The following is a 139,452-nucleotide window of genomic DNA, read 5'->3' on the forward strand; positions in this document are numbered from 1 at the left end:
GGAAAAAATGCTTAGCAGGTTTATTTTGTTAAGCTAAGAAGGAACATAAGAGGATTTGCTTCTAAAAAAACTAGTGATGAATTGGTGTATGCCCATTTTAAAGTAACAATGCCAACCATGTGTTCATGGAAAAGACACCATCTTAGCTGTTTGACACATTAGTTGGTTAGTGGATTTGTCCACCAACCAGCATCAGTTGGCTGTAAGCCTGTAAACTAAAAATGCTCTGTACAGATTTTTTTGAATCAAATTAGACTGTCATGCCTTTAATTAGGTACTGCTGGCCATCTTGCTGTGAGTTAATCTTACGTTTAAATAGCTCAACTTATTTAACCTACCTTGTTTTCTTTTTTGACAACCAAGTGTCTGGGCCAGTTTATGAGTATTTTTACTAATCCTAGAGATCATAAATCTACCGTCTACTACCAAGCCACACCTAAGCAAATGTTCTGTATGAATCGCCTGCAAAGAAATTAAGACCTTAAGAGACAACAAACCTTATTTCTTAGGCATTAACCACCAGACAAACCGTGGGATTTTTTTTGTCATTTTTTTGTTGGGTCCTTTGGGCAGACTTGCTTTTGTATTGTTATCATTCTGAAAAGTAAGACAGTGTGATATTCCTTGATTTCTAATGTCGAATTACTTTACACATGTTGCATTATTATAACGGGTGGATTAGGTACTATAGCCCAAAAAAATTGCTACAGAAAGGCCAAAGAAGCTTCTTTTCAGCATCAACAAAACCACCACTTGTAATACAGGGGGGTCACTCAAAAAGAGCCTCCCTTTGTTGTTTCTTCCATCTCTTTGTGCTTACCATTGAGCCATTCTCATCTCCCTTTGCCATCTAGTTCTTCAATCAAATATCTTTCAAGGTTTTCTGGGTTTGTATTTCGCGGTGTTATACTTTCTGTTTGAAATTTGATGTCTAGGCCACAGGAACAAGATTACATAGGCTTGTCAGAGGCTTCTTCACTGGATAGAAGCCCTACTGAGGCTGAGAAGGAAAATGTCTTGAATTTGAAGGAGACTGAGCTGAGACTTGGTTTGCCTGGCTCAGAATCTCCTGAAAAAAAGGCTGGAGCTGGGGTATCTCTATTTGGGAAAGACAAGGAGGAAAAGACTAATGGGTATTATTCCCTCAGCCCTTTGAAGAACTTTTCATCTGGGTCCAAGAGGGGGTTTTCTGATGCCATTGATGGTTCGGGCAAATGGGTTTTCTCTGTTAATGTTGGATCTCAGGCTGATTTGGGCAAAAATGGTTCGGAGAATAAGAACACACAGAAGCCTTGTTTGGATGGGAGTAATATGAAAGTAGTCGTTTCTCATGTCGAAGATAAGAAGACTCAGGTTTCTCCTGTGAATCAGCTTGGTAGTACTCCTCCTGCTGCCAAGTGAGTTTCTTTCTACTCTTTCAGTTCGGAATTTTTTGTATTCTGCTGTAATTTATCTTTGCTTTCGAAGTGTTCTTTGGCCTTATCAGAGTCTATATAAGTGTACAAGTTTTTGGTTCCTGGATACAATTTTCTGTTATTTTTTGATAACTCAGGTGTCAGGCCAGCAGCTTAAGTACATTTTTCTGTTTTTGTTGGGTTTTGTTTGGGTTTTCTCTCCATCTGCTACTGGTTTGGTTGCTGGAAAGTGTTGGAAAGGAAGAAGATTGGGGTTTTGATTTTCGGAATTTATTTCTTTAGGATACAATGGAAAATTGGATAATGGATTCTTGGATGGATTTCTGAATGAAAGGAAAATGATGTGGAAACCATATAAGGAATTTTGCCTTTTTCGCCCCTCCATCCCCTCTTTTCCCTCCATAAATTCCTCCAAAAATCCTTCATCCAAATACAGCCTTAGCATCTTTCCAAATAAGTGATGCCTCTATTGTTAATGTTCTTTGCTCTTCTAGCTCTATCATCCTCTTTCTCAAATTATTGACAGGATGTTTTTTCCCTTTTGAATTCTGGTGCCACTGTGCATGGTACATGTACTACTGCGCTCACAATATGTTTTGTCTCTGTCACAGGGCACAGGTGGTAGGATGGCCGCCTGTTCGATCTTTCCGTAAGAATACGATGGCCACAAATTTGACAAAGAAATCAGACGATGAAGGGAAGTCTGGTTCAGGGTGCCTCTATGTTAAGGTTAGCATGGATGGTGCTCCATACCTAAGGAAGGTTGACCTCAAAACCTACTCCAACTATATAGAACTCTCATCAGCCCTTGAGAAGATGTTCAGCTGTTTTACAATTGGTACCCTCTCTCTCCCTCAAAAGATAAAGAATTGTTTGTATCTGTGCGCAATAGATTAACTTAGTTGATTTTTCTTTTTACTGATGGAAATTGTAGGACGCAATTTTACCCCACATAAAGCACACCTGTTTTCTTTAGCTAGGTTAGTCGGAACAGCTCGACAGAGATGATAACATTTTTCGCAGACTCGTGAACAAGGCTTAATCTTTTATAGTTTCTCCTCCTATGTTGTCGAAGAGAAATTTTTGGCTGTTTAATTTCACTGTTTACCCTTAGCTCCTAGTCTATCCTATATGCAGTTTTGCAGTTTGGTTAGTATTAGTTTTTGAGTTGAGAAATCAACTTAGCCTCTGTTGATTTATTTATTTTTGCTTCGCAAGAATTACTTAGCTACTTATGAGCTAGAGTCTAGAAATATACTTAACTTATCGAAAAGACTTTTACTTAAATGTATGTCAACATGAATTGACATGATTTATGGTAACAAATGTATTCTCTAACACCTAAGTCCATAGTTCGAAATTTAACTAAGTACTATTAGGTAGAACGAATGATGTATTTGGGCTGGGTTTATCCTCTTTAACACGTAAGTCCATAGTTCAAAATTTAACTGATTACTATTAGGTAGAAAGAATGATGTATTTGGGTTGCTTTCGTCCTCTTTTAATGTCATTATTTCTGGTAAACCAGTACAAGTAGCTTCTTTGATCTTTACTTTGGAGGTAATGTTAGGGCAGTTAGTTTATTTCTTTTTAGCCTTTCGTTTTGATGCTTCTCTTAGTTGCAATATTGGGCATCCGGCATCATTGCTCTTATCCTGTTATGATCAACCTGTATTCACAAATTACAAACTGTGATATTCCCATTGGTGTGGTTTTTTGGTCTAGCATGTGCTCAAAGATAGGGTTACATGTTGACAGATATACTGTTGTGAATTTATTAATGAATTGTTGTGTCATTGTGCTGGGTGTTAATTTGAGTTTCATGTGTGAATCTGAAATCAGGGCAGTGCGGTTCTCATGGGCTTAGTGAAAGTCACTTAAAGGATCTTCTCCATGGCTCCGAGTATGTGCTTACTTATGAAGATAAGGATGGTGATTGGATGCTTGTTGGTGATGTTCCGTGGGAGTAAGTTCTCTTTCCAATTCCCCGTATTTGAAATGTTCAATTTTTATTGTCGCTTGTCCTGCTTTTCATAGTTGGCTACAATAGCAATCTTGTACTTAAAATGATGGTACATGTAACTTATAATAGTTGGGGCCATGTTGATCTGGTACTTGACATGGTCTCCTACAAGTTACAATCATCGGTTAATTGATACGGCTATATGAGAGTTTCTTTTCTTTTGCTGTTGCTTTTTTACCGATATGGTTTATTGTTATATTTTTTTCTATCACAGGATGTTCATTGATTCATGTAAGAGAATGAGGATCATGAAAGGCTCAGAGGCAATTGGCCTAGGTATGCCACTTTACTTCTACCCATATTTGATTTTTGTCACTTCTATTATAAAGTTCCTCGTCTTTCCAACATAACCAAGATTCCTCAGAGCATAATATCCAATCACTAAAACCATCTATTTTCTTTTACCCTTTGAGCCATTGACTGTATCTTTACTTATCGGCTGGCGACTCCTCATACCAAAAAATTTGGTCTGCTTGTTCCCATGTCCCAATGCACAGCTAGCCTCCCGATGTGGTGAGAATCTTTAGGCATGATCTTGCAGTTAGAGTGCATTGGGAGATGAATTTTTTGGGCGGAATAGAAGATCTGTGTGTTACTTATGGGGTTGTAATAACTTCACTGATTCTGTTGTTTGTAGCTCCAAGGGCCATGGAGAAGTGCAAGAACCGCAATTGAGTACCTGGAAAACAAAGAAAGCGATTATTCTCAAAAAGGAGAAAGGTTTTTTTTTTTGGGTTGGCCATCTGGTTTCGAATCTTGAATGTTTTCCTGTTTTAGGCCTGTAGTATTTCTTGGGTTGGAAAGTACCAGGCAGGTGTATAACTGGAGGTGTCCAGATCGATGTTTTGCCGATTAGTAAAAAGATGGTTATGTTCGGTTATTCGATTTTTTCTCTTGATCTGTATTCCTCTATATGAAAGTGTTTGTAAATATGAGTGTTAGTTGATTTAAAATGTGAAGCTCTCTCCTTCAGATATTGCTTATGAAAGATTTAGACAAGCGAAGCTTACTCTAATCAGTAATCAAATGGACTTCATGTTGCTTGCATCCCTCATTTGCACTCTATACACTTGGTGAAAACCCGGCTTGAATACCAGGTTCGGATCATATAAACTTGGTGAAAATACGAACCTTACATGGGCTTAATAAAATGGTCTCTTGGATTGGATCGCACAAGATTACACTGTCTCGTGGATTGGATCGTACAATTCAATAGTACTCCGTATGTATCAAACCTTTCGCCCAACTCTTGTTTTCTTTTCTCCAGATCGTCTTGGTGTTTGAGGATATGACTAGACAGTCGTTCGTCCTTACAGTTTGAAGAGTAACTAGTATTTAGTTCTTCATGAACACTGTATGATTGTATGCCTCCTCAGTGGTCTGGGATCATGAACCATTTTCCATTTTCTTCCTACAGAAATAGGCACATAGCCCTGTGTCCTTTTGACCAGGTAAACACAATTAGAAATTCACATATAGGCCCAGGTATAAAACTCATGTCTCTCGCTAATTAAAAAAATCATGATTTCTACTCCAAAGTGGGATTTTTCAATGGGTAGTATATCTACTCAATTGATTAGATGAATAGCAATCCCATGATTATTGATTTTCTGTCTGTTGTTCAAAAAGGAGATTGTTGATTTTCTAAATTTCTAGGTAAGCAACCCGATCATTAAATATCTTTGCAATTTTTTAGTTGAATAATCAGAGAAAGCAAAGAACAAAGTCAAAAAATTAAAAATTTTATATGTGGTGGTGAATTATTAGAAAGTAAGCCACTTAGTGACGACATGGTAAGGTAAATGAGGAAAGCAAAAGACTACAGTAAAGCAACAACTACAAATGTATGATTAAAGGAAAATGCTAAAAACAACTCAACAGGCTGATATTAAGGTTAAAAAGGGTTGAAAAAATGTGCTGAAATGTGTGAAAATAGTATAGAAGTAAGTGAAAGAGTATTAAAAAGTGTAAAAAAAAAAAAAAATGTATTGCAATGGGTGCTGTTTTGTCACTTTGTTTAGGTTAGCTGTCAATAAAAGTACTCATAAATAAATATCGAAAATATAGGAGTAGCATTTATACGAATCCGTCCAATTCGATGGGTTGATTTACCTTGTTTGGATGATGTTTAGAAAATATTTGAGTTTGATTTTTGGATAATGAGTGAAGAGAGAAAATAGGATAATTATTGGAGATATAGATAATGAATAGAGAGATAAATGAGAATAATGATTGAAAGTAGGAATAATGAGTGTTTTTTGAGTTGAATTTTTTTTTTCAAAATGCCATCCAAACAAGGCATTTTATAATTGAAAACCGAGGGACCGGTACTTAATTAAGTAAAGGAACGAGGTGCAAAGTGCATCCAACTGTGATCCATCCCATAAGTGGGACGCCGCAAGCAAAAAACCTGCTGATTATTAATCTCTCACTCATACTCGGCGCGGCGGCGATGATCGCTTGCAGGTCTCTATTCAGGTTCTCTCTCTCTCTGTCTCTAGGGCTTCATTTCAACTGACTTCCCACTGACTAATCTCATCATGATTCGAAGATATATACGCGTATATATAAGTTACGGACGGATTAGCGGGGTATTTTCTTCTCAGGGTCGACCGAGCCTGGAAATTTTCAAATTTGTACGTTTTATCATCGGCACCTATTCACTACTTACAGGTTTTATCACTCTCTCCCTGGTCGTACGCTTGTACCTAGCTTTGTAAAGGAATTAGGATCGGTTTGATTGCTGAGGCTAAATGAGGAGACCTCATTAAATGAAATCGGAGCTTGTTACTCCATCCCTCCCAAAAAGATTGTCTGGTCCGCAAAACGAGTAATTTAAGATAATGCGTTTTTATCACAGAAAAAGATGCATTATGTGGGGTGCGCTTTCTCCGGTCGAACTTTCTGGATCCCACGAGCGGGGAGATCGTTCTGCACACGTAACACCCGCGTTAGCGCCTAGCCCAGATCGTTGGGATCCGGGGGAGGCACTCTGACGATCAAGTTAGTAGTTGAAGGGATGGGAAAAAGCTCTGGGTAATTTCTAGGTTAAGAAAAGATTACCTTCTTTCTGCAGAGGGGCACTCCTTTTATAGGCAATGATAATCTGGAGCCCAAATCACGCGTGCCCACCACGCCCTTGATGATTAGGGCTAACCCTGGACGGATGGGCAGGATCGAGCCAGCCCGTGATGTACTTATGTGGACGGGTAGGATCATGCCAGCTGTCATCTAGCTGACGTGGCACCTCTCTTTCCCCTTTGCCCAACTCTTCCTGACTTCCTCTCCAAGTCAGGGGGCGGGGGTGGCTCAGTGGTTAATTGTTCTACCAATCGATATCGCCCGGATATGTTCGGGATGCTCTTAAGTAACTCTTGGTCTGGCGAGACCTCACCGGATGGCAGGATGTCACCAAGCATGACTGTCATACTAAAGCTACGTCCCGGTTCTTACTCGGGCCGGGTGAATTCGTCTCGGTAGAAAGGGTCCGGCGAAGGTAAACTGAGCAGACTGTGCGCTGCCGGTGTCGGATGAACGCAGCTCGGCGGATAGGGTCCGGCGGAGGTACACCGAGCGGACTGTGTGCTGCCAGTCAGCCTTTAAGACCTTGGGTTTGACTGTTTGCCGGAGTGTCGTGGCCGTCCCCTGGGTCTCCTCTCCGAGCCCGGCCACCACACATTATTTTAAAGTTCTCATTTTACCAACCGGACAAATTTTGTCAGGACTGAGATGGTATGCACATTTGATTTCTTAATTAATCCTTTGCTTCAAATGTGGAATTGCCAATTTCTTTTCTTGAAGACTTATGTGGAAGTTTGAAATGCACACTCACACTCCAACTCGTATGCCAAATTTGTTGCTTAAATATATTTGTTCTTATAATATTTTTGCTATCTTATATTTTATGAAGTTTTGAAGATGATTGCTGTCCCATTCGATGAAGTAATCAAACACAAAAATAAAAATTTGACACCTTTGTTTTTTGACTGTCCAAATTCGACATGAGAGGAGAGATGCAGTTTTGTTGGAACTGTTGCAAATGCCTATTCGTCCTCATGGCATATCAAATTTGATGTCCTTTGGAAGGGGTAATAGATATTGTAGTCATACAATGTTTAGTTGGAGTGGGGTTAAGTATGAAACAAAAGGAGGGGATTATTTTTGACCAGTGGACGAAGAGGAAAGATAATTTGGAGGGAAGGGACTAGCTGATACCACATTCCATACGGCATTAGCTAATCCCCCATTTGGATGACTTAAATTAAATGATATTGAGGGACAGAGAAACATTTCTTAGAAAAAGAAGGAAAAGAATCTCCCATTTGAAAGCACACTTATGTTTTTTGTTTCTTTTATGTTATATGGCGCTATTGTGAGTTTTGGTTTCTTGACTTATGCTTTGACGTTGAAGTTTATTGGAGTTCATTGTTAACTGAATTGTTGCCGCTAAGTTTTGTGACAGGAATGCCATGGTCTAATCTATGAGTGCAAAGTTGGTGGGGCAAAAGATAGGCGATGTGTTATGGATTTGAAAAGGCGAAAAACAGTTAATCCAATATGGAGACCAGTCTGTACTCAATCTAGCTCCTCTCAAGGTGAGGTTTCTAGTATAACATCTTTTTAAGAAATTATTTGTTATCATATGGGGAACTGCCTCCAAATGCATTTCTTTTCCATCCAGTTGTCAAATTCGTTCAACTCTCTTACTTACAAAAAAGTTGTTGAAGTCCTCCGATTTTGTGTGTTGCTTTACATCTTTTCAAGTAAAATTGAAGAACGTGCTTATGTATTTGTGATTAGTTATTTGCGATGGTATATGTTTGCTAGCTTTGACTGACAGATGTTTCCTGGCTGCGTACTTTCCCTTATTGTCTTGCTTTTTTGTTGATGAGTAACAAATGTATTGAAAGGCCTCATGAGTCATGGGGATGTCACCCATGTACAAAAGCATAGTCTTGCCGTTTCTTTTTCAGTTTTTATCTTTCTACCTTTGTTCGTCTGGGGTAAAACATGATGAGCTCTCTCTTTGTTCCTCCCTCTCTCTCGCCACTACCACAAATGTATTCCGATGTGGTTTTTATGTTTTCTCCAGTTCTTCTTCTTCTTTTTTTCCCATCGCCTAATGCAACCAGCCAAAAAAGCATTAATTGCAGCTTTTGTTGTTTCCTTTCGATAAGTGAAGCTTTCAATCAACAATTCCCTTAGAAAATTTGCGAAACTTTAGATATTATGTTGTTTAAGTCATATTTAGGGTAGCTTGTGCGTTTGGTGGTTTGAAATTGCAGATTGCTCGATCAAGCAACTACAGGCTGGATTTGAAGATCTGCATGATTTGGATGGTGGTAGGAAAGTAGAAGATGAAATTCAAGTTCAAGGATCGGCGCCCTCTGATGAAAAGCAATCAATTTCAGTAAAGGTATGTGGCATGTCTATAAATCTAAACATCAAACAGTAGAGGTGTAGCAATATATTTCTAGTCCTACGAATATTGGTCATTCTAAAGACAGCATGTGGATGAGGTGCCCCCTATATGAATGCGTGTGTTGTGCTCAGTTTAGAGGCTATAGTGATCACTGGTGGTGATGTTATGTGATTCTTAATCAAAGTCAATTACTTGTGTGGCAATAATTATTTGCATATGAATAGTTTTTCCCTTTCTTTTCAACTTAAAAAGTAGATCATCGGAAACCAAGCAAGTCATTTACTTGAGGAGTGCTTCCAGTGTGAAGGAAAAGATACAATTCAGGGACTTGGGTTTGAAACAATAAATCTTGCAGCAGAGTTCCGTCAAAGATTTAGGCTTTGCTAACACTAGCCTCTCCTTATACTCTGCTGCAATCTTTTTCGATAAAGTTCCTCTTGTGAGCCCAAGAGTTACTAAATATTTGGTAACCCTATTCTTTTCATACTTAACCTTTCTGCTTATCTGCCTCATCTGAAAATGCACTCAAGCTTTCTCAATGCTGTGGTTCACATGTTTGTGGACTTTTTTATTGAATAACTTCACCGAATCGGGAAGAGCTATTCGGCCATTTTTAGTGTTATATTATCCATGTTTCAATCTCTACATGTTTGTGGACTTTTTCTTCACCTCCTCCAACTTCCCCATCGCCCAGTGGGACTAGTCCCAACATTTGTGCCATCACTATACACTCTTGGGCTCTTAGCATAAGAATCTTATAATTGTACTTTCCCTATTTGTTTTTAAATACATGTGGAAGGGGCAGCCTAGTAAATTCAATCCTTGATCTTGTTGTTGCTTGCACTTTCTTCATCTTGATGGTTCAAGTTGTGGTGCGTGTGTGCATTTCATATGCAGGTAGGAGCGAGCTTAATGCGTTTCATCAAAGGAAAATGGTACAGTTTTCATCATGTGATTTCTTAGAGTTAAAAATATATCGAATACAGAAGCGTAAAGATCCAATATTGACTGTCTTTCCTTAAATTCCTTCCAGGGGATCTACACAGAAAAGTATCGAAGAGGAGATCGGAGTTAAAATCATATTTCCCTCATCAAAGGAAGAGGATTTTATCGGTACAATACTTCTTAATAAGTTATTTTACCTTGTACCCTGTTGTTGAGAGCTTTTTTTTTTTGGTTGAATTCAAGCTTCATGTTTGTTTAGTACACTTGATGATTGTGGTCTGTGCCACTATTGACCTGAGATTATCCCTGGTGTAATCCTCCAAAGATTTCTTTTGTAAAGTAATCGAACTCACTTCAAGCTTAATTTTGAAGCTCATTTTAGTAACAGGGCCTAATCTCAAAAGGTGTTAGTTTTGATTCCCGTAAGGCTATGGGGTGGTGTATGACGGTGATGACGTAAATACTTGAAAAGTCGTCTTTCTGCTGTCTTAGTACTTGAACACAAAATCGTATGCGATGCATCAAAAGACAGCCCTTTTACTGAGTGCGATAAGTTCATAGAAGGTTGAGTTTGGTGCTTCTTTCTAGTATTAAGTACTACCAATTTAGTGCTGACAATTGCAGTGGAAAAAATGTATTTTACTCCTTTGACCTTACAAAACTGTGCTTAAAATGTATAATACTTGCCAAGAGCACGTTTTAGCAATCAACCATGCCAAAGTCAAGACATTTAGTACTTTGCTTGCCTGGTTCATCTGCTCTGCTACTTGTTTTTTTGTTTACTCATCAGTCATCATCATTATAGTTTTCCTGTTTCTTATTTGCTCTTTTGTTTATTAACTTTACCGTTACAGTGCATTCACTTGTTTATATGGGAGAAAATTTAGATTTAAGAGCAACTACCTGGGTCTGTACTCTGTAGCCCTCTGCAGATGTGTTAAAAGTATTCTTAGCACTACTTGATTTTGAAACAATGGAGGATACAGCGTATATGTTGGCTGCATCAGTACGATTTTTAGTGTAGTCACAAATTTTGATGGGTTTGGCAGTATGCTAGGTGCTTTTTTTTTTTGGTTGGACAAAACTATTTTTCCGCTGCAGCTACCTTCTCTTTCTTGTTGTCGCGAGTTCAAGTAACTTTCAATCAGTTAATTATGGCAGTTATTGAAGGCATTTCTGCAGCAATTGTGGCTAGAGCCTCGGAAAGAATACAAGTGATAATTGATGAGGTCAGTTACATTTTCTCTAATTTTCTGGAAACATGTGATTTAAACTTGAATACCTACTTTTACTTCTGAATTCCAATAATTTTAAAGAATCCATTAGTTGTGCTATGCATCTGATTTATTGAAGCAACGTAAGATTGGATTGAAATGGCTATGCTATTGCTGATTACATGGAAATAAAAAACTATTTTTTAATATTAAGCACGAATCCCTGTCTAGGTAATATATTCCATTAATGATGCTGAATGAGTTGCCGCCTAGTCTTTTATGCGACTTCAAAAGTTTCATATTTTGCAATTGCTGCCTCTCTTTTTGTCTTTTTAAAGAATCCATGAGTTGTGCTATGCATCTGATTTATTGAAGCAACGTAAGAGTGGATTGAAATGGCTATGCTATTGCTGATTACATGAAAAAAAAAAAAACTATTTTTTAATATTAAGCACGAATCCCTGTCTAGGTAATATATTCCATTAATGATGCTGAATAAGTTGCCGCCTAGTCTTTTATGCGACTTCAAAAGTTTCATATTTTGCAATTGCTGCCTCTTTCTTCTTGAATATTCGTATTGACCCCCTGAGTTTAACAAGTGTAATATAACTTGTTCTCAATTAGTTGAAAACTTTAAATAAGCTTGAGTTGCTTGACCATTTACTTGTAAACATTATCACAACTATAAGCATGTTATTTCCCTTTTCAATCATATTTATTGTTTATTTCCTCTTGGACACACGTGGAATATTTGATATACATGTGGTTGTTTGAGCAGGCAGTAAAAAGCCCAAGTCTAGAATACTCTCACTTTGTATCACTTCCTTTGGCCATTCACCCCGAACTGGTTGATAAGCTTCTCAAGTTTCAGAAGTCCATACTGGGATCTAGTAATGCTTATCAGAATGAGAATCTGGACAGTGATGCCAATGGAGATACTTCAGAAGAGGAAGATAAGGGCCAAGAGTCAGATAGAGGATCGGATGTTGCAGTTAAGCTTAAGGTTGAAGATGATAATGGCCATGTTAAAGTGGACATAACAAACATACGTCGAGTAAGCCACCCAACTAGAGCATCGAAGCCTTCTGGTATGAAAGAAGCTGTATACCACTCATCAGATGTTCTTTCATTGATCACTTGCAGTAGCCATATATTCTTTTATTCGTTTGATGACTCTTATTATTTGAGATATAATGGTAGGAAGATGGGTGTTTGGTTGTGTTCCTAGTAACTATTATATTGCCTACTTGACTTTGTGCCTGATTGATTGATGATTATTGGCATCTGAATTAAGCCTAGCAGTTGCATTCTTTCTTTTTCATTCTCCTGCAAGATTTCGTAAATACACCTTTCTTTTGACAGATTTGCGAATTGAGAAGTCAATATTTATTGAACCCAAGATGATCCACTTAACAGTACTCATGCTGAAGTTGTGGAACAAGGACCGAGTTGATGCAGCTGCTGAGGTTCTGCAGGTGGGATTTTGCATATTCAACAAATATTGTCTGACAATGGGCTTGCTTAACGATGAAGTTTTTCTTGTCCTTTATCTAGACTGTCTCCTCGGAAGTATTGGAAGCTTTGCACCAGGAGCCTGTTTCTGTGAGGCTGAAGGGGCTGGTAAGATTCTACCCTTACTTCATTTTGTTGCTAATAGGACTTAATAATTGCTTGTTTGGCATGATATTCACTTATTCAAGTCGACTCTAAGCAGCCTCAAATTCTGGCTTCTAAGTAGCCCTCATTTTAGGATTTGATCTCTATGTTTCTTTGAAGAAACATAGTTCTCATTCCCTGAAGCACCACTACAGATTTACCTTCCCCCTTAGCAAGACTCCTTTACATGATCTTGCTTGTGATTGCATGGACTGGTGTCTTCACTCTTCGGGGAATTTTTCTTTTTGCTTGATTTCCTTGTTTATTTTGTTATGTATATGGTTTTGGTAGTTAAGTATTTCATTTTTCCAGGAATGCATGAAAGGCACATTGGCAAAAGCACGTGTTGTGTACATTCCTGTTGAAGAAATTGGTGGCAAGGGCAGACTTTCACGTGCTTGTCGTATCCTTTCTTCTTGGCCTCTATATTACTTCAGTAATTTATCGAGTTTAAGTAGTACTCTACCTGGCTTCTTTGTGATTCTTGAGATTTATTAGAAATCATTATTGACGCATTTGTCAAAGCCGGGCTTGTTCTTGATAAAGACGGCGAACAAAAGTTGAAGGTATGGTATATAACCTTTAAAAGTAATCCATCTTTGTGTTCCTTTTCACCCCTACAGTACTCTTCCGATGAAACTATGCCTCATCAAATGCTACATTTTGATATGTTGCAGTCTAATTTTAATCCATCTTTTTGAATGCACATATGCACGCACGCATTGAGACACTTAACACTGTTGCTCCAAAGTCCAAACAATATTTTTAGGGCATTTTAGGTTTAAGGTTTGTCAACATTATGCTCACTGTCATTGTCTTTACTCTCTACTTTCTATCCTTTGCAGTGAGGCTACTCTACTACCCTGTTTAGAGGGAATTTGGCTGGAGACATGCTAGTATAGATGGGTCTGAATTGAATCATATGCATATGTGGCTTTGCTATTGCAAGTTAACTAGAGATTGGACAGCACCTTAAACACTTTTCCTAAGGTCACGTAAATTTTATGAGAGTTGGGCCCTTTAGTATCTTTACGGATGATTTCAAAACTGAAGTATGTGAAGTAACCAGTTGGTTGTGTTACTAGTCTTTGTATTTGTTTCTACTTAAGTTGTTCTCTCTCTAAACATGCAAGTCTTGTGTGGTCTATCATATTTTAGTAATACTTCCATTGGTGGTATCTTTCATGCAGTTGCACGCCACTGTGATGAATGCAAGGCACAGGAAATGGTACTGCATTTGTCTCCCTACTTTCTTTTCATATTTTCTTCTCTCTTTTCATTTCAGTTCTGGCTGTGTTATTTCTCTAGAAGTTGTGCTCAATTGCTCACTGGTCTGGCTAATATTGGGGACTTGAATGCTCAGGGGAAGAGGGACAAAAAAGTTGGATTCATTTGATGCACGAGCCATTTTCAAGCAATTTGGTTCTGAAGAATGGGGCGATTACCTTATCCGTGAAGCTCATCTTTCACAAAGGTTTGTATTTGATGAAAGTGGATATTACCGTTGTTGTGCTTCCATTCCGTTTCCTGAAACTATGCAAGTAGATTGATTTTTTTCCTAGGAGGAATCAATGGCTTGTATGACTTTTATTAGGAATAAATCACACAAGAAATATTTGGTTCTTTGGCAATGATTATTGTTGTGTACTTATGTGTATTGCTTTGTATTCTAGCGTGGCACCAATGGTAGTTCAACTTTTTTGCGCTTTATGTCACTAAGAGATCTTTTGTTGGCTCGCCAGGGTATCATGTTGAAGTTGATGGTTCAAATATTTGGTCTATAATTCAGAATTTTTGATGCCTTCCCTCACATATTATGCATGAAGCTACTATAAACTGTATATGCTCGATCCCCCAATCATGACTCTAGAAGTGCAGTTTACACCCAATTCTCAAAAACAACTAAAAGGAAGACCAATATGATGGATTCATATTTAAGCTTGCTAAGTCTACTAGTGTTTTGGAAGTATCCAAAGTGCTTAATGTGAGGGAGTGGGTTGTGAATGTAACGTTTTATGTTTTTTTGCCGCGGGTAGGATGATTGTGGGTTAGTAAGTTAGATTACTGCTTGAATGTAAAAGTTTACGTTTCAGATCTTGCAATATCGTCCCAATTTGTCACAGGATGTGTAGAGATTCACTACTAGTATTGAAGTTATTGACTTTTCGTACAAATCTAGTATTAGGGTTTCAACATCCCTAAATCTGACATAGAACTGAAAAATATTAGGGTTTCAAAAATGATGTAGACAAGAGAGTTCAATTGGGGAGTGGGGGTGGCTCAAGAAGTGCGGGGCGGATAGTTCAATAGTTAAGATCTAGTGGTGCTGCTTGCTGGGTAAGTGGGTCAGGATTTTTTATTTTGTTTGTCCTTAAATATTACACACCAATAGTCCAATACACCTCGTGGAAACAGTCTCTGCACTTCAATTTGGTTTGGTACGAAACAAAATTTCTTGACAAAACCCCGAAACCGAAACTGAATGTAATTTTTACTAAATTGAGAAACCATAGCGAACCAGCAGAGTTTCAAAACTAAACCAAACCAGTTTGTTTTTGTTTTTTTCTGGTTTTTTCGGTTTTTATTTCGCCCCTAGGCAACACGGCTGCACACAAGGAGCTGTTTGTCTGCAACTCATCCCCTTTGAAGAGGACTATCAACTAAGATTAGCAATGATAGTAAAATCTAGGAAGTCAAAGTTTGATGTTGCAAACATTTAGCCACAACATAAGTAATGTTTGAACATATAAACTTGACCCAACAATGGCATAAATACGATAAAACTATGGAACCTCGCATGGATCCAAGTCTTGTCCTGTTATTCTTTTTCTCCTAGAAGTGGCTGCCTTGTATCTTCCTCTCTACCCAAGAAGGCGATAATACTGGACTCATATGGCATTCCGCTATCTCCAACTGCGGACCATTTGCCACCGCGTTTTCCGCATTCGCCTTCTCACTAGGATAAACTTTCACTCTCCAGACCTTGAAGGTTTGATCTAAGCTCGCACTATATACTAACAAACCCATTACAATATCCTCGGTTTCCAAAGAAGCTGCTAAGCACCTCACTGGTCCATGATGGCCATCCATTACTGCTAGACATGAATGGTATGCATTTCCTTCCTCTCTCCTCCACACCCTTATAGTCGCATCCTCAGAACCGCTAAGGACTAAGTCCCCTATCGCTACTAAGCAGAGAACAGAGAAATGATGACCTTGTAGAAATCCTCCATGGTTGAATCTCCCAGACATCTTCTCCTTTTCCCAGAAGTTGATAAGCCCATCTGAGGAGCCAGAGTAGAGAAAACACCCACTAAGTGAAGAGCTCAATGCCAAGGCATTGACCGGGGAGAGTTGGAACTTCAGCGTCATAGTTAGAATATGGGAGCTTTCTCCGAAAACCCTTCTCCAGATTTTAACCGTACCATCTGAGGAGCAAGTAAAGACGCACCCGTCTAGTTGGTTGATTACTATCGCATTAACAAGCCCGTCATGAGCCACAAACGAATCTACACATTGCCTGTCTGAAACTTTCCAAGTTTTGACTGTTTTGTCCCATGAACCTGTGTACAGTAGCTTTTCTGTATGGTTGTAAGCTATGCAAGAGATGAAGTCTTTGTGTGTATGGGTATTCTTCCTTGGAAACGCAAAGAATGAGCTTTTTCGTGGTAGGGTGGTTATCTTCTTTGGTCGGAAATTCTCCTTCAGAGAGACGTCCCACACACGTATTTTCCGATCACCGTGTGTAGTAAATAACACTTTTCCATAAGCCAAAATGGCTCGTACTTCATTAGAATTAGCCTTGATGTAGCCCATCTCAGTGCAATCCGGTTGCTTCCAAGCGTATATTCTACTACTGTCAGAGCCAGTGAAGATAAAATCTTTTGAGACTGTGATAGAGAAGATGTTACCTTCATGTCGATGGAGCGAGGCTAAGCAATGGTAGAGAAGAGAGGGGTTCGGAGACGTCCGCACGGGGGATAGGGTCCACGGAGTCTCAGGGCTCGTGGGCCATAGTGGAATTGATGTGGCAGAAGCAGAAGATGTTCTAGCGGAAGTGTAGTGGGGATCAGATTCGTGATTTCCGAAGGAGAGTCTCCTAGGTAAGTTTATGTTCTTTCTTTCTTCATCCATGAAACTCCAGAGAGTTTGTTTCCCAAAGAACTCCATGGCTGATGAGTTCAGAAGGGTTAGAGATGGTGCTTAGCTCTTTGAGTGAATGAGTATTGACAATGGAGAAAAAAGTGTTGTTATTTCTGTAGATGGTGCTTGTTGAGAGGACCAGTTTGTGCTCTCAAGGCATTTAAAAGGCATGCCATGAAAATCTTACATAATCTTTCAACTTGTTGGAGGGCATAGACCCCATTTAAACCTAAAAAAAAAAAACCTTACAACTTAACTGCACTTGGCCTACTAAATTGATTTCTTGTCATCATTTTTGTTAAATGATGCCAACATACTCTGGATGGCCTATATGTTGGTAATAACAATAGGTTGGTGATTGCATTGATTTTTGAGGTATTTGATTTCTCTGTAGATTGGTTGTATGATTCTTGATGAGTGACACTCATGGCTCAACTGCTGACTGCAACTACTTGAGCATGAACCACCAAGGGTGGTAGCCTAGTGGCTCATGGCTCACTCCCACAGGGTTTGGGTGGCCAGAAGTCACGGGTTCGAGTCATGCTAACGACCCTTCTCGAACTTGGTCCTCCTGCGAAGCCCGATTGTGGTCCACTAGCCCTTGGTGGGGCAGTAGTAGTTGCTAAGGGTCATCATTTAGCATGAAGGCCCGCGGCCCGCCTAAAGCCCTCTCGGCCCATCGGGCTTTTACCAAGCCCGAGCCCGTGAAATGAGCGGCCCGGCCCGTAGTTTGTAATGGGCGGGCTCGGGCCTATGAATTTTCACTCGGCCCGCCCGTAGGCTCAGCCCGGTAGCCCGCCTATGGTACCCGCCCATGGGCCCATCCATTAGCCTAAAATCCCACAAAATCCTTTCTTTTTTCCCTTGCCCAAGGATAAGCTTGCCCGGCTTTTGGCCCGCTCATTGGCCCGCCCGGTTTTTGGCCCGCTAGCCCGTCAATTGGGCTAGCCCGTGGGCCGGGCTTGGGCTTCAATTTATAGTAGGTAGCCCGGCCCGCAAAAAGTAAAAGCCCGGTCTGCCCGGCCCGTGGGCGGGCTTGGGTAGTGACTTGGCGGGCTGGGCCGGCCTGGCCCGGCCCGATGATGACCCTTAGTAGTTGCTATGGCTCTCTGGTCCCTTCTGGGACCCGCCGCGGGTCCGGAGTTCCTATGGTCACACCCAGGAAAGAGTTGCTATGCTCAGTCGCTAGAGCTGTTACTCGAAACCAGAAAAATCGGACCGGACCGAATTTTTTAAACCGGTTGAATAATTTCGATCCGGTTCCAGTTTATAAAATTTTATAAACCGGAAAAATAATTTCGATCCGGTTTATGTGTTTTAAAAACCGGTTATATATATGTATAATATATCCATATATATATATATATCTATATATATATATATATATATATATATATATATATATATATATATATATAAAAACATAGGGGAGGGGTTGAATTATGAGTTTTTGGTTGATATTTTGTGGTGTATATTGGTCTAATAAATATATTTATTATATAAAAACTATTTTTATGGGCTTAATTATGTTTTTATGGGTTTTTTTTTTTTATGTATTGGGCTCAAAATTGATCCTTTTTTGTTGGGTCCAAAAAAAAGGGTTGAATTATAGATTTTTGATTGATATTTTATGGGTTGAATTGTGAATTTTTTGACGTGTTGGGCAAAAAATATGGCTCATGAATGAAAACAGGATAAACTGGACCGAAACCGGATAAACCGGTCCGGTGGTCGAAACCGGACCGGTTTATCTCAACCGGTTCCGGTTTCTAAAAATCTCAAACCGGATAACCGGTTTCGACCAAAAAATACACCCAAACCGGTTGAAACCGGACCGGTATCACCCCTACCGGTCGCCCCCCTCCACCCTTCTTCCCTAGCAAAAAGGAAAAAAACTACTTGAGCATGAAACTGCTGTAGTTTTATCAAATTCAGTTTAGTTTACTGTAACTACTTTGGTATATGTCTAACTTGGCGCCACCCTCGCCTTCTGAAATACGGTTCCTTCCCTGCTCTTTAGTGATGTACTAGCGTTTGTGTTCGTTCGATACCCGGGATTAAAAACCAATTCGGCCTCGTATATCGAATGGGTACAAAACTAGTTGCTTAAAAGAATCATTTAATATATTTTTTCTGATTCCGTGTTCGATTCACGCTAGCATTGGTTTCATTCTACACACTGAAAGACATACATGTGAAAAATGAATTTAGAGTACTACGCAACAGTGTCCCATGAACCTAGAATAAATTTCCTTCCATATTCAACACCCGAGTCCCCCACACCACCACCACCACCACCCCCCCAGTTTCTCTATTTTTTGTTTTTTAAAAACTCAAAATTCTAGAAATATAGGATTGAAGGTTCAGAGGCTTTTGACTTCAACTACATTTGCATAGTATATTTATAGATAGATTATAGATATAGATTGTAATTTTGTCACTATTAATAGCATGTGGAATTACTCGTCTCATGGGATTATATCTCTCTTAACATGGTCTTGCAGTTGTATATTTTTAGGAAATTGATATTCGCGCTCTTTTTTTTGATACAGGCACTCCACTTTGTGCATGAAATTACTAGTAATTTCACGTTGAAAGTGGAGCGCTTGCATCAAAAAAGGGAGCGCAAATATCAATTCCCTAGAATCCCTACTGTTCTAGTCGTGCATTCTATATTTATGTCTTTCTCAGTAGATGGTTGGAGGGTTTAATTTCAGAAATGACAACATTTGATTTGATTGCTCAGTTTTTCAGAGCATGGGCAAATTAAAACCATTCTAAAGTCCCACAACGACCATATCATTGTCACATTCAAGTTGCCCACTTACCTTACCAATCCTCTGGTTCTTGATTTACTGTATTTGTTTCTACGATACGGGCAGTAGGGCAAACGAGGTCCTAACTGCTTGAAAAAGTGGGTGGTTCATATTGAGATTTTAGCATTGGGAATTTGTACAAAGAAAGGAAAATTGAAGTGGCAATTTTTGGGTGGAATCTGGAATGTGGCAAGATTCAAACCTTGATTTGCTAAACAACTTTTGGACCGAGTTCTGACGATTGGATAGCTCCAGCGCTTACAGATTATCTCCATAGCTCACTGAATGGTCGGACTTCATCCAGTCTACAGTCCTCCATTTTTTGCAGCCGGGCTGTTTGTTTTTTGAAGGCATCCCATTCATCTTGGGAACTAACAATCGAGAACCGTTCATTGCCGATATGAGATCCGAGCCGTCGAATGCACGATCTGACGGCTCGGAGGTGCACAACACGATACTATGCACCTCACTGCACAGCACCAACCCCCAATTCACCTACTTTGTATAGAGAGATAGAACTATATTGCAAATGCACTGAACTATGAGACATCGCACGTGTGTTTTCGCTGTCATTGCCTTTCGAAGAATGTCTCACAGAGCAAAACATCTACTCATGCTCCCATTAAATACCCATTGTCAGGCCCGGTGTACTCCCATGAATTTGGTTACACAATGTCATTCCCTGCGACCATTCGAAAAACAGACTTGGTGGTGCAATGTCGAATGCCATAAAAGACTTAATTGAAATTCTCCTTAACACCAATTGGTTTTCGGAGAGATGGTGAAAAAACGGTCCAACACCCACAAAAAGTAAGATAAATTTGCTAGAAAGTAAGATAAATTCGCTAAAAATGACCACATTATATGGTTGTACATTGGGGCGGACCTATGTGGGGTCCAACGGAGGCGCGGGTCCCCACTCGATTTTGTGGAATTACAATTATATTCTGAGACATTTCAATTATACCGGATAACTATGTGATAGTTTTTCACTAAAATTACTCTACGTTCCCAGGTTTCCATATGGATATCTGTTAGATCTAATTCTTAAGTTCACTAATTTGTGCCCCCACTAATGAAAATTTCTGGGTCTGTTACTAGTTGTACATACCATTTACTAATAGAAGCATCCGTCTCATATTACTTGGTAGCACCACAGATGGAGCCCTCGTAAGGATCTTTAGAGAGGTAGAAGCGGACGTTCTTAACCAACTTTTCTATGAATAGGCACTGGCTGATAATGCAAAGAAGTTGACAAAAGCTGATTACGATCATGCAAACAAGTTGATTCCATCACACACCACATTCGTGGAGGTCGAAAGCACTTGTCATCGCTTCAGGTCACGAGACTCACGACCAGAACTATGATATGATTCATAAGATTGGCGCACTAAAGGACTACTGATCTGGATAGAATAGGCAAAGCTTTACTTCGCGGTTCTTAGATTGCATACTGGAGAAGCTGTTTTGTTTGGAGTCTTCTAAGGTACAAATTATCAGCGGGGTGAATCTAAAAAACAAAAACCAAATAAAGAAAATGATAGGGGCATACAAAAGCAGTAAGGAACATACAATAAGAGGAACTAAAAAGAGATTAAACACGCAGTAATACGAACTGGACTATTCAATGCAATTGAGGAACTATGTAGTGAAAAAATTCTAAAACGGGCAAATTATCATCTTCATACATGGCATACTTGGGCTTTATTGAATAAAAATAAATAAGGATCCACAATATCTGTCGCACATATTGAGCTAATTTATATCCCGAGGCTCAGTCAACAATGCCGAATAAGTTTGCAGCCAATCTTAACAAGCTCTAGAACACACATAAGATGAATTAACTGCCTCTAGTGTTGAGCATTGATACATAGAGAACACAAGATGAGAAGAGACATAATTAACAAAACAACCAATACACATGCTATGATACACGACGAAAACAAAGGCTCTCATCGTCACAAGAAGGGTAACTTAGGACAAACAGGAGAGAGAGTACCAAAAACGCTCCAGGCCGTCAAGATCCTAGTTCTTTACGGTTGTGACCTGCCTCAGAAGCATCTGCACCACATCTTGAGAAATTCTTCCAGCCTCCTTCTTCAGGTGATGGATCTTTCCCTCTGTTTCTATCTCAAGACGCTTCACATTAGCACCTGAGTCTCCACTACTCTGTTTCATTACATGAAAAGTGTCAACCCTTCACCAGACACAGTGGCGGAGCTAGGATTAAGAATCCCAGGGGCCGAGTCATAACGGAAAAATTTTAACGTCAAAAATCTCTCTATTCCTTACTCAACAAAGAAGTAAAAAAAAGCAACTACCACTATACTTGCATTCCATAGTCAAAGGATAAGCCAAAATACATTTTTCAAGATTGATTATCCATAAAAATAGAACAAAAGTTGTGAAGAATCTATCAAAGTGGAATCGATGTGTTTTCAAATCTCGAAAATCATTTAAGATTGATTGACTCTAAACTAAATTACATCGCAATTTCCCTTTCGATTTATACAATCACTTGTTTGCTGAAATCGAACATTCAAGCCGATTCAATCGAGCAATATCAAGCCAATTCAATCAAAGAACAACACGAAAAGCAACAGGAGTTGCCAAGTTCGTAAGTCATCAAAAATGATGGAAGGAGAAGGAAGGGCTTTGTTTTATTTGCTCAAGAGTAGAAGGTAAATTTTGTTTTGTTTTTTTTTGAAGTTGGGGGGGGGGGGGGGGGGGGGGGTGGGGGGCCCTTCATCAGACAAACAATACTTGAGATCCGGGAAAACTCACAAAAGTTGGCAATATTCTCTTGAATAGTTCTGAGGTGTGACAAAGCTTATTCATCAAAATGAGATACATACAAGTTTAGGAAATTGTGGAATAAAGAGATCTATCAGAAAAGTCAGTATTTGATTTTATCAGGGACACTTCTGTGAGCAACAGTTCCAATAGGGAGTTGGAACCCACTGAATTCGAGTAATACAGTTGGCAGAGTCTAAATTCAAACTTGCCAACAAATTCAACATGAGATGCTCAATGTTCTAAAAATTGCTAGGCACTAGTCGGGCAGAAGAAGGGCGCCTAGCGTAAAGGGCGACTAGTCTCCGCCTAGAGATTAATCGGTTTTTCCATCCAAGTTTGAGTGAGAAATGACATAAGACTACAAACAAATGAATTAAGACCAACACTTAACTATGTATTTCGTAATGTATTATGTATATATTTAGTTAGCTGATTTAGGGCCTTAAAACATCATTTAACACCCTGTACCTTCCCTATTACACATTTACCCCAAAATACTTCTAAAAATTATGAAAAACACCCCACCAATTAATCGCCGCCCAGGTGATTAATTGGTGACTAATTGCCGAGTAACGAAAAATGTCTAATTGCTGCCTGGACCCTAAAATCAAGCCATTAGGGGTCCGGGCCTAGGCAGGCCGATAATTGCCGGCTAATGAAAAATGCCTAATTACTGTCTAGACCCTAAAATAAAGCCGTTAGGGGTCCGCATAGGCACCGCCTAGGTAGGCCAACTTTTAGAACACTGGAAATGCTATTGCATGATGGGATTAACTGTACAGTTCGTCTTTTTTTCATGAGTTTTACCTCTGAAACCTTTCTTTGAAACTGAGTGTCCATTTGAGCACGGAACTCAGCAATCTCCTTTGCGGCCTCCTCTTTGGCCTGCTTTAGCCGAGCCATTTTTGCTGAAAACAGAGACCAAAACAGGCAAATTAGAGTCTCGGACACTCTAGGATTAAATAACTTCAACCAGAGAGCAAGACACAGAATTAGTTTTCGATTTTCATCTAACGAAGTTAGGTCAAGAACTTCAGTTTCATTAACTCAATACGTAAAGCTCCCTTTACCATACATATGTTCATCATTACGTCTGCGATAACAAGTCTTCAAGGGTGAATGTACCATAAGCCATACAAGGAATATACATATCCATGATTCCACATACATCTGCTGACATAATGCTATGCAGCCACCTTTCGTACAATTCACATGATCCTCAATTCAAAAACCAAGTGAAAGGCATCATCGAAATTAGAGAGAGAACGTTATTAAAATGTTAAAAGCACAGTCTGTGCAGTACACATACATATTGAACGACAAGAAGACAAGCCAAAAGCAACCCCCCTACTCCCCAATTCAAAGCCTGTACAGTATCCACAGCTAGATATAGAATTTTGGAAAGTTGAACCGAGTGTTAATGATCAGCGAATTTGCCTCACAGGTGAACCATGATGTCATCATCTTTGGAGGTACCATAGGGGTGCTACAGATTATAAGTTATAATATAGGACCAAATGACAACAAACCCCAAGACTCCTAAGTCTTGCCGACTCATTTCCCAATAGTTGCAAAATAGGTAAATATAAGTTTTATGCAATGCACAAGGCTCCCACTTGAAGTAGGGTCTAGGAGATGTGTTAGGTAACCTCAATCTACCTATACCAGGAGCCATCGCTCCTTTCTGTCTTGTTCAATTCATGAACAGATAGATAGGCGTCAAAACATACTTTCTTACATACGCCCACCCAGACCACCTCATTTCCTATTTCATTATTGCCATCTGGTGGTACCTGTTTAAGAAAGACAAGGAAAACCTCAACAAAAAAGCAAACCACAAGGACTAGGCAGCCATCATCCACAACCTACAATCAAATCGAACTAACAAAGGGCAAGCACTAAGCAGTATAACATGATTTATCAAAACCCCAGGGATCCTAAATACAAAAATCTGAAGAAATGTCAAGAAATTCAGAACTCAGACCAGCACAAGTAATTACCAGCTCTTGCAGCATTGACAATGCGTTGAGCTTCTTGCTCGGCAGCTAACAACAGCTGAATTCCATTCTGGCCCCTGTTGGATTCCATACTTGCTGAAAAATACCAAGCAGCTACACTGAAATTTAAGATGCAATTGATGGAATCAAAATGATGTCTGGGAAAGAGTAAGCAAGATGCTTTCTGCATCAACATAATCATGAGAGTTACTCTATAATAGGAGGATAACAAGCTTCACTGACATCAAAAGCACTTCAGAATGAAAAGATGACATACCAGTTCGTAGTTTTGCAGGATTCTAACGATTTAAGATACATGAGAACGCAGGTGATTTAAGATACATGAGAATGCAAGTGGCTGACAGAGCTCAATGGAAAAACAGGATTCATGTAGCCGACCCCAATTAATTGGGACACAAGGCTTGGTTTGGTACTTTGGTTTGGTTTGAGAATACAGGTGGCTAACTGTTTCGATAACCAACTGGGTTATCTCAGATGGCCAACCTTGTATACTTCCAAATGAGAGGTTAGTGGGGCCAATCCTTTGCAAAAGCAAAGATTGATTATTTCTTCCTCGAATGAGGGTTCTTGGTTTACTAATTTGTCCCCTTAATAGGGCTATAAGTTGGGCTTAGTATGATTGTGGACTTATATGTCGAGTTTGATGTAATTCAAATCCTTATAGTCTCCTACCACCGCTTTAATCAACTTTTTGGAGGAATATGTTCCACAATGTCTATCTGCCAATAAAGTTAGATTTTTTTTAAACATAATAAAGTTGGATCAGTGATGGAATTTAGATATTCTAATGCCCCCACCCCATTATCTGAAATATGGGTTCAACTTCTCATAGCCACACATCTAAATAGGAAACCTCAGTTTCAGTCTTTCAGCAGGGCCGGCCCTGGGCAGAAGCCTAGGAAGCCACTGCTCCAGGCCCCCTGAAAGAAAATGCCAAAAGGAAGGGCCCCTGAATGTATAATACACTCCTGCATCTGCATCTGCGTTATATCTATTCATCACTGGTGTGGGGATCGTACATCCACGGACGTTAAATTGCCGATGTGCGTGCGTTCAAGCATCTAAATTGCCCATTAAAAAACACCAAACAGAGAGATACACGAAGAGATATAGAGGGAGACGAACACGGAGAGAGAGAGAGAGAGAGAGAGAGAGAGAGAGAGAGAGAGAGGCGTACCTGTCCGATTGGCGATTTGAGCGGATCCTTACAGATTACAGAGAAAATCCCTTTGATTTGCGTTGAAATTGGATATACATTCCGCGACAATTACATTCGAAAACCCTAGAACTTGATCTGTGTCACATATTACTACCCTTAATTATACTTTTTTCAGTTTAATACGACTTCTAATTTAATAACAATGTCATTCTCAGTTTCTATCTCTCTTTCAACTTTTACCACACCATAACATAACCAAACTATGTTTACTAAAGACAAAATTTAAATCTTACATTAACTTTTCATGTACACAATATATATGACATCAAAACTGAATTAAATTCTGACTATGCAATACAGGAAAACTCTACTTTCGAACAATATACATCATGTATGAGGAAAAAAATAATACGAGTGATTAAAAATGGTTAGAATTTGAGTGCAGGTTATAGGCTAATCGCTTGTATCAGTTTTTATACCGTGAATAGCAATTATGAAGGTTGAATGATGGAGGCCAACATTGATAAATACAAAGACAATAGATAGATGCTATCGAGATTAATTGATGTGCACTCACTTACAAGGACTTTCATAGCAATGCGACAATTTGTGAAGGTAACATGCAAAAAAACTGACAAAAAATGAAGTACAGATCAAGACCTATATCAATAAGATCAAGAAATACACACTGAAAATGAAATCAATAGTGTGCAAATAGTTTAGAGAAGACCTTCAATATTTTGAACCAATAAAAGGTCAATTTGATGGCTATGGACTATGCTGGAAGTGGATGGGATTGCGTTGTGTTTTGAATTTTTTGCAGTAGATCGTAAGAGGGACAATACAAATAGAGAAAATTGGTCAAAACTTGCATTCACTAATCATTTCTTTAAGTACAAATTAGAAACATTAGGCTCACTTAACTAATTGTGCACACACCCATGCATTGGTACTACTATTTACAATACTTTATTTTGTCTTTTCATTTTTTTTCCATAAAAAAAACAAGCAAGGGAAGAATAATTTTTTCACAGTAATTTTCTTTTCCTTTTCTTTCTTTTCTATAGTTTCAAGTCTACGGGAACAGGTTTGTAGTTCAGGGTTATGAATAGGCTATGTACCCCTCGACTAACATACTAATACCTCGTTGATCTTGCTGATGTATAAATTATGGAAAAAAACAAAAACAATAAAATAACGGGTTTTTCGAACAGCGGTTTAGATTGCAAGAATAAAGACAATGAGAGATTTTCGATACAAGCGATTCGAACCGGGTGTGACGGCACGAGGGCGACGTAGTCATTGAGGACGATGTGTCACGCCATGCGACGGATTTCAATGTTCGACGGTTCTACAATCGGAATTCTGCTATGTGATTCCGTGCAGTTGGATTCGGTAATTGATTTGTGGATCCGCTCTGTGAGTTACCACCTCACTTGATCATATCTGGGTTTTGATTTGAATTTGGATTCGGGGCGAGTAATTAACTGTTCTAAAGAGATGATAGAGCCGTTGAATCATACTGTATCGATCATTAGAAGGTAATCGTGTTTCTTCATGTTAAGAAGATGAGTTTAATTATTAAGAAGATGAGTTTGTTTGAATTGTTTGCGAGTTTTGTTCTTTATTTTGTGACTGATAATTGTGTGTTTCACACGATTGGTTCCAATTTTGATTTGACTAACTGACTCTGCTCAAAGGGGGGGTTCTTGTATTGCAATTGGCATGGTGGAAACTGGAAACTAGGTTTCTAAGTTTTGCTTATTGTGTTCTCGTGGCTTGGTTTGATATTCCATTGTCATAGGTAAACATCTGTTTGATCTGGGGGACGAACTAAAGTGCGTTCGGCTATGTTTAATTGTGTTATGCGACAGAAAACAATTGGTTCGACTGTAAGGGCGTCTAGGCCAGTTTATGCGCACTTCTACTAATCCACTCCCCAGTCCGGTCAAAGGCAGGCCATCCACGCCTGGACTAGAGAATTGACAAGAAATTACTTTCTTGCGGTTTGACCTCAAGAATCGAACCCTAACCCCAAGAAAGAACATAATTGATCAACCACCAACGATGAAGAAACGAAACAAGCATAGAAAACCTGATGATAATAGAATGGTTTGCTTAGAATGGCATATTTCTCTTTGGGTGTTTGCTCGCCTTGATCAGATAGGTCTTAGCTGGTTGTGGCTATTTTTGGTTTTTGCCTTGTTTGGTTGTTTCAGTTGTTGTTCTAGCTTGAAGGCTCTGTGCCTCTGTTTTTGCTTCGAGGACTTTTTCTATTTGCACACAATTGTGGTTTCGTTAATAAAATTTAACTTGCCCAAAAAAAATAAAAACTTGAGAATACAAGATATTCGTGGTTCGACAAACTAGGCGGTGTGCCTACATACACGGAGAAGGGCAGAGAAATCCACTGTTGCGTAACAAGGACTACAAAGCTTTATTAGTGTCACCCCTCTAAACTCTGAGTACTGCTATATACACCGACCATTTTGGACCGAAACCGTACCGACGGCCGCGCGCGGCCGTCTCCGGCCACCGGACGGCCGATCCGAGCCGTCCAAAAATTTTAAAAAAAAAAACCGAGGGGCCCAACGCGGGAATCAACGTCATCCGATGTGTGTAGGGTGCTTGATCTAAACACCCTATTTTTCGTGTATACATATATACACGAAAAATAGGGTGTTTAGATCAAGCACCCTACACACATCGGATGACGTTGATTCCCGCGTTGGGCCCCTCGGTTTTTTTTTTTAAAATTTTTGGACGGCTCGGATCGGCCGTCCAGTGGCCGGAGACGGCCGCGCGCGGCCGTCGGTACGGTTTCGGTCCAAAAATGGTCGGTACACATAGGATTTTCGCTAAACTCTATTGATCCCTCTTTGTTTCTGTTCTCTCTCTCACCACGCCCTTACTCAAAAACACAATCATCTCTCTCCAAAACTCTGGGCTCTCGACCTAAAGTCCTCGAGCTCTCTGCCTCCGTAAGAGGCCTCTTCAGTAACTTTGAGATAACTTGTAAATACAAGACATCTCACAACACATGAACAGATTTAAATGTATAGATCCTGTGTTGGTAAGGGTATGTTCTAGTTGGACTTTCACCTTGCAAGCATATTAATCTACGAACCGTATTTTTCTTTGCTAAGAACTTAATTGTATGCACTCTAGATGTACATGCACCTACCTTGGAAGCATATTTGCCTAATTTAATGGTATCCGTTCTAGTTAGACCCACCCTAGAAGCTTATTCAACAATTCAAGTTTAAGTATGCATTAAGATCTCGTAGACTCGTACTAAGCATGAAATGGTAAATATTACACAAAAACTTTCGTAAACACAATTTGACCTAGGAATAAAAGAAGAAGAAATGCTTTAAGAAATATGAATGTGGTCGGTGTCATTGAATTGAAATAAGGGTAAGATGAATCCAACACGTACCTCCTGCAGCTTATACCTGTACGGAGGCCATGTAACATGAATTAAGTGGGCAAAGAACATATTTTATTTGCAGATCTTCAAAATGAACTCCTGAGAAACATGTTCAGATTTGTGACTTTCCCTTGTTCCCTCTTTTATGTCAGATAAGCTGTCAAGGAGGTTTTCCCTTGCTTGCTTAGAATGAAACCCTTTTTAGTATGATGCTGTTTCTATTCTTAACTGTGCCATTAGCGAGACCAAAAAATTCACGCATGCTCTTTCATGTTTCTTTTGCTTGATGGTAGCTTATCAAGGACAGAAGTCCTTGAGTTCATGCATTAACTTCTTGTTTTCATTTTGTTTTGTGTTGGATTTGACGTTGCTGCTTAAATGAATAAGGTGATATCTCTGTGTGCAGGTGTGAATCACCATCAATGAGGGCCAAAGTGGCAAAAGTTTCTTGAGAGAAAAAATACCACGTACTGCCGGTGAGCCTCGGATCAAGGTCAAGTCAGCACCCGATGGCGGTCTATTTTCTTCTGCTTTTTTGTGTGTGTGGGGTAAAATAGAAGAAAACAAGTAAGAAGAGGTTGGAACTAACAAGAGGCAACATCCGCGGCAAGTAGCTTTGATACCTCGGCCGTGTTGGGCCACTTTGACAAAAATCAAAGAGGTGAGAAAAATGTGAAACAACCTGTGATGCCGTAGGGAAGGAGAAATTGGGTAATATTTGAAGGATGTAGGATGTAATTTATATCCTTTTTACTTTTCGTGACCCAACCGAATTCTCTTGACGTGCGTTCTGTCAAGGCAGTTGCAAAACGCCAGGTTTAGGATTCGAACCTTCGACCATGTGGTCATGAGCCTACACGCTCTGCCCGACTGAGCTAGTATTTTATAGACCACGTGCTATTTTTGTTGTTTGTCTTCATTTTCTTTTTTTGTTTTTGTTTTTTGTTTTTGAAGGTAATTGATTTTGGCACTCTACATTTAGCTATTAACACTTTACTTTTTGTCTTTATCTCATGTGACATTACCAAATTACCCTTTATTTTGTTAGTATTCATCCACTTTCTTATACATAGAAGGGTATTGTTGATAATTTCAAATATGAAAAAGACAAAAAGTGGAGTGCCAATGGCTTAAAGTGGGATGCGAAAATCAATTTTTGAATTGCATCTTTGTCTATTTGGCTTCTTTCAAAATACATTTCCTTTTTTGGGAAAAAAAATTTGTTTACTTTTTGGGCATTGGTAATTTGGTTGGATGGCAGTTTAAGGCCATTTTAAAAAAGTGGAGGCATAACAAATTTCAAGTCCGATTACAAATGATCATGAAACAGTTTAAAAGGGTGATGGACACATTTATTCTTGCAGTTCTGCTATGCACTCTCCCATCGGGTGGAATATGAAAAGAAAAGGTTTAACATTTTTCGTCTGAATTGCAAGCGGATCCTCCCTCCAGGTCAAGCGGGTCAAGGCTACCCCGCTTGACGTCATCGCATCCGTTTAACCATTGAGAGACTCCTCGATGATGTCATCAAGGGGCACAGACCCCTTAAATTCATTGGTCAGCAGAAAGGGCTCATTTGGTTACCTATCTTATTAGCTTGAATGGTTTGTCTCAGATTAAATAAATAAGTTGGGTTACCAACACCGTAAATAAACAAGTCCGATAGTTTGTCATAACAAGTAAATAAGCTGGGTTGCCATCATTCACAACATAAGCAGCTAAACTATAGATGACCAGACGACCCTAAATAAGCAAATACTCCAACGAAGGCTACGAGCACTTCGTAAGAGAGCAAATGGAAAAAAGTACCAAAAGAAAAAATGAAGCATTTCATGGCTTCTGTACTTTCAAACTTGAAGTGCAACTTGAGTCCTACACTAGGGCTTGTTAAGTTCGGCATTACATGTAAAAAGGGAGCCGAACAAAATTCCAGAACATTTTTTTTTTTGATCCGTAAATCCGGAACAATTCAGTCCAACAAAATAGCTCTTCAAATTTTCACAGCCACATTTTCCAAGGTAACAAAACCTGGCAAAGAAATTGTTCATGTCAGTTACTAATCATGCCTTCTTTTTTCTCTTCTGAAGCTTCAACGTCGCCTTCCCTTCCGAATCCAAGTTCTGACATGTCTTGCTTTGCCATCAAGTTCCTGAAGAAAGCCAAATAAAAACTGTTAGAATAGCCTCCAAACACCTCTACCAGTTAATAGGTGTCCACCACAGGAATGTTACTTACTAATGACAAGCATGACCATATTATTCAGATATACTTGATTACATAGTTTTGCTTCTAGCAAATAAGACGAGGCCTAAACGGTTGACGAAAGTATACTAAAGGGTCCTCTATGCACAGACCCCACCATACAAAAAACTTTCGTCCAAGTGAAAGAGGTTGACTGCTTCCATCATACAGGGACTTCAAGGAAGAGATTCCTACAAATGTCACCACAGCACAAAATTCGAAGAAATTTGATTACCAGATCTTTCATGGATGATAGAACCAAGCTTATAGAAGTGAATCCTAATATCGCAGAATGTCATAGCCAAATCAACATCTTATATGCGAAACAGCAGTTACAAACACAGCCACCCTTAAAATAGTCAGACCGCAAACATTCACAGCAATTTCAAGATTTCAAACATGAAACAGAATTTGTCTTGTAGAGTTCTACACCTAACTATATAAGTTCCACCAAACAAGAACCTTCCTTCAGCTCTACAAGATGCTATGCCAACAAAAGCGACTTTCTCGTTCCCCTAAAGAATCATCACCATTGTGGGATGCATATATATGAACATAAATATGGAAGTAGTAGCAATGACTGTATGTCCATCAAGGCATGAATACGAAAGTCCTGATATATTTCAATATTATATGCTAATGTATACGACCACAATATTTTTGAGCACAAAGATAGTGGTTTTATGCATGGGTTGATGCCTCAAAAGTTTCATCGAGCCTCAATTTGACATCATTAAAGGAAGAAATGAAAAGAACGGAAAGTCGGAAACAAAAATGAGTTAGGAACATCAATGTAATTAAGTGGTTCTGAATTCGACCACTTAAGTTGACAATATTGTGGAGAAAATGTGCTAAGTTCCAGTTTCCAAAGTTTAACTTCACCTATTGGCTACAATACATATGGACTATGGAGAAGATTTCATGCCAGCCCTTCCAACTAATCACAGTATTATCTTGCGATTAGCTCTAAAAGACAACAATTATTTATAGCCCAACATAGAGCTAAGCTTATGAGTTTAACAAATTCAGAAGCTGACTCTAAAGAAGACTGTTATTACCTACTTAGAAACACGTCATTCGCAGAGGAAATAGCCAAAGAAATAAGAAAGCAACAAAACTCACTAACTTTTCCATACGACATTCAAGGTACTTTTTGGAGAAGTTCCTGCACTTATCAGATTTATGACCAGCGGATTTCAGACAACTGATGTATTCTTTCTTCTCCTGAAACAAAATCAATGCAAAAATAAGCAATCACACAAGTTGACATCAAACTCAATAAAGACATCACCAGAAATTTAACAAATTAGCAAGTAGTGATATTACCAGGTCACAGAGATGCATGTGATCTAAAGGGAAGACTCCTTTTTCTGGTGGTACTGGTCTCGCTCCCCTATTCCCACCAAATGCTCCACCTGGAAATATTTCAAAGTTTATTCCAAAAATATGACAGAAAAAAAGTGCATAGCATTTTTTTTAATTCCTACAACAAAGTGAATCCGCTTCTTCTTCCAAGTTTAGCAACCATGATCATAGACAGTATGATAAAATTATAAAGTAAAACTAATTTCCACTTCCCATTAAGAGCTATCTGCGTAAAAGCCATATTTTCATGCATAGCCATCAGTAAAACAATATTACTCCTATTTTTTTGATAACTCGTGTCTAGGCCAGCTTACGCACACCTCAACTAATCCTTAGAAAGAATCAATCCCACCGTCAACTGGGGGATCCATCAGTAACGATGCAAAGTACAAAGAAACGGAATTCTAGAATTTATGGTCAAAATTTGGGTTCCCAATTATAAAGAATCAGTTTTTGAGCCAATAAGGACTCAAATTCCCAAGTTTGGCTTTGAAATTTGGGCTCTCAATTTGACAAAATCAGTTCTGAAATTCCACAAATTTTCAAGTTTTAAATAAACAATTATGCTCTTAATTGTTTATACAAGTTACTTTGACGCAGAATACCATAAAGATCCCAAAAGAACATGAAAAAAGACGTAAAAACACAAATATTGATCCGCCCGAGCATGGGAATGGGATCTATAGGTTGATTTCACTTCTTGAGGATATTTGTACATAAATTTATTAGTTTCAATCATAAGCTAGCATTAATAGCGTTCTTGGAAGGATAACAAAAAACCCTAAATCCCTAATTATTACTAGGCACTAACAAATCGAAATTGAATGATGTAAGCAGCAAACTTAACACACACACGCACGCACAGAGAGAGAGAGAGAGAGAGAGAGAGAGAGAGATTTTCACCAGCACTCATATGTGAGATTTTCCTTATTCCTCTTACTTCAATGGCTGCCTGTGTGTTTTCGAGGGAAAGCAGAATGTGAAGGGAGGAGCAAAATGAAGAAAGGAACTCTAATCTGGGCCTTTGGCCCAATTACTGAATTGGGTCAGTTGGCTATACAATGCCATCGACACATAGGAATGTGCACAGGACACATACGGACATAGATTTGTTTAAAACCGTCCGCCACACATGGATCCACATAACGAATATGGAGTCCGAGGATATCACATGATTTCGGACACATTTGCGTGGAGATCTGTGCACATCTATCACTTCTGTAGCATTTTTGCAGGTCCATTTTGAGCTAGCTTTCTGATTTTATTCCACACAAAAAAAAAAAAAAAAACATCTGATCCTTTTTTGTGAAAATAAATTCTTTACCAATTTGGACGGTTAATCGCTTCGCTTGTTTCTTCGTGCTTTGTTTAGTTTTAGAATTTGTCAAGTAAAAAGAAATGTTAAAGAGAAATTTAAATGCAAATGGTCAGAGAAAATGGATATTCATTCCTCCAAAAAAATCAAAAAATATATTTGCTTGATTTTCCATAACAAATTAACAACTTGATGTTACCAAGGTGGAAAACGGAAATGAATCAAACAATTTATTTCTTATCTACTTCAAAGTACTTCATTTACCCAAAGAAAACAAAAAGTTCAATATATCTCCCCATTTTTCCAGAACTCTAAAGTGGCTACTGTTAAAAACTGAAAATCAATGAACAGGTAGCCAACACAAAAGGGTTGAATATACAGTTTTCATTAGGGGACAATACCCAGATATATAACGCGATGCAAGTTTTGAACCCAACTGCCGAATTGACATTTACAATAGTTGCATATCTCGCTTTCACGTTTCTATAGCAAGAAAATATAGTAAGACTAAATAAATATCTAAACTCGGAACTATATATACCAACTTTCGCGTATCCTTCCTAACATCTGTCAGTTTTAGTGAGCGTCTTGCACCACTTCGTTTTAAAATTCCTTCATCCAGGACCGTCGAATGAAAGGACCCGACTAGGCATCCGGGTAAGAATTAGCTACACCAGCCAAGCTCAGTGAGGTACTCCATTGACTGAAGTCTGCCTATAGGCACGAGGATGCTGAATAATTATTAGAACGGAATCCTTAACGGTTCTGCCATGGGAAGGGGCTGTTGGCTACAAAAGGCACAATACCCGTCAGCACAGGAAAAAGTAGCCAATATCAAGTTAAGAATTGAAAAGCAACAGCAAACTTATTGAACTCTGGTTTCTGGAAGATCGAACATATGCACTTAAGCTGGCAGTTTTCTACTAAAAACCTTCTAGGAAATTAAACAGGGACGCCAAGGTTTATTCAGGATCTAGAATGGCTAGTCATGATGATGCAAACAAATGAACATATGGCTGTGAGTTTGAGATGCAAATTACTTACCACCCCAATATGCCATTCATTACTACTAAAACCTTTGAATGTCGCTGCATCCATTTCCTGCAGTAACATGAGTAAGATATAAAGGAACCATTAGTACATCTCCGATCCAGATAGTTGATTTCTTACGTACTACAATCTTATTTGGACTGAACCATCATTTTTGCGGTAGTTTTGAAGACCTTCGAAACTTCTCGTGCTAAGTTTTTTGTCCGCAGACGTGTTATATGGACTGAAAATACTATTCTTCATCTGGCGATGACAAACAAAACCCTAATTCATTCAGTGGTCTATTAATTCTTGTCACAAGGACCAACAATCTAATCAACGTGTTTTAACCATGCTGAAAGGGAACACACTATATGCTCAACAAATAAACCAACACTGTAGATAGGAGGCTCTGTTGGAAAATGGAAGACGAGCTTTTGTTGGATGGAAGTAGTGGAAATTCGACCAATAAACATTTTGGAGTAGAACTTTCATAGAGTTCAATCCAGCCACATCGGAACTTACAATACTGTAGACAGGAGGCACTATTGCTTGCCCTTTTGACTTTAGTGTGGGCATGACAGAGAAGTGTGGTGCCAAGTCTTGTGACCTGAAAGTCCATCTGTGAAAGAGAGAGCAAATAATAAACTCAGAATGGACTTGAAGGCAACAATTATGCAGCATGTATATTCTGTAACCCATCAGTTAGGAAGTTTAAAAATCGTTGAGAAGTGGTGTTATTGTGGAAGGTAAATCCAGAAAAAAACAAAACAGAGTTCTTACGTACCCTACGTATAAAAAGATGCATAACTGTGCCAATTCACGAACTAACAGTCGGAGCCAATAGTTCTCTAATGAGCCACTCATGTCAATGCATATCTGAAAAACAGAAAGTTTAATTGTCAGCATAACAGGTTTTGCAAATTGGGCCTTTTAGAGTAAAATGAAATCACTAAAAAGGTATCCATATTATACCGCAGTTTCTGCCACTGCTATGATCTGCATCGCAGCTTGAAACTTCCTGGACCATAAAAAACAAGCGATAAATCAAATTTGAAAAAAGACCAATACGTTCTCTGTAAAGGGTAATCTCATATACTATATCAGGGTCTTAGACCATAACACTCCAAAATATACAAACACTGAAACACATGCACACAAATAATGTGTGTGTGTGTGTGTGTGTGTGTGTGAGAGAGAGAGAGAGAGAGAGAGAGAGAGAGAGAGAGAGAGAGAGCATACTTGAACATAACGTATTTGGCATAAACTGCATCATGCATCAAATGGACATCTTCACCCTCTATAAAAGTTAGTTGTTCCCGAAGAACCAATAGATTCCGATAGATATGGTGAAATATCAGATAAAACGAAACCGAATAGTTAAGGAGCAGGAGGATCTGGTACAAGAAATTGAAGGTGTTAGTAACTCAGACAGAAGAACGGGTCAAATAACTAAAATCTAGCTTTCCACCAGTTTAACCATCATAGTTTTCCAAGACACTAAAGACTCACTGAGGAATAAGGTACAGATGCTCTGTAACCAACAAGAGTCAAGTAGAAGGCGCACCCAAGTGCAGCTGTTGTACGGCGTTCAGATACTGAAAGCCGCTCACACATTATGCAGTAACCATGAGATATGAGCAAGAAGGACACAAAAGAAGCTGTCTGAAAGAGCACTCCAGTTATGTATGCACCAAATGACACCCACAGAGAGCATGTCTGAAGATTAAAGCACGAATACCTGCAACATTGCTCTGAAATGTCAGAAGAAATAAATACTAAGACATATTGGAATCGAGAATGCTGTTATGCTTAATAATGCTTTACTACCATATACATATTCTGGAATCTGGAATACAGCACTTATCAAGTTATAATGCTTTTCTGTAGAAGCCTCTCATAATATGAGTAAAAAGTTTTTGATGTTTTTTCTTTTCTTTTTTTTGCTAAATAGGCGTTTTTCTTACCATTCTATACATATGCACGTAATGTACATATTCAAAAATCCAGATCATGAGCCATCAGAATTTATTTGATGGTGCCAAAGGGTCTCACCATATATGTCAAAGATAAAAAAATTAGTAATCCTGTCCCCTTGTGTACAAATCTGCAATTATCTGCTGGTCACAACAGGATGCCTAGCATACTTATCCAAAAAAGAAGAAGAAGAGGATGCCTAGAACCAGTCACAAAAACAGTACTGGAGCTAAAAAATGCAAAAAGAGAACTTCAATTTGCTTTTCATCACAACAAACAATGTACATTTAGTACTCCATCTATTAACATGACAAGGACGTACCAGAAAAGGAATGATAGAGTGAGTTGCAGAGCTTTAATTAGTGGAACAAATGCAAGTGTCCACTGTAATTTATTTGCCTGCTCTAGTCCATAAAAATGGCCAACCAAAGACAACAAATTATAACGACAAGCTGATAAATACATGGAAAGCTGGTAAAACACTGGAAGAATAACAGACATGATTTGTAAAATTGAAAGATGAAGGGAGGAACCAGAACACTGAAAAGAAACAATACCTACTAAGAGAAGGCAAGCATAATAGCATATTAGTTTTTTGGTTTTTCCATGACGAGTATGACAAGAATGGATGATTTTTGGTTCAGAAATACCCCCATCTTGGGGAAATGTAGATCCTTTCCAAGCCAACAGTTGGAGTGAATTGTATCATGAAAGTTTTGATATTAGAGTAACAGAAAAACTGGCAGTAAAAATAACTAAAAAGTAAGAGTTCCTAAAATACCAAGAACAAAAAGTATTGAATTCAAAGAAATTCAGGCAAGACAATCTCAGAGATACCTCTTTCTAAGATGGAGAAAGTAAAGAACATCATATTCTGTAACTTCCCATAAAATAAGATAGAGTAGAATATTGGGAACTTAGCTGAACTAAGATGGATAACATGTCAATATCTGCAAAACATATTGTCCTTTATACTTAACAATGACAATTATGCGATTCCAACCTTCTCGCGCTTTCACCAACTTGAACGCATTCTGTTGGCTACGAAACGTTGATGGCACAGAGATTGAACTCATTTCTGTTCAATCAATTTTTTATCAACCAGACAGTCAAAATTAAGTCTTCCAATTTTTCTTGGGCCCAGTCAATGAGAACCATACATTGATAAGTAAATATTTGCACTTTAATCCATTTCCTCTTCTTTGTGTTTCTTATCAGCCAAATGGGCCGGGCTCATTACTTTTTCTCTAGCACCAGAAAAAAATGAAAAATAGTACCAGATTTATGGTCTTTGGTATAACCTTCATTTTCCCTTTTGCTCTCATTTCCCAATCTCCAGAAAACATGCCTGGTGGCCAGATTTCCAAACTGAAATTCTGGTAACCTTGACAAAATGAACAAAATTGCTGCGTTTTCGAATTCAAAAAAACTACCCCCATTAAACACGAACAGAAATATGAAAAGCTGAGTGCTTGTCTCCAAAAGCAGTTTTCGAGAAATGTTCAGGAAATCCCTAGTGAAAATGTCCACCAAACAAAACCCTTTAAAGGTTTCTACCCACCTCGCCTCTCATAAAATGCCCGCATCCCAACAAACCGTTTCCGGAAAACCCAGTTCAAACAAGAAAAGTACACGATTCTGAAGTTTTACATCACGTTTTTGTTTTGGACAACAAGATGTACGGGCCAGTCTACACGTAACTCCACTAATTCTTGGACCATAAACCCTCCGTCCACTCGCGGATTTTGTAAATTCCTATACTCCGCTAACATTTACAAGGCAATTAAAAAAGAAGTAAACATTTTTTCAAACAGACCAAAAGCAAAGAGGAAGAATGATAGGGGCAATTGGGTTATGTAAGAGCTTGAATAAACCTGAAAATGGCGGTTTTTGTAGGTGTTGAAGGTCCAAAAGAAGGTCGAGACGAACCAGATCGAAGTGAAAGCCAAGTATAGACAAGGTAGAGGCCGATAGGCTTCGTCGATGCTCTCTGATCCCTCCATTTTTTTCAAATCGAAAGAGCGTTAGGAACAGTGGGCTTCCTAGTTTTTGGTTCAGAGATTAGTTCTCAGTTCGGGTTGAGAAGATTGCTATTTATACGCATAGACGTCTGAAACGTGTCCTCTTTTTACATCTCCTTTTTCCTTTTGTTATTTTTTTATTACTCCAGTAAATCTCTTTTTGTGGTTTGTCAATTGTATTTGCGGGGTAGATAAAATAAATAAATAAATAAATTGTATTTGCTGGGGTGATAAAATAGTGGAAGAGTAGGTGGCACACTGACCAAACTTAATTTGAAAATTTAAAGGAATTTTTAAAAATGTGTTCAAGCTTAACTCGCCTATAAGACGAGTTAATCTCAAACGAGTTTTAATCGAGTCGAATACGAGTTAATCTGGAGTAGCTTTAAATTTTTATATGTCATAAACCAAACGATCCGAGTAATAGTTGTTAGAGCTTGATTTGACACTTTAACGAGCTTCGAAAATTGTTTAGCTTTGTTCATTTGGCATCCCTCATGATTGTATTAGGCTAGTTTATATGGTAAATCATTAGACTACAAATCTCAAAATCCTCTCATATGTCGCATCCCACCAGTGGTTCCTTAGATGACCCAACAATGTGACATACACATCACAGTTTTATTTTATAATTCGAGCCATTTAATATTTTTCATAAGTCTCGATGTGTTTATCAATCGTTCGTGCAATAATCATATGGCTTGAATGTTGGTAAAGGATTGGTCACACCATAATTCTTTAAAAAGAAAATATAAATGGACGGCTATTGTCTAGCCGTCCATTGATCATTTATTTATTTACGAAGAAGAATTGAGATTATTCAATGTCATGCAGTAAGAATGCCAAATAAGTTTGACCACGTGAGCATGCAAAGGCCATGGGCCAGTTTTTGGGAGACTATAAAGTCGTTTTTATTGCGTGATGCAGTCATGCACCAAAAAACACTCCACTTTGTTTTTGCCCAGCTTGGGAAAACAAAACAAAAACAAAACCACTCCACTTCATCAGTCATCGATCCAGACCTTACCCTGTAGATTGCCCATAAAGTAAGGGAGTTTATAATTTTTAGTGAGCAATGTTATATACATACTATAAAAGAAGGCAAAGAAGTTTGTAGATAAAAATCAATGGGTGCGTAAAATTCGTTCTAGAATCCGTTCACTTATCAGAAAATTGGTATTGGAAAACTATTCTCGAGAAAATGCTAGTGAAGTGAAGTGAAGTGAAGTAAAGGAAAAGGAAAAGTATTTTCCTACGTGTGTTTTCTTGGTAAAATAAATTCGTGGGAAAGCAAAAAAGCAATAGTTTAAGTTTTATAGGAAACTAGTACAAAAATAAGAGATTCCTGAAAAACTTGTATTTTTTGTAGGATGAGTTTTGAAGGAAAACTAATTATAGTAGGAAAGTTAGAGATGTGGGTTCTACAATTTTCTTGCTAACTGAACACCTAAAAAATGCAAGAAAGTCAGATATTTCCATGCTTAATTTTCTGTCCTTTCCTTGCAGCCCCCTTGTTTTTTATTTATGTTTTCTCGCTCAGTCAGTCCACATTTGCAGTATCACCTTCTATGAGCGCATCAAAGTTCATCGGGCTGCATACCTTTTGGCACGTTTTGCTGCATCTTCTAGAATTCACTCGGAAGCAGATATATCCTATTCATTTGACAACGGATAGTCTTCTCAAGTGGATTCTTTTACTTTGGGAGTTGCTTACCTAGTTTTTATGCTTGTTGTACCCTATTTATATTTTCTTAGCTTATAACCGCTTAGATTGGTTGACTTTTTGTTCATTGGGACTGTATTATGTCATCTCATGTATTGACTCTTTATTCTATATATGAAGTTCTTTTTCGTTGTCAAAAAAAAAAAAATAGTACGTACCCAAATCAAGAAAATGACCAAATCCACCAAATGATCAACATTAGAGGGCAATCTGACCAACTACTAATTTGCAAGTTTAGGCCACTAGAACTTGACCCTAATAATAAAAACGTTCAACAGAATCCCATTATAGACAAGTTTCTAGCTAGCCCTTTTCATGATTGAATTGGAAAGCAGTAGAATGAACAACACATGCAATGCCCAGATTAGGTGAACAAACTCACTAAACAAAACTTAGTTTAATTTCTTCAATCCCACTCCATCTAGCCTACCCACACAAAGAAATTAAAAAAAAAGTCCTGCTCCATTTTACCTAATGTTGATCAGCGGTACTACTGAAGGAAAGAATGTCTTAAAGCTCATTTATTAAGTTATCATCTATTAATGTAGAAAATCTAGCTCGTTTGAGTCATCTGATCTACCAAACCAGGTATAGTAAGAGGATGGTTTACTATAATGAAGAGAAGTTTATAAGTTGGATATATTTTGGTTGCGGTTGGCATGTTAAGTTGATATGTTCATGCATTAATTGCATGGGTTGTTACAATTTTTTCCTATTAGACCGCTTTTTCATCATCTCTCTTATAACTAATAAGTGTTAGGGAGAGCTTCAGTTAAGTCTTTATAGTATTTGACATCGCACCCGCAAATATGTTTTTAGAACGGTCACAAGGAGTAGTATTGCGTAACCAAATTCATGGAGGCACTCCGGACCCAATATCTTTGATTCTAAAATGCTTATAATTGTGTGAATTTTGATGAATTTTTACATATTAAGACAGAATTCTTGCTACTATGCTCTCGTGTCTCAATGAGTCGCCACTTGTTACTTGTTAGGCTCCCCTCCGCGTGCAAGAGCTCCTTTACTTTGGTCATGCCTACATAGTAAGGGTTGTTACGTACGCAACGGGCGGCGCTTCTCCTATATATCTTTTTTCTAGCCCGAAAAACATATTCTAAGATGTTGATCTCTTCCTATATGTGAACCAAGAAAAATTGGAGTGCTTAATTTATAGACTATATGTTTGTGACTTAAACTTAAAAGAGAAGGCATCAAAATTAGTACTTTCATAGATGCAGCTTTCAGAAGTTGATATTTTGACCCAAAAGCAAAAGCAGAATCAATTGCATGTACAGTACTATCCGTCCGCAATCTCCACCTTGATGCATGGCCATCACATTCTTATATTTGCCGCGAAGGAATAGTAGTCAATGCAAGTAACGCTAGTACGCAGCTATTGATCAAGGTCATTGCCTCCTTGACACGATATTAATAGTCCTATATATAGTTACCCTTTTTTCTCATTAAATTCCAATAGGTCTGATATCATTTTTTTTTATGTCCGAGATGATATCACAACAAAATTTATCTAGAGATATATTGATGTCAAAATCTGGACGGTTGATCTGAACATTTCAATGAAATTCCTGTCAAGTCCGAATGATCACCCTGCTAGAGCCTTTGGGAAGGATTCCCTACAAAACAAGTGTAAGGACCGGTAGTGTTCGCAATGGACTCTTTGACGACCAAGTTAGTAAAAGAATGACAGAGAGAAATTGTGATAACCCGAATTTTTATTATAACATATGGAATTCTGTTTTCAAATCTCTTCTTAAAATTTCGTTGACACAGTTATTCTTAGACGGTTTTTAAAGCCTAACGGTGAATATTTGGTATCTTTTTCGAGAACGAAGTCCGGACAGCACAACCGGACGTGGACTGATTCCACATGTCGGTGGAATGATTGTTCAAGCGGCCGGATGATTAGATGCTGTATATACTCCAGCTCCTTTGATCTTATCGATAGACAGTACTGTAGTAGTTGTGATTAAGGGAGGGCCTTCCTATTTACTCCTATCCGAACTGCATGTGTCTGGGATTATGTATACCCCCGTCACCCTTCCATCTCCGGCCATCTTTTTCCTGATGAGCCGCGTCCAGCTCCAACAAACTCTCCGGCAGCTCTCTCTCTCTCTCTCTCTCTCTCTCTCTCTCTCTCTCTCTCTCTCTCTCTCTCTCTCCCCTTTTCGGTGGCCGGATGGGTTTTGGTACTAGTTGTTAATCGTGGATGCATTGATTTGTGGTTCACGCTTCTAAGGTGAGTTACGAATATACCCTGGTTACATAGTTTATTTTTGATGTCTTGCGACTATAAAATGTTGAATTTGTGAAAATAGACGACTTGTACGGAAGCGTCTAATGCATAATGAGCATAACTGGGAAGATGGAATTTCAATGATGAGCATGGGATTTAAAGGAAAAAGAATTAAATGTATTATGCATATCGAAAAAGAAATCTGGGTGTTGAGATTTGGCACCCAAAGTGTTAAAGGATATAGCCGGGTATCCTAGGGATTTGATATCATTTCCTTCCTATGGGATCGCTCCCCAGATCCGTTGCCGGTGTTCCGCTCATGATAGATGCATCGTTCTATATATGTATTTTCTTAAATGTGGTTTAGCAGTTTCGAGCCTGAAAACTGACTTTTCTTCTTAAATGGGGTTTAGCAGTTTCGAGCCTAAAAACTGACTTTTCTTCTGATAATGTGGTTTAGCAGTTTCGAGCCTGAAAACCGAGTTTTCTCTCTTAAATAATTGTTTACCATTTTTTTTTAATGAAAATATCAGATCTTTATCTAATCATTTCCCAGGTTGATTATGTAACCTTGGTATATTGTGATGCTCACTGGAATGGTTTTGTGTTTATGAAACCATTTTAGGACACAGGGGTAAAGGTAGCTATGTGGTTATCGTGTGGTTAATATTTGGGGATTACTGTGCTATTGAAATAAATAATAATATTCGAGATTGTAATAATTCAAGGCTGTTGTTATTTGGTGATGCCATAGTTGTGGGCTCCAGTATTGTAATTTAATGCCAGTAGGCGAGTGTGTATGTCGATTGCACCTTAGGCAGCTCTGTATGTATTTTTATGCTCCTATTTATCAATTCATAAAACTGGTAATTTATAAAAGGATTTTACGGACATAGTAAAAGCTTGAGGTAATTCTAAAATCACTGGCCGGTTACGGTCCAACCATTTGGATTTGGGTCGTGATAGAAAGTATAATAAATTAAAGAAGGAAACAGACCTACCTTCTAATTGTGAATGTGAGCGATTTATATAGGCTTGGCGTAAGATGTGCACCAGTAATGGAATAGTGGGCGACATTGATGGGAATCATGTTATGCTAGAGTGATTTAGCCATTTAGGGCGTGTTTGATTGCAGCTTTCGTTTTGAGGGGATTCGTAATGACGTGGGATTAGGATTGGGATTGAGAATGAGGTGGGATTATTAATGAGAAGATGAATTATTTATTCATGTTTGTTTTGCACGGGATTAGGATTGGGATTCGGATTGAGAATGGGAAGGGATTGTAAATAACATGTTTGTTTTGGTTAGGATTAGGATTGAGATTGGGATTGAAGTGTGTTTTTAAACATGTATTGCTCAATCCCATGGGGATGAGATTACTAGTAACACCTCCCCCATGGTATTGCTAATACCCCCATTTTGGGGGATTAACAATCCCATGGGACAACTAGTCCCCCCTCAAAAAACCTAACCAAACAAGGAATTAATAGCTCCATGGGATTATTAATCCAATCCTCCCCTCCCAAACCTCCTATCAAACACGCCCTTAGGGATCATGAAGTAATGGGGCGAAATAGTAGGGGGTGGGTACAGATCATGGGATAGTGGAGAGCACACTTGTTGGGAAGGTATATATAACGTGCGAAGTACCGAGCCGACCTCTTCCATATCTTGTAGACTAGTATAAGCCCGAGCACCCGGCCACGTGGCAAGCCCGTAGCGCTCGGCATCAGTGATAAAAATTCATCAAATATGCTACACACAATCGTTGTGTGTGTTGTGTAACTAATTCTGGCCGTTCAGATGTGTTTGGACGGTCCAAATTTTAAATAAACTATTCGCGCGAATAGTTTATTTATTCCCTGAGCGAATCTTGACCATTAATTACAATAATGAACGGATAACGATCAGTTGTGCAAAGAGTTTTGCACAACTGTTGTGCGCGTAGCACTTTTGAAAATTCATACTCATCAAGATATGGCCTTGTTCGTTTGGTAACTTTGGGTATTTTAATTTTGATAGTGGGTACAGAGACAAATAGGGTAATGATTGGAGAGATGGATAATGAGTGGAGAGATAGAAAGAGAAATAAAATTAATAATTAAAGAAATAAAGTAATTATTGGAGAAGACATATGGTAATTATTGAAAAACAAAGTAAAATTCGGAAACGGACAAAATTCTGGTTTTGTCGCATTTCATAATTGGCCCACACAGAGACAATCGCAGTAATTCATTAGGGCCCCTATCCCCAACCAGCCTATACAACTTTGCAGCCCATTCGAATCTACCGGCCTGGCCCACAGTATCTAGTCCAGGGCTGTGTTAGGCCCAGTTCAATAATACCCAAATAACACTTCAAGTCAAAGTCCACCAGGTAGTTTTTATTTTATTTTATTATCCAAAGCTCATTTCATTAAAGCCATAAAGGCAAAATTACGGTGATTTCTTCCAGATACAATGAAATGGAAACTAAAACTAACCCATCTCGGAGGATATTCACTCAAAACAAGGAGACAAAGAGACGATGGAGTCTAGGTTCTAAGCCGAGCCGCAACTCACTACTCACCACCTTAAAGATCGGTTATGAGGAGCTAGCAACCTATCCATCCACCCGCCTCGGGCTGACTCAAACAACAAAATCAAAGACAAACAAATGCTAAACCGAAGGAAACAGGAACGAAGAACAGAAATAGCAGCAAACATGGTCTAATCCACAAGCACGCCGGCCAAGCTCCAGCTGAGGGAATCCGTCAGTCGCCACCTTCAGAAGCACTACCGGGTCTCGGCCAAAGCGTAGGAGATAAACATCTCTGGCAAGCCCTTGCTGGCATGAGCAGGCTCCAAGCACGGAAAAAGAGTAGAAAACCTCTCTGGGCAAAGCCTTTTGCTCTCATACATCACAACGCCGTGTGCTACACTCCTCCTCCATGTCTTCAACCTCCCAAGGCTGCCGAACACGGCTCCAGGGCCATGCCCCGGCCTTTATCCACCGCACCACCAACTCGCCGGAACGAAAATTAATGGATTATTCACCCACCACACCGGATCTAAGGGAAACCAGACTGGGAACAGATTTGGACGAGGGAAACCCACCGGAAGACAACATGACTAATCAGAAAACAGCAAACAAAAAACAAAAAACCGCCCCCAACTCCCAGCCTTATTCCAGATCCCCAAACCGAAGCCACCACTCCCAACCACCAGTCGACGTTAGTGTCACAACCGAACCAGATCTGGAAACCCCTCGACAGGAACCGCCGGACTGGCTGAGAGACCAAACGGTCTCCAGCTCATTGCCATTCACCCAACGCGAGAAAGCCCCAACTGGGGAGAGACAAGCCAAACGGGACAGAGGAAAAGGAAAGAAAGCCCCCGAAGAGAGTTTGGGAGGAGAAGAGGAGGCGGAGAACTCTGCCTCCCCCCAAAACCCTAGCCGCAAGAAGAAAACTCCACCTCCCCTAAAACCCTAGCCGTAAGAAGAAAACTTTCTAGAAGAGAGAGAGAGAGAGAGAGAGAGAGAGAGAGACCCTAGCCGTAAGAAGAAAACTTTCTAGAAGAGAGAGAGAGAGAGAGAGAGAGAGAGAGAGAGGTGGGAGCTATGATTATTATAGTATTTTTGGACCATAAAAACCAATCATCTTCTTGACCAATAATCGTCAGGCCTAAGTCAATTATGGACTAATTAATCGTGTTTTAAATGTGGTTCCATTAACACTTGTAGTATTTAAATTCTAATTGTGTTTTTAAAAATGGTTCATTAACACTTGTAAGTATTTAAATTTTAATTGTGCTTTGAATATGGTTCATTAACACTTGTGGTATTTAAAAATTTAGTCATTGCAACATCCTTGTTTTAGTGGTTACATGATAACAACTGTGCACTGAGAGCTGGTTTGATTTATATTTATTTGGATTTGGAAATCTAAACATTTATCTTAAAAATTTCAGTGCTTTCCCCGCATGGCTAAGAGTAAACCAAAAAACAAATAGATGTCAACTGAAAAACCGAATTAAGTTTCATAAACAACGCCCACTCAATGTGAATCACACCCGATCCCATTCCGACCTTAATATATATATATACTAGTGCTAGCCCGTGCCTACGGCACTACGCATCCCGGTTGGAAAGAGATGGTAGTTGTGTGATTTAGGTGAAAACCATGGACACTTATCCGGGAAGTGGGAGGATGCACTACAGCCTTCTGATCAAATGAATCTAAGTCGTTCCAACAACTTGTCCCCACACCTTTCTGTTTTATAATAGAGATGTGTAGGGGTGTAGTCAGGGGTTCGGAGATTAGTGGGGGCACTTTTTTAAAAATTGCTCACGAAAATAGAATTCACAATGATAGAATAATAGTTTAAACCTTTGCGCTACAAATAATAAAAGAGCTAGCGTGTTTATTAATTACGAGAATTTGCTTACACAAATAATGAAAAGAGACCAGTGATTGATAAGAGCAATTCTAATTTCCAATACTAAGCAATCTTATTCGATTAGAAAGTTTTTTCAAATTTTATTCCTAAATTTCTGAATTCAAATTGGATTGTCGATTCTATTGTGAGAGAGAAACAAACAAGACTACTTATGTCTCAAAATTCCAAATAATTCTTAGATTGGAGGAGTAATGCATATAGCCCATTGTTTAATACTCACTCACTTTTGGATTTTTTATATTTTTTATATTATGCATTAGAGAGTTTTAATTGTAAGTGGTAGTTATTTTTTCGTTAGACAACTCATTTTACTAATGGCAGATTGTTGAGTAACGCGTAAGAACCTACCCTTGGGGGAACAACACTTGAACACGGCAGTCTAATAATTGAAATAAAAGGTTAAGTGTGAGATAATTTACAAAATCCATTAGAAAGATCAGAAAGAGAATAATTTATGAAAGACAATTCATAACGAAAAACGTTAATGCTAGGGACACGCTTATCGGTTATTCCCCGACCACTTCTCTTTCTCATATGTGTAGGGGGGCCCATGCTACAATTTATAAATGTGTGGGGCCGACACATACGTGAGAGATGAGTGGTCATTAGAAGATCCACAATGGGTTCACTAACTAGTATTTTAAGTGTGTGTATTAAGATTTAGCAAACAAAAATATATTTTTGTGTCACAAACTCACAATGCTTGTATTAGTTTGTGTGCTAGAGTGTGGTAAATCTAGTAGTGTGCTAGCATGTGTGCCAAATTTGACAAAAAATCTAGCAAATAATAAGTGGGTCCCATCTTTATAAATACAAACATCATCTATAAAACATAAATATCCACTACTCTTAATACACAATTTTTTTCTATGCAAAAAGGTGTTTTGGAGTACGTGTTTGCTTTAATCCATCTTGATCCAAAACACTTTTTTTTGTCTCCATTAATTCCTTCAAATGTGGGGAAAAAAACCTTTTTTCCATTCTCCAAATATAGAGGATGAAAATACAATTAATCTCAAGAGGAGAATAGGTTGAGCACTATTTTTCTCCAAAATAATGATTGATGTCAAAACACTTTTTGAAGAATGGATTGGAATAGATTTTGGATAGTAATAATGCCAAAACTGTTTTTGTTGGTGCCAAAACTCCAGTGCATAAAAGTCTTGTACATTACAAATGGTACATGTGCCTTTTGTGTACTAAAATTTTGGCATCAACAAAAATGGTTTTGACACCAATAAAACCGGTTTTTGCATTATTATTTTCCTAGATTTTTTCCTTCAAAATGGAGGAATAAAGAAAGTTTTGAAAGAATAGAGAGCATGGATTGGAGATGCTCTAAATCATAACTCCATCAGCTGCCATGAGATTGGAGTACAGTACTTACCTTGTTTTACACTCCAAGATAAGAGTTACCTCAGCATTGCGTAGGGTAAAAAATGAAAGAAAAAAGAATATCAGCATTGCGAGAAGGAAATTGATATTCACATTTCCTTTTTATTATTCACACTCATTTTTTTATTTTTTAGTGTTGAAAGTGTATGTGTTTTCTTATTAAAAGACAAAAAAGAAAAAGAAAAAGAATGGATAATAAAAAAAAAAGAGTGTGAATATCAATTCACTTGCGAAAACTCGAGAAGGCAATCATGTCTCCAGCAAGATTGAGCGGTGAATCTCCCTGTTTGGTTTGGGTTTGAGAGAGATTTTTGAAAGTAACAAGAATGACGAAAAATAGATAAAGAAAATTTATAGGCGACCGCGAGTAAGAATTTTAAGACCCAAAACAATCCTCGTAAAAGAAAAGGAAACAAAAACGAGTGGGGAATCAATGGATTAATCGTGGAGTACTAATTTGAACAATACATGCCAAGATTTATTATAACGGACAAATATGAAAAGTTAGTCCCAACGGCCACATGAGAGGGAAAAGAAATCTATCGTTTTCGTTGAATTGTAGGTTCAAAAGAAGGAGCGTGGGACACTGGGACCATATACTGTATCATATTTTGTACCACAACTCAAGTACTCTCTCATCCATTCAAAAAAAAATTTAAGTGCCAAGCGGGTATCACGTGGTACCCGCTCGCATATCCGAGTCGTCCATTCCGTATTTGAACGGCTCAGTTTGGAGAAAGAAAAAGGAGAGATAAAGTGTTGGGGTGAGAGGAGAGAAAGAATTTCAATACGAACCGTCCAAAAATGTATCGAACGGTTCGGATGCGCTCAGCAGATACCACGTAGAATATACCCGCTCGGCACTGAAAAATCTCTCCATTCATTCCTATTGTTGTTGGCAAATTTGATCATTCCGTACACTTTAACTTCTGGTATGCATAAAAAATGTTACGCATTTTCATATTGAATACTATAGTAGTAGTACGTTTACCACTGAATACAATTACTCGGACTATTGGGGTCTGCGTAATCTTAGAGGGACACGAGTACGAGATGGAGGGACACAGATTCGGACCCGAGACGTATGCGAGATCCACAAATATCGGATTATTCTGAATGCATCTTTATCCAAATCTATATCCACCTTCCATAAGGTCCCATAACATTATTTTAACTCTCTCTTTATCTATTGACACTCTTCTTTTTTTTTCTTTTTTTTTTTTGCCTTTATTCACATAAAAGTATCAAATTGTCCTTGACATGAAAAATGTGACTCAAGAATCCAGAGGTAAGGGTAATTTAGAAATTTTTTACATAAATAAAAAAGACAAATAAAAAGTGCGAATAGGAAAAAAAAAAAGAGGAATGAACACTTGGTTAACTTACGAGTTTTGGATTTTTTTTTTAACTCTTGCGCATTATTGTACGGGCAATTTTAGTGTAGTGCGTCATTGGTAGGTTAAGCGTCACTATGAAGGGGCGCGCACGACTTCTCCGCAATCTACAGCCTCTCTCTCTCTCTCTCTCTCTCTCTCACCCCTACAAAAAGCCTTTGTCAGCTTGCTTCTCTCTCCAACGGCAACTTCCATTTCTGTCTCTCTTTCATTTCCTTGCCTTTCTTTTCCCTATTGTTTTATTTGCTAAATTGGTAAGAAGAATAACCAAGAAATCATCATTTACTTCAATGGCCAAACCTGCACAAAGTTCAGCAGAGGAAACTGAAACCACCAAAACCAGCTCATTCCCGTCGTCGTCGTCGTCGTCGTCTTCTTCTTCCTCAACATCTTCATCTGGGTCTGCTCAGTCCTTGCCAAACTCGGCCTCGAACCAACTCACTACCACCAGTACCAACAACAAACAGTACCCAGTTTACAGGGGAGTCCGGAAGCGTAGCTGGGGCAAGTGGGTGTCCGAAATCCGCCAGCCCAGAAAGAAATCGCGCATTTGGCTCGGCACTTACAACACCGCGGAGATGGCGGCCCGGGCGCACGACGCCGCCGCGCTGAGCATCAAGGGCAAATCGGCGATCCTCAACTTCCCTCAGCTCGCCGCGTCGCTGCCCCGTCCCGAGTCCCTCTCTCCTCGCGACGTTCAAGCCGCCGCGGCCAAAGCGGCCGCGATGGAGCATTTCAGTTCTCCTATGATCACTTCCTCGTCGTCGGAAGCTTCGGTTGCGACGACCGCTTCCGACGAACTGGGCGAGATAATTGAGTTACCGAGTTTGGAAGGGAGTTTAGACTCGCCCGAGTCGAGAACAGAGTCCTTTTTTGTTGACTCGGTTGATGGGTGGATTTATTCGCCTTGGGGGTGGCAAGAAACTGGGTTCTGCGGCGATTATTTTGATCAGTCGGGGGAGGCAGATTATGTGATTCCATTATTTCAATGAGCTTGAGTTTGAAATATAGGACTCGTCTTAGTCGAGCTGCACGTAAACAGCCGAGGCACTGAGTTATCAAAAAATACTTAGCTTTCAGTTTCAGACTTGTCCATATAAGCTTTCAGTTCCTGTGTATAAGTACTTGTCCATATAAGATTAGTTCAAAATACCTTATTATTCTCGGGCTGTGTCAGTGTAAGATCATAGGTACTCCTAGTTGGAGCCATAAGATTAGGTCTTCAATAACGGCCATGTACACTTTTTACTGAGATATTATGGTAGACTTCAACTCAAAATGCTGTGATTCTTCCACTTTTCTTAATGGTTAATTTCGCTCTTGTAGTGTGTCCACATTTTTAATAGAAAAAAATCAAAGAATTTTCGTTCTTTGTTTCCAAGAATATGTAGTATTGAATTGAACGAGCAAGGACATTTTATTTTTGTAGTATCGAAAAAAGAAATTGAACACGAAATTAATTAAGGACCGCAAATAAATTTAGACCACACAATTGATGTTTTAAGATCGACGATTTTATCGGTTCTGATTCTGAGATTGCCGAGAGTCGGTACGTGCACGAATGTGCTTTCTGAATACTCATTTAGGGAGTTTAAAGCCTTTCTCGGAAATAAATGAAATAGGGTTTCTTCGGTACGTTGCACATCACATATTTCAATCAAAGTTTTTGGATTACAGTTTGAGATATGCTTTATTTAAGACAGTGAAGGATTGGAAACCCCAATGGTTTGGCCAGAGTATTCGTTCCTTCATAAGGTTTTAGGTTCAATTTCCTTCAAAGAAATTATAGGGATTAATCCGAAGCGCACGCAAGTTGACCCGAAACACCCTACATTACCGGAAAAGAGAAGAAGAAGAGGAGAAAGATGGCAAGTTTCAATCGAACGTTGCAGGACTACTTGCAATTGTTTGTTACCGTTGAATGATCACCACTCTCCAATGGGCGGTCTAAATGGGTCTATGGGCATTTTGCAACACTTGTAAAGATGCAGTTTCATCTTCTACAAAATATATATATATATATACACACACACACACACAGTCGGGTTCCGGTGAAGGATCCCGCATTTTTTTAAAATGCGGGACTCCCCTTCCCGATTGAATTTCGATGATCCGAGCCGCTCAAAGTGATCAGAACATGATTTTAAGGGTCCCCGCGAGAAATCAGCAAAAAAAATGACCGGGAATGGTTTCATCCGAGCAGTTTTTATTGAATGGTTCAAAAAAAACTGCTCGGATGAAGTCCTTCCCGGTCATTTTTTTCGCTGATTTCTCGCGGGGACCCTTAAAATCAAGTTCTGCACATATTGAACGGTTCGGATTTTCAAAATTTGATCGGAAAATGAAAATCCCGCATTTTAACAAAGTGAGGAATCCCTCACTTGATAATTTGTGTGTGTATATATATATATATATATATTATTCTGAAAAGAAACAGCCTCCACTCTGAAAAATGACTTATTAACAAAATTAGATATAGAAGATGACGCCTTAAGCTGTTGGTTCAGGAAGTCAAGTCCAATGATATACTCTCCTGTACCCTCTCTATTAGGAAATCATTTGAATCGTTGGTAGACTTCCATAAAAAAGTCGTATATTTATTGTACTATATATATATATATGAGATATTCCCTAACCAGAAGGGAAGGGGTTTGGCTTCGGAGCCCAACTAAGGTACACCATTTGATGTAGACCGAACATACATTAGATTGCGTGAGGCCCGAAAATAGATCTCACACTATTGATCGGAGTTGGTCAATTCAAATATTATCTTAAATGTCACCTATAGAAAATCAGCTAATTCGAATATTGGTAAAGACTTGATCAATTCATTCAATTTTCTTCCCCTGCGAATTCACGGATGAAAATCGACCGAGTCCGTACCGGTATTTGAATGAGCTGAATTTTTACAAGAAGCCTTAAAAACATGTTAAAAACAAATTGAAATGGCTCCGATCATTTATGTGAGATCTCGAGATAGGTCCCACACAATCCGGCGTGCATGCAGAAAAAGAAAATAAGTGTTTATCATTCATGAGGTCGCATGCTCGAATTCCACGAGGTCAAACTTTCCAAACCTTCAGGCCAATGGAGAATTTGCTAGGTTACTAAAACTTAAGAGACCTTGAATTAGTCATGATATACACAAGCTGAACCGGACATCCAGCAATATAATATATATATATATATATATATATATATATATATATATATATATATATATATATATATATATATATATATATATATATATACACACACACACACCCACGCGCTATTCCCTTCTATTATATACACTAGTAAACTCGTGCATCAAATTGTGAATAATATCATTGGTTAGGTCCACGATTTAACAAATAATATCTAACATTCTTGTTTTTTTTTGTAGTCCACTAGTTTTATAGCTGTCTCATCAAATCAAATCAAATCAAATAAGCATCCACCCACCTCCAAAGCCTCTTTGATTGGGTGTGGAGAATGCCAGCTGATTTGGTGGTTATGATGGTCTAATCAACGTGATTGTCCCCCCTAATTACCAAATCAAGATGATTGGTCTTTCTAATTTGTGATTAATCAAAACTCCACGCATTAGAAATGTACATATTATATGTGATTAACGTGGTCGCCTATTAGAATTATTAGTACAGTACAATCAATAATCATAAAACTCGAACCTGAGTATCTTTATGTACGGATCGTTTCACACGCGATTAACACCTAATTACTTGATTAATGTGGTTGCTAGATACATTAGCGACAGATTCGTTTATAGTATATTCTCCACTGATCATATCTCTCTTAGTAAAAGACCAAGAAATGTGATCGACATCATTCCTACTTATTCTTATAAAAATAAATCACTTGGCTTATTTTTTTATTCTTATTCAAATTTTTTTCGCATTTGTTAGTTTTTTGTCGATTTTTTAGAAATTATTGCTTCTTTAAAACAAGAGGAATCTAAAAAGTAAAAAACTACGATCGAAATTTAATTTTTTTAAATAAAGACGAAAAAATTGACTTATTAGCTTATTTTTGTCTTTATTCAAAAAAATTAAGTTTCGATCGTAATTTTTTACTTTTTAGATTCCTCTCGCCATGACAAAACAATAATTTCCAAAAAATTGACGAAAAACTAATAAATACGAAAAAATGTTAAATAAGAACAAAAAAATAAGCCAAATGGCTTATTGGCTTATTTAGCCGAACAACCCATTTGCTTCATCTTGTGAGATTCATGTTATTTATTCTACTACATTTTCCACATTGCATTTATTTGTCACGTTTATTGGAGTATTATGTTTGTGTGCATGTGAATAACAAGAATGATAATCTACCGCCAAGAGTTTGGTTGTGTGAGAGCATGACGGGAGTGGGGGGCTGTCCCTTGAGGAGGGACAGTAGCGTGCTGTGAAGCGGCAAAACGGAATCTTCCCAAGTCCGAAAACTTGATCCGATACGTTCACTTGAAAGTTCTCGTTGCGTACTATGGCCTTGCAAAAAATTGAGACATTCGAACGTCGATAACCTAGTGAACGAATCAAGTGAACGTTTCAAATCAAATTTTTTGGCTCGGGAAGACGCTGTTTTGTCCCTTGAGGAACAGCGGCTCCCCAACTCTGAGCTTGACAAAAAGTAAAAGCCTTATTGTCCAAAACTCGTGAGTTTGGTTCCCACCACGAGCACAAAAACTATTAGGGCAACTGGAGATTTTATTAATTTCAAAGTTTTGGAATTAATCGATGGATGTATAAGCTAGTTCAAACACCCAATTATAAGAAACGACGAGAAAGTAAAATGGATGCACAGCTCTCAATCTACGACTCTTTTTTAAGCACTCCTCAAACGTTAGGACCTCTATGTTTCAAATTTGCATTACTTAAGGTACATAGTACATAATCTGCGACTTTCAAGAAAAGGGACATCATCTGCAGGATGGACATGCTAGTTCTGTTCGAAGCTATATGATTCCCCGAAGAAGACACGAAATTAGACTATAAACATGTTGAGGACCATATTTTTGGCGCGGCATCAATTCTCGATACCCTCCTCGATATTCCCTCGGATTCTTGCATATCCCTCCTTCCAACTTAACTACAGTTATAAATTTGGTCAAACAGATCCGCTAGGCATTCAATCTCACAAAGCATGAAATGTAAGTACTACTACATCCTATAGGATTACGTGTGTCATATTCATAATCGGATCAATCAACCACGGCCTTCAGGTAATGATGCATACATAAGCACGTTTTCTTATAGGTACACACACAAAAAAAGAAAAAAAAAAAAAAAAAGTGAGGCAGAAGCATTTGTCCAAGATAATTCTTTTGCAGGCATTGCTTCACAGAAAATGCTACCTACTATAATGGTAGGAACACAATCATTTGCTAAGATTGAGTCATTACTTGATGCTAGAATTGTACACACAATCATTACTTCTTGTCATGCTTCACAGAAAATGCTAGAATTGTACACACAATCATTGTTTCTTGTCATGCTTCACAGAAAATGGTAGAAATGCGCTCTCTCTCTCTCACAGAAAATGCTAGAAAACGCGCTCTCTCTCTCTCTCTCTCTCTCTCTCTCTCCCCTAAGTGGAGGGGAAACATTACCTTCCTTCTTATTGGTTGAAATGACGTGGATTCCACCACAAAGTATGTCATGCTTGCCAAAAAGTGTATTGCACAGGTGGCACCTACACCATTTCAACCAATAAGAGGAAAAGTATTGTTCACTCTTTTAAGGAGGGTGAACAAAATTGCACTCGCCTCAAGTTAGGGTCTATGTGGCTTAAGCCAGACCTTGATTAGTTTAGCTATGAGGCTTTCTTGTCAGCAACGTGAGACTTTCATGAACCCCAGACCCACCTACTTAAAAAGGTAAACATCATTGTCACCGAAAAAATGACTCAATTTGAGCTGCAACAGATTATGGCAAGGGATGACTCTGGATTTTCTTTACGTGTTCTTCACACTCATTTGAATTGGTTCCATACTACATAAGATTTGAGACTTTCAAGAGCGAGCAAAATCCAATGGGCCAACCTTCCCACAATCGAGCTCATGCAAAATAGCTATGGAAACGGGCTCAGCTTCACAGTGCGACCACATGACCTAAGATTGTGGGGGATTGGCCCCGGGATTACCAGAAGAGTAAGACTTCTTCCTTGATGTTGATCCTAAATAATTTCATGCTTTACCACAGATTTGCTCACTAACCCACAATATGGAGAGGGTGAGTTTGCGAGGCAATCATACCGAGAATTAATTATTGAAAAACTAACCAAGTGGATTGAATTGAGTTCCAAAAACTTTCGATTCACACTGAATACATTGTAAGAGTATTTCCCCCATCAGATTCTTAAGTGAACCTACCATACTACTCTAACTTGACCTTTAAGTAATCCTCAGTTCCTCACCACCTTTGATAAAGGGTAAACAAGCATTCTCAACATTATTATGCCCTGAAGGAAAACATACCTAAAATCTTTAGTACATCCTCAAGTTAATCCAGCAATGAACGTATTTGAGCAGAAATAACGATGGGAGCAAATACTGTCCATGACATCTATGCCAATCCGCAGTGACTCAGTAACCATAACCTGATCAAGGAGCACAATGGTAAGTAAAAGATCGATTGAAAATCTCAGTACTTTGGGATTGAAACTTGTTGAATTGTAAGAAGTTGAAACCTGAATTATCCATAGGGTTTCCAGCAGCAATAAGTTCAGGCTCCTTGATATCAGTAACAACAGCATCCGACGTAAGGAAGGAATTTGCCACTGAAGCTGCATGCTCCAAACAACATCTCACCACCTGGCTTCCACAAAGCAGAAGTTTGTGAGACAACCAGCGCAACACAAGATGTGCGCCTCTGTCAGATGAATTCATAAATCCACGGGATCGATAGTCTATCTCATAATAGAGGGGAAATATTTTCTAAGTACAAACTTGCACCATTTGCACTTATCAATAATCACATGGACAAATCATGCCACTGGAAATAGCAAATAGCATTGGAGATTGCCAACTTAGAAAATCAATATGCAATATTGAGAATGAATCCAAAGCGTTCGCCTTTGAGGCATATCCAGGCCTCAAATATTATTTTTATCTTTCAAAAACAAAATAGTATGACTGTTGACAAGAATAGCATATGACCCATGGAAAGTTTTCGAAATAGGTCAAAAACTGAAACCAATGCTCATTGAAATATAAGAAAATAGACAATGCAAACATTAATATCATCCCACAAGTAGATTCAATCAAGATGGCCGGGGTTATTTACAAGTTACAACAGTATAAAGCTGGATTAATAATATGATTAAAAAAAATTGCCTGAAAAAAAAATTTACATGCATGATGCATCGGAAGTAATGAGCTAGGCAACGGACACGATAACACGACACGAACCGGACACGAAGTTAGCGGGTTAGGGTTGAACATTTCTGACACGAAACACGAAAATGACACGACTCAAGAACACGAATTCTAAATGGGTTGGGTTCGGGTTGAACACGCGAGACACGAAATTGACACGATTAACACGGTTATTAATCTGTGTCACCCATTAACACGAACGTATATACATAATATATGGTATATCTGTAATTCTATATAGAGTTGGGCAACAGACACGATAACACGACACGATAACACGACACGAACCGGACACGAAGTTAACGGGTTAGGGTTGAGCATTTCTGACACGAAACACGAAAATGACACGACTCGAGAAACACGAATTCTAAATGGGTTGGGTTCGGGTTGGGTGATTTGTGACACGAACCCGACTAACACGATACAAACACGACCCGACACGACCTGTTACCCAGGTCTAGACTGACAACAATGTTTGATACACATACGAATGCAAGGACGAATACAGAGCCTTGTACTGTACAGTGAGGATTTGCATTGATTCAATTAGTAACAATAGTTGATCAGTAGATGCATAACTCCTGTTTGAGCTATTTCTAAAAACATCTCAAACCAAACCAGAAACTTGCCTTTGTGGGATCAATTATACCAGCAGCCATAAGATCCTCATAGGTTCCAGTTGCAGCATTATAACCATACTTTTGATTGTCACTTGATAGAACCTGAAGAAAGAATGTAAGTAAATTACACCTTCCATATGCAAAACAAGATTTTCCAAAATTTTGAATATGCTAGCAAGCAAGCACATACTTTCTCGATCACAACACTTCCATTTACCCCTGCATTCTTCGCAATCAACTTCATTGGGTATCTCAATGCCCGTTTGACAATATCAGCTCCAATCTTTCAACCATTCAAAGCAAACAAAAATCAGAAATTGCATAAATATTTGGCCTTTCTATAGTATGGAGGCTATTAACAATCCTCATGCATCACCTTTTGCTCATCATTTTCAAGAGTATCTTTAATTGCGTCAACTTTTGCTGCAAGTCGCAACAAGGTGCACCCACCACCAACAACAATGCCTTCCTCAACAGCTGCCTGTAAAAGGGAAAAAGTGAATTAAATCAAGCATTAAGATAAACTAGAAATAATAGGCAAAAAAATCCAAGAAGCCTTTGGTGCTGAGAAAATGGTGCCAAACAATACCTTTGTTGCATTAAGAGCATCCTCAACTCTCAACTTCTTTTCTTTAAGCTCTGTTTCTGTTTGTGCTCCAACCTGAATGTGCATCACTGAAATTAGATAGAGGAAAGAATAATAATATAAACAATAGAAGCTGATATTATGTCCTACTGAGGTACAGCATCAATGAATCACCTGAATGACAGCAACACCACCTGAGAGTTTTGCAATTCTCTCATTAAGCTTCTCCTTTTCGTAGTCCTGTTCTGCTGCCTACACAACCTTCCAGGGTTACTACAGATAAAACAAAAGTGGTTTATAGAATAAATATAAGATAACAAAATATGAAGGAGAGAATTGCACCTCAAGAAGATTTTTTATCTGTGAAACTCGTTTGTTAACTAATTCTTGTGTGCTGCCATCACCGACAATCGTAGTCGTATCCTTGGTGAGCACAACTTTGGCAGCATGCCCTAAGACCTCCTTTCCAGCTGTGTCTAGGGATAAACCAACCTCCTCTCTAATCACAGTTCCTACATTTCACAATGCAGAATAAAATTTAGGAAACACAAAACTTCATACACAGTACAACAGAATTGCCCAATCATAATCCCACCTCCAGTAAGAATAGCAATATCATCAAGATACTGGCTTTTGCGCTCTCCGAATCCTGGAGCTTTGAGCGCAGCAATTTTTAGTGCTCCTCTGAGCTTGTTCACAACAAGAGTTGCCAAGGCCTCCTGCTCTATGTCTTCTGCAATTATCAAAATCGGATATCCTCCCCTAATAGCCTCTTCCAAAACATTGACCAGATCCCTAGCATTAGTTATCTTTTTGTCAACCAAAAGCAACTGCAGAAACAACACCCAACCTTCAGTGGAATCATAAGCCACTAATATCACAGTTGGGAAATTCACCAATAGAGCAAGGTATTGTCTTGAAGATAGTTGTGCAGGGGCCACATACCTTGCAGTTGTCATATTCAACAGCCATTTTTTCACTGTCTGTGACAAAGTAAGGGGAAATATAGCCGCGGTCGAATTGCATCCCTTCCACAACATACAAGCTGTTCTCAGAACTTCTGCCTTCTTCAAGAGTGACCACTCCCTTCCTGCCTACTTTACCCATGGCTTCAGCTATCATATTTCCTATTTCGTAGTTGTTTCCTGCACTAACTGCAGCAACATCTGCTAGTTCACTGTCTTCAACCTACAGAATATTCGTGGAAAGTTACCAGTGCAAGTTAAAATCATGAATGCTCAGCGTAGAACCTAAAGACAGCTGAAGGAAAAAATATTAAAAGGCTTTACAGTTTAACTTCATGAAAGCACGTAAAAGGAATCCTAGGTCAACCTCTTTTGACATTAATTTGAGCTCTGAAACCAGCGCCTTGGTAGTTTTCTCAATTCCCCTTGTAATCTGAATTGGGTTTGCACCAGCTGCCACCACCTGAACGGATAAGGTCCTCGAAGGTTAAATCCATAAGCCATCAATGTTCCAAAACACTAAGACGGTGTTATTCTCACGTACCTTCACACCTTCAGCAATCAGACCTTGTGCCAAAACAACAGATGTTGTCGTCCCATCACCAGCCATATCGTTCGTCTTTGAAGCAGCTTGTCTCACCAATCTGGCACCAATGTTCTCTACAGGGTCCTCCAACTCCACCTGCGAATAATATTCTTCTCTTTAACAAAATGACAGAAAAACTATATGGATTTCATTTTATAAAAGCATGAATCGCACGTTTCAAGCAAAACAAATGTACATACGCAGAACACGATAGTTTAATACTCCTAGACAAAAACAACTAAGAGGTTTTCCCAGACCAGAACAATGTAACAAGAGACAACGCCATTTGTATTAAAAGTAAGTAGAATTTTATCAAATAGAAACAAACGAAGTGGATAAAAAGGAGAAAAAGAAGAGATCAAAAGAACGACCACAACCAGTAGAATCTTTAGCATTTCCAAAACCAAATAGTAGCATCAAAAGTTGTTATAACTCATGGTGATTCGCGCATATACCTCTTTAGCAACAGTTACGCCATCATTGACAATTCTAGGAGACCCATACTTGCTCTCCAAAACTACGTTCCTGCCTTTTGGACCAAGGGTAACCCCCACTAGATCCGCAAGCTTGTTAACACCTGCCTGTAATGGTGGGGAAGAAAAGAATGAATGAAAACGTACATCGCCACGTCCCAGGTGAAGTAAACCACACTGAGTCACTAACACATTATTTTACTATTTGCAGCCTTACCTGTAGTTTCTTGACAGCATAACCATCCTTGTTAAAATGTAGGTCCTTCGCCATTGCTCTGATGACAGGAGAATATCTTTTCTGCATAACTACATTTCGCATTCTGCTTCTAACAGAACTTGAAGGCATGTAGGCCAACGAAGACAAAGTTTCGGAAGAATTTATAAATTTCTTATCCATTGCACAGCTGCTGGGAGTAGCAAAAGAGCCAACAGAGGACATGGCATAGAAGGTTGATGCCATTTTCAATCGAAGAACCTGAAGCATTAGATATCATGGTGCCGAAGAACCCATAAGCAAGATAGTCCACAATGATACAAGATAGTAATACATGGTTAGGCAAAGATCAAAAGTAAAAATAAAAATATCAGGTGACTGTTTTGCCAAGGGCATTGAAAACCAACTAGCAACTTCATGGAATGGACTCGAACCAAGCCCAATAACTGGATGATTACCCAAAAACCCACACTCACACTCAGCGTGTAGTGTTACCGCAGGTCCACTTTTTTTATGCATAGTCCTTCAACAACATTTTTTTTCCTTTTATTGTTCAAGTTTCACTTTTTCCTCCAATATATTCCAGTTTACCATATGGAGTTACTGAAAAGAGAAAGTCTACATACACACCTTTTGACCACAACTCCAGACACAACTGCGTCCAGAGTTGTAGTTGAAAGGTGTGTACATAGCATTTCTTGACTGAAAGGGCATCAACTACAACTTACGAAAATTCAGACACAGAAAAATGGTACTAGACCTAGTTGTGTGTAACACTTGACTAAGATTCTCAGTGCTAGCTAAAGGAATTTTTATTAAATTCAATGATGTCTTATACAAGAAGATTCTCAGAACCTACATGTCAGCTAAATTAAATCAAGACAACTCTCCATACTGTGATATGATATCGTAAATAAAATATCTTTCTCTGTGTGCGTAGCTAGTGTAAAACCAGGATTGGAAGATAGTTGCCACCTTGAGACCTTGCATAGCACTATCATTATTGTGCACATCTCGACGCATAATTCACAGTAAAATGTTTCAAAGGGTGAAATGCCATCGTTATGCCAATTTCAAATAGGACATTTTTTCTGGTTATGGGATTACTTTGAGATTGAGACTCTTCTGAAACAATAGACTTGCCACCCAGTCACCTACAATACCTCGGTTTTTCCTATCTGGCACAATCCTAACCTTCAAAACTTTGCGATGAATCAACTTCATAGCTTATATTAAACTTCTGTGCATTTGCAACATGTAGTCAAGAAGATAAAATAGAAGTGCCAACAACAATACAACTTCACGATTTAGCTAATCCGCGCTTGTGTAAAACGTAGCAAACCATTTCAAATGGGCGGTCAGTAATGCAAGAAAAGAACATAAAAAACAGTCTTCATTATGTTAAAGTTTCCTTGAAAATGTTAAAATTTGTCAAAATTTGTGATTTTTTTTTTGTTTGTATTTTTCCTGCCTTTTGATAACCCAATGAGCTGTCAATAGCATAACCGTTTCAAAAAACCACCACAAAAATCCTGTCTTTCTGTCTCAAAAAAACACAAAGAGCAACAAAAATTAGGTCTACGCATCAAGAAAATCACGTATTCACTGATTTTTACTAACTACATAGCGAAGCTAAACTACACAATCTGAGCAAGCAAGAAGCTTCGCCAGCGTGACGGCAGAATCAAAAAGGTATTCAAAATCAACAATTCAGATGTATCGCGCAAAAGACAGTACTACCAATTGATTTGTTTTGAAAGATTGTACACACTAATTCGCACCGCAATCAAGAGAAACGCACACAAACACGAATACGTAGATATAAGGATAAAGAGAAACAAATTGGTTGAATGAAAATGTGAAAGAAGAATGGAGGGATTGATGACGGAATTACCAGGGAATTGGAGGGAGCGGAAAGAGAAGTGAGAAAGGAGTCGTAACTGCGTATTTAGGAGTGGTTTTTCTAGGGTTTAAGAAGATAAGGCTTTGGACCCTCCGGTGAGTGAGAAGGTTCTAGAAAAAATAGCGATTTTTAAAGAGCATACGGCAGGGGTAGATATTGTCTGGGGATTGAAGAAGCAAGTCTCCGGTGGTGTCAAAATGATATTGCGGAAGCTATGACTTGTTACGGCATCAAAAAGACAAAAAAAAAATGGAGCATACACAATAACGTTGCACCGATTTGATGCCATTTTAGGTCAATTTGAAATCAAGAGTATTGAATTAAAACTCATCTCATTGTTTGATGCAAAATATATTGCTTGGACGATATGGTAAGTTTGTCAATTGCCAAATTTGACACCAAAAGCAATATTGCCAAAATTTGACATTGATGAGTTTGGCACAAGGACTAGAGAGTTGTGTCATTCTTGATGCCAAAATTTGGCTTTGGCATGGGATTTTTTTGCTAGCACATGGGTGAACTTGCTTTAAAGGTAAGTTGTGGCTCTTAGCCATATGGTTATTCCTTTTGGCTTTCAAGGCAGAAGTTTCGGATTTGAGTCTATGGAGAGACGACGAACCCCCTTTTATTATTAACTTATTAATTACCCGCTAACTCCCAACTGATGTATTTTAAAGAAGAAAAAGTAACACTTGATCTTTCGGAAGGGAAAAATGAATCTAGTCCATTTGATTGAGTTTCAACCATATTGAGTGGGACTTCTTCGATTTATGAGGATGTGTTTTTTTATACTTCTCTTTTTTCTTATCTCAAGTGTCTTAATCACCTTACGAGCACATTACTTAATTAATTTATGAGATTCAACCTCATTGTTTATTACTCCTCAATTAAGGTCGTAACAAATCAAGTCTCAAGATTTGACCATCGAGCCAACTTCTTGGAATTATTCTTAAGAATTGTTTTACCTGGGTTTAAACTTAATTCACAACCGATTTTCGTTAGGTTGTGTATGGATATTGAATTGCTCAGCTTGTTTTTTTTTATTTATTTAAAGAATAATAAATCAGAACAGATAGTTCACTTAAATTTCCTCACAAGTTAAAAACTCTGAACATAAATGAAATTTAGCTTAATAGATGCCTTTAGGTCATCTGAGTAGAGAAAATTTCCCTGGCAACAAAAACTCTATGAAAATTTTATCTTGAACTGACCCAATTGCAGAAGACAGTTCATGACACATTTGTGTAACGTATGTGCATCCGGGACAGGGGGTGTGTGCTGTGCAGCTTCGTGCTGCACAGCGTGCTGCACGGCTTCCGGCGAGGCTTTTCCGGCATCGGTCCGACGATCGGAGACGTTCACCGTGTAGAGCTCGTCGAGTTCTTCTCGAGTCCCAAAAATTAGCTCGATCAAATATCGTTAAGGGCGTCATCCGAACATATATAATCTGAAAAAATGGATTTAGTGGTTTTGATCCAGTGTTTCGTATCCATTAGGATTCATTTTTTTTCAAGTTATATATGTTCGGATGAGGCCCTTAACGATATTTGATCGAGCTGATTTTTGATACTCGTGAAGAACTCGACGAGCTCTACGCGGTGAACGTCTCCGATCGTCGGACCGATATCGGAAAAGCCTCGCCGGAGGCCGTGCAGCACGCTGTGCAGCCCGAAGCTGCACAGCACACACCCCCTGTCCGTGCATCCGCAAGTACGAAATACGTTTGTGTCTCAACATGTGTCTTAATTCTCTAGCATTTTAGATCCAATAAAGTCTTTTCTTTTTTCCCATTCCACCATGCCTACCAACATTATCAATCAAAATTCAAACCTAGGCTACATCACTAGAAAAAAACATCCAATATCCCAACACAATAAAAGTGCCATGCAGATTGTTCAATAGAGAATCATAAGTAGTTTCTCAAATCCAAATGCTATAAATCAAATTATTCCAGAATATCCGGAATCAAACACAAAACAAACTTCAAAGAATACCATCCCATAACCGGAATGGGAGATGCTACCAAGCATCTCAAAGATAAATGCTACGAACTCAAAATCCCACAGAAAAAAATGAACAAAACACTAGGTTCATTCTAGACGAGCCCTGCGCGATACACTGGGCTTTATCTGGAAACAAACGTACGTTTTGTGGACTAATAACTAACAAATACGAAAATGATATGGTGCGAACACCAAACAAGTTACGAAACTGGTAACAAGAGCCATTGAGACCGAAACCACTGCCAATGCTGCCATGTGAACTGATTCCCCCGAACTCGAAACCGGAGATGGAGAAACCGCCATGTATGATTGTGGTGGATAGGCAATCGAGGGAGGGGATCGAGCGATCGGGTGCAGGCCCATCACCTCGATCGCCAGTCGCTGGCCGTTCTTGCAGCGATCGGGGTTTCCGCTGATGAAGTACGCGGGTCCGGGCCTTTCGATAGTGACAAGGGTGCTGCCATCTTTGAATGTGGAGATTGGGTTGGTCGTGTTGCAGTGGAAGTAACCGTATTTGTCCACCACAAGAACTGAATCGTTCTTGTACTGGAAACCTGTTCGAAAATGGAAAACAACAAAAAAAACACTTCATTAAGAAACAAAATCACAAAATGAAAACAATAGTACTAACAAATTTCCAGTCCAAAAAGTAACAAAAAAGTAACAACCATATTTGTGAAAACTCACGCAGTGAATCTCCAACATGGAATCTGTGCCTTGCAGCCCACTGGTTGTACATGGCAGAGTCGTTAAAGCCGGGCTGTCGCCAACCCTCGGTGCCACCGACCTTGATTTCCTTCGAAGCTCCAACCGGGTTGTCTATCGCGGATAATAGTATCATCACGAAAACGGCAAAGACGAGACGGAAAAGAGAAGCCATGTTTGCGTTCTTAATTTCCCACTTTCGAATTTGGAAGCAGACTTGAAGGAGTAGAGCAAAAGGCTAGAAAAGTTTCTGGTTTGTGGAACTTGAGAAAAGCAGGGGGGGTATAAATAAGGCATTTGAAATTTAGGGGGGGGGGGGGGGGGGGGTGGGTAACGGAGTACGAACGTGGTGGACGAGGGCAGTTATTTTGAAAGTTAACTGTTGGAATCGTGTGAAGCAGTTAGCCGTACTGATAGGGGGATGTGGGTGTTCTCTATTTCTGACTTTAGCGCCACATGAATTTGAGGAAAAATGACATGAACACCCTTTACGGTAAGGACAGAGTATTTCCCGAACCTGAAGGAGGTTTTCGCAGTGGTTTATCGACTAGGCTTGGCGGGGCTTACTAGTACCCCAAGGTCGCAGGGTTGATTACCCTTGACAACGATTTGTTCTTAGGGCCATCTCACCTTACGCAAACATGTGGAAATGGCTGTAGAAAGAGATTGAGAGATTAATCTGGTTAATTGGCATTTTAAAAAAAAAAAGAAAAAAAAGAAGACTACTCCCCACTATATGTCGATTACCCTTGACAATGATTTGTTCTTGGTGCCACCTCACTTCACACAAATGCGTGGAAATGGCTATGGGAGGAAATTAAGAGATTAGTGTGGTTAATCGGCATAAAAAAGAAGAAAAAAAAAGGGACTGTTCCCCACTATCTGTCGATGACATTTTTCCTTTAGATCAAGGGTTAAATTGTGAATATCATAAACGGCTTGGCTTGAAATGGAGAATATGACATCACATATGAAACATTTGTTTGCATACTATCTTAGACTCTGATAGGACATGATGAGTGTTTTTTGAGTAGTTCGTATGAAACAAAAATGCAATTTTTCTTTTTCTTTCTACAATCAGAATGGTGCGAACAGAACCACAATTTGGAATTGCGACACTCGAACTTAAGTCTGTCTGTTTCTGGTGACTTACTATTATTTGACGCTTCCGGAGTATCATGTGTCATTTTCCCATCATACTCTCAACAAATGACGTAGCGACAAACTTTGCAAGTGGAGCACCAACAATCATCAAAGGAATTCAAACTCCAATTGTCATTCTGATTACAGGAATGGAAATTTCGAAGGCAGATGGTTGGTACTCCGAATTTTGGAGAAACTTAAACTAAGTCCATCCCAATCCAGAACTCCACTCTTGTTCAAAACGACGATACCAACAGAATATCCTACGAAACGCAATATAAGAGCATCTCCAATGAGACTACAAATTTAAGGAACAAAGTGCAGAAACTTCAATAGGCTAGCTAAATTGACTCATCATACAGTCCACTAATCAAAAAACACAAAGACCATATATTCTTAGAACAGGGATACTATAGCATAAAAACAGGATTCTGAGAACATCCAAAACATGGATATATGCTTAGAGGGGTACGAAAAGTGTGTGGGATGCGAGGCAATTCAGTAACTGGATAGCCAGATTACATCAAACACAGCGGAGGCAGCGAGCAAGAAGCAGCTGACGAAAGTGAAGGCAATAGAAACAGCGACCCGGTCGCAGAAGCTGCGCAAGGGCTTACAGAAGTTTGGTAAAGCTGAATGTCTGATTCCGGTGCGGTTGAGGTTGGTAACACCTGAGGCAGCTGATCCAGCACTCATCAGGGCATATGCAAATGCCTGCAACAATATTCAAGTAACTTATAGAAGCTTAAGTACAGCTTCTAAAAGGACTCGTCTCAAACTCGATGATAATCATTTTCAAGCTAATTTAAGGTACTTATAACACATAAGTTGTGAACTTGAAGCTCTAATCCAGAGGAGGAATCAGGAACCCCCTTCTAACATCAAGGTAATTGTACATTTTCTAGATTATTTAAGCTATTTGTTACCATGCCCTAGCAATTTCCTCAAAGAATTACTCATGGCCGCAAAGCATTACTCATGGCCGCAAAGAATTACTGCTGGCCGCAAGGAATTACATTTGGCTGCGAAAAATTACTCCTTGCCGCAAAGAATTACATCTGGCCGCGAAGAATTACTCTTGGCCGCGATTTTTTGGGTGCAATTTTGGCAATGTCGTTGCTAATGCTTGGCATGCTACAGAGCCGTTTCATGAATTTTTAGGAATGTTGCTCCATTGTTCAATTCCATTTTGCTTAACTACTCACTTTCTACAATTGGAATAAAGTTAACAGTGATGTGACAATCTTGGTTTGGCATTGCTGAAACTTGGTACCAAATTTAACCCAACAAATGGCATTGCCAATAACTGACAAGAACTTTGGCTCACTAGTGCAGCTCCTTATTCTGCTGAGTTTTTGGTGAGCTATAGCCAAATTTTTGTTTTGCCAATGAAATATAGCGCACAGCTACAGCTGCTCTGAGTTTTAAGAAGAGCTGCGCTAAACATGACACAGGTTTAAAGAGAGAGAATCATAAACATCCCCGATAAGCTGGGCTAAAGCCCATGCCCACTCCCCTCGTATGCAATCGGACTGGAAATTTTTTTGAAGGTCTCAACTTTTAAACAAGGCGAAACCACTTCACCTGATCTCCGACAAAAATCAGCCAAGCATGTTTCCGTGAATGAATCACCGGAGACTTCCTCAGCAGCCTCGATGTACTAATGAGCAGTTGAAGTACTGAGTGAGCTGCAACAGCAGCACACACTCCCACCAGATACCTGTTTTGGACAAAAACAGAAAATCGACTTAATCAAACTTGTTTTTTAATCAACATACATTTCTGAACTATGCGGTGCCTTCAAACATGACCACCTATGTAAAACATTCATATCGACCTTTGATAGAGGTGTAAAGAAAACTTAAGTGGTTGCATATAGATTTGCCCATGGTGTGCTAGAATCCTCTGTTAGTTCTTTACTTAAAAGGGTGACGCGAGTTAGATTGCAAACCAAGGGAATGTTTGCCAAGACTTATAATCTGGAAAAAGCTGATTCTTCAAAGCAGAATCCAAAAACATCAAATTCGCTAGTAATCTTCTTATAATCAGCTTTTTTTGCACAGGAGCAAATGCTACAGCTACAGCAAACACAGTAGCAAAATTTTCTATAATCAATAAAATGAACAACAAAAGTTGGCCCCAGAAGCTTTTGAATAACGCCAAGTCACACAGCATCTACAATAGTTAAGAGCAAGTCCACCGGTGAGTCGAGCGAGTCCACCCAAGAGTCATTAGACTGCCAAAGTCAGAGTTTGGCAAAATACATGAAAAAATGGTACTCTGCCCGCAAGTCAAAACCATCTTTTATCTCATTTTTGGCATCAACTTTGACTTTACCAAAGTTGCCATATCATCCAGGCATTGAAACTGAGATAGGTTTTAATGCAGTGGTTTTGATTTGAGAATGTACCAAAATGTCACTAAACCGATGCCATTTCGGTACATTCAAGTCATAAAATGGCTTTGACAAAGCTCCTTTGGAACCAATAAATGGACAGATCATCACAAAGATGAGCTTCCTGTGGCTATGGAGTTACAGAAAATCTAAGAAGAGTGAACTCACTTTCAAAACACAACTCCAGACCCAGTTGTGTTCGGAGTTGCGTTTTTAAAGGCGTGTTTGTAGCATTGTTGAGTTATAGCCAGAATAGGAGAAGGGGAAATTCGAGAAATACTCAGACGCAACCATGTCTCCAGTCAAAAGATTTTTTGATTTGTTTTTCGGTACACCAATTGCGAGCAACGGCTATGATGCTCCAAAGCAGTTAGGGAGCGTGATGCTCCCAATTGTTTCCAATCATTGGATTGTATGAGTGGATCTTAATCGTTGATTTCAACCATTGATTGTCAAAACATATCAATAATAAATGTAGCCATTTAATGTACTCCAGTAAGTATAGTCATATAACATAGTAAGTTTTACCTTTGTAAATAATATGCAAACCATGTTTTTATGGTAAGTAATATTGTGAATTTTTGGCCGAAAAATAGTAAACCCATCTCGTTTTTAGCAAATATACCATACATTTTGTGGGTGGTTTGATCAAACGAACGTGATTTACATACTTTTCAATCTAAAGGTCCATAATCAATGGAAACATCATGCTCCCACCTCCCACACCACTTGGGAGCATGGAAGAAATTTTCCCAATTGTAAAGATTAACAATCATGTAGCCGGTTTCATGTAGTCGACCCCAAGTGATTGAGACATAAGGCTCGGTTGAATTGGGTTCGATTTGGCTTGGTAAAGATTAAACAATCACGGGTGTGTTCACTGTTTCTGGTTTATTTCCGTGAAGCAGGAAAGAGGCCGGTTAATTTGTCGCCAATGGGGCCCAAGGGTTACATCGTCGCTTTAAAATTCGACCAACCATATAACAAGACAAACTGAGAACTCCGTATGATTCCATTTTTGCAGGTCCATTTTTTGGTCTAAAATAAACCAATGCCAAATCATTACTTTTTTTTTTTTGACATGCCAAATCATTACACTAGGACGACACATTTTGCACTGAATTAATGCATTTGATTTTGTTTTTTAGTTACTGAGAAAACTTGAGAAAATCGTAATAAACATGGTTCTTTTCTTAAAAATCAAATGTCTGAGTCAGCTTACGAGTACCTTAACTAATTTTGAGGTCCAATCCTACCTCTAATTTGCAGGGAACTCTATTAAAGTCGGAGCAATTGCTCCGATCCGTATGAACATGGAAAGTTTCGAGCATGAGACAAAAAGAGGGAACAAACTTCTAAGTTTCAGGTCTTGACCGTCAGGTGCCAATCGAACCCATTTAATTAAATAAATTGGTTCATCTAAGAGTTGAGAGTTTTCACGGTATGTTGAATGAAAAAAGCGTGTATAACCCGTTAATTAGACTAGATCCTTACATATAAATCCACAAGGCCATGTCTCTACTAAATTTTTTGGCTTTAGTTAAGTTATTCTTTTTTTGTTTTTTTTGATATGCCTAGTTAAGTTATTCTTACTAAACTCAATTTTTTTAATCAAAAGTTAAGTTATTTCACGAAATTAAAACATTTAACACATTTTCTTCTACTAACTTACCGTATTTTCTACAACTTTTAGTATAATAGAAACATGACTACAAATAGCTACAGCTACAGTATTAGTATTATTAGAAGTTGTGGACAACTTCTAGCTCACCGAAAACGTCCCCAAAGTAATGTTGTTTTGAATTCAGCCCCTCATTGATCTCACAAACGAATGAAAGAAATTGGAGGCCCCGTTTCCACTAAAATTTTTGTACCACAATTTATTGACTTTTGTGAAATTGTTCATACTAAATTATAATTTTTTGTCAAAAGTTAAATTGTTTTCACAAAACTAATACATCCAACACATTTTCTCTCACAAATACCCATGCAACACATTTTCTTTAGTTTGTTGAAAACAACTTGACTACAAGTAGCTTACCGGAAACGGCCCTAACAAAAAGGTGAAAAAGAAAATAGTAGAACTCCAGTCGTAGCTCCACGTAATTAATCAAAACAAAATTAGATGAGAAAGACTGAGATTTTGGAGATAATTACGTAAAACAGCATTGGTAAAAGGATTGGGTGTTAAAGCGTGATCAGCTTACTCGAAGGAGTCGGAGTAAGACCAGTTGGAGTAGATGGGAAGGCTAAACCCAAAGATAGACATTGTGGAGCCTTCCTTCGCCGTCACCATGAGACAGACCGCAGCAACTGAGCTCAAAACGGACGCAACCCTCATAACCACCAGCGTGACGTCGTGTTTCCGGCGGGCTTTCTGGCAGTGGTCAGGTCTCGCCGTGGACACGAATGTGCCATTACTCTCCGGCAGCTGTGCCCCGTCCTCCCCCGCCGTTGTCTTTAGCCCCTCCTTCATCACACGATTCTCTCTCTACTTCTCTTCTCTTAAAAATGCTTTGGGGGATTTGTTTTCGTCAGACCCAGTTAGTAGGTGAGCAAGGGGTTTTAAAGTGGAGCAAATTTTCAGTGCCGAGCGAGTAGGTACCACACGGTGTCCGGTCAGCGCATCCGAACCGTCCATTGTGTTTATAGACGGCTCAAATTTGAAGAGAGAAAGTGTCAAGGCCGTCCAAAAATGTGTTGGACGGTCCGGATGTGCCGAACGGATGAAATATACCCATCCGGCACCGAAAAATTTCTCTTTAGAGTGGGAGTGGAATCAAATTCTTTGTACCTTTGTTTCGGTTACTTTTCGACCATTGGATCACTTAATTAAACTTTATAAACATAAGAATGAAAAAAACTCGCACAATTTAATGACTCAAAAGTCAAAACATCTCGGTACATAGACAAACCAATTTTCTGGATACAGAAGATCTCAGGTGGGTGGGAGTAGCAGTAGCTCCTCTCCCTAACAGTAGTAAAACTCACGTCTACAGGAATACATCTTGTTGACCCTAATTCCAACAGAATGTGTTGGTTTAGGCCAAAAATCCTAATATTTGTTTCTGCACATGGTTTCTAATAATATTTTTTATTTTTTATTTTTATTTCTCTATTTATCTCTTTTTACTCATTACTCTAAAAAAAAAAAAAAAAAAAACCTCTTCAAAACCCAGACCAAACAAAGTAATTATTCAAATGGTTTTATTTTTTTTGACTTTACATTTTATAACTGTTTATTTTGCAATTTTTAAAAATAAAAAAAATTGATCGAACATTGAAATATATTATGTTAAGCTAGTAAATAAATCGAACTTGAGTTAGCCAGAGCTCTGTTCATATGTATAAGCTCAAACTGCTTGGCTCGTTTAATTTATAGAGACTTGTTTAGTAATCAAATTGAGCTTGCTCAAACTCGAAAACCATAAAGCTAAGATTGGCTTGGCTTGACTCCGCTCCTCTTCTAACTTGGACCCCTAAAATAACTCAATGCACGTGAATTCACATAATGCATGGTAGACCCATGATCGAAATCTGCGTCCAAAATTGTGATTTCACCAATTCCTTAAATGGGGGAGGGAGGGAAAAATTTTCAGTGCCGAGTGGGTATCACATGGTGTTCACTCGCGTATCCGAGCTGTCCATTTCATTTTTGAACAGTTCAGATTTGGAGAGAGAAAATGAGAGAGAAAGTATTGGGGTGAGAGGAGAGAAAGAGTTTCAATCCGAACCATCCAAAAATGCATCGGACGGCTCGAATGTACCAAGCAAGTACCACATTGGATATACTCGCTCGGCAGTGAAAAATCTCTGCGGAGGGAGGGATGGGGATGGGGATGGGACTAGGGGGGCTGCTGCCCCTTCAAGGGACAGCAGCGTGCTGTCCCGGCACAGGGAGCCCCGCTCCGGTCTTAGTCCGACGATCGGAAACGCTCACTTCGTAGAGTTCGTCGAGTTGAACAAGTATGTTAAAAATCAGTTTGATCGGATATCTTTAAGTACCTGATCGGAACCTTTTTGTCTTGAAAAGAATGGATCCGAAACACTGGATCAAATCTACTAGAACCCATTATTGGCAAGTTATATGTGTTCCGATTAGGCACTTAAAGATATCCGATCAAACTGATTTTTTTGAACACTTGTTCAACTCGACGAGCTCTACAAAGTGAACGTTTCCGATCGTCAAACCAAGCCCGGAGCGGGGGCCCCTGGGCCGGGACAGAACGCTGCTGTCCCTTCCCCCTGAGTCCATGGGGATGGGGGGATATGTCAGTGTGGGTTACCGGGTTGTCTGATGCCTGGAGACACGTGGGGGATACGGTGGTTGAAAGAGGCAGTGCCCGTGACTGAAAACAGTGGCCTCGGAAATTTTTACACACATCTTTTAAGGTGTTTCTCACAGTACATAGGCTTTGTCAATTACCAATGCAACAAATAACTAGTACTCCATTATGAAACTGTGAATTTTGGAGAAAGAGTTCTCTCCGGATGGGGCAAAAACTACGAGATTTTTCGTCACCGCCATTTGTGGACTTATTATATATTTATTGTGATTATCTGAATCGTTCATCTTATAGAGCTCGTAGAATAGTGTATTCATGCAAAAAACCAGTTTTATCGGACATCTATATGTATATCGAAAATTGATTTTTGGTTTATAAAACGAACGGTCTGGATTCTGTCAATAGTTTTTAAGTTGAAATATCCATGATCGTCTATTTAATTATACAAAATTTAGGCTCGTTTGATAAATGAACTAAACTTGAACCTGACAATGTTCGGCTCAATTAGACTTGCGAACCTAAAGTATATTTATGTCATGAGAATTTCATATATTTATGTCTAACCTTGTATAACTTATATATGTATAAACTTATATTAGTGCCGATTGAAAATTTTAGAACTTGGTACTATAAACTTAAAGAGTCCACTTCGTGTGAGGACTCCCTTACATAAGCTATGTAAGGACTTATAATAAGGGCCGTTGGATCGTGTTTTCAATGGTCCGGATAAGCGGATGGGCATAAACCATTTATGATCGGTCAAAAATGGTTTATGCCCATCCGCACATCTGGACCATTGAAAACACGATCCAACGGCTAATAACAGAAGTCCTTACATAGCTTATGTAAGGGAGTCCTCACGGGGAGTGGACTAATAAAGTTATATACTTATATGTCTTTATATTTTATTTATCTATGAACTTATTCTTGTGCAAAATAATTAATTTCATGATCATTTGCAAGTTCTAGATATGTATGAGAGCATATTTGTCTGATATTTTTGACTCGTTAACAAACTCAAGTTTGACTTAAATCTAGGCAGGCTCGGTCATCAGAAATTTATCGAGCTCGTTTAAAACTCAACGAACAAACATGAACAAGTTATTTTTTGGTAATTATTCACCCGTTGCTACTGCGCGCGTGCGGAGATTTTTTTACCTCAGAAAAAACAACAAATTCCTTATATTCTTCCTCGAAATGTGCTTCCAATTAAACCACCAATAACTTAACGAACACCCCTGGTTTTGAGCTCCAACATTTAAATTTCTGCTTGTTTGAAGGTGGAAATACACTGGACAGGAATTTTGACTACGAGAGATTGTCCTCTTCAGCGACATCTCGGAATCATATCGTATGTGAAAAAAATCAGGAACTCTGGAAATTGGAATGCAGAGATAGAGTTTAATTTGATGGGATCATCCACCGCATGAGATCCCACGGGGTAGACATCACACTTCACAGAAGCATTTAGCAACACCAAAAATAGAAAACCTGATCACTGTCATTCAATTCAATGACACGAATCCTCAACCGTTATGCAATTCCATGATCGTGTATTTATCGAGTGCGATTTTGTTCACTGACCTTCACAAGTGTGAAAATTATGCAACTTTTTAAGGTTTCCAATGATATATATATAGAGAATAAGAAAAGCATGAGTCGACGGTTGAAAGAGTTTCAATGATATAAGTCTAGCATTTATTTTTTACAAATTCGGGTGTGTACAGATTCAATACGCACGCTACCAGAGCAATGGTACTCCGTTGATGCATCACAAATATTAATAGGGATCTATGACTATTCCCTGTGCTAATTACAAACGTATAGACTTTATTCGTGTATTTAATCAAGGGCTTGTCAATTGCAAAATCTTAATTACAGATCAAGTAGCTTAATTACGAGAGCTACATTATTGGATAATGGTGAAATCCATTCTCTATTTGCCTTATCTATGGTTGACCGTTCCTCTTGCATCTCTTCTAAGAGAACACATACTTTAGGGAATCGCAAGACTCGTCCAAGTTGGACTCAGCGGGAGACAGATTCACAAACATAGCAGTCTTAGCATTACCACTGAGGGAATCACTCATCAACATCGTCAACTTGTGATTCCTGTATGGTATGTGTTGATTGCCAAACGAGAGAGCACTAATAACATCCCAAGTGCTGAAAGAGACTTGTTGATGCTTTGAGCTTCTTTGAGCGAACTACCCGAAGACCCCGACTTCTTCACTCTCTTAGAATCGATGAAGCTTAGCTGGAGACAAATAGATTTTTTTTTTAATCATCAAAGAAAGTAACCTACAAAAGTAATTGAATGGATGAATTGCCCACAAAACAAACAAGCGCAAGAGTACTCTTTTTAAACCCACCCCCCCTGCCCCCCCCCCCCCCCCCCCCTTTTAATTAGTCCTATTGCATTTTGAGATGTCCCCAAATATTCCATCCTTTTAAAACGTAAAAAATAATTTGTCTAATTTTCTAAAACTAGCCTTCATAAATCACTAAAAATAGTTTTAAAAGCGGGAATTTTTGGGGCACTGTTAGATATCAAATCCAACTTTATAAGGTGATGAACAAAGGAACAAGAAAGGATATACCTTTCCCTAACTAACAAAAAGTACATAAGTTCCAAAATGGACTAACAAAAATGGAGGGAGGAAGCACCACATAATATAATTCAATGAAAAAGGTAGTTTCAACAGTAATGATAAGTACCTTTCCCTTAGCGATGGCTTGAGATTGGAGGTCAGTGCTCTCAACAACAATAGAAAGAATCAAATGGGATCTAGAACTCGATCTCCTCATTCATTAAAGTTCTAGTTGTATGAAGACATTCAAATCCTCTCTAAATGATACTCTTTAGTTCTTCGTGTGTTGTAATAGATACGACTGTTGCATTTTCTATAGACACCATGCCCTAAGGGTAAAAGTGCTTGCACATAATCAAATACAATACCGAAGATAGAATCTAAATGCCACAACTTCGAGTTATATTGAGTATAATGTGACTTTCATGGAGGATGGATAAAAGAATAATTGGCTTGGATGATGTATTAAAAAAGGTAGATAAAAAAGTAGTTGGTTTGGATGAGGAATAAAATGAAGTGATAAGATTATTTTGTAGTTGAAATGAAGGGGGAGGGGTATTATTTGGACATCGTCCGAGGGATAAAATATGGACGCCTCAAAACCAATCCATAAATAATATCCTGCAATGATATTGTATTATCCTGACAATGACTTGGCCAAAACTCATTCAGGTGTGAATTGTGTTGCCAAACCAAGGCAAATGTGTCGGGCCTAATCAGGCAGATGAGGTATTGCCCTTGCATTTGGCAGCATCCAATCGATCACCTATGGATATAGGAGTTAAAATGAACCAAGCGTGAGATTGACTTATGTTTGGCTCAATAGAAGCTCGTAGGTTGAAGAGTTAGAAGTACTCGAGATTTGTAGGGAGAGAATTCGATTCACTAGAACTTGAGATTACAAAAGCTGTAAGTTGTCTGGGCAAATGAGGCTCTCACCTATTTATACACCGATGTAAAAGTCTAACACACACTCTAAAAGCTTCTCCACTATTCTAATATAGGATTTTCTATAAATGTATTTACAAGTCTAGAATTATATACAATAATCTAGATTTTTCTAGTGAGATAGTTTCTTGAAATTAGAATCCTCTAGGCTTCAACAATGCTCTTGGAAACTCTAGAAAGGTCTAGAAAAACTCTATGTCTTGGTAGCATGGGTGGATGTCAGGTACTATTTGTCAAAATGACTGAGTCGTGACATTCTCCCCCGCCATGAAGTGGGTGTGTGTGCGCTCGCGTGAGAGAGAGAGAGAGAGAGAGAGAGAGAGAGAGAGAGAGAGAGAGAGAGATTGATTTGGGGGCTTTCGTAACTGAGACAAGAGTGACGATGTAGAGAATAAGAAAAGTAGAGTCGACCGTTTTCAATTATATATATATAGAAGTCTGGCATTTTTCATATACTTGGGTGCAATTAATCGACATGCACACTACAAATCAAGTAGCTTAATCACAAGAGCTACATATATATGAGCTAATGGCACATGAATTACATTGGACACATGAACAACAATCGATTCCCCAAACCTTGATCAGTCTTTAGAAATAAATCACTTCTATGTCATTGTGTATTTACTAAAATGGAGCTGAAAGAGGCTCCTTAAGCTCGACGAGATCTGGTGATTCCATAATGCCAGGATTGCACACACATTGGCAAGTTGTTTCAGTGATTTCGGTCTTTTGTTCGTTCTCAACTAGTTTGTGAATTGAATCACCCCTTTGCACAATCTGAACCGTCTCCTTAATTCTCACAACGGGTTCCAGTCCCTGCATTTTTAAGCATTTTGTAAGCGCCTCTGAAATCAAATTTATAAGTTAGACCAAAATATAGTGTCATATATATGTCGTTCATTTTGCGTTATGGATGCACACCTTCATGAAAATACTAGAGGCTTCATTCGGCTCATTTTTTTGAACTATGTCAACTGCTGCTTCCTGCATCATGAAACCATCAACAGGCCACACCAAAATTTGAAATCAAAAATCTTTTTAGCTACCCAAAAAATTAAACACCACTGAAGAGGAAGTTAAACAAGTAAATTTTGGGAGATTAGTTGAGGTGGAAGAACTCTCATCCAATCCGTTTTTTCAATGAATACATAAACGTCTTCTTCAAGCAGAGGAAAAATATGTGTAGTCAGGAACGTACTCAAAGTGAATCCGATCTACAGAACACAATTATAAGTTAAATTCTTGGTGATTTTTTTTTGAGTACGCACTAAAATTGTTTTTATAATCTGTGATAGACTTCAATATGATGTGATTCTCAGAGTTCTACTAAAAGGACTAATCATGACCTGTTCTTCGTCTCCTATTTCTTAAAAATATTTTGAATGGAACAGCAAGGTTTAGCCATGGATCATCAGTCCTTGTGTTGAAGAGAGAGAGAGAGAGAGAGGCGTACCCTGGCATGGGTCATCAGTCCTTCATTCAAGGTCCTAGGCTCCATCTCAATAGAACAGCAAGGTTTAGCCATGGATCCAACAACAAAAACAACAGCCCAAAGCTCTCATACAAAAGCAATGGCTTGCAGCCCATTAACCTTTACCCAATAATGTTGTAAAGTTTTTAACCTCTCCCACACGAACTTGCCCCATTTTATACCCAAAAACAGATCCCTTGTTCTTGTCAAAATTCACGGAGTCTCTTTTGACCTAATTGCAGAGAAACTAGGGGTTAGAAAACAAAGGCCCATCTCATTCAAATCTCGTGCTACTTCTCTCTTCTCCTCAAAATTTCATTTACTTTTCTGTCCTTTTGATTGTTACAAGCTCTCATAAAAATTCACGGGGGTAATACCTTCTACCTTCAATTGGCTGGTACAGATAGGGCGGTGATTCCTCACCACCAGTTGGTAGCTAGCCAGATGGGTGTACCAATCGGGATTTTGGATAAAAGATTTCCAAGACGATCAATCAGCATCCTGTAATAGTATCTGCCAAAATACTGAAGTTTAGGAAATAAACCAAAGACTTGTTCGAGCTCGTGTCCGCTATAGTGCCAAAAAGTTTGATATAGTTTAAAAACACCTCCAGCGACACCCTTCGGTAGCGACACCCTTCGGTGACGACAAATTAAACTTGTCTTCGAAAATTTACTTGAATCAAAGTTTGAACAAATAACACTTGAATCATTCGGCTTGTATGTACAAACCAGAATTGGAACTACTTGTGGTTGGCTCGATTAAAATTTAAAATCATTTGAGCTCGACTTGTGATCTCATAAATAAGATAATATTGTAATATTTTTTCAAATTGTTTATTTTTCAAACTAAATTTGAACAATCAATTGAACAATTAACTCCTCTCGGTTCCAGGGACGTACCCGTAATTTCATTGTTGGATGGGGGAACTTAAAAAGTGTGTAATATATAGTAATACTATTCCTCAATAATTTTGAAACTTGGGTACGTAGGATCTGCCCCAGATCCGTTTGCTTGATTCGTTCTGTGCAGTGGAAGAGGAAAATTTTCAGTGCCGGGTGGGTACCACGTCCATTGCATTTTTGGACAGCTCGGATTTGGAGAGAGAAAGTATTGAGACGGATTTGGAGAGAGAAAGTATTGAGACGAGAGGAGAGAGAGTTTCAATCAGAGCCGTCCAAAAGTGTATTGGACGGCTCGGATGTGTCAAATAGATACCACGTGGGATGTATCCACCCGGCACGGAGAAATTTCTCGCAGTGGAAGAGATGTAACCAAAAGTTAAGCACAAGAAGAGCCATTTTTCTTTTGCAACTTTCCAAGAAAAAGCTACAAGCTGGTAACAACAAATTAAAGAAGAAAGATCGACCAATACCCAATGCCACTAGCTACCAGCCTTTCTTTCTTGGCATACTTTGAAATGCATGGAAACAACTAATCGAATCTAGCTAGGTACTGCGGCATGTGCTTTCATGTTTCGTCCAAAGTTAAATCATCATTAACATGTGATCAATTGCAATATTATTGCACCATATATATAATCAACTTTTGTGCCTTTTTGTGTTGGAGACTTTCTGAACTCTTTCCTAATTGTATTTTTAAGTTGCAAATTTGCTTATTTTAAAATTAAAATTAAGGAATCAGCAAAAATTGATTTTTTTACAGGAAAAAAAAAAAAAACTAACCCTTATACAATAGTTAATTATTTACTCTCTTCTATAATAACTCTTTACCCCAACACCACGAACCAAATCAATCTTTACTTTTTTATCGGCGAAAGTCAATATTGTTAGAATATATAGAATAACACTTAGAGGAGGAGTTGAACTCTTGACCTCCTTGGCACTACCCATTCTATCTTGATAGCACCCAATCTAACCTCAGAGCATCTCTCTGGGGACATCAAGTGTTAACAAAAAAAGGGCAATACATGCAAATTAGTGAATTTTTATTAATTTTGGTTAGTGGAATTTTATTTAAAATATTAAATTTGATTGTCGATAGTGTGACTTTACAGCCGCGATCTTTTTTTCTCTATTCAATTTGGCTAAAGTGGTCAAAAGGCAAAAAAACAAATCAAACACATTGTTTTGTTCAAGGCTTTTAAAGTAAATTTCCTAATTGTTTTGTTTGCGAAAAGAAGATCTTTCTTTCATATTTTTGGCTTGCATTTATAAGCCCCGACCCGAATGCCCTATTCTTTGCCTTTTGGAATTCCCAAAATTTTGAGAACTCCTCTCCGGGCCTAATGCAATCCATTCAAAAAGAAAAGAGAGAACCAAACTACTGATCATTTGAATTTTGAAACTTGAAATACAGATAGCCCAGCCTGGGTGGACGGGTACAGTAATGAATTATATGATGACCTTCTTGTTTTTCCCTAAAAAAAAAATTGGATATCCCGAATTAGGAGTTGGTACAATGCAATAATCCGTCATTAATTACGTGCACAAGGCTGAAAGCGTTGGAGAATAATCATAGAGATCGATCACACTACATCACTAGAGCCCAAATCAAATTGAGTGAACTCAAACTCGCATAAAAGCCATATATATCGGAGCATAAGCGATATATGGGTCATCCGGCATTGTATTAAGACCCAACTTCTATTCACTTACCAAAAAAAGCAAAGACCCAACATTTATTCTGTTTCTTGAATGTAATTAAAACTTTGCATTCACCCATGTCCTAACAAATCGAGAGAAAGTAACAAAAGTGCTACACATACAACGGTTGTGTAAAATACAACACACAACCAATCTTTAGTTATCCGTTGCTGTAATAATTGGTCAGGATTCGCTCAAACTCTTCCTCATAAAAGTTAAACTTTTCCTTGGACGGTCCAAATACATCTGGATGGTCAGAATTACGCACGCAACCAACACAACGATTGTGCAAGTAACAATTTTTGAAAAAGTAATAGAAGTAGAACTTTGGTTGCTTTGATTCTTAATGGAGAAGCAAGTAAAGTGGTTTAGTTAGGTCTCCAACTAGTAATATGAAACTCATTGATCATGCGTTTGAACTCATGTTACCACTACTTAGCCCCCACTAAGAATATTGAGCCCATAAAATTAATACTTCCTCCAACGAGGCAACACTACTTTAGTTGGTACTACTTTAATATTTAACATTTTATAGCATAGAAACTCATTTATGGCTTCGTGCAATTTCAGTCATCCGTTTTCACAATTAATGGTTTGAATTTTAAAAAAAATTATTAGCTTAAACTTTTCTGGCGAATAGTTTTTTCAAAATTCGAACTTTTTGACGCGCACGATTAAGCGCCGTAAATTAATTTCACAGCTCCGCTATGAAAAAGTTTCTCTCTTTATAGTATGCCCTCTTCCTCTTCGGCTTCCTATATATTCAGCTCTCTCCTTTGCTTCTACCAACTCAAAAACCTCTCTCTCTCTCTCTCTCTCTCTCTCTCTCTCTCTCTCTCTCTCTCTCTCTCTGAAGATGGAACAAACAAATGTACAGGTGGTAGCAAAGAAGCTATGGAACCTTGTTCGTGTGATGTACTACATGCTAAGGAAAGGCATATCAAAGGGAAAACTGATCGTCAATCTCAACATGATGTTGAAACGGGGCAAGATCGCAGGGAAGGCGGCGATGCTCAAACTCATGCTCCACCACCACTCCACCGCTGCCTCCGACCACCTCTCGCAGCACGATGGACACCTGTCCTTCCCGACCCCGCGCGACGAGTACGAGTTCAGCTGCAGCGACAGCCCCGCCGCGTCCTTCCACTTCCACCTCGGCAAACGCAACAAACGCCGCTCCGGAGCGTGCGATGATCACGCTCCGGAAGTGGAGGACGATGTCGCGACGGCCGCTAGCGGCGTTAAGAAGGTGTTGGAGATGCCGGGGTTTGGAGTGGTGAGGCAGCTGAGGATAACGGACTCGCCGTCGCCGTTGCCGGAAGTTGTTGACGTGGAGGGCCAAGTGGACGAGGCTGCGGAGGATTTTATAGTGAGGTTTTACAATGACTTGAGGAAACAAAACGAAAAGGCTTTACGTTGAAGAAAGAATTAATCTTTCATGTTATAATTTCTTGGACAATTAATTAATTGTTGGTGGCCAATTAAAATGTTTGCATGTTTATGGGTTATTACTGTTGTATTTCTCAATAATTTATCGATGTACTAAATGAGAGAAGTATGAGGAATTAAATTGTTATTTTCCCATCAAAAAAGATGTTTGCAGATTTACCATTCTTTACTGGAGATATACTATTATGTCACATAATTGATATAAAATAATATTCCGAAGCACTGAAAATAATAATAATAAAATATCTTCCTCAATATCACGCAATTATCTGTGAGACATCCCTCCACATTTACACTGGGACCAAAGCTTAAGTCCTATGTATCGAGTTGTTCACAAGTACCTCGAGACTTAGATTGTCAATAAACGAGTCAGACTTGAGCTCGGATTTTAAGTTCGTTTAGCAAATGAGTCGAGTACGAGTTAGTGCTCATTTATAAAATCTCGACTAGCCTATAGAGGCTTGTTTAATTAGTAAACAAATGGAGCTCGATTGAACACCTCGATATTAAACTAGTCCGAGCTCTCTAAATGCCCGTACGCGATAATAACAGTGCCATCAAATCCAACGACACAATCTGGCGTGAATCCTTCTTATGACCATGTCCAAAAAAAATATTTATATATCTGGCGTGAATCCACTTTTTGTTTTTTGCAATTATATCCACTATGTTTTAGTACTCCCGGTAAGTTTTTTCTGACAAATGAATTAACCCACAAGAGAGTCACTAATTGGACTCATTCATAAAGCAAATCACTGTCCCGACCCGCCGTGTAAATCGCTGTAACAACTCTGGAGTTGAGTCGAAACCTGCTCAATGCTAGGCAAGCCTTCTCCTTCCGCTGAGGCAAGCCCACGGGTGGTTAAATAATTAAATCCTAATCATGTTTGTTTTGTAAAACGAAAATTCTATAGGTACCGATCAAAAACGTAGGAAAATCGTACCGACGGCCGTGCCGGGCCGTTTTCGGCCACCGGATGGCTGATTCGAGCCGTCCAAAAATTTAAAAAAAAAAAACCGAAGGGCCCTCATTGGAATCAACGGTATCCGATGTGTGTAGGGTGCTTGATCTAAATACTCTCTTTTTCATGTATATATATATATATATATATATATATATACACATGTATACACGAAAAATAGGGTGTTTAGATCAAGCACTCTGCACATGTCGAATGTCGTTGATTCCCACAATAGATCCCTCGTTTTTTTTTAAAAAAAATTTGGATGGATCGAATCAGCCGTCCGATGGCCGGAGAAGACCCGACGTGATTGTCGATACGATTTTCCTACATTTCGGTCGGTACTGATAGCAGTACTCTTTCTAAAAATCTGAATCCACTATATATGTTAACTGAAGTGCACCTTTACGTACCGAGCTCTTCTCTCCAAAATCTAACCATCTTTTTTCTTACGTATGCGTTTTCTTTTTCTTGTACACTTGAAAAGTAAAAGCAGCGCCGTCGCTTCTTTTTGAGTTTTTCTTTGGCAATTGGCCGGTGGGGGAAATGTGTACACCACCACCACTTGAGTCCGAATGTATTGACTCACCTCAAGAACAATTACAGAACTCATTTATAATCCCCAATAGATGCATGGAACCGGCCATGCAAGAACGGAGAAAATTTAATTAAGACAAGTCACATAACTTTTGGTATAAGATTAAATTCTTGCCACGAAAAAGTAAATTTGATTGGGCATCGATAAGTATATCAAAGATTCAATTTTATTTTGTAAATTGAACAGTTTATCTTTATAATTATTGATTGAATTAGACCGTTCATTTTATAAACCAAAATTCAAATTTTGAGATATTTATCGATATTCTATTAAGCTGATTTTTTGTATGGCAATACTACTCTGTGGATCCTACAATATGAACAATTCAGATTAAAATAATAAACGCTCGGGGCCGGGACCACAATGAGCAATGAAAAAAAAGTGGAGTTTTCCATCGACGTTGGATAAAATTTATTCTCTTTGGGATATGTGCACATATAACGATGTTGCTCTAAGAAAGTTTTCTTGCTAAAATAGTGGCTTGGGCTTACACCTCAAAAAATTGAAAAACTCAAGGGACGTTATTCCGTAAAACCACCTAACTAAAAAAAAACATTTTCTAAAACGAAATGGCTTTACGTTGAAGAAAGAATTAATCTTTCATGTTATAATTTCTCGGACAATTAATTAATTGTTGGTGGCCAATTAAAATGTTTGCGTGTTTATGGGTTATTACTGTTGTATTTCTCAATAATTTATCGATGTACTAAATGAGACTAAGAAGTATGAGGAATTAAATTGTTATTTTTCCCATCAAAAAAGATGTTTGCAGATTTACCATTCTTTACTGGAGATATATTATGTCACATAATTGATATAAAATAATAGGGCAAATTATAGTTACCCCCCTCGAACTAACCCTCGCGTACACTTACCCTCCTCTAACTTTTTTTTTTGGCACTTAACCCCCTCAAACTAACTGAAATTCAAACTGTTATAACTTCAAACGGTCATAACTTCTTCGTCCAAAATCGAAAATATGCAAATTATATATCGATTTCGAGGTCTTGAAGTCAACTTTCTAATGACACCAAAATCACATCACGATTCAAAGCACACAGAAAGTAATGATTAAAAGAGTAAGGGCTGGTAGACAGAAAGACCGTTTTGATCATAACTTTCTGTGTGCTTTGAATCGTGATGTGATTATGGTGTCATTAGAAAGCTGACTTCAAGACCTCGAAATCGATATATAATTTGCATATTTTCGATTTTGGACGAAGAAGTTATGACCGTTTGAATTTCAGTTAGTTTGAGGGGGTTAAGTGCCAAAAAAAAAGTTAGAGGGGGGTAAGTGTACGCGAGGGTTAGTTCGAGGGGGGTAACTATAATTTGCCCAAAATAATATTCCGAAGTACTAAAATAATAATAATAATAATAATAATAATAATAAAATATCTTCCTCAATATCACCCAGTTATCTGTGAGACATCCCTCCACATTTACACTGAGACCAAAGTTTAAGTCCTATATATGTATTGAGCTGTTCGCAAGTACCTCGAGACTTGGATTGTTAGACTTGAGCTCGGATTTTAAGCTTGTTTAGTAAATGAGTCAAGTACGAGTTAGTGCTCATTTATAAAATCTCAACTAGCCTATAGAGGCTTGTTTAATTAGTAAATAAACGGAGCTCGATTGAACACCTTGATACTAAACCAGTCCGAGCTCTCTAAATGCCCATGATAATAACAGTGCCATCAAATCCAATGACACAATCTGGCATGAATCCTCTATGTTTTAGTAAGTTTTTTAGCTGACAAATGAATCAACCCACAAGAGGGCCACTAATTGGACTCACTCATAAAGCGTAAATCTTCTTACGATCATCGCCTCGACCCGCCGTGTAAATCGTTGTACCAACTCTGGAGTTGAGTCGAAACCTGCTCAATGCTAGGCAAGCCTAGCCTTCTCCTTCCGCTGAGGCAAAGCCCACGGGTGGTTAAATCCACTATGTTTCATGTTTGTTTTCTAAAAATCTGAATCCACTATGTCAACTAAAGTGCACCTTTACCGAGCTCTTCTCTCCGAATCTAACCATCTTTTTTCTTACGTATGCGTTTTCTTTTTGAAGAAATTAAATAGCTATCCTGTTTGATAGACTTATTTAAGTGCTCATCCTATTAGATTTAAATACTTAAGTTGACATCCTGAATTTTAAATAATACCTAAAACATCCTCTACTAATATTGACCCCTATATTATTTTTTAATATTATATAGATCATTTTGAGATTTACACAGGACTAATCTTTTGAAATTACTAGACCATGATCCCGTCCTCATCCCGAAAATTCCTCATCATCTTATACCCACCTCGGGATTGAACATATCCGTTACGTCATATAATCAGGAAAAAAGCTCCGAGAAAAAAATCCAAACAATATCGTCGACAGTGAATAGATTGAGAAGAATGGCGATCCGCCGGAGCACCCACCAACAATATCGTCCGCCGCCGTTGCTTGACAATCCATGCTCGCCGCCGGCCTGTCTCTCTCCTCCGCCTCGGACACCCACCTTCCTCTCTCACTCCTTCTCCTCTAGCCGCCATCGCTGCTCGACGATCCTTGCTCGCCGCCGGCCTGTCTCCCTCTTCCTCCTCTAACACCCACCGTCTTCTCTCAGTCCTTCTCCTCTAGTCGCCGTCGCCGCTGCCGCGATTCCAGATTCAAGCTTAGAATGGCGATGTGCTTTACCCCACCTTTAACTCCGGCGTTCCATGCTCAGATCGATCCATTGCAGCGGAGACGGGATACCGCCACAAAAGCGCTACCCACTCTCGTGTTCTCCTCTCGAGCAAGCTGAGTTTGAGATGCACCAAATTGATGCACTGTGGTTGAACATTGATTTAGCACAATCAAAAAGAAGTAGGAATGTGGTGCGTACCTATATGGCAGAAAAATATTCTCTTATTTTGGTCACGATTTTGGTGCATGTGTTTTGATTTCTTCAAATTTTGTCATGATTTCTGTTTATTATAGTTTCATCGGAACGATTTTATGATACGTGTTCATGATTATGGTGATTTCACAAATTTTGTCATAATTTCGGAATGCGTGTTTCAGTTTTTCCGAATTTTGTTATTATTTCGGTTTAGTGTAGTTTCGTGGGCACAGTTTTACGATATATATTCATGATATTTTTTGTTTCATGGTGATTTCATAAATATTGTCATGATTTTCAGTATGAATGTTTCGATTTCTCCAAATTTTGTCATCATTTTCGTAGGGACGATTTTATGATACGTATTCATGACAAAATCATTGAGAATTTCAAGTAATATATCCTGAAAATTTATGGTAATATTTTTACGAATATACGTTCTTGTTTATGAATATTCCGATGTTAGTTTTATTTTGAAAAGTTGTTTTTTGATTTTAGGTGAGAGAAAATTGGAGAGAGAAGATTATGAGAGAAAAAGAGAATGAGAGAAATTAGGAAAGATAAGGAGAGTGAAAAATTATAAAGATTAGGAGAGAGAAAGGGTATTTTAGGATTTATTTGAATTTGAGGATGGAAAGATAAGTTTTTAAACCCACTAGGATGAGAACTTAAGTATTTATATAGGAAAGAACCCCTATTTAAGTTCCCCGTGGGGGAAATGTGTACACCACCACCATTTGAGTCCGAATGTATTGACTCACCTCAAGAACAATTACAGAACCCATTTATAATCCCCAATAGATGCATGGAACCGGCCAAGAACGGAGAAAATTTAAGACAAATCACATAACTTTTGGGAATAAGATTAAATTCTTTCCATGAAAAAGTAAATTTGATTGGGCATCGATAAGTATATCTAAGGTTCAATTTTATTTTGTAAATTGAACAGTTTATCTTTATAATTATTGATTGAATAAGACTGTCCATTTTATAAACTAAAATTCAAATTTTGAGATACTTATCGATATTCTATTATGCTGATTTTTTGCATAGCAATACTACTCTACGGATCCTACAATATGAACAATTCAGATTAAAATAATAAACGCTTAGTAAGACCGCAATGAGCAATGGAAAAAAAGTGAAGGCTTTCATCCGCGTTGGATAAAATTTATTCTCTTTGGGATATGTGCACATATAGAGATGTTGCTCTAAGAAAGTTTTCTTGCTAAAATAGTGGCTCAGGCTTGCACCTCCAAAAATTGAAAAACTCAAGGGATGTTATTCCTTGAAACCACCCAACTAAACAAAAAACATTTTCTAAAACCGGTGGTCTTGGTAATAGGAAATCAAGGTGCTGCCTCTGGGCACGTAAACCTGAAAGGAAAGGTGGGGGGAACTGGCAAAACAATTGGCTTTACGAATGGTGGTATGCTTTCGTTTCAAAAAAATCATGTATGTGCTTCGAAGCATATGCCTTTCAACAATGATCATGGCACGTATCGGCCTTTCGACGAGTGTTAGTCCACATATTATGCATCAAGTGACAGTGCTTCAAACTTTTTTCTATCACACATTTGTGTGGGTTTCATACACTCTATAGTAGAGATCACACAAATGTGTGGTGGAAAAAGAATTAACTAGAAGCAGAACTTCGGTTGCTTTGATTCTTAATGGAGAAGCAAGTAAAGTGGTTTAGTTAGGTGCCCAATTAGTAATATGAAACACATTGATCATGCGTTTGAACTCATATGATCACTATTTAGCCCCCACTAAGAATATTGAGCCCATAAAATACTTCCTCCAAAGAGGCAACACTACTTTAGTTAATACTTTACAACTTTAATTATTGAACATTTTAAGGTAGAGCGAAACTTATTTACGGCTCTGCGCAATTTCAGTCGTTTGTTTTGGCAATATCAATGATCCGGATTTAAAAAAACCTATTAGCTTAAACTCTTCTAGCGAATCATTTTTTCAAAATCCAAACTTTTTGACGCGCACAATTGAGCACCGTAAATTATTTTCGTGGCTCCGCTATAAAAAAGTTTTCCGATCTCTTTATGGTATGCCCTCTTCCTCCTCGGCTCCCTATATATTCAGCTCTCTCCTTTGCTTCTACCAACTCGGAAACCTCCTCTCTCTCTCTCTCTCTCTCTCTCTCTCTCAAAATCCCTGAAGATGGAACAAACAAATGTACAGGTGGTAGCAAAGAAGCTATGGAACCTAGTACGTGTGATGTACTGCATGCTAAGGAAAGGCATATCAAAGGGAAAACTGATCGTCAATCTCAACACGATGTTGAAGCGTGGCAAGATCGCAGGGAAGGCGGCGATACTCAATCTCATGCTCCACCACCACCACCACCACTCCACCGCCGCCTCCGACCGCCTCTCGCAGCACGATGGACACCTGTCCTTCCCGGCCCCACGCGACGAGTACGAGTTCAGCTGCAGCAACAGCCCCGCCGTGTCCTTCCCCTTCCACCTCGGCAAACGCAACAAACGCCGCTCCGGAGCATGCGATGATCATGCTCCGGAAGTGGAGGACGATGTCGCGACGGCCGCTAGCGCCGTTGAGAAGGTGTTGGAGATGCCGAGGTTTGGAGGGGTGAGGCAGCTGAGGATAACGGACTCGCCGTCGCCGCTACCGGAAGTTGGTGGCGTGGATGGCCACGTGGACGAGGCCGCGGAGGATTTTATAGTGAGGTTTTACAATGACTTGAGGAAACAAAACGAAAAGGCTTTACGTTGAAGAAAGAATTAATCTTTCTTGTTAAAATTACTTGGACAATTTTAACCTCGTGGATCTGGTTAATTAATTGTTGCCGGCCAATAATAATAGTTGTATTTCCCAATAAAAATATGAGGAATTAAATTGTTATTTTTTTCGATCAAAAAAAGATGGTTGCAAATTTATTTACTCTTGACCGGACATTCACATATTTGATGCTCCTATAGAAATATCTTCCTCAGTGTGAGACATCGATCCCTCTACGTTTACACAGGGACCAAAGGTAGTCCATCGAGCTGTTTGCAAGTAGCTTGAGGCTCGGATTGTTAGGAAACGAGTCGAACCCAAGCTCGGATTTTTAATTAAGCTCATTTAGTAGATGAGTTGAGTACGAATTAGTTATAACTCAGCTCATTTATAAAATCTCGACTAGTCTATCAAGGCTTGTTTAATTAATATAAACAAGCCTAGCTCGATTGAATACCCCGATATTAAACGAGTCCAAGCTCTCTAAATGCCCGTGATAATAACAGTGCTAGGCAATGGCCTTCTCCTTCTTCCACTGGGGCAAGCCCACGGGTGGTTAAAACCACTAATGTTCCACTATGTTGAAGTGCACCTTTTCCGAGCTCTCTTTTCTCCAAAATCCAACCATCTTTTTCTTACGCATGCGTTTTCTTTTTCTTGTACACTAGAAAAGTAAAAAGCAGCACCGTCACTTCTTTTCGAGTTTTTCTTTGGCAATTGGTGGGAGAAATGTACAGTCAGTTGTACACTGCCATTTGAGTCCGAATGCAATACCACATGTACCCACCTCAAGAACAATTACAGAACTCATATAATTCCGAATAGATGGCACCGGTCAAGAACAGAGAAAATTTAAGACAAATCACATTACTTTTGGGAATGAGATTAAATTCTTTCCACAGCGGTAGAAAACCTCACTTTTCCGTTACTGTTTTTTTGGATCTTACTGTGTGTTTATTGTTAATCTGAACCGTTCATCTTGTACGCCTAACATTGTAGTGTATCTACGCAAAAAAATAAACATGATTGGGCATCGATTAGGTTCAATTTTATTTTGGAAATTGGACAGTTTGTCTTTATAATTATTGATTGAATCAGATCGTTCATTTTATAAACCAAAATTCAAATTTTGAGATATCAAGAAACCATCCAACTAAACAAAAAACATTTTCTAAAACCGGTGGTCCAGAGCTTGGTAAGAGGAAATCAAGGTGCTTCCTCTGGGCACAGCTGAAAGGAAAGGTGGGGGGAACTGGCAAAACCATTAGCTTTACGAATGGTGGTATGCTTTCGTGTCAAAAAAATCATGTATGTGCTTCGAAGCATATGCCTTTCAACAATGATCATGGCACATGTCGGCCTTTCGATGAGTATTAGTCCATATATTATGCACCAAGTGGCGGTACTGCTCCAAACTCTTTTCTACCACACATTTGTGTGGACTCCACATACTCTATGGTAGGAATCACACAAATGTGTGATGGAAGAAGAATTTGGGGCACCGCCACGTGGTATTTCAAGGGCATTGAATAATTTTTCGGTAGGCAGGATTGCAGGTACACACTCTCTATTCTATATATAACCATGTAGGCAAGTAAGAGTCAAATTATGTGAATCAAAGTATTAATCTTTTTACCTTTTTGGCAAGTCTAATCTTTTTACTTGTTATATCCTTCAAAGTATGCAATAAGCACCTAATGCCGAGCAAGCCAAAAAAAATAAAAAAAATTGCGATTGTAATATTTTATTGTTCCTAATAAAATGTTACTTTCTTTATTGATAAAAGAAAAGTTTGTGATAAAACAAGAGCTTTTGTGAGATATAGAATTCATATATGTAGTGTTATGAAGCTTGCCGAGGGATGTATATGTCCACGTGAGCTTTTGTGAGATATTAATTTGTAGCCTACTAGACCTAACACAACTTTAGATTGGACAGGGAAAAGTTGAATTTGGAAAACGACCCCAAAAAGAAGAGTGGGTGGGATCAATAGTTGAACTCTTCTGAGGGCTGCTTTTCCCCCCCCCCCCTGACACCCCACCCCCCCCCGGCCCCACACCCCCTTTCCCATATTACCCCCTCCCCTCCCCCCATTTTACTTCTCCTGCCCCTCCCTCCTCCCATTTACTTTTTTTTTTCTCTCTTCTTCTCCTGCTTCCCCCCTCCGTCCATTTATTTTTCTTTTTCTTTTTCCCTCTTTATTTTCTTTTTGTTTCTTTTCGGCTGGATTTTTTTTTTTCGTTTTTTTTCTCTTTATTTCCTTTTATTCCTTCCGCTTTGAATCTTTTTTTTTTCCAATTATTTTCTTTATTTGTTTCTTTTCCCATTTACCTCCCTTCTTTTTTTTTTTGGTTAACTCAAATTCTATTTTCAATTAAGATTACAATTAGTGTTCGGGAACTAATTACGAAATGTATTTTGCAAACGACATACTAATCCAAAATACAAATGTTATATTTAGGATTACTTTTTTTTAACTATAGTACAATTTAATAAATTTGTTAACTATTATTTAGCATAAATCCTCTTAACTGATTCAGTAGTATGTTGCTTCAAATCACGTCTCTACTCCATAGGATTGCAAATGGCTGGTTTCTATTTTTTTTATAACTAAAACGGAAACGTTTTAGGGGCTTCGTAGGGGCTACTGTGCCAATGAGGGCAGTTGAGCCCCCCGGGTCCCACCTATTTTTTCATTTATTTTTTTATTTAATTACTTATACCTTATTTATTTAATTTCTATAAATACACCATTTGCATATTTAAAAATATAATTCAAGAATTAAGTGTTTTAATTTTCAATTCAGTTAAATCAGAGCAAAGATCGTTTTTATTATTATTTTATTTTAAATGGTCATAATGAATTTTTTGGTTTAAGGCCTTTCAACAAATACCCTAAGACTCATTATTTAGTTTCAAAACTCTTTTAGGGTGTACATTGAAAGGCCTTGGAGCCAAAAATTTACTAGATCCATTTAGGATGAAATGATCAGAAAAATAACAACTTTGCACCGGTTCAAACGGATTGAAAATTGAAACACTTATTTTAGTAACTATATTTTTTAATCTATAAAGGTCAAAAAAATAAAAATAAAACAGTCGGATAAACATGATCAATTAAAACACTTTTTTTTTCTCTCAATTATTTTACAAAGCCTAGAATTAGACTTGAACCTATTATTAAAGAGAGAAAAAAATTCAAACTGGAAAGAGCGAAAAGGAAATAAAATGAAAAAAAAAACGAAACTGAAAATAAAATGAAAAAAAAAAAAACGAAACTGAAACTGAAAAGAAAAAGAAAAAAAAAAACCAAACGGTAAAGAAAAAAAGAAAGAAAGAAAGAAAAGAGAGAGAGAGAGAGAAGAGAGGGGGGAAGAATGGGAAAAGGGAGGTGGGGCCGGGGGGGGTGTGTCAGGGGGGGGGGGAATAGCAATTTTCAACTCTTCTATAGGCCAATCACATCACTCTCTCTCTCTCTCTCTCTCTCTCTCTCTCTTCTATAGGCCAATCACATCACTCTCTCTCTCTCTCTCTCTCTCTCTCTCTCTCTCTCATACTTCTCGTGATTTTTCATGTTGAGAACTTTTGCAAAGGACTCGGCTTTAGCAGTTTCAACAACAGAGAAGCCTCTGTAATGTCTCTCTCTCTCTCTCTCTCTCTCTCAAAAACATACTTCGTGGATTCTTCCTGTTGAGAACTTTAGCAAAGGACCGAGCTCAAGCTGCAGAGAAGCCTTTGTTATAATTGATTGCATTGGGATCGTTTATCTTGATAATTAATGGTTCAAATTTAAAAAAGACTCTCTAAAAAAGAATTTGGATAGTATCTTTCAAAAAATCTACAACATTATATAACACTCTTAAACGGCCGAGATTATGGAGACTATTCTCCGAAGTCCAAATCACTGAACCCGTACCACACCCAAGGTAATATTTTGACTTTTGAGCATTTAGCGGCTAAGTTTTTCTAAGGCCTCACTTTACTCGTAACACTAACATAAGTCCGATCAATATAATTATATAGGTTTCGTATAAACCGGCTTCTGGAGAAATTATGCAATTGTCATGTTACCATGCATTCAAGCCATTTTAATAACAAAGTACGTACTCATACAGCTGTAACTGCTCGCAAATCCTTATATACCATTGAAACCTTTCTTTTAGTAATCGATGTGGGACTAGCATGCATTTCCAAAGATGGGTTCTCACAGTTTATGTCCAAGAGATACATTCCAAAATTTGAACTCTTTTTAATTTTCTTAACGAAAGTTAGCATTATTAGTTGAAGTTTGCGATATTTAAACCTCTATCAAATACATGAGAGTACATGGTGCCTACCATTTGGCTACCACTCCACTTGCCATTCCAAATTTGTAACTTACCACAAGAGCAAGTGCGTTGTATGCCCTTAGTATTCTAGCAAGCACGAGTTTTTTTTCTCCAGAAGATCGCTGTCGTCGTTATTGAAAGAAGATCCGGGGATCAAATTACAGAGATAATACAATACATTAAAAAACAAAGGAGCATGCACCCGACAATCCAACACAAACTGATAACTCTGGAACTAATCCAACATTTTCTTTTTAGTAAAAATTTTCTGTTCTTACACATCCGGCATTTACTTTCAGTTTTTATTTTTATTTTTATTTCTCGGTGCCTCTTTAAAAAAATTACCCTCCGTTCCTACTTTTGGATTTGGGCATTTTTTCGTCTGGTTCTGTCAATGGACTTGAGAACAATAAAGCCCATCAATATGGGGCTCGGAGTTTTTTTTCCTTTCCTTTGTACATCCTGACGGGCCTTGAATTTAGATCCAGGAATTTGTTTGAAGCATTTCATTATCCTTCACAAAAAAAAAAACTTTCATGCTCACGCGAATTTTAATAATTTGAAATATTTTTAGAAAACACTTTTGTGCTCATGCGCTTTATGTGACTTAATTAGATTATTAACTTTCCATGTGGCCCAATATTAGTTTTTATTTTTATTTTTTATGAAGAGATAAAATGATCTTGCCAGTTCCAACAATGCACTTCTCGGACCGAAAAAGCGTAACTGCTTTGACGTTGCATATTTGAACTCATTAAATCCCGAGTCGCATCATTATCATCGATAAAAGGAATGAGAGAAACTCCAATCCAATAATATTGGAAGCCCAGTATTAGTTTCAGTTACAACTGAAAAAACCCAAAGTGACCAACTGACTATTTGTTAAGGGAAAATGACGGCCCAGGACGTGTTTTGATAATTAATACCCGCCAAGGACATGCTGAGAACATTTGAGTACATTTGTTAATGCTGAAAATGTCCTTGGAGGGTATTAATTATCAAACACGTCCTTGGCCGTCATTTTCCCATTTGTTAACTGCCCATTAGCCCAAGAGTAAAATAGAAAGAAAGCTTTTGGGCGGGCGTAGCAAATCGCTTTTAGCCCAACCCAAACTGAAGATGAGGAAAAAAATAGAATCGCCCACCGTGGGGCTCGAACCCACGACCACAAGGTTAAGAGCCTTGCGCTCTACCAACTGAGCTAGACGGGCTTTAATCCTGAGGGTGTAAACAAAACTAATTAACAATCAAAAATCCTTTGCACTTTTTGTAATCCAAATGTAGGAAGGGAATATAGGCTTTTCAGAACCAGTAAATGGAGATTCTAAAGCGAACTAATGTCCATTTCCTTAGATTTTGGAAATCTAGAAAGTATTTGAGTTGACAATGAACCAGTATGTATAGCACGACGAGTAGGGATGGCAATCCCGGCCGCCCCATTCCCCGCCCCAAATAGATTGGGGATTCGGAGATTTTTCGGGGATCGGGTAGGGGATGGGGATAAATTTTTTTAAAAAATGGGAAACGGGTAGGGGATGGGTATGAGTCTGTCCCCGCCTCATCCCCGCCCCGTTTGTATATATATATATAATAAATAAGTTATATACATAAATGAAAATTATATAGGAGTACTATATATACATAAGTGAGGAAGAAAGAAAGAAACTAAATCTCTCTGTCAATTAACATAGAAGTAATTGAATTCACTTACCACAGATAGAAGATTAGTAAAAAAAAGAGCTCAAATCGATAGTTCTAGTCAGATAAATATTGTTCACGTCGGAAACTCATGAAATAGAGTCGTGTTGAGAGACTAAGAAACGAAGCTTTAAAGAGCTTTGCGTGTGTTGTTTGTTCTTGGCATCTTGTTGCAGGAGAGATACCGGATTAAGAATATCGATTTTGCCTGTGGTTCCAGTTGGATCCCCGATTCCCCTCGGGGATCTCCGATTCCCCTCGGGGATCCCCGTTCCCCGTTTGGGGAGAGGATGGAGGGTAAAAATAATTCCCCGGTGGGGATCGGGGAGGGGATGGGGATGGATTTGGATTCGGGGATCGGAGACGGGGATAATGGTATCCACCTCCTACCCGCCCCATTGCCAACCCTAACAACGAGTATGGATGTTTTTCTTGAAACCTGGAAGGAAAACAATGTTTTCATACTTTTGTTGCCTCGAGAAGGTGTATGATATGCAAATAGCTGTTTATTATTAAAGTATAAAAATTCATTTTTTGACATTTAATAAAATTACGAGTCTTAGTGGCAGATTGTTTGGTTTAATATCTGAAGTGTAATATGTTTTATTTTCGAGCTTTATGAAAGCCATAACGCACCGGACGTGCGCCTATAAAAGCAAATTAGGTGAGATTATGTAAATGATCGATGTGGAGATAAATCAATGGTAACGAAAAACGATAATAGGTAAATGCTTGTCATTGCATTCATGAGCTTGATCGTAAGCTATTATATATATCCATAATATTGATTCGATAATATCGGATAAACATTAACATGCGCATCGTATGTATCGCTAGTTTAGTTCTTATTATACAAGAACGATCGTAGTAGCTTTAATTATGTACTTGTAAGAATGTGTTAGATTGAAAGAAAAAAAAGACAACATCTATTGTGGCATTAATCCCGTTTCACCTCATGTTCCACTCAAAGTTTTAAATAATAGTCCTATATCTTTTTGGTGTAGTTATTTACATTGATGAATAAAACGAGGATTAGTTATGTCAACGCGTACATGCAATGCAATGACATTGATTTGCATAGTTTTAAGATTAACTAACCACTAAATAGTTAATTAGTTATTCAGTTGCTAAAGCTTAAAATGAACTAAAAAAATTAACCAACTTGGTAAGTAATCCAAGCAAATCCACGAAAATCACCTCTATCTTCTTCACCTCTTTTCACTGAGGGGATTCTAATTATTGAGACATATATTTAATATAGAGAGAATATAAGTTGATTCTTGTAACGAACGTTAATAACGTTATGAGTGAGTGCAAGTTAAGAATGAGAAAGAGAAGCAAACAAGCAATCACACGAGACACAAGATATATGTGGTTCTCCAAGAGAGGTACATTTACGGGCAAGGACAGAGAGGATTCACCATCAAACGTGAAGAAGAGATACAAAGAGCCGGTTACAAACTCTATAGAGGCCACAATATGAGAGGAAAAAACAAAAGGATTAAACCCTGGAATTCTCAAAAATTCCCTATTTATAGGAAAACACTAAAAAATATACCTTAATCGACTTAGAATAGAATTCTAGTCACATAAGTTTAAATCGACTCCAATATATCTATAAGAATAGTTGTATACTTTTTTTTGAAACATAGTTGAATGAAATATGATATGTTCCTTTGTCAACTAAATTTGAACGTGATAACATACTCACTACAATTCAATAAGAGTTTGAAGACATCCCAAACTTTACACAATTAAATTATTTCAATGTAAGGAGATCCGCAAAATATTACTATTAAAAAATAATTTTAAGTGTGTGAAAATAGCTGCGGGAGGGGCTGTAGAGTTTAGTGCAAATTATTATTATTAAAAAATAAGTTTAAGTGTGTGAAACGGCTGTAGAATTTAGTTTGAAGTGCACGTGAGCTAGTCTGAAACACCTTGCGTTAACCCCCAAAAAAAAGAAAAAGAAAAGAAAAGACGGGTTGATGTGTTCAACTAAATCCAAAAAGGTAATGTAATTACTCCAATCCAACTATTCAAGGAAGTTTGAGGACAACCCAAATTTTACATCAAAAATTCCAAAACCACAAATAAACGTCTCATTCAAAAAAGAAATAGGATCCACATAATAAATATGTGAGGCCCGCCTCTCTTTTGAGTGAGCTCGTGTAAGTGTTTGTAGCAAAATTGAACTCTACAATATGCCACACTTTTTATCATTACTCTTCGAAGCACTTCAGTCCTTGTTGGTTTACATATTCTATCGCAAAAGCACGAATAATATCCCCTAAATGACAAAACGAACTACACTGTTTGAGTTCAGTACATATTTGTTTTTTGAAAAATTCGTTCAAGATTGTTTTAGTATTATTAGTCAGATAAATTATTCTTGACAATTCCTATTTTTGAACTCCGCTCCTCCAAGTATTTTTTAAAAATAATTATTTATTTATAATTTTCAAATTTACGAATTACTCAAATAATATTTTGTGCAATATAAATTTTATTTGAACTGTGTAAAAAAAATTTCACAAATACATTATTTTTAAGTCTGAAAATTATAAATAAGTACTGATTTTTTAAGAAAACTTAGCAGAGCAGAAAAACGAGCAACAACTCAGTTCATTTGGCCAGTGATTTATGAAAATTTCAAGCTATTAGAATCAAGTGAATAAAATGTTGTTGTAATCGACTTGTCTCATCAATAAGCTACGTCAACAATTTCTAAAAAAACCTTCTTAAAATTTAAAAAATCAGCTTGAAATAATCAATTGCTTGTCGGGTTCTAACATAATCCCAAGAGCTCCAATTCCACTAAACCCCCAATCCCTCTCCATCGAGGCTGTCAGACACTCCTCTCCAATAAAAACCTATTTCCCCCTCCCTTCATACCCAAAAGAAATCCACGTATTCTCTCGTCTCTGCAAGTACCTTCTCTCTCTCTCTCTCTCTCTTACACATCATCTCTCTGTTTCTTCTTCGAATCCAACTTCTCCATCTCCACAGATCTGCAAAAACCAAAATCACCCTTCCAAACCCCAACCCGATCGTCGCCCAGCTCATTCAAATTCCTTCGCACTCGTACATTATCTCATCGCAATTCTCACGGTAAAGCACAGTTTTTTTTTTTCCCTTGGTTTCTTTTCGCATAATCGTGGCTGTCGCCATGCTCTTCAGATACATTATTTACCCTTTAATAACCGTCGGTTAACTCGTTTCGTTTTCCAAGTTTTCCTTTTTATAACGCGGTGATTTTTTTATTTTTTATTATTTGCAGAGAAGAGTGAGGATTTTAAGTGGAGTTGTTTCAAATTAGGGTTTTGTAGGGATGAGAATCGAGCGATGAACGATGCCGGTGGCGCGTGGCGGAGCGCGAAGGGGCCGGGGAGCGAAGCAACAGCCACAGCCAGAGCAGCGGAAACCTAATTCGATTAATCCGATCGAGAACGGAGAGGCGGCGATTGCGACGAGGACGAGGAGAAGGAGTGCAGCAGCAGCAGCAGCGCCGAAGGGGAACGAAGACGCTTTTCAGCCGGTAAATGAGAACGTAGTGGCCGCTGCGGTTGCGCCAGCGGAGGTGAGAGGGGAAAACGATAGGGTTTTGGCAGAGCCGCTGCGCGGCAAGGAAGAGGAGGAGGTGGCAGAGAAGGCGATGGACGATAGTGGCGGCCGCAGCGGTGACAAGGGGCATGCCGGTGAAGACGAAGGAAGCACCGCTCCGCTTCCTGAAAAAGTGAGACTTTTTATATACTTCTAGTTTTGTTGTTGTTGTTGTTGTTGTTGTGGGTTTATAAAATGTTGGTGTTTTATGTGTTTTGCATGCAGATTGGACGCCCTAGACTTTTGAAAACCCTGTTCTGATAGTCTAGAATTTTCGGAAATTGTTTATGGGTCTTGCTGGGCGGTGGATAATAAGAGTATAATACCAAATAATTTCGAATTCCAATAAACGTCTCACGGATATAAATACTGTTTTACGGATATCGACATGTACACCTTTTACGTATTATATAGGTTATATAGGTTCATGGCCACCATTTTGTTTGGGAAAAAGTGATATAGCCATATAGGCTACCTAAAATACAAGTGAAATGGTGATTTTAGTCATAGATAGTTACGAGAACTGAATTTCCTTTTCCATGGGCTTCATGTTTTTCTTAGCTATAATGGGGATGGTATTATGAGGTTTTTGAGTGATCTTATTGAATTAAGGAAACTGCATTAGGTTTGGATTGGAGTTTGGTATATTGATTGTGATGTTTCATTGGTGGTTTGGGTGTTTGCATGGCGATAGATGTGTTCCGTGGAAAGAGATACCCGCTTTATGCATGCAGGTTTTTCTTGCTGGTTGTTGATTAAGGTTTTTGACCGTTGGAGGGTTTTTGATTATCTCGCGGTTGTTCCGTTATCCATATGTGTTTTGCACATGTGGAAATGAAGATTTAGTAAGTTTGTGGATTTTCCTATTAATGACGTTTGGTTGATTAAATATGCACCTTAGGGAGTCTTGTTGTCCCCGGGTTCGTAATCTGTTCAGTAGAATCTATGTAGTTTTTGGAAGTTTAATTGATTTTGAAATTAATGGTATGCAATTAGTTGTTGACATGGGAAGTTCCTTGATGGATATAACAACTCTTTTCCTTTTGTCTGACACGTTATAAAATGATGGACCCGGCACGTGCTGGGCTTTATTTTCTGTATTATCTTTTAAGGAATGTTGTCTTTTCCGGTTGTTTTTAATTTGGTATATTGATTGTAATATTAGATTGGTGGTTTGGGTGTTTGCATGGCAATAGTGTTGGGTGCACAGAGATGCGGCCTTATGCATGTAGGGTTTACGTGCTGGTCGCTGGTCCCTTAATTAAGGTTTTCGACTGTTGAAAGGTTTTTTGATTACCTCTCAGCTGTCCCGTTATCCATGTATGTCTTACAGACGTGGAAATGAAGATTTACTAAATTGTAAGTTTTGGATTTCTCAATTTATGACGGTTTTTTCATTAATACACCTTTGGGAGTCTTTTCGTTTCAGGGTTGGTAATTGCCTCAGTAAAATCTATGTAGTTTTAGGGAGTTGTATTGCTTTTAGAATTAACAGTACGCAATTAATTGTTGATATGTGAAATTCCTTGATGGATATGATAACTTTTTTCCTATTTTCTAACATGTTAATAAATGGACCAGACATGTGCTTGGCTTCGTTTCTTCTATTATCCTTTAAGGAATGTTGTCTTTTCCGGTTGTTTTTGTAAACGTGGAAGATATTTAACTGGATGAGAGATCTAATAATTGAGTTACCGACAAAAGAGAAATAGTTAAAGATTTAGTTAGATCATGGAATTTTCAATTGATGCTTTTGCTTCGGTAAACATACACCTTTGAGGGGTTTGTCGTTTTTGGCTTGGTAATCTCTTATATGAATCTGTAGAATCTTAAGGAGTTGCGTTGCTCTAAGAATTAACAGTTTGTAATCAATACACAGGGATGCAGGGGAGGACAGAGGGGGGTGCAAGCGGGGCCCCAGGCCCTGCACACCCCCCAATTATCCCACTAACTATACTATATGTTCCGGTTAATTTGAAAAAGTTATATAGAATCGGTCCCTGCAAGTCTCTTGAGTGAAAAAAAGTTAAAATTTCAAGTTATCGACAATTTTGGGTTGTGGTTATAAAATTATATGCAATTATGTATATGTAGACAATCTCGTCTTCTTCTGAGAACTCATAAGTAGTAATATTTATATTATAGATTATAGTTTTTGTTCTCAATGTAAAAATATGTGATTCGGGCCCCCGCTTTGTACAAATCCTGCATCTGCCACCGAGGGATGTGAGTTCCAAGATGTATTGATTAACTTTTCTCATTTTTTCTTAAATGTTAACATGAAATTGCTTTCACGATATCAATGAAACACCTGGATTGGACCTAAACATCTTTTGCGGTATTCTGTTGCAAAAAAAAAAAAAAAAAACCATCTTTTGCAGTATTGACTTCATGCCTGCATTGTTGGGGTATTAGTTGTTGGAAATAGGCATATCTCGCGTGCTGATTCTTATTTGGCTACATGAATATACAATGTTTTGGATGTTAGCCAGTTTGTAACTGAATACGTTTATGGGACTGAATCAATGGAATAGCATAAACTATGGTGTGATATGTCTCTCCTAATTGTCTGTAAAGTGATACAGCCTCCTAACAAGGTAATATGATTTTTTGAGCAAGGAATGTCATAAGTTGTTTACTTGCATCGTTTAAGTATAAGCTTTTGAATTTTTTATGGCAGGTATTTTGATTGGTTTACAAAATATATTCAATCCTTCTGTGCTTCACGACAGGTTCAGGTTGGTGGTTCGCCTTGGTATAGAGTAGAAAGAAAGCTTGGCAAGGGAGGCTTTGGACAAGTTTATGTAGGTCGCCGTGTTACTGGTGGTACAAGTGATAGAACAGGTGCTGGAGCTGCTGAGGTATGTTTATAATTTCTTTTTGGGGTTCTCAAGTTTAACTTCTACATGGTTAGTGTCTGCTGCTGCTTAGATGTATACCGACATAGTTTTCGCATTTGTATTTTAGGTGGCTCTGAAATTTGAGCATCGAAGTAGCAAAGGATGTAACTATGGACCTCCATACGAATGGCAAGTTTACAAGTGAGTATGGCTGTCATGTAGTCTTCTAATAAATTTGATAGTCATAATGCGCAGTAGTTTTTCACACACATTCTTTTGTGTACAGCTCTCTTGGTGGCAGTCATGGTGTACCTCGAGTACATTACAAAGGTCGACAAGGTGACTTTTATATCATGGTATGATCTGGTGACCTTTTCTTGCTGCTTCTTTCATCTCCTTGGTTCCTGTTTGATGGAGTCCAACAGTATAACTTGTCATATGCAGGTTATGGATATGTTGGGACCAAGCTTGTGGGATGTTTGGAATAATAACTCTCATACGTGCGTACCATGAAGTTTTCATTACTTTTTACGCTTTACAGTTTACATTCTTCACCACTTTAGCATTCATGTTGCCATTGCTTGATTCCTTCTTTTTTCTTCTCACTTCTAAATTCCAGGATGTCCATTGAGATGGTGGCCTGCATTGCCATAGAAGCAATATCTATATTAGAGAAGATGCACTCCAGGGGGTGAGGAGTTATTTTTTTTCTTTCCCTTTTGCATTGGTTTTTTCTGTTTCCTTTTTGTCTTGTTCACGTCAGTTGTCAAAGTTTTGGATTAGTTTTCTTTTTCTGCAATTTTTTTGTCTGGTTTGCTGGATGGGTGTTGATGCAGGACATAATGCTGTGATAACAATCGCAAGAAATGTGTGATTAATTGGATATCTATGTGATTGAGTAGCATAATCTTAGGCAGATTTGGACATTTGATTGTTTTCCTTTTTGGCATAAGGCCAAGGCACTTATTTTTCCATCTTCAATAATATTCCTCTTGAGAGTTATTTCTCCTTCTAGTGGATTCCGGTCCCATGGACTCAGGAATTAAATCTCGCTTCCATTCTGCGTCAGGTGTCAACATTTTATTATTTGTCAGACAATGCAAAATTTAAACCATCTAATGACTTTCTTATCCTAAGCTTATATTCTAATGAGGGAGCTTTTAGCATATTGGATTTGGTTCCTTTCCTCTCAGGTCATGTATCAGGTATCCATAGGAATGGAAGTTACTAATGAGGTTTATAGCTTTTCGTGTAAATTAGAGGTTCTATTGCTTAAAGTGGGAACTTTAGAATCTGCTCACCCAGCCTCCACCACTTTGCAGTTCAGTAGTACAGCAGGTTACAAACATTTATGAGCCAGAGATGCTTATTTTCCTTGCATTGTTGTCATGCAATAAGACCTTGCTCTTTACAACAAGAATTATGGTCTACCTCGTTCAGTCATGTCTATGTGATCCAGGAACTGTGACTGGTATACGAAACTACGGAACTAATTCTCAGGAAATTTTGCAGGTATGTGCATGGAGATGTAAAACCTGAGAACTTTTTGCTTGGTCCTCCGGGAACTCCAGACGAGAAAAAACTGTTTTTGGTTGATCTTGGATTAGGTACTTATTTGATCATATTATCCCTAAAGAACCTACGTTTCGAACAATGCTATTGCTAAGTATTTAATGTGATTGTAATCTTTTCGTGGTATTAGCTACAAGGTGGCGAGATGTTTCAACTGGTCTGCATGTTGACTATGACCAAAGGCCTGATGTCTTCAGGTATGAAAGTTATTTCATTTTGGCGGAGTAGGGGTATTGATATAGTCATATAGATGTCTTATATTTTGTTTTTAGTGTTGATGCCCCTTGGCTAACAAGCATTTGTATTGGCAGGGGAACCGTTCGTTATGCCAGTGTCCATGCTCATCTAGGCAGAATAGGTAGCAGGAGAGATGATTTAGAATCTCTTGCTTATACACTCATTTTCCTTCTCCGTGGTCGTCTCCCTTGGCAAGGATACCAGGTGGGCCATTAGGCTATATTGGCTAAGTTTGTGAAGTAATGCTTCTTTTGTGCTATTTTTTACGAGATGCTCTTTGTAGGGTGAGCACAAAGGTTTCCTCGTCTGTAAGAAGAAGATGGCAACATCTCCTGAGACTCTATGCTGCTTCTGTCCACAACCTTTTAGACTGTTTGTGGAATATGTGGTGAACTTGAAGTTCGACGAGGAGCCTAATTACGCGAAATATGTATCACTTTTTGATGGGATAATTGCTCCAAATCCAGATATCAGGCCCATTAACACTGATGGTGCACAGAAGGTATGATTTGGCATTTTGTCATATAATCTGTTGTTTATTGTTCTATTTTCAAGCCAAAGTTACTCTTTATTGCATTTTCTGTATGTAACTGTGGTATGTACCCAAAAAATTTCCCTCCTCCCCATTTGAAGCTTATCTATCAAGTTGGACATAAGAGAGGCCGCCTGACTTTGGAGGATGAGGACGATGAACAACCAAAGAAAAAGGTTCGTATGGGGATGCCTGCAACACAATGGATTAGTGTTTACAATGCTCGTCGACCTATGAAACAGAGGTACATTGCTGCTTCAACTCTTTTGTGGCCCCCTATCCTGGTTAATAGAATTTGATGCAGCATAGTAGACATATTGTGGTCCCTATGGTATTTTGATTTTCTAATTCCTACATTTTTATCTTCTTTTTTCGGTTCTTCAAATGTTTTTTAGCATAACTTGTTCGTGGTTCTCTCACTTTTATTTGTACTTTATGGGCCCGTTTATTTGACCCGGTACGAGCATAGTGTTGGACACTTGGACTTTGTGGTCACCTTGACCAAATATTTGGTGTTTGGTTAATTTTGTTGGCCTTGAATGTGGTATATACAATATCATGAGGTGGGGGGGTGTTAATTACTATCCCGATCACCATTTGTCCGATGTGATGACGTATGGGCCCATTTATTTGACCCAGTATGAGCATAGGGTTGGACTATAACTTGAATGTGACCAAATATTTGGTGTTTGGTTAATTTTGTTGGCCCAGTTAAACATCCATGGTTATATAATCTAAGAAAATGTGGTATATACAATATCATCTTTTCTTGTTGAGCTACCTCCCTGTCGTAGTCTTATTACGTTCTGTCCAAAGTGAGTATACCCAAAGTGGTTTGAAAGATGAGAGTTTTTTTTTGATATGTGATTCTAGGTATCACTACAATGTGGCGGATGCAAGGCTGATTCAGCACATTGAGAAAGGATATGAAGATGGCTTATTTATTAGTTGTGTGGCTTCTAGTCAAAATTTATGGGCATTAATCATGGACGCAGGCACTGGATTCACTTCACAAGTTCATGAACTGTCACCATATTTTCTTCACAAGGTGCACCTTATATTTTTGTTAATTTGAAGCAATAATACTCCTTAAACTTTCTGCTGTTCCCGGTCGTATAGTACTCATCGAGTGCAAAACTGCAAATTAGTCGACCTTTTCTTTATTTTTATTTTTGTCTTGGAAAATTATGTAGGAATGGATAATGGAGCAATGGGAAAAGAACTACTACATCAGTTCGATAGCAGGAGCTACTAATGGGAGCTCGTTGGTAGTGATGTCGAAAGGTTAGCCAAAGTTGTTTGATTTATAGAGTTCTTCAAATAGTTTTACGGGAATTTCACTGAACTTACCCTTCATTAATCAAATTCAGGTACACAGTATTTGCAGCAGTCTTACAAAGTTAGCGATTCATTTCCCTTTAAGTGGATAAACAAAAAGTGGAGGGAGGGTTTCTATGTCACTTCCATGGCCACCTCAGGAAGTAGATGGGCAGTTGTCATGTCTCGTGGTGCAGGATTTTCAGAGCAGGTTCTTTTTTACTAGTTTTATCTTTCCATATATAGTGTTGGTCTCCCCTTTTGTCTACATATTTTCCCCGGACTAACAATGTTTGTGACTTTAGGTTGTCGAATTAGATTTTCTTTACCCTAGTGAAGGCATTCATCGGAGATGGGATAGTGGATTCCGTATTACGGCTACCGCAGCAACTTGGGACCAAGGCGCTTTTGTTCTAAGCGTGCCAAGAAGGAAGCCGGCAGATGAAACACAGGAGACGTTGCGTACTTCTGCTTTTCCTAGTACACATGTCAAGGTGGGTTATTCACATATGAGCATGTGCTATACAAACAGAAAATCTGAATGCTATGTACACAAATTAATGTGCACTGATCCGGACACAGATATATTCGGAACCACTTGATACGTGTTGGTTCCTCATTATTGTGCAATCCACTTGGATCGGATAGTTCCAAATACACATTTGTGTTCGAATCTGTGCCCGCATATTTTTGCAGACTTTCTCAATAGGAAACCTACAGAGACACAAGTGAACAAAATATATAGATCGCAAGGTTGTGTGGGTTTAAAACAAATACCCCCCTCAATATGACTTTTAATTAGGAAAGGCCATTGTCACGGTATTCTGGTACAATTTAGGTTTTTTTTTTTTTTGAAAGAATTACTCCCGCCGTCCCATTTCTCGAGACGTCTCAAGGAGTCTTTCTTTTGTATGATTGAAAAAAAATCTCAATTGTGTTTTTTTGTCTTGAAGCGATCTCGTGGAGTCGTAATCAATCATTTATTTTGGTTGGTCTTTGCAGGAGAAATGGGCAAAAAATCTTTACATTGCATCCGTATGCTATGGTCGTACAGTTTCATAATATGGAAAAATCAATGCTGGGAAGTCGCTCGATGCCATTTTAGAAACCCTATCTCAGCTCTATTCAACAAGTCATCTGATTGGGGAGCAACACAACCTGGTTTTCTGCAGTGGCATTAAGGCTAGTGAAATTTTGATGAATCCGAACTTCAATAATTATAGTAATTGTATTAGTGCACAGTAAGGAAGATATAGGACTCTCTTGTTGTCTGTTAAGTTGTGTGGATATTCTCCTCTAAATGGGTGTCTATTAACCCAAAGGGGCTATTGGTCTAACTTATTACCATTTGGGCTTGTATAGTTTTCTCAAACCGTAATAAGGACTTGGTTTAAGGCTGCTTTTGCCGGGCTCTTGCTTGCTTCCTTTCACTAACGATAAAAATTGTTGTTGCGTGGGAATTTACCAATTGCTCGTACTTTTGCTTCCATTATATTTCTCAACTCTCATTCTCACCACTCAAGCAATGAATCCGATAGATGAATCCGGAATATGTTAATGGAAAAGGAAAAGCAAGGGAAGGTTAAATCTACAGTTGTGCACTCCTAAGAGTACCGAACTTAAGAAATGGACGAATTCAGACAATTTCATTTCCTTTTCCTCGTCATTACTTTGGAAAAAACAATGTAATGACAAGAAATAACTGAACTAACTAAATTCCCAAACTAGCCTTTCAGCTGGGAGCTGTTTTTTTTTGGTTTCAGCTGGGAGCTTTAAGATGGCTGTTTCACTAGATCAATTACTTCCCAGGAGTCGATGTAACGGTTTAAAGAGCGAAATCAACTCAGTGAAATTTTCCACACAATGAACCAGAAAAAAACAAACGAATTTTCCCAGACCACCTCGTCAAGGAGGGAAAAAGGCTGATAAGCCATCCATGAATTTGAGTGATTCCTGCAATCCAAGCAATTTGAAGCACAATTTGAGTGATTCCTCCACTAATCAGGATGGCTTTCATTAAACAGACTAAAAAGGTTAAGTGAATAAACACTCGGTTTTCTTTGATAACTCAGGTGTTCGGGCCATCTTACGAACAAATCGACTAACCCGGGTGAGAATTCTACAAAGATGAATACCCTTCGAAGAATCACATTTCCCGATGATCAACATGCAATATTTTCCTTGTAAGGCTCAAGTCACATTATTTAAAATAGAGCATGAAAATTAAGTTCATTTTAGCTTCTCATCTCATTAGCACTTCTGAATTTCAAGAGGACTGGAAATCACCATCATGCTGGCCTGCAACATAAACTTGACAACGGAACTTTAGCCTGGCATAAGAGAGAGAGAATGTCAGGGGTTCATATGGTAGATATCACATTGTCATTGAGTTGTACCACTATTTTAGTACGTCAAACAATCAATTAATTGCCTCCACTAAATGGACGTATGAGAGAGAGAGAGAGAAAGCTAAAAGGCTCATATTTCATGGTGTTACCTCAGCGTTATCATAGGTATAACGAACCACAAATTTGCATGGGCAGTCCGGTGTTTCATGTGTGCTCCTTTGGATTTCAACAATGTATGCATCACAGTATATGGCACGAACATCAGTTTCCTGAAAGTAAAAAAAAAACAATAGAAGAAACAAGTAAAGGTTGGATGCGTCAGATTCTGAGATCCTATTGGAAAGGTTACTGAAAAAGACAAGGACATATTCTTTCACCAAGAATTGTTTCACATTTTCAAGGTTATAATATAGTATATCACTAGGGGAAAACATACCCTGAAGCACAGCACAGGATCTCCAACCTTGACGCGATGGCACTCTGATGGTTCTAAAGGAATAGAACGCTCACGGACTCCCCTTTTCACATTGACCCATTCATCTTGATCATAACTAAATCCAGAAAATCGTACACGAACTTCCTGTAGTATCAACTTTGGTTAGTAAATAAAACTTTGCTCATAGGATATTAGAAACACAACATGTGAGTAGATGCACCCAACATTGAGAATGGTCAATCTAAAGAAGAAGAGATGAGAAGGCATCACCAATAAAGATAAAAGGAACAATCATCGTAAGAGAATTAATTAAACTATGTTTCCCGGCAAAAAAAATTATACATAAAGAAACAACTTCTGTCAAAAGCATTAATCCAATGCTAGAATGAATATAAAGGTCTTACAAGTTCGCCCGTATGAATAACTCTGTAGTTGAGGAATGCAGCAACGTCGTACCTGAAAGGCCAATAAAGTTAGCATCGAGGGTAGTTTGATTTGAAAGATTACAACAGTTCATATCAGAGATGAATTTTTCTCCCAATGTCTGTAAGCTTGTGTGTAAAACTAACCCGTCCACTTCCAACAAATGGATACGGATCAATTATCGTAATATTCGAAATAACATATGGCAATTTGTAATAACTGAAATTCAACTCTTTCAAAAATTACCAAGAGCTTAATCGCGTGAGTTTAAGTTGTGGCTTTGACATCACTAAGATGGATTGTACTTGGAAGGGAAAATACCAAGATGGAGCCAAAAGCTATAATCTTTACTCTAGTGTCACCAGAAATCATCGACATTGCTAGCGATTTACATGTTGGAATGCACTTTCTGAAACATGGTAGACATTCATTCCACAATGAAGAATTTGGTAACAAGAATAACCCTATATTTCTCTTCTCTTCACAAATATTTTCATGGCAGCTCACGTTTTCACCATCAAGAATCATGTACATGCATTAACTGCTAACTCTGTGACAGTCCAATAGCACAAGTTTGATGTCCTGATATGTCGAAATATGTCACTTGTCCTAACAGTGTCTTCAATCCTTTCTCCCATACTAACAGTGTCTGCTAGACTGCAATCCGTTATTCCCATGTACTATAAGACCTCAACAACATACTTACTAATGCCTGTTTTTTGGATCCCATATACCCCTAAAGTTTGTCCAACTCCAAATAACGCATCTTACTGTCAAGTTATCCATGGCCCCCCTAACTTTACATAAGTATCACTTAGCCACCTTGCACACAAGTCCCCCACGTAGTTCTATTCAAGTCAGGCACCAATGCAATGATTCAATTATTAATCAAACAAAAGATTACAATTAGAAGGCAGCCTTGTGAAAAACTGAAAAAATCCTAAAAACTACTTGCCGTAGCTGATGCAACTTCCTGTTTGCCATCTTTATACCCAAGGCAAATGCCACGTCAGGGCCTTTTTGAAGGTAATGAGTAGGGTAAGCATGGGATATTTACCTTTTAGCATCTTTACCCACGCTCAACTTACAATGTTGTTGCAGATAGCAGTGGGTTTCGGGCATGAGGCACTTGAAGAGGATATCAACAGGCGATACATAAACCAGAGTCGATACATATATGGAACATGTTCCAATGGGGTATACTCTAATGACTAGATTGAAATAAGATAAAAATTTCTAGCTTAACCATAACTGTTTTAGTACAGAACAAAAATGGTGCCCATTTAGATGGTCTACCCACTTTATTTGAAAATTTTCTCTCAAGTATTGCGGGAATAAGATTACTTCAAATCCAATGAAAAGCATCACAGAAGCGCTTCAAAAACATTTTACAATTTCTGAGTATATAGTAAGCATTAATTTCTTTTGCTAACTGAGTTCTAGATGAAATCTCACCAAGCAAAATCCTTAAATGATTTAGCTTCAAATGCCAATTCTGAAAGACCTGCAACCCTCTCCGCTGCGATAGAATTAAAGTAGTAAGACTAGGGCAGGAAAAAAATTCAATTGCAGACTTGCACAAAAGTTCCCCTATTAATTGGATGCATTCACAAGTTAAATCAGGCTAAGTACTTGGAAAGTTCATAGGGCGGCTTGAAACAAGAGGACTTGTGCATTATAGTATAGCCCAAGCATGAAAAAAGCTTTACATGGTCTGCGTAAGCTTTCATGTGGCTTCCATAGCATAACTAAACTCTTCACGGAATCACAGCTGAAGAGTTGAACACTAAAAAGAAACTTTCATGGGAGGGCCCAGGAGAAGAAATAAATTCTTTTGTTTATAATATCTTAAGGTTTTGAATGACTGAAACTAGAAGTAATGCGTGAAAAACAAAAGAGAACCTTTAGTCTTTCTAAGTCTTTCAGGTACATTGATTCTTAAGGCCCAATCTGAAGGCTGATTAAATTCTTTAATGGCAACAGGAGAGGTAAAGACTTTAGCAGCAATTTGTTTCTGTTTATCTTGGAACCAACTTTGCACCTACACAGATGAAGACAAGTTAAAGCAATAAAGGGCTCAAATAACAATAACACAAATAATTCGGTAGTGAATAAAAAGTAGAGATCGAGAGAAGAACCTGTTCCCATTGTATAGCAGGTTTTCCAGTTCGATGCTTTGATCGACTGCAGAAAATGAGCCATGACAAATACAAAGAAAGTTAACAGTTAGACAAGCTTTTCTGGATACACCACCAACTCCTTATTCCAAGGTAAAGAGTAAGAAAAAACTACACTTGATTACCTAAAACTGTCCACAAGCTCTTGACAAAATTCTTGGCTCAGAGATTTTTCTCCCACATCCTTGAATAATCTCTCCATGGCAATAATCTATGAAGGAATGCAAATATCAGTAGTTTTACCTCGAAATGTGAAGCATTTTCAAAATAAAGCGTATCTAGGCAACTGCCCCTAATCCTACATTATCCCATATTTGGTTCCAAAATGGCTGTTGGGATTAATATCGTAGGATTAATTTAACCTCTATATGTGGGGTACTATATAATCCTAGGGGGGGAGAGGTGGGATTGAGCAGGATTATGGATTGCGCATTACAGACTAATGTTAACGGGATATGAAAAATTACAAAAATAACCTCAAAAGTCCTGAAAACTTAAAAAAATGCCCTCTCTTCCGGAGGTAATCCCGTGTTATTCAAACATGGTATTGGAAAAAATTGGCACCGTCACAAATAGTCCAGGGACTATCAATACCAGGACTGTTAATCCTGTCTATTTCAGTCCGCAAAACACATGCATCCAACGGCTCCAGCTACATTTGCGCCCGGAGCTGTGTTTTAAAGTTGTGTTTTCCTGGACTTTTCGTAGCTGATTAGCTTCACTTAGTTAGGTTGAGGTGAGAGCGGAGCGGGATTTAACTGGGTAATTAGAAAACTGAGGGAATTAAGATTGACACTCAATATTTCTGTCTTTATTCAGTCTGAAAATTTCTGTTGTACATATAAGCTTTAGAACACATCAATCAAAAGAAAAAGAAGAAGAAGCTAGATTTAGCAGTTAGAACACGAAAACACACAATGGAATCATCAACGCAACCATCACATGACAGGGAATCTAAGAACCACAAGCATTTTTCACCAGATAGTCTAATGATGATCGAAAATGGTGTCAAATTTGAGGAATTCAAAGAAGATTAGAATGTAAAAATAGTAAAATTTACCTCCTTTAGTGTAAACTCGGGAATTGCATCCTCCATTTCTGCTGACTCGAACCCTTCCATTTTGAGAGAGAGAGAGACAGAATCTATTTGCAGGGTTTTTCACTTTTTCTTTTTTTTTTTCTGTCGGAGAGAGAGATTTGAAGGCCGAGTCTGGATTCGCTACGGTGAGCAAGGTTAGGAATAACATTTGATTCCGGCCTCTGGTTCCAATCAAGAGACGACACGTGTGGTTATGTTGATCCCCCGGGGGTCCATGAAACGGTTAGTCATGGGTCAGGCCTTAATGGGCTAGCTGATTAGGCCAGAGATTTTAGGCCCACCAAACGCTCTCTGGTAGACAATTTCTTTACTACTCCCTTGTCAAACAATTTTCACATATTATTGAGTATATAATTTTAAAAAAAATTGTCTTAGGCCCCTATTAGTTTTTACGTGCGAAGTGAGGTTTGAACACTTGATTTATTGTTCACTTTAATATGACTAAGGAGTTTTTAACTCCTTCATCTTAAAATGACTAATCTTTTTTTCGTGTACGACAGCTAAAGTTGGAGGTTTGGCCGGGCTTCTAGATGAATGTAGTGCTTAACTGGCCTTTCATTACGAGACTTTTGGCCATCTCCAATCATGGAGTTAGAATTGCGTTGTTATATGATACAAAAGTGTAAAAAATGAGTCCCAAATTTATGTGAAAATTGTTCTTCCAATCTCTTCAAGTAATTCAATAGGATAAATTTTTAAATTTCACACTTTTTTAAGCTTCAAATATTCAACTTATAAAGAATCATAAGAAATATTGAATTCTTAATTCAGTTTCCTACTTTAGACATCATTATTTGAATAAAATTTAACAGCAAGACCCGCATTTAATCATCATAAAAGATAGAAATTTCTATTTCTTTTAGATTGGAATAGAATCATCAATTATTTAAAGCGGATAGATAAAAATAAAAATAAAAAGGTACATATATACACTCCTAAAAGTATATAGGATGGGCCATACTCCAACCCCCTTTGACTCTCTCTTTCTCTCATCTCTCTCTCTCCTCTTTTAGGTGTGCTAGACGGAGGCTGCTATTCCTTTAAGACATACAACCACAGTTAACTACGTACTTAAATTTTAGTTGAACTTAGCAACACTATTGGGTACCCAAAGAATATTATTTTGCTGCTAACTGTTAGTTTTCTGAACCTAATTAATATGCCCTTTTTCAGTTACGTTACTGGAGATGGGCTTAGTTTCAACGACGTTAACTTTGCCTATAGGCAACCTATTCAATAAATACATGTTTAATTTCCTCCTATACCAGTTGTCCAAAAGTAGGTGCCTATTGTGCCATTTAGTACACGTTAGGTTTAATTAACACGGTTTAGGATCCATTAACTTGAAAGTATATCAGTTTAAAGAGTCCTTGATTGGACAAAAATGCCCAGTCTCCCTTCTTCCTTTCACGCTTGTACCTCTCTCTTCTCTCTCGCATGAACGAACCGTGAGAACCCATCTTGGCAGAGTCTCACATCGGTGGGTTATGAGAAATAGTAGTGGGATATAAACGAAGGCCGACCGGCTACTATCAACTCGATGTTAATCTTTTGAGCCACATGGCAACGAGCGTAGAACTAATGGTTTCTGGTTATCTTTTCACAAATTTTATTGATTGGGGCCGACGTGTAAACATGTGTTGTGTTTGGTTTCTAGGCCTACTTTTTCCTAAGCCAAGCTATTGCCGTGTAGTAATATCTATCAACATCTTAATACTACCATGTGAGAATGGGGCCCATTGAAATGACGGCAGGAGCAGACTAGATGTTAAGATTATGTACTTCATCCGTCCGGATTTAATTATTCCTAATTCTATTCTAATCGGCTAAAAAACGGGTTATATTTTTGAATCCGTAATGAATTTCATATCGAATATGGATCTTGTTTGATAAATCTCGATTAGTTCTATAATACAATGTTTTTGAAATCACGTAAATCATTATAAATTGAAAGATATAATCGATTAAAAAATGGAACGAACTCCAAAAAATGACTCTGAAATCTGGACGGAGGGAGTATACATTTAGGAAACACTCTCTCTAATTCTAAACGTTACTATAACCACGAGTTGTTCCGCCAAAACCATCATGTAGGGTACGAGCATTGTTGGCAAAAATATTATTGTGAAGCAATATCGTTTCTAAAAGAACCAGAACTATAGACGAACATTCATCCAAAGACGAAACAAAACTCTTGAAAAAACGAGAGAGAAAACTCTCATAGATCAAACGACAAATCGTTGATCTGAAGAAATGAAAGAAAAACAAAACAAAGAGAAAAATATCGAAACCCTTCCCTTCGACAGACATTTAAGGGTGTGAAACCTTAGGGTACAGGGGAGGAAGAAGAAAGATATAGCCATATAGGTGGCGGCCTGAGTTTTAAGAGAGAGAGAGAGAGAGAGCGCGCGCGATCTAGCATTACTTTTCCGGGGAATTTAATTAGCCATCCTTTTCACCCTACTTATTTAGGTGTTCATCCTAATGTGTTTAAATATTTATCTTTCCATCCTCAAATTCAATTAAATCCTAAACTACCCTTTTCTTTCTCCTAATTTTTCAAATCTTTCTCTTTTTTTATTTTTTCTAATTATCCCAATTCTCTCTCCTTTTTCAAATATTTCTCACCTAATCTTTTGAATTTTTTTCCTCTCTCCCATATTTCATTCCCCTAAAATCTAAAAAGAAAACACGACTTTTACAAAAATGAATGTGTAAGCCGAAAAACATGGCATGATTAATTTACAAAACATGGCAAAACCTGATCGAGTTAGATGAACAAAAAATATCAATTAAAAAACATGACAAAATTGGAAAGCATGCAAGTTTCGAGAAAAGTAGGTTTCGATTGAAGTAGATGAACAAAACATGATCAAATAAAAAATATGACAAAAATCAGAAAATATGACAAGTTTTGAGAAGTGTAGGTTTCAATCGAGGTAGATGAACAAATTATTATCAATTCACAAACATGACAAAAATCGAAAAATTTATGAATCACCATGAAACAAAAATGATCATGAATATGTATAGTAAAATTGTGCCCATGAAACTATAATACACTAAACAAAAATAATGACAAAATTCGGAGAACTCGAAACACGCATTCCGAAATAATGACAAAATTATTTCCTCACGTTTACGCAAAAAAAAAAAAAAAACTATTTCCTCACAAACAAAATCAGCATGAAGAAACACCTGGCCGAAACCCACGGCTAAATGATTCCGCGGATGGAGAGTCACATGATCAGGAGCACTGGATCGCTCTAGTGGCGTGGGTCATCCACGGCCTGTTAGAGAACCAGGGGCAGAGGCGGAGGCCAGATGAGATGTTGGCTTTGGCCGATCAAAATCAAGTGGAGCGGGTTACACAAATTAAGGACTGATTGTTTTGTTTTCTAGGGATTTGTAATTCAACTGGGAGATTGTGGGAATAGGGGGAAAAGTGGGAGAATGTTGGGAAAGTCAGGGGTTATGGGGTTGACCGAAAAAAAGGAAACAGAGTCTCTTTCAAAAGGGATTAGGCTGATTACTAATGGTGCCTGCACTATTCCGTAGTCAAAACCCAGTATTCCTCTCTCTCTCTCTCTCTCCTATGGCCACCATAGTAACGTGAAGTGGGAGAAGGAAAGGAGAGTTGGGTTTGTATCAGGTAGAATAGAATGAGGAGGAATTTCATGGTGGTTGTCGCTGATGAAATTGAATGGAGCACGTTGTGTTAGGTGAATGGGATGGGGGAGGAAAGAAAGAGAAGATATGTGGGATTAGAGAGAGAGAGATTTGCATAATCCCTATAATTGTGGGATTAAAAATCTGGTATATCCCATAAAAATATATATTAATATATTAATGTATAAATTGGGGTATAATAGGGCAACTTGACAATTTGAGAATGGAAACATAAGTATTCAAACCCGTCAGGATGGACACCTAAATAAGTTCTCCAAACAGGATGTCTATTTAATTTCTTCTACTTTTCCTTATTCTAATGCAGTAATAGCTAACAATGGCCAATGGGCCACTATATATAATTTCACCCTACTGGAAGGCAAAAGAGCTCGTACTACGTCTAGCACAGTGACAAGAAATACGAATTATAAGCTAATTGTGACTTGTGAGTGTGGGGTCTTATTGGGGTGGGATCTACTCAAACTTGTCGAGAGTTCTGCCACCAGCTTTTTAAGCAATTTTTTTTTGGCTTTTTTTTTTTTTTTTGTGTTATTAAGATTTTCTTATATAGAACATATTCATTCATCTCTCAGGAAAAGGAAGATGGAGGACGTTGAGAATGTGCATCATTCAATAAGCCAAAACATAAGCAGGAGCGTCCGCATGGGCAATTGGAGTACTATGGAAGAAGATCATAGCCAAAACCAAAAGAGTAGTCATGCGGAGGAAGACGAAGAAGCTCTCAAATGGGCTGCTTTAGAGAAGTTGCCAACGTATGCTAGGTTACGAACAAGCATCATAAAATCTTTCGTGGAGAGCACGGTGGTACACAAGGAGGTTGATGTGCGGAAACTTGATTTGAATGATCAAACACAACTCATCGATAGTCTCTTTAGGGTTCCTGAGGAAGATAACGAGAAATTCTTGAAAAAGCTCAGAAACCGAACTGAGAAGTAGGTTAATTAATTTTCCTATATATTGATGGTGCCTTTCTAGACACTTACGTAGGTCTGAGTTTAACATTTGACCGCAAGTGATTTTATTTTAACATATTTCTTGAATAATTTTGCAAAATTATGTGGTAGAATGATCGATGTGTGCATAGAAAATAAAAGTATAAATTAATGTAACATGCATGCATATATATAAAAACAACCGTGGTATATGATAGTAGTAATTAAAATTGAGGGAAAGTCTACAATACACACCCCTTAAAAGGATGTACCAGATACACCTATTTTGTGGTTCATTCATAATATTTTAGAGTGTTTCGTAACTTTTGTTCTAGAATTCATAACTTTTCAGCAATACGATTCGTAACGTTTTCATTATGATTCATAAATTTTGGTATATCTCGTAACCTTTATATGATTCGTAACTTTTTAGCAATACGATTCGTAACTTTTCTCTATAATTCATAACATTTTGAGAGGTGCATATGATACACACTCAAATAAAGGGTGTATATTGTAGTCTTTCCCTAAAATTGAAGTCCTAAGGATCGACTATATATGTTTTAGTTAAGTGTCCTTTTAGACGAGAGACACTTAACTTATTCACGGAGGAGCAGCGAATAAGTTGTTCGCGGAGGCGGCAAATCTCACATGTCCGTTTCGGCAATCAACTGTCTGAATTTTTTTTTAAAAAACTCCTGAAAAAGTTTTTTTAAAATCCGGACCGTCCAAAACACTTTTGAACACTCGCCATTCACCTCTGTAAAACTTTTTTACGTACGGAAACCTCTGTAAAAAAGGTTTTTCTCCCTTTTAGACATGTTAAATTGTTCTTATGGAGTATTACTTTTAACTGTCGGGTATTCGATATAGGTACCTGATCGAACTTTTGGAAGGTGTCGTGTCATTAATCATTTTTTTCCTTCTTCTTCTTCTTCTTTGTCATTTCAGGGTTGGGATTATCCTTCCAACGGTGGAAGTTAGGTTTGAGAATTTAACCATAGAAGCGGATTGCTACATTGGGGACAGAGCACTTCCCACTCTTCCAAACACAGCCTTAAATATTGCCGAGTCAGCATTGAATTTGGTTGGTATCCGATTGGCCGAAAGAACAAAGCTCACAATTTTGAGAGATGCCTCCGGTATTATAAAACCATCAAGGTAAACTTCATTGAGTTTTTTTTTTTTTTTTGTCACACTAAGCACTTACGCTTCTGGCAAGAATCGAAGTCTTATCTTCTACATTTGAAAGAGTTGAGGAAGTACCTTGCATTGGGCTAGAAGCCCTATTGGCAAACTTCATTTGTCTCAAGAGATAATAATACATCGACTAGTGTTTACCTTCAAAGCATTCTTAAATATTGTTTCTAAAATCTTCAAGGAATTGCCACCAAAAAAAAATAAAAAAATCCGTTCGCGTGCAAAGCATTCTTAAAATATATTGGTTCTAAAATCCTTGTTTATGCATGGTTAGGGCTAATATATTTTGAGGATATAATTACCTAAATCTTTTATAGGATGACACTTTTACTGGGCCCACCATCCTCTGGGAAGACAACCTTCTTGTTGGCGCTTGCTGGAAAGTTGGACCCCACCTTGAAGGTAAGGTTTACAAGAATCCCTCCTCCATGACCCATGATTAAGGATAACATTTTATGTTTGGATATTGCAAAAACAGATTGAGGAAAATTGATACTAGTATATGTTTGAATACATTTTCTCATTCCTTTACAAAACCCATCAATAATTTGCAGTTTTTTATTATTGTTTTAAGTACGTAATATTGTGGAGCAAGTAAGAGGAGAAGTAACTTATAACGGACACAGGCTCAACGAGTTCGTACCACAAAAAACATCAGCATATATAAGCCAAAATGATGTTCATGTGGGAGAAATGACTGAAAGAAACCTTAAATTTCTCCGCAAGGTGCCAAGGGGTTGGGTTCCGATATGTTACTAAATCCAATCAAATTTTACCAAATTTCACACGTTGGTTGTGTGTTTATATATGTATATTTTGGGTCCGATTTTCATGTTAATGACTAAATTGTACTAGAACTGTTGACTGAGCTTGCACGAAGGGAGAGAGAGGCTGGGATTTTTCCTGAGGCCGAGGTTGACCTTTTCATGAAGGTAGTTGTCACACACATAAATAGTTTGGGTGAATATTGGTCGTTTTTTAAAATATAATCATTGTCTCTTTTGTTTTATACATTAGGCAACTGCATTGGAAGGTGTAAAGAGCAACCTAATTATCGACTACACCCTCAGGGTAACACTAATGAGCTCGACTCGATCGTATTAACTCAACAATTTGCTAAACTAGAGTTAATTTAATTTGTGAGTCTCTATTGTTTATACTTATACAGATGTTAGGACTGGATGTGTGTCGTGACACGATTGTTGGAGATGAGATGCAACGAGGAATATCAGGAGGACAAAAAAAGCGAGTAACGACAGGTTGACCCCCTTTTTGATTTGAAAAAGAGTATAAGTTGCTAAAAGTCAAACAATCATCCAATCAAATTCCATGCATAGAAACCCCAATAAAAGATTCTTGAAATTCATAATAATGTAACTACCAACTTGATACAGGGGAGATGATTGTTGGATCCACCAAAACTCTATTTATGGATGAGATATCAACAGGCCTTGATAGCTCCACAACATTTCAAATAGTGAAGTGCTTGCAGCAGATTGCACACCTCACCGAAGCTACCATCCTGATGTCCCTACTCCAGCCCGCTCCTGAGACGTTCGATCTATTCGATGACATCATTCTCTTATCAGAGGGCCAGATTGTTTATCAGGGCCCTCGAGAACACATACTTGAGTTCTTCTGGAGTTGTGGATTCAATTGCCCACAGAGGAAAGGAACCGCTGATTTCTTGCAAGAGGTATAATCACACGTAATGGGACTATTGCAATATGGTGCGTCAAGAGGCCCAAACATGAAAATACAGTCAAGGCCCAATTCAGGCCCAGACACGTTTGACATTTCTGGAAGTCAGCCTTCTTTTAGTAAAGAATTGGTTTCATCTTCAATGATTTTTTTTTCAACATCTAGACATTTTTTTTTCTTTTTCCTTTATTTTGATCGAGTACGTCTAGAATAGGAATTTAATTTGGAAGAAATCTCACAAAAAACAAAAACAAAAAGTCACAATTTTGACCTTTCAGTGTTTTTTCCCCAAAATTTAGTTCATATTGTTGAATGCTCCATTCCGCCAAGGTTTTTATTTTTTAAGTAGTACTTATTTTTTGCTTCACGAGACAGGTCATTCTCTCACAATACACCACCTTTAATTCAAAAATAAATATTGTTTCACTTAGAAGAACAGGGCATAATTCTCCGGCCTCTCTTGTTCAGACGAGTTGAAAAAAAGAGCAAGTAAACAAACAAGGACTTAAGCCAAGGCTATATTCTAATTTCTCACAGGTTACCTCAAGAAAGGACCAAGAGCAATACTGGGCCAACGGAACCAAACCATACAGAGACATATCGGTCACCGAGTTCGCGAACAGATTCAACCTATTCCACATGGGCCTCCGGCTCAAGAATGAGCTCTCAGGCCCTTACGACAAAGCCCAAAGCCACCCAGCTGCTCTAGTCTACGAAAAATATTCAGTCCCCAAGTGGGAACTTCTCAAGGCCTCATTTGACAAAGAATGGTTGCTGATCAAGAGAAACTCCTTTGTGTACGTTTTCAAGACCGCGCAGATCATCATTATGGCGATCATCGCGTCGACGGTTTTCCTGAGGACCAGAATGCACGCTAGGAATGAAGAGGATGGGGCTACATATGTTGGTGCACTTTTGTTCGCATTGATCAACAACATGTTCAATGGTTATGCTGAACTATCACTCACCGTGCAAAGGCTTCCAGTGTTTTATAAGCACAGGGACCTGCTGTTTTACCCAACTTGGGCTTTCACCCTCCCTACTTTCCTGCTCAGAATACCGATATCGGTGCTCGAGTCCATTGCTTGGACTGCCATGACGTATTACACAGTTGGATTTGCACCTGAAGCTAGTAGGTAACCGTGATTTGACCATTTCATACTTGCCTTTGGTCTGGTCTAAGAAGCATCATCCCGGACAAAGATACGCGCGAATGGATATAAGTCACGGTAATTTCCAAAAAAATCGGGAGATGGATACAGTGAGGAAATGGTGAACAAAATATTTCTGTTGCATAAATGTATTAACATGGATATTGTATTAACAAAAGAAACTCATTCTGCCAAAAAAAGACCAACAGCAAGGCACAAGACAAAAAGGTCGTGTCCCTGGTGTGTCTACTTTAAGAACACATGAGTGTCCAAGACTTGTCTGAAGGGGGGGAAAAACTAGCAAAAAATTAAATAGACGTGCCACTTGGTGTGTACCATACATTTAGACTACAAATTTCATTTCAATTGACTATGTACCAATGCACGAGGATCTCCAGATTCTCCACTAAGCATTCATAGCAGAATGGCTAACGCTTGGGACTCATAATAAGAGACAATTCATACGTGTGCCAGTGTGACGACATGCATATGGCAATTGGCAACTAGTTAGTTGTGTCAGTTCTTCATAGCATGTGGGGTGGCCACACAAGAATCAATTTTGCACATGTACTTTCCGGGCATTTTGTTTGGTATGAGGGATTTATAATTTTGCATTCTCTGTTTTGCTTCCTTACAGGTTCTTCAAGCAATTGTTGGTAGTGTTTCTGCTCCAACAAATGGCTGCTGGGTTGTTCAGGCTTATTGCTGGAGTCAGTAGGACCATGATCATAGCCAACACCGGTGGATCTCTAGCTCTCCTCATTGTCTTCATGCTTGGTGGTTTCATCCTTCAAAAAGGCTAGTACTGCAACTCCAAAAATTGAAAAATCTCCGAGTAAAACAAAGATAAAAGCACAAAGAAGAAATGTGTTTGTGGTTACAAAGAACTAAGAATATGTACATTACCACGAGACTTGCATGATTCCATCCTCTTTTTCCCTTCTCTGAAATTTGTTCAATTCTAGACGGTTCAAATTAAACGAATGAAGAGTCGCTTCCTATGTGTCAGGTCAAATCCCGAAGTGGTGGGAGTGGGGTTACTGGGTGTCGCCTCTGACCTACGGTTTCAATGCTTTGGCTGTAAATGAGATGTTTGCTCCAAGGTGGATGAACAAATTGGTAAGTTCTTTGTACTTAGCTACCACGCTTTGATTTTCACGTGTTCTTTCCAACTACCAAGTCAATCACTTCAAATTCTCATTCTTAAGAAAGATTGGCGAAAGTTATAAAATGGAGTAGTAAATTTGTTTTCGTTATGCTGTTATAGGCTACAGATAATGTTACTAGATTGAGCGTTGAAGTGCTAAAGAACTTTGATGTGTTCACTGAAAAAAACTGGCTTTGGATTGGGGCAGGAGCTCTTTTGGGTTTTGCAGTTCTGTTCAACATTCTCTTCACCCCTGCTCTCATGTACTTAAACCGTAAGTTAAAATTATATTCGAAAAGAACAAGAGATTTTGTCTCTTCATTGGAGTGGTGACTGATACTATAGTCTTGTCCATTAAAAATAGCTCTTGGAAAGCCACAAGCTATAATCTCCAAAGAAACAGCAAGGGAGATGGAAGCTGACACAAAAGAAACTAAGGAAGCACCGAGACTTAGAACAACCAGATTGAAGATAGGTTTGCTTCCCCAATCTTTAACAGCTGCTGACGGGAACAATTCAAGTAAGAATAATCCATCTGATATGAATAGTTAATATAGCAATTCCAGAGTCACTTACATTGTAAAAAATTCAGGAGAAATGGGAATCCAACGAATGAGCAGCCAAGCCAGTGTCAATGGCAGAAATGAAGATTCAAATCTTGAGGTTGCGCGTGGAGTCACTCCAAAGAGAGGAATGATTCTTCCTTTCACTCCTCTCTCCTTGTCTTTCGATTGCATGAATTATTATGTGGATATGCCCCCAGTAAGTCACCCTTCTCCTTTTTCAATCCCATTTCAGATCAAATGCTATTCATTTTGGCATATTAGCAATTTAGCACTACTAAGATAATTACTTGTAAACGAAGTCTTAGAAACTCAAGAACTAGCAAATTACGTGGATTGCAACAGGACATGAAGGAACAAGGAGTAATGGAGGACAAGCTCCAACTACTTCAGGAAGTAACCGGTGCATTTAGGCCTGGTGTTCTGACCGCACTGATGGGAGTCAGTGGGGCTGGAAAAACAACACTAATGGATGTGCTAGCAGGCAGGAAAACAGGTGGTTACGTTGAAGGTGATGTTAGGATTTCGGGATTCCCCAAGAAACAAGAAACCTTTGCCAGAATTTCTGGATACTGCGAGCAAAATGACATCCACTCACCTCAAGTCACCGTTCATGAATCATTGATTTACTCGGCTTTCCTTCGACTGCCAAAGGAAGTCAATAAGGACGAAAAAATGGTAACTTCCATTCATAAATCACTTGAAGAGCAAATCCAACGGTTCTAGCTGAAATGCCATTGCCAATTTTGGCAAACAACAGTACCAAAAATGTTCTTTACTTGTCTATAGTACTCCCATGGTTTACATACCATGTTGGAAAAACTAATTCCTATTGCATCTTTGACCATCTGTGATCTTGATATGGCAAGTATTCAGCAAATCCAAGTTTTGGCCAGGGTTTTGCCACATCATTAGAGGAGTGCAATTTTGTTCACGTTCCTTAAAAGAGGATGAACATTACCCTCCTTCCTATTGGTTGAAATGATGTGGATCCCACCACAAAGTGCTGTCATGTTCACCATGCAATACACTTTTTGGTAAGCATGACATTACTTTGTGATGAGATCCATATTATTTCAACCAATAAGAAGGATGGTAATGTTCACCCTCTTAAGTGGAGGGTGAACAAAACTCAACTCCTCTAATATGATATGATAATGGAAGGTGTAGCACTAAAAATAGCCTTTTTCTTTTGTTTCGTTTCCCAGGTTTTTGTGGATGAAGTGATGGATCTAGTTGAACTAGACAATCTCAAGGATGCTATTGTTGGGCTTCCAGGAATAACGGGTTTGTCAACAGAACAGAGAAAGAGATTGACCATAGCAGTGGAGCTAGTTGCCAATCCATCAATCATATTCATGGATGAACCAACTTCAGGTCTTGATGCAAGAGCAGCAGCAATTGTTATGAGAACTGTGAGAAACACAGTGGATACAGGGAGAACAGTGATTTGCACAATTCATCAGCCTAGCATAGATATCTTTGAAGCATTTGATGAGGTGTCTGTCTATCTCTCTCTCTCTATAAACGAATATCCGTGTATATACAAATCTGGTTACATCAAACAATCTTGTGCATCAGCTGCTACTGATGAAAAGGGGAGGACAAGTAGTATACTCAGGACCACTGGGATTCAATTCTCACAAGCTTATTGAGCATTTTGAGGTATTTTACATTCGTGAAAAATCTACTCCATTCTTGGGGAGAGACAACTAGAAATGATTCAACAATTACTTCTTGTTCTAGGCAATTCCTGGAGTTCCCAAAATTAAAGAAAGATACAATCCAGCGACATGGATGCTTGAAGTGAGCTCAGTTGCAGCAGAAGTCCGGCTTGGGATAGATATTTCTGAACACTACAAATCATCAGCCTTGTATCAGTAAGTAACTAAGTGAAAAGTACATTACAATTTATTCCGTTCTCCATGCATAAGTACGGATTTCACTCCATCAGGTATTGCCAAATCTCTGGCAGCTCTCTTCTGCTATTAATTGCTTACTATGGGCGACCTACGGTTTCTTGACAAGTCCAACACATCTTGCTATCTGAAAAACTGAACCTGAGAAATATATCTATACACCTATATATACAAATGTATTCCACATTTGTGCATATACAAGAAAAATGAACTTGTAAACATTTGTTAGAATACATATACACTAGATTAAGCATTTTTTTTCTTACGCAAGGCCGAGAAGAATTTGAAAGCATACCAGAAAATCGGCTTGAAGCTTTTTCAAAAAAATGTTTGATATTACTTCTTTAGTTGTTAGAAAGACTCTTGCATCTGCTTGTTTTCCTGTACTGATAACGAACTATAATACCTAACTACAAACTAAAAAGGAAGATAAAATTTGAGGTAGCTCTTTAAGCATTCAAGAGAATGGTATAGAGCTAATTATCATAAAGGAAACAAAAGTAGAATGTATTGACAAATTTGTTTTTCTTGTGCTTATGAGAGTACAAGCTCTATATATGTAAATAGAAAAATATACATGAACATATGTTTTTCAGACTTATGTTATCAGTGGCAAGACAGGCTGGATCTGTTGAGACCACAAGTGGCTTGAAGTAAGGAATTAATATACAGAAGAGAGCAGCCGAAGTTTTGGCACGACCTGATTGGGTGAAAATCATGGTATACATATGAATAAGCGTTGAATTCAACAAAACCAGTTAAACTATACAATGTGCTTTTTGGATTTTAGATTCTATAGATTCAAACTAATACATGTCCACGAGCAGAAGAAACAAGGCTCTATTGCAGGAGTTGAGTGCACCTCCAGCGGGGGCCAAAGACCTCTATTTCCCAACACAATTTTCTCAACCGACATGGGGGCAATTCAAATCCTGCCTATGGAAGCATTGGTGGACTTATTGGAGAAGTCCTGACTACAACCTTGTGAGGTTCTTCTTCACCTTAGCAGCTGCCCTTATGATTGGAACAATCTTTTGGCAGGTTGGGACTAAAAGGTTTGTGTCTACTTTCAACAAAATTTGAAATATATAACAGAGTCATTTGGTGATAGGAGAAAACTTCCATTTTTATATTTTAATTGGACCAGGGGCAACACAAGTGATCTGACAAGGGTCATCGGGGCAATGTTTTCTTCTGTCATTTTCATTGGAGTAAATAATTGCAACACAGTACAACCTCTGGTAGCGGTTGAAAGAACAGTATTCTATCGAGAAAGAGCTGCCGGAATGTACTCTGCATTACCTTATGCATTGGCACAGGTGAGGGTAATGTTTGACACAGTCAGCATATACAAGACACAAAATATTGGTATTAAACTGTGAAATCAACCAACTGATAGAGAATTCAGTTTTGTGAAGCTTCCATTCAATCTGTCAACCCCAAAACTCAATTCTTTCCTAAATGAGGTTCTCATTTCATCTCAGATAAAAATTCACGTTACTCATGGATTTGTTGTGAACTGACATACAGGTGATTTTGGAAGTACCATATGTGCTAGTTCAAGCCTCCTATTATGCTCTTATAGTGTATGCCATGGTGGGCTTCGAATGGACAGCGCATAAATTCTTCTGGTTCTTCTTCATCACATATATCTCCTTTGTCTACTTCACGTACTATGATGACCGTTTCCCTCACCCCAAACCACCAAGTAGCAGCCATTTTTGCCGCTGCTTTCTTTTCACTCTTCAGTCTTTTCTCGGGTTTCTTCATTCCCAGACCGGTAATTTCAATTTCCCCTTAGACTATTACTTTACATAGACACATTTTGACACCATTTCCCCCACTTTTAATTGATTTTTTTAGAGCCTCCCAAAGTGGTGGATATGGTATTACTGGATCTGCCCAGTTGCGTGGACAGTTTACGGGTTCATTGTGTCACAGTACGGTGATATTGTGGACACCATTAAAGTGCCCGGGGTGTTGCCTGATCCAACTGTAAAATGGTACTTGGAGCATCATTTCGGCTATGAAACAAACTTCATCGGACCAGTTGCTGGGGTATTGGTTAGTTTCACAGTCTTCTTTGCCTTCATGTACGCTTACTGCATCAAAACTTTGAACTTCCAAAGGCGGTAGCAGAGATTGTGGCGTCAAATAGTCCATTTATCGCATATAGTAGGATGAAAACATGTTCGTAAATGTACTTTTACCAGCGAGTAGATGTAAGGGATGTACTGAAAGTTTATAGTGGATCATGTAAACATTTAGAACACTGAAGTGAAATAAAAAGCAATATTGCTTTCCTAATAGAAGATTGAAAGATGTAGCATCTCAGCCAATTCAAGCTGCATCATCAAAAGCCTTTTGTTTCTTCTTATTATGTAGTTGGTTAGTACTTATTTGGGTCTATATATTTTCACAAATGAAATATTTTGAGTTCTTCCAAATTTTCATTCACATTATACCGCAATAAAGATTACAGTATAGAAATCAAACTAAACTCAAAATGCCTTAAGACTTAAGAGAAACCCCTACTCCCATCAGACCACCTGAACTATTTCAAAAGTCTACACAACATGCAGAAGCAACGAAAAAATCAACGTACCGTAAACCAAGTTTCAACCATTTAATAAACTGATTTTGATAGGTTCTGAGGAGAAGGAACTGATATGTCTGTAAACGACAACAGACAACATCGCACTCACACTAGAACACAAATTTACGTGGTTTGGCATAAACCTGAAGTCATCGGGTGAAGAACAACAAAGAAGCTTCCCAATGCAATAGGAGAATACAATGAGCAGCTTAGGAATATATCTGCAACTCTCACATCAAAAGGTCTAGCGGAAAAAAAAACTCAATTCGACCAAGAAAAACCTCACTATTTTCTTGTAGTGGGCCGGACAGCAGGTTTCATGACTCGGACCGACTGTGTAAGGACCCAACAGCCAAGCCCTAACGGCTTGACGGGCGGTTCGGTCTGTGGCATTGAGGGCGGGTCAAGGTTGGTTCGACAGATGGGTAAGACAGGGCGGAGCCACATCGGTGCCGAGTACATGCCATCCTGCAGTCGTCATGCTTACCCTCAAGAGCCGGTTATTGGTGATGTCATGGAATGCATAAGCATAAAGGTCGTACTGGTACATGATAAACCCTTACTATATACGCCGTTACTATCTTCACAAAGTTTTGTTCACTTTCTCCCTTGGGTTGAGAGTTGAGATTGGCTTAGGTATCGGAGTGCCTTTCGGCTGCGTACGGCCAGTTCGGCAATAATTGGTGGCTCATTTTGCAGGCTAAGGAATGTCTGCAAGAGAGAGGAGTGCAAGCAGATCCAACCCTTTGTAGAGTTTTACGAGCAGAACCGGATCACAGCCCACATTGCCCATTAATTGCTAGTCGAAAAACAGTCCATTGAACCACAATATCCATCAATAATGCAAGAAATAGTACCGGTAAAGCAAACAAAGTGAATTGAAGATACTGATGAATTTGCGCATAAAATCGATAAACTAGGTAACTAAAATATATTCAGCAGAAATTAAAATAAAAAAAAACGAACTACAATTGACTAGGCTATATTGTTCCGGAACCGAAATCATAGAAAGATCACCCAACAACGAAATTGAAGAGATAATTGCATACTCACCTCTTGATCAGTGCGGCGGTAGCTTCAATCCATTCCACATTTGCAGTAGCGAAAACCGCTTCGATATAATTCATGTATCTAAAGTTCGTAGGCAATTTTTTTTTTTTTTTTTTTCTGAAAGCGTCAAGCCCGAAAGATTGCACTAAACTACCTATTATGGGACTCCGGACACTCTCAGCAAAGCAAATCAACGCTATGTGCCAATATAAAAATTCCGTCCGACATAAGACAGGGAGGTCTCAAATGAAATCCCACAGCAAACCAATAAACAATCTATTGGAAGGTGGAAACCAGTGTAATTGGGGGAATCTAAGAGCATCTCCAGCCTTCATCCATATTTTTTCTCAAATTTGAGTCAAATTTTGGGTAAAAACCCATTTTGGGTAGACACATCTCCAACCATCAAACCCAAATTTTACACATCTCCCTTTTTCTCTCTCTCTAACTAGCCGTTGGAGAAATGAGTCAAAGCAAAAGTTGTCTCAAATTTGGGCAAAAAAATGGGTAAAACCCAAAATGGGGAAAGGTTTGGGTCAAAGATTGGAAAGAGATTTTTGTGATTTTTACCCTATTTTTAAATTTGAGTTTTAAAATGGGTCAAGGTTGGAGATGCTCTAAAGCCTTGTTGATGTTCGGCTAAAAAATCCATTCTCGATTATTTTTTGTGAAAAAATTTCGTATTTGTTAGCTTTTTTTTAGATTATTGCTTCAGAAATATAAAAAACAAAAAATTATAATCGAAATTCAATTTTTTTGAATAAAGACAAAATAAGCTAATTTTTTTCGTCTTTATTTTTAAAAAATAGATTTTAATCGTAATTTTTTACTTTTTAGATTTATTTCGTCATGATGAAGCAATAATTTACAAAAAAAAAAATTGACGGAAAAATAACAAATGCAAAAAATAATTGAGAATGGAATTTGTAGCCGAACAAGACCTAAGGCTCCGTTTGGAACTTAAGAATAGAAAAAAATTAAAGTAAAAATTTACTATACATTAAAACTTGATGTTGGAAGTTAAATGTGCAAAACTAGAAACCAAGTAACAATAATATATCATTCATTCACATTCTAGTTTCTAACAAATTCTATCACTTTCTGTTTTTCCTTTCCCTATTAGTTTGGTAATCATTTTACTTTTCACATCGGTGGGTTATGAGAAACTGTAGTGGGATATAAACAAAGGCCAACCAGCTACTATTAACTCGAAGTTGATTTTTTGAGCTCACGCGACTAGGCTAAGAGTTAAACAGGTTAGTTGAAACGAATCGTTACACAAACGGACCTCACAGAGGGTGTAGGACTAGTGGTTTTGTTTATCTTTTCACAAATTTTATTGATTGGGCCGACGTGTAAATATGTGTTGTGTTTGGTTCTAGGCCTACTTTTTCCTAAGGCAAGCTATTGCCGTGTTATCAACATCTGATACTACCATGTGAGAATGAGGCCAATTGAAATAAAGGCAGGAACAGACTAGATGTTAAAATTATGCGTATGGATTTAGGAAACACTCTCTCTAACTCTAAACGTTATTCTAACGAGTTGTTTTGCCAAAAATATTATGTAGGGTACGTACGAGCTAGCATTATTGGCACAGATATTATTGTGAAACGATATTGTTTCTGAAAAAATCCGAACTATAGACAAACATTCGTCCAAAGACAAAACATAACTCTTGAGAAAACGAGAGACAAAACTCTCACAGATCAAACGACAAGTCGTTGATCTGAAGAGATAGAAGAAAAACAAAACAAAGAGAAAAGTATCGAGACCCTTCCCTTCAATAGCCGTTTAAAGGTGTGAAACCCTAGGGGGAGAGGGGAAGGAAGAAGAAAGATATAGGTGGCGGCTAGAGTTTTAAGAAAGAAGAAAGATATAGGTGGCGGCTAGAGTTTTAAGAGAGAGAGAGAGAGAGAGAGAGAGAGAGAGATTAGTAGTATCAAAGAGCAAATTAAAAGTTACAAATCAAACTCTATAGTCTAGTATTGGCAGTGCAATATATAGAAATGTTTAAGCTAGTAGTTACGGTGAACCTACAAGCCTTTTTGTGGATTGTATTTGTACAAATTCTGAGGCGAAAAAGTGAAATAGAGTGACAGAGTTCCACTACTTCTATACCCATCCAGCTAAAAGGATTTTTTGAAGGTTTTATCTTTATTAAAAAAAAAATCACGTATGTTAGTTTTGCTTTAATTTTTTCTGGGTTATTGATTCGTTTTGATAAGAGAAATCGGAAAAGTAAACTTTTTTTACTTTTATTCTACTATTTTAAAAAATAACCATTTTTCAGCTAAAAAGTTTTTTAAAAAAAAAGAGAGGTTTTTTTGGCTTAAAAGTGGAGATTTACCAAAATATTTGGGTAAAAGAAATTTTTTTTTTTTTACTTTTCTGATTCGTCTCATCGAGAAGAATCAATAATTTACAAAAGTTTGGCACAAAACTAACACGAAAAAAATTTAAATAAGAACAAAATGTGCTTAACTTAGCGTAACTATACAGGTCAACTGAAAGTAGAGATAGGCCCAATGTCACGACCCAACCCGAAATTATGACCGGCCAGTGAAAAGAAATCACTGAAGGCCATCTTTACATCTTAGTTGTAAATTTTTTTTCTAAAATATCAATAGTTTCTTTATTATGAAAACAAATGCAGAAGTGTTTATTCGATTGAAAACAACTTTAATATTTACAGAGTTGTCTAGTGCAAAACATACTCCCTCCGTCTTAAATTGGATGTCAATTTTTGATATCTGTGTCAATTTCAATTCCTTATATTTTTCAAAATTGATCTCAAAAAATATGCAATATAGATCTTGTTTGATAGTTCTCGATTAGTTTTATTATACAAAGTTTTCAAATTCATGAAAAACATTATAAATTGAAAGATATAAGCGATAAAAAATGACACAAGTTTCAAAAATTGTCATCCTTTTTGCAACGGAGGGAGTAAGTATTAGCCCATAGGCCTTACATTACAATCTTTTACTCACCTGTAGGCTTACATTACAACTTGTGGCCGGACACTACTATAGGCTGCACCAATTACAAACAATTTTACAAGGGTTTTACAACTTCTGCAATCCATTGAAATATCAAAATCGAAAACAGCAACATCAACAGCAGGAAGGACTAGAGAGACTAGTCAATTACTCCCTCCGTCCATTTTTAAGTGTCCTGCTTCGTAATTCCAACTTATTAAAAAGGCATCATCATTACGCCTTTCACATCAACTTTTTCCTCCACTTTCCCTACTTACCCATCATCATTACACTTTTACTCACTAACTTTTTAAAATAAAATCTACTTTTAGGGACAAAATAGACAATACACCAACTTTTACCCCCCTAACTTTACAAAATGGACACTTATTAAGGGACAACCCAAAATGGAATACTGGACACAAAAAAAAGGGACGGAGGGAGTATCTATCTATATCCTAAAACCCAAAATTCTGTGGGACCCGAGACTAAATATGTGAACCCAGTGTGGTGGAAAGAGGCTTGGAACACCGTCACGTGGTGGCCCAAGAGCACTGAATAATCTCTCATATTGAAGGCTTTTAAAGCCATAGACAGTGCCATGTGAACAGTACCCTGGCTATGACCTATCCATATAGATTTAGGAAACACTCTTCTCCAACTCTAAACATTACTCTAACCATTTTTCCAAACTAGGAGGGTTAGACCCCGCTACTATAATTAGGAAACTTTGTTTTCATCAAGAATGAATGTTATAGCCAAGCTAGCTATAGGGAATTAACCTATTAATTCAAGAGCTAGCAAGCATTACTTTTCCTTCTTCTAAAGTAGTACTCCTAGCTAGCAATGGGCCACTACATATAATTTCAACCCTCTGGAAGGCAAAACTCAAAAGAGCACTACGTCAAGCACAGTGACAAGACATACGAACTATAAGCTAACTGTGAGAACCCATCATGGTAGAGTCCCACGTCGGTGGGTTATGGTTTATGAGAAACTGTAGTGGAATATAAACGAAGACCGATCAGCTACTATTAATTTGAGGTTAATTTTTTGAGTCACGTGGCTTGGCTAAGAGTTAAGCAGATTAGCTGAAGCGAATCGTTACATAAATGGACCTCACAGCGGGTGTAGGACTAGTGGTTTTGCTCATTTTTTCACAAATTTTATTGATTGGGGCCGATGTGTAGACATGTGTTGTGTTTGGTTCTAGGCCTACTTTTTCCTAAGCCAAGCTATTGCCGTGTAGTAGTACTATCAACATCTGATACTACCATGTGAGAATGGGGCGTGCCCATTGAAATGAAGGCAGGAACAGACTAGATGTTAAGATTATATAGATTTAGGAAACACACTCTCTAACTCTAAACATTACTCTAACCACGAGTTCTTCCGCCAAAAATATCATGTAGGGTACGAGCATTATTGGCACAGATATTATTGTGAAGCAATATTGTCTCTAAATTGAAAGAACCCAAACTATAGACAAACATTCGTTCAAAGACGAAACAAAACTCTTGAGAAAACGAGAGACAAAACTCTCACAGATCAAACGACAAGTCATTGATCTGAAGAGATGCAAAAAAAACAAAACAAAGAGAAAAGTATCGAGACCCTTCCCTTCGACAGCCGTTTAAGGGTGTGAAACCCTAGGGGGAGAAGGGAAGGAAGAAGAAAGATATAGGTGGCAGCTAGAGTTTTAAGAGAGAGAGAGAGAGAGAGAGAGAGAGAGAGAGGTTAGTAGTATCAAAGAGCAAATTAAAAGTTACAAATCAAACTCTATAGTCTAGTATTGGCAGTGCAATATGTAGAAATGTTTAAGCTAGTAGTTACGGTGAACCTACAAGCCTATTTGTCGATTGTAATTGTACCAATTCTGAGGCGAAAAAGTGAAATAGAGTGAAGAGAGTTCCACTACTTCTATACCCACTTAGCTAAAATAACTTTTTGAAGGTTATCCTTATTAAAAAAAAAATTAACGTACGTTTGTTTTGCTTTAAGTTTTTCTGGGTTATTGATTCATTTTGATAAAAAAAATCAAAAAAGTATACTTTATTTTACTTTTATCTAAATATTTTGAAAAATAACCACTTTTCAGCTAAAAAGAAAAGAGAGAGAGGCTTTTTTGGCTTAAAAGTTGAGATTTTCCAAAATATTTGGATAAAAGAATTTTTTTTTTTACTTTTCTGATTCGTCTCATCGAGAAGAATCAATAATCTTCAAAAGTTTGGCGCAAAACTAACACGGAAAAAATTTGAATAAGGACAAAATGTGCTTAACTTAGCGGAACTAGACAGGTCAAGTGAAAGTAGAAATAGACCTAATGTCATGACCCAACCCGGAATTATGACCGACCAGTGAAAAGAAATCACCGAAGGCCATCTTTACATCTTAGTTATAATTTTTTTTTCTAAAATATCAGTAGTTTCTTTATTATGAAAACAAATGTGAAAGTGTTTATTCTATTGAAAACAACTTTAATATTTACAGAGATGTCTAGTGCAAAAACATAAGTATGAGCCCATAGGCCTTACATTACAATCTTTTACTCACCCGTAGGCTTACATTACAACTTGTGGCTGGACACTACTATATATAGGCCGCACCAAATACAAACAGTTTTACAAGGATTTTACAACTTCTACAATCCATTGAAATACTGAAATCGAAAACATCAACATCAACAGTAGGAAGGACTAGAGAGACTAGTCAATTATCTATCCATGTTCTGAAACCCAAAATTATGTGAGACCCAAGACTAATATGTGTACCCAACCGCCATGTGGTGGTCTAAGGGCACTGAATAATCTCTCATTCAGAAGGCTTAAAGCCATAGACAGTGACATGTGAACACCCTAGCTATGACCTATCCATATACATTTAGGAAACACTCTTCTCTAACTCTAAACTTTAATTAACCATTTTTCCAAACTAGGAGGGTTAGGCTACTATATATAATTAATTAGGAAACTTTGTTTTCATCAAGAATGAATGTTATAGCCTAGCTAGCTATAGGGAATTAACCTATTAATTCAAGATCTGGCCAGCATTACTTTTCCTTCTTCTAAAGTACTAGCTAGCAATGGGCCACTCTATATAATTTCAACCCACTGGAAGGCAAAACTCAAAAGAGCACGTACTACGTCAAGCACAGTGACCAGAAATACGAATTATAAGCAAATTGTGACTTGTGAGTGTGGGGTCTTATTGGGGTGGGATCTACTCAAACTTGTCTAGAGTTCTGCCACCAGCTTTTTAAGCAATTTTTTTTGGCTTTTTTTTTTTTTTTGTGTTATTAAGTTTTTCTTATATAGAACATATCCATTCATCTCGGAAAAAGGAAGATGGAGGACGTCGAAAAAGTGCATGATTCAATAAGCCAAAACATAAGCAGGAGCGTCCCCATGGGCAATTGGAGTACTATGGAAGAAGATCATAGCCAAAACCAAAAGAGTAGTCATGCGGAGGAAGAAGAAGAAGCTCTCAAATGGGCTGCTTTAGAGAAGTTGCCAACGTATGCTAGGTTACGAACAAGCATCATAAAATCTTTCGTGGAGAGCACAGTGGTACACAAGGAGGTTGATGTGCGGAAACTTGATTTGAATGATCGAACACAACTCATCGATAGTCTCTTTAGGGTTCCTGAGGAAGATAACGAGAAATTCTTGAAAAAGTTCAGAAACCGAACTGAGAAGTAAGTTAATTAATTTTCCTATATATTGATGGTGCCTTTCTAGACACTTACTTAGGTCTGAGTTTAACATTTGACCGCAAGGGATTTTATTTTAACATATTTCTTGAATAATTTTGCAAAATTATGTGGTAGAATGATCGATGTGTGCATAGAAAATAAAAGTATAAATTAATGTAACATGCATGCATATATATAAAAACAACCGTGGTATATGATAGTAGTAATTAAAATTGAAGACCTAACGATCAACTATATATGTTTTAGTTAAGCGTCCTTTTAGACAAGAGACACTTAACTTATTCACGGAGGAGCCGTGAATAAGTTGTTCGCGGAGGCGGTAAATCTCACATGTCCGTTTCAGCAATCAACTGTCCGAATTTTTAAAAAAAAACTCCCGAAATTTTTTTTAAAATCCGGACGCTCGCCATTCACCTCTATAAAACTTTTTTACGTACGGAAACCTCCGTAAAAAAAGTTTTTCTCCCTTTTAGACATGTTAAATCGTTCTTATGGAGTATTACTTTTAACTGTCGGGTATTCGATACAGGTACCTGATCGAACTTTTGGAAGGTTTCATGTCATCAATCATTTTTTTCCTTCTTCTTTGTCATTTCAGGGTTGGGATTATCCTTCCAACGGTGGAAGTTAGGTTTGAGAATTTAACCATAGAAGCGGATTGCTACATTGGGGACAGAGCTCTTCCCACTCTTCCAAACACGGCCTTAAATATTGCCGAGTCAGCATTGAGTTTGGTTGGTATCCGATTGGCCGAAAGAACAAAGCTCACAATTTTGAGAGATGCCTCCGGTATTATAAAACCATCAAGGTAAACTTCATTGAGTTCTTCTTTTTTTTTTTGTCACACTAAGCACTTACGCTCCTAGCAAGAATCGAACCTTTATCTTCCATTTGAAAGAGTTGAGAAAGTAACATGCATTGGGCTAGAAGCCCTATTGGCAAACTTCATTCGCCTCAAGAGATAATAATACATCGACTAGCGTTTACCTTCAAAGCATTCATAAATATTGTTTCTAAAATCTTCAAGGAATTGCCACCCAAAAAAATAAAATAAAACCGTTCACGTGCAAAGCATTCTTAAAATATATTGGTTCTAAAAGCCTTGTTTATGCATGGTTAGGGCTAATATATTTTGAGGATATAATTACCTAAATCTTTTATAGGATGACACTTTTACTGGGCCCACCATCCTCTGGGAAGACAACCCTCTTGTTGGCACTGGCTGGAAAGTTGGACCCCACCTTGAAGGTAAGGTTTACAAGAATCCCTCCTCCATGACCCATGATTAAGGATAACATTTTATGTTTGGATATTGCAAAAACAGATTGAGGAAAATTGATAGTATATGTTTGAATACATTCTCTCATTCCTTTACAAAACCCATCAATAATTTGCAATTTTTATTATTGTTTTAAGTACGTAATATTGTGGAGCAGGTAAGAGGAGAAGTAACTTATAACGGACACAGACTCAACGAGTTTGTACCACAAAAAACATCAGCATATATAAGCCAAAATGATGTTCATGTGGGAGAAATGACTGTGAAAGAAACCCTGAATTTCTCCGCAAGGTGCCAAGGGGTTGGGTTCCGATATGGTACTAAATTCAATCAAATTTTACCAAATTTCACACGTAGGTTGTGTGTTTATATATATATTTTTTGGTCCCGTTTTCATGATAATGACTAAATTGTACTAGAACTGTTAACTGAGCTTGCAAGAAGGGAGAGAGATGCTGGAATTTTTCCTGAGGCCGAGGTTGACCTTTTCATGAAGGTAGTTGCCACACACATAAATAGTTTGGGTGAATATTGGTCGTTTTTTAAAATATAATCATTCTCTCTTTTGTATATTTTATATATATTAGGCAACTGCATTGGAAGGTGTAGGGAGCAACCTAATTATCGACTACACCCTCAGGGTAACACTAATAAGCTTGACTCGATCGTATTAACTCAACAATTTGTTAAACTAGAGTTAGTTTAATTTGTGAGTCTCTACTGTTTATACTTATACAGATATTGGGACTTGATGTATGTCGTGACACGATTGTTGGAGATGAGATGAAGCGAGGAATATCAGGAGGACAAAGAAAGCGAGTAACGACAGGTTGACCCCCTTTTTGATTTGAAAAAGAGTATAAATTGCATAAGTTGCTGAAAGTCGAACAATCATCTAACCAAATTCCATGCATAGAAACCCAAATAAAAGATTCTTGAAATTTCATAATGTAACTACCGACTTGACGCAGGGGAGATGATTGTTGGGTCCACCAAAACTCTATTCATGGATGAGATATCAACAGGCCTTGATAGCTCTACAACATTTCAAATGGTGAAGTGCTTGCAGCAGATTGCACACCTCACTCAAGCTACCATCCTAATGTCCGTACTCCAACCCGCTCCTGAGACGTTTGATCTATTCGATGACATCATTCTCTTATCAGAGGGCCGGATTGTTTATCAGGGCCCTCGAGAGCACACACTTGAGTTCTTCCAGAGCTGTGGGTTCAATTGCCCACAGAGGAAAGGAACCGCTGATTTCTTGCGAGAGGTATGATCACTCGTAATGGGACTATAGCATTATGGTGCGTCAAGGCCCACCATTACTTGAGCCGAGGCCCAAACATGAAAATACAGTAAAGGCCCAATTTAGGCCCAGACATGTTTGACATTTCTGGAAGTCAGCCTTCGTTATAGTAAAGAAAGAATTGGTTTCATCTTTAATGAATTTTTTTTCAACATCTAGACGTATTTCATTTATTTTTCCTTTATTTTGATCGAGTAAGCAAATATTACCCTGTCTAGAATAGGAATTTAATTTGGAAGAAATCTCACAAAAAACAAAAACAAAAAAGTCACGATTTTGACCTTTTAAGTGTTTTCCTCCAAAATTTGGTTCATATTGTTTAAGGTCTCATTCTACTAAGTTTATTATTTTTTAAGTACTTATTTTTCGCTTTACGAGACGGCTCATTCTCTCATAAGACATCACCTTTAACTCAAAAATAAATACTTATTTCTCTTGGCAGAATAGGGTATAATTCTTCGGCCTCTTCTTGTTGAGATGAGTTGGAAAAAAGAGCACGTAAACAAACAAGGCCTTAAGCCAAGGCTATCTCTATTCTAATTTCTCACAGGTTACCGCAAGGAAGGACCAAGAGCAATACTGGGCCGACACAACCAAACCATACAGATATATATCAGTCACTGAGTTCGCGAGCAGATTCAAACGATTCCACGCGGGCCTCCAGCTCAAGAATGAGCTCTCGGGCCCTTACGACAAGGCCCAAAGCCACGCAGCTGCTCTAGTCTACAAAAAATATCCAGTCCCCATGTGGGAACTTCTCAAGGCCTCATTTGACAAAGAATGGCTGCTGATCAAGAGAAACTCCTTCGTGTACGTATTCAAGACCGCACAGATCATCATTGTGGCGATCATCACATCAACGGTTTTCCTGAGAACTAAAATGCACGCTGGGAATGAAGTGGATGGGGCTATGTATATTGGTGCACTTTTGTTCACCATACTCATCAACATGATCAATGGTTTTTCTGAACTAGCACTTACCGTGCAAAGGCTTCCAGTGTTTTATAAGCACAGAGACCTGCTGTTTTACCCAACTTGGGCTTTCACCCTCCCTACTTTCCTGCTCAGAATACCAATATCGGTGCTCGAGTCCATTGCTTGGACTGTCATGACATATTACACAATTGGATATGCACCTGAAGCTAGCAGGTAACTGTGATTTGACCATTTCATACTTCCATTGGTTTGGTCTAAGAAGCATGATCCCAGATATTAGATTGTTAACCATCAATTTAACTAAATGCTTAAGCTGTTAGAGAGAGTAGCAAATTTATTATTTATATTCTTAATAAGCCCCCTCACGTAGTCACGTGTAACCAGATTCTCTCTATAAGCGGGCTAAACATGTGTAAATTTTAATCATTAGGTAGGCATACATTGATATTCAAACACAGGATCTATTGCCTGCTCTGATACCATATTAGAGCATCTACAATGGCCTAACCAAAATTGGATAGCCAAAAGTTACCGCATCACCTTTTGGTTATCCATTTATGGGATTGCTAATGTTAGCAAAGTAGAGAGATGGTCAACTTTATTATTTATATTCTAAACACCAAACATTCCATGTCATGTCGTGTCTCTTGTGCGTGTACATTAAGAACACGTGTCTCAGAAGTGTCCAAGACTTGTCTAGAGGGAAAAGAAAAAAAAAACTAATCGAACAAAATGGACATGCCACTTGGTGCGTGTGTGAAATGCATATGGCAACTAGTTAGTTGAGTCGGTTTTCCTTCCTTACAGGTTCTTCAAGCAATTGTTGGTAGTGTTTCTGCTCCAACAAATGGCTGCTGGGTTGTTCAGGCTCATTGCTGGAGTCGGTAGGACCATGACCATAGCCTACAGTGGTGGAACTCTAGCTCTCCTCATTGTCGTCATGCTCAGTGGTTTCATCCTT

At 38.3% G+C, this 139,452-nt stretch overlaps 15 protein-coding genes, 1 long non-coding RNA gene, 1 other non-coding gene and 1 pseudogene across 36 annotated transcripts in view; 8 read left to right on the forward strand and 10 right to left on the reverse strand.

Moving 5' to 3' along the window:
- The first annotated feature begins 570 nt into the window (after positions 1-570).
- LOC131309861 (auxin-responsive protein IAA27-like) lies at positions 571-4,391 on the forward strand. Of its 2 annotated transcripts, XM_058336542.1 has the most exons (5): positions 571-1,397; positions 2,027-2,253; positions 3,258-3,381; positions 3,653-3,714; positions 4,076-4,391. In XM_058336542.1, the coding sequence occupies exons 1-5, from the start codon at positions 928-930 to the stop codon at positions 4,111-4,113; spliced, it is 921 nt and encodes a 306-aa protein (XP_058192525.1). In that variant the 5' UTR covers positions 571-927; the 3' UTR covers positions 4,114-4,391. The 2 variants fall into 2 exon arrangements, with proteins under 2 accessions (XP_058192525.1, XP_058192524.1); XM_058336541.1 differs by having other exon boundaries at positions 686-1,397; positions 3,653-4,391.
- A 1,375-nt stretch (positions 4,392-5,766) lies between these two features.
- LOC131309859 (uncharacterized) lies at positions 5,767-14,332 on the forward strand. 12 transcript variants are annotated; one of them, XM_058336528.1, is made up of 15 exons: positions 5,825-5,916; positions 6,045-6,111; positions 7,901-8,033; positions 8,724-8,854; positions 9,758-9,795; positions 9,894-9,973; positions 10,967-11,034; positions 11,798-11,962; positions 12,008-12,117; positions 12,380-12,494; positions 12,574-12,639; positions 12,988-13,078; positions 13,174-13,241; positions 13,866-13,903; positions 14,039-14,332. In XM_058336528.1, exons 1-15 carry the CDS (start codon positions 5,891-5,893, stop codon positions 14,223-14,225), a joined length of 1,383 nt encoding a protein of 460 aa, XP_058192511.1. In that variant the 5' UTR covers positions 5,825-5,890; the 3' UTR covers positions 14,226-14,332. The 12 variants fall into 12 exon arrangements, with proteins under 12 accessions (XP_058192518.1, XP_058192517.1, XP_058192511.1 ...); XM_058336530.1 differs by having other exon boundaries at positions 5,826-5,916; positions 12,008-12,107; positions 12,382-12,494; XM_058336526.1 differs by having other exon boundaries at positions 5,826-5,916; positions 11,798-12,117.
- Positions 14,333-15,322: 990 nt separating this feature from the next.
- LOC131309860 (protein JINGUBANG-like) lies at positions 15,323-17,009 on the reverse strand. Its single transcript, XM_058336540.1, has one exon. It carries the CDS (start codon positions 16,843-16,845, stop codon positions 15,508-15,510), a length of 1,338 nt encoding a protein of 445 aa, XP_058192523.1. The 5' UTR covers positions 16,846-17,009; the 3' UTR covers positions 15,323-15,507.
- Positions 17,010-21,315: 4,306 nt separating this feature from the next.
- Positions 21,316-25,781, reverse strand: LOC131309862 (V-type proton ATPase subunit G 1). 2 transcript variants are annotated; one of them, XM_058336543.1, is made up of 4 exons: positions 25,626-25,781; positions 24,431-24,546; positions 23,238-23,338; positions 21,316-21,803 (listed from the first exon to the last, which is right to left on the reverse strand). In XM_058336543.1, the coding sequence occupies exons 2-4, from the start codon at positions 24,516-24,518 to the stop codon at positions 21,660-21,662; spliced, it is 333 nt and encodes a 110-aa protein (XP_058192526.1). In that variant the 5' UTR covers positions 24,519-24,546; positions 25,626-25,781; the 3' UTR covers positions 21,316-21,659. The 2 variants fall into 2 exon arrangements, with proteins under 2 accessions (XP_058192526.1, XP_058192527.1); XM_058336544.1 differs by having other exon boundaries at positions 24,431-24,519; positions 25,626-25,669.
- Positions 25,782-26,817: 1,036 nt separating this feature from the next.
- On the forward strand, positions 26,818-29,946 carry LOC131309863 (uncharacterized). Its single transcript, XR_009195033.1, has 2 exons — positions 26,818-27,148; positions 29,444-29,946. It is a non-coding gene; the product is annotated as an uncharacterized LOC131309863 (long non-coding RNA).
- Positions 29,947-30,687: 741 nt separating this feature from the next.
- On the reverse strand, positions 30,688-33,702 carry LOC131309865 (uncharacterized). 2 transcript variants are annotated; one of them, XM_058336548.1, is made up of 4 exons: positions 33,547-33,702; positions 32,605-32,693; positions 32,401-32,502; positions 30,688-31,186 (listed from the first exon to the last, which is right to left on the reverse strand). In XM_058336548.1, the coding sequence occupies exons 1-4, from the start codon at positions 33,554-33,556 to the stop codon at positions 31,127-31,129; spliced, it is 261 nt and encodes an 86-aa protein (XP_058192531.1). In that variant the 5' UTR covers positions 33,557-33,702; the 3' UTR covers positions 30,688-31,126. The 2 variants fall into 2 exon arrangements, with proteins under 2 accessions (XP_058192531.1, XP_058192529.1); XM_058336546.1 differs by having other exon boundaries at positions 32,405-32,502; positions 33,547-33,701.
- A 619-nt stretch (positions 33,703-34,321) lies between these two features.
- Positions 34,322-39,063, reverse strand: LOC131309864 (uncharacterized). Its single transcript, XM_058336545.1, has 9 exons — positions 38,839-39,063; positions 37,287-37,363; positions 36,500-36,728; positions 36,230-36,384; positions 35,963-36,008; positions 35,775-35,866; positions 35,513-35,609; positions 35,003-35,059; positions 34,322-34,746 (listed from the first exon to the last, which is right to left on the reverse strand). The coding sequence occupies exons 1-9, from the start codon at positions 38,965-38,967 to the stop codon at positions 34,642-34,644; spliced, it is 987 nt and encodes a 328-aa protein (XP_058192528.1). The 5' UTR covers positions 38,968-39,063; the 3' UTR covers positions 34,322-34,641.
- An 11,254-nt stretch (positions 39,064-50,317) lies between these two features.
- On the forward strand, positions 50,318-51,470 carry LOC131309866 (ethylene-responsive transcription factor TINY-like). The gene has a single exon (XM_058336549.1). The coding sequence runs from the start codon at positions 50,482-50,484 to the stop codon at positions 51,181-51,183; it is 702 nt and encodes a 233-aa protein (XP_058192532.1). The 5' UTR covers positions 50,318-50,481; the 3' UTR covers positions 51,184-51,470.
- A 4,061-nt stretch (positions 51,471-55,531) lies between these two features.
- On the reverse strand, positions 55,532-63,118 carry LOC131309867 (ruBisCO large subunit-binding protein subunit beta, chloroplastic-like). Of its 2 annotated transcripts, XR_009195034.1 has the most exons (16): positions 62,908-63,118; positions 61,017-61,274; positions 60,782-60,907; positions 60,285-60,422; positions 60,108-60,203; positions 59,721-59,963; positions 59,371-59,605; positions 59,118-59,287; positions 58,950-59,027; positions 58,779-58,850; positions 58,566-58,670; positions 58,380-58,472; positions 58,199-58,291; positions 56,882-57,005; positions 56,670-56,791; positions 55,532-55,550 (listed from the first exon to the last, which is right to left on the reverse strand). XR_009195034.1 is itself a non-coding variant. In XM_058336550.1 (15 exons), the coding sequence occupies exons 2-15, from the start codon at positions 61,257-61,259 to the stop codon at positions 56,778-56,780; spliced, it is 1,830 nt and encodes a 609-aa protein (XP_058192533.1). In that variant the 5' UTR covers positions 61,260-61,274; positions 62,908-63,118; the 3' UTR covers positions 56,458-56,777. The 2 variants fall into 2 exon arrangements, 1 of the variants encoding a protein (XP_058192533.1); XM_058336550.1 differs by lacking the exon at positions 55,532-55,550 and having other exon boundaries at positions 56,458-56,791.
- A 1,671-nt stretch (positions 63,119-64,789) lies between these two features.
- LOC131309868 (early nodulin-like protein 7) lies at positions 64,790-65,881 on the reverse strand. Its single transcript, XM_058336553.1, has 2 exons — positions 65,607-65,881; positions 64,790-65,473 (listed from the first exon to the last, which is right to left on the reverse strand). The coding sequence occupies exons 1-2, from the start codon at positions 65,797-65,799 to the stop codon at positions 65,079-65,081; spliced, it is 588 nt and encodes a 195-aa protein (XP_058192536.1). The 5' UTR covers positions 65,800-65,881; the 3' UTR covers positions 64,790-65,078.
- A 1,191-nt stretch (positions 65,882-67,072) lies between these two features.
- LOC131309869 (CASP-like protein 3A1) lies at positions 67,073-71,909 on the reverse strand. The gene is made up of 3 exons (XM_058336554.1): positions 71,370-71,909; positions 68,352-68,487; positions 67,073-67,481 (listed from the first exon to the last, which is right to left on the reverse strand). Exons 1-3 carry the CDS (start codon positions 71,636-71,638, stop codon positions 67,266-67,268), a joined length of 621 nt encoding a protein of 206 aa, XP_058192537.1. The 5' UTR covers positions 71,639-71,909; the 3' UTR covers positions 67,073-67,265.
- Positions 71,910-77,390: 5,481 nt separating this feature from the next.
- LOC131309870 (uncharacterized) lies at positions 77,391-78,632 on the reverse strand. The gene is made up of 3 exons (XM_058336555.1): positions 78,444-78,632; positions 77,912-77,974; positions 77,391-77,806 (listed from the first exon to the last, which is right to left on the reverse strand). Exons 1-3 carry the CDS (start codon positions 78,513-78,515, stop codon positions 77,615-77,617), a joined length of 327 nt encoding a protein of 108 aa, XP_058192538.1. The 5' UTR covers positions 78,516-78,632; the 3' UTR covers positions 77,391-77,614.
- A 3,228-nt stretch (positions 78,633-81,860) lies between these two features.
- On the forward strand, positions 81,861-82,659 carry LOC131309871 (uncharacterized). Its single transcript, XM_058336556.1, has one exon. The coding sequence runs from the start codon at positions 81,924-81,926 to the stop codon at positions 82,485-82,487; it is 564 nt and encodes a 187-aa protein (XP_058192539.1). The 5' UTR covers positions 81,861-81,923; the 3' UTR covers positions 82,488-82,659.
- Positions 82,660-95,181: 12,522 nt separating this feature from the next.
- TRNAK-CUU (transfer RNA lysine (anticodon CUU)) lies at positions 95,182-95,254 on the reverse strand. Its single transcript has one exon. It is a non-coding gene; the product is annotated as a tRNA-Lys (tRNA).
- Positions 95,255-98,638: 3,384 nt separating this feature from the next.
- Positions 98,639-107,302, forward strand: LOC131309873 (casein kinase 1-like protein HD16). 3 transcript variants are annotated; one of them, XM_058336557.1, is made up of 17 exons: positions 98,639-98,852; positions 99,022-99,477; positions 102,077-102,205; positions 102,312-102,385; positions 102,471-102,540; positions 102,629-102,684; positions 102,804-102,875; positions 103,697-103,791; positions 103,887-103,953; positions 104,068-104,197; positions 104,277-104,495; positions 104,627-104,769; positions 105,399-105,573; positions 105,719-105,809; positions 105,896-106,053; positions 106,148-106,336; positions 106,845-107,302. In XM_058336557.1, the coding sequence occupies exons 2-17, from the start codon at positions 99,094-99,096 to the stop codon at positions 106,902-106,904; spliced, it is 2,112 nt and encodes a 703-aa protein (XP_058192540.1). In that variant the 5' UTR covers positions 98,639-98,852; positions 99,022-99,093; the 3' UTR covers positions 106,905-107,302. The 3 variants fall into 3 exon arrangements, with proteins under 3 accessions (XP_058192540.1, XP_058192541.1, XP_058192542.1); XM_058336558.1 differs by having other exon boundaries at positions 99,061-99,477; XM_058336559.1 differs by having other exon boundaries at positions 99,071-99,477.
- Positions 107,303-107,822: 520 nt separating this feature from the next.
- LOC131309874 (protein SAWADEE HOMEODOMAIN HOMOLOG 1) overlaps positions 107,823-139,452 on the reverse strand; it is a 40,842-nt gene continuing 9,212 nt past the window's right edge. Inside the window, exons 2-10 of one of the 3 annotated variants that reach the window (XM_058336560.1) lie at positions 112,287-112,382; positions 111,352-111,437; positions 111,188-111,233; positions 110,952-111,090; positions 110,505-110,568; positions 109,031-109,082; positions 108,627-108,770; positions 108,340-108,459; positions 107,823-108,172 (exon numbers count right to left, since the gene is read on the reverse strand). In XM_058336560.1, the coding sequence (XP_058192543.1) occupies positions 108,131-108,172; positions 108,340-108,459; positions 108,627-108,770; positions 109,031-109,082; positions 110,505-110,568; positions 110,952-111,090; positions 111,188-111,233; positions 111,352-111,437; positions 112,287-112,346 (753 nt within the window). In that variant the 5' untranslated portion in view covers positions 112,347-112,382 and the 3' untranslated portion in view covers positions 107,823-108,130. The remainder of the gene's footprint in view (positions 108,173-108,339; positions 108,460-108,626; positions 108,771-109,030; positions 109,083-110,504; positions 110,569-110,951; positions 111,091-111,187; positions 111,234-111,351; positions 111,438-112,286; positions 112,383-139,452) is intronic. The other 2 variants (XM_058336562.1, XM_058336563.1) reach the window with 2 other exon arrangements.
- On the forward strand, positions 116,397-128,015 carry LOC131309876 (ABC transporter G family member 29-like; annotated as a pseudogene).
- LOC131309875 (ABC transporter G family member 29-like) overlaps positions 134,360-139,452 on the forward strand; it is a 10,519-nt gene continuing 5,426 nt past the window's right edge. Inside the window, exons 1-10 of the mRNA XM_058336564.1 lie at positions 134,360-134,949; positions 135,566-135,775; positions 136,131-136,215; positions 136,404-136,563; positions 136,666-136,742; positions 136,834-136,887; positions 136,985-137,075; positions 137,218-137,519; positions 138,106-138,704; positions 139,299-139,452. The exon at positions 139,299-139,452 is cut by the window's right edge and continues 7 nt beyond it. Of these exons, the coding sequence (XP_058192547.1) occupies positions 134,600-134,949; positions 135,566-135,775; positions 136,131-136,215; positions 136,404-136,563; positions 136,666-136,742; positions 136,834-136,887; positions 136,985-137,075; positions 137,218-137,519; positions 138,106-138,704; positions 139,299-139,452 (2,082 nt within the window). The 5' untranslated portion in view covers positions 134,360-134,599. The remainder of the gene's footprint in view (positions 134,950-135,565; positions 135,776-136,130; positions 136,216-136,403; positions 136,564-136,665; positions 136,743-136,833; positions 136,888-136,984; positions 137,076-137,217; positions 137,520-138,105; positions 138,705-139,298) is intronic.

This window comes from Rhododendron vialii, chromosome 12a, assembly GCF_030253575.1.
Source record: "Rhododendron vialii isolate Sample 1 chromosome 12a, ASM3025357v1".
NCBI classification, from domain to species: Eukaryota; Viridiplantae; Streptophyta; class Magnoliopsida; order Ericales; family Ericaceae; genus Rhododendron; species Rhododendron vialii.

Excerpts from the sequence above, each read along its gene's own strand:
- LOC131309871 (XM_058336556.1), top strand. The coding sequence starts at position 81,924 with ATGGAACAAACAAATGTACAGGTGGTAGCAAAGAAGCTATGGAACCTT.
- LOC131309862 (XM_058336543.1), bottom strand. The coding sequence starts at position 24,518 with ATGGAATCCAACAGGGGCCAGAATGGAATTCAGCTGTTGTTAGCTGCC. Across the intron at positions 23,339-24,430 it reads TGTCAATGCTGCAAGAGCTG|CAAAAATGGCTCGGCTAAAG; the intron begins GTAATTACTTGT and ends CTCTGTTTTCAG. Across the intron at positions 21,804-23,237 it reads TTCAAAGAAAGGTTTCAGAG|AGTAGTGGAGACTCAGGTGC; the intron begins GTAAAACTCATG and ends GTAATGAAACAG.
- LOC131309866 (XM_058336549.1), top strand. The coding sequence starts at position 50,482 with ATGGCCAAACCTGCACAAAGTTCAGCAGAGGAAACTGAAACCACCAAA.
- LOC131309865 (XM_058336546.1), bottom strand. Across the intron at positions 32,503-32,604 it reads ACATGCATCTCTGTGACCTG|GAGAAGAAAGAATACATCAG; the intron begins GTAATATCACTA and ends ATTTTGTTTCAG. Across the intron at positions 31,187-32,404 it reads CTTGAATGTCGTATGGAAAA|GAACTTGATGGCAAAGCAAG; the intron begins GTTAGTGAGTTT and ends GGCTTTCTTCAG.
- LOC131309860 (XM_058336540.1), bottom strand. The coding sequence starts at position 16,845 with ATGGAGTTCTTTGGGAAACAAACTCTCTGGAGTTTCATGGATGAAGAA.
- LOC131309859 (XM_058336526.1), top strand. The coding sequence starts at position 5,891 with ATGATCGCTTGCAGGTCTCTATTCAG. Across the intron at positions 12,640-12,987 it reads CTGTGAGGCTGAAGGGGCTG|GAATGCATGAAAGGCACATT; the intron begins GTAAGATTCTAC and ends TCATTTTTCCAG. Across the intron at positions 13,904-14,038 it reads AATGCAAGGCACAGGAAATG|GGGAAGAGGGACAAAAAAGT; the intron begins GTACTGCATTTG and ends TTGAATGCTCAG.
- LOC131309870 (XM_058336555.1), bottom strand. The coding sequence starts at position 78,515 with ATGGCTAAACCTTGCTGTTCTATTGAGATGGAGCCTAGGACCTTGAAT. Across the intron at positions 77,975-78,443 it reads GACTGATGACCCATGCCAGG|GAAGCAGCAGTTGACATAGT; the intron begins GTACGCCTCTCT and ends TTCATGATGCAG. Across the intron at positions 77,807-77,911 it reads CCTCTAGTATTTTCATGAAG|GGACTGGAACCCGTTGTGAG; the intron begins GTGTGCATCCAT and ends TTAAAAATGCAG.
- LOC131309867 (XM_058336550.1), bottom strand. The coding sequence starts at position 61,259 with ATGGCATCAACCTTCTATGCCATGTCCTCTGTTGGCTCTTTTGCTACT. Across the intron at positions 58,671-58,778 it reads ATGCTCTTAATGCAACAAAG|GCAGCTGTTGAGGAAGGCAT; the intron begins GTATTGTTTGGC and ends TCCCTTTTACAG. Across the intron at positions 57,006-58,198 it reads GTATAATTGATCCCACAAAG|GTGGTGAGATGTTGTTTGGA; the intron begins GCAAGTTTCTGG and ends TGTGGAAGCCAG.
- LOC131309868 (XM_058336553.1), bottom strand. The coding sequence starts at position 65,799 with ATGGCTTCTCTTTTCCGTCTCGTCTTTGCCGTTTTCGTGATGATACTA. Across the intron at positions 65,474-65,606 it reads CCATGTTGGAGATTCACTGC|GTTTCCAGTACAAGAACGAT; the intron begins GTGAGTTTTCAC and ends ATTTTCGAACAG.
- LOC131309873 (XM_058336557.1), top strand. The coding sequence starts at position 99,094 with ATGCCGGTGGCGCGTGGCGGAGCGCGAAGGGGCCGGGGAGCGAAGCAA. Across the intron at positions 102,541-102,628 it reads AAGGTGACTTTTATATCATG|GTTATGGATATGTTGGGACC; the intron begins GTATGATCTGGT and ends TGTCATATGCAG. Across the intron at positions 106,054-106,147 it reads GTGCAGGATTTTCAGAGCAG|GTTGTCGAATTAGATTTTCT; the intron begins GTTCTTTTTTAC and ends TTGTGACTTTAG.
- LOC131309861 (XM_058336541.1), top strand. The coding sequence starts at position 928 with ATGTCTAGGCCACAGGAACAAGATTACATAGGCTTGTCAGAGGCTTCT. Across the intron at positions 2,254-3,257 it reads GTTCAGCTGTTTTACAATTG|GGCAGTGCGGTTCTCATGGG; the intron begins GTACCCTCTCTC and ends ATCTGAAATCAG. Across the intron at positions 3,382-3,652 it reads GTTGGTGATGTTCCGTGGGA|GATGTTCATTGATTCATGTA; the intron begins GTAAGTTCTCTT and ends TTTCTATCACAG.
- LOC131309864 (XM_058336545.1), bottom strand. The coding sequence starts at position 38,967 with ATGGAGGGATCAGAGAGCATCGACGAAGCCTATCGGCCTCTACCTTGT. Across the intron at positions 36,385-36,499 it reads CATCTGTACCTTATTCCTCA|ATCCTCCTGCTCCTTAACTA; the intron begins GTGAGTCTTTAG and ends TTCTTGTACCAG. Across the intron at positions 35,060-35,512 it reads TGCCTCCTGTCTACAGTATT|GAAATGGATGCAGCGACATT; the intron begins GTAAGTTCCGAT and ends ATGTTACTGCAG.
- LOC131309869 (XM_058336554.1), bottom strand. The coding sequence starts at position 71,638 with ATGAAGGAGGGGCTAAAGACAACGGCGGGGGAGGACGGGGCACAGCTG. Across the intron at positions 68,488-71,369 it reads TCTTACTCCGACTCCTTCGA|GTATCTGGTGGGAGTGTGTG; the intron begins GTAAGCTGATCA and ends TGTCCAAAACAG. Across the intron at positions 67,482-68,351 it reads TGATTTTTGTCGGAGATCAG|GCATTTGCATATGCCCTGAT; the intron begins GTGAAGTGGTTT and ends ATATTGTTGCAG.